This window comes from Elaeis guineensis, chromosome 8 (genome assembly GCF_000442705.2).
Source record: "Elaeis guineensis isolate ETL-2024a chromosome 8, EG11, whole genome shotgun sequence".
NCBI classification, from domain to species: domain Eukaryota; kingdom Viridiplantae; phylum Streptophyta; class Magnoliopsida; order Arecales; family Arecaceae; genus Elaeis; species Elaeis guineensis.
The window spans coordinates 12,836,469-12,980,647 of NC_026000.2; the positions used below are offsets into that span (position 1 = coordinate 12,836,469).

Consider the following 144,179-nt stretch of genomic DNA (forward strand, 5'->3'; position numbering starts at 1 on the left):
CAATCTATTTTCTAATCAAAAATAGGTCAAAGTTGTACTCGGTTCTTCAACCCAGTCTAATGCTAACCGAACTAAAATTTGTTTACAGTGTTAGGTCCGGTTGATGACTTGTTGGTCTGGCTCAGGCATGGTATATAAATGAATCAAGGTTGAGGTATAACTACCAAACCAAATCATTTCAAGTTGAAGAAGATGACTCCTTGTGCGAAGTCCAATCCTAATGTGCAACAAGTTTTCGAGTTAGTTTCCCATGGGGTTAGATTAGATGTACTCGCTTTAAAATTATTTGCTCTGGAGGTCAAGCTCAAATGTTTAGCATCTGATCCTGATCGATGGGGTCCGATAGCTTTAAGAGGACGCAAGTAGGTGTGACTCAATTTTCTGATTGAACCAATCAAACAAGAGATCTTGAGCACTAATCGATGCTCAAAAGGAACAAGAAAACACCTTATGCTACTATTAATCCTATTGAAAAAAAGAAATTGAAAGTATACAGGAACTAGAATTGGATGTTCCTTGTGACGTTGGCAACTAGCTATTCATTCTGATCGGTGAGACGGTTCACCTAAATGAACCAATTTGTGCCGAATTTTATCTCTTTGTGGTCTGATGTCTGATCTAAGATAAGCAATATTAATGGAAAATTGAAAAAATAATTTATCCCTAGCGAGTGAGATAGAAATAATGTGTTATGTTGATAACTAAATTTAGGGACTTAGGCAAGAACGCCCATACTGGGATTGTACAGATTCCACCGTAACAAAAAAAAAAAAAAAAGTGCAAGGAATCGGACTCTCCGGCCAATCGGACCACGAAGCCGCCTACCACCCGCCGGATCTTAGCGATTTCCTGTCTTGGACCCAGCAGCCAACTTACTTCATACCTCAATATCGTACCAATAAACAAAGGAGTTTGGACGTGATTTATGAACTACATCTTCTAGGATTCCTTGTGTGGATTTCTAAACAACACAGTGTCCCTCCTCTCGTCTGGGAAAGGACCAAAATGTTATCTTGTATACGTTCGAAAATAGTACTTCGTAATTGGTAGTACCGTTTTGGTTGCAAACAATGGAAGGAATTTCACATAAGTAGGCCTGTGCCTCCCCAGATGACACCTCTGCCCCACTCCTTGGATGCCTGTCGCTGAAGAGATCGCCCTTGTAATGGATTGGTATATATTTACGGTTTTAGTTCTCCAAGTAATATATATATATATATATATATATATATATATATATATATATATATATATATAGGTATTTATTTAGCGGTCCCATCGTGGACCGGTACAAGGAAACCTTTCCCCATACCCCAGACTTGAATATTTGGTCCCTCCGCCACTTGTGGCGCGTAGGACATGGTCCCTAGCGTATTTATTCTAAGTTGTAAAATTCCGACGATCCCCCGATATTGGGATCCCGATAAGATCGGTAAATCAATGTCAATGTTCCGCGATTCTTCCCCACAGAGCGATAAATCAACACATTCAGTTAAAGAAAATTTGTATGTCCAGGTTCTTTCTTCCAATTTGATCGTCTCCTTCGTATATAAAAGTTTTTCTTCCCATGTAATTGTATCCTTCCTTGGAAGAAGCTGTCAAAAAGATTCAAGCGCCTATTCCAACATTCCCTTCAAAAAAAAAAAAAATCCCATTGCATTTGGTCATTCTCTTTTTCTAAAGAAAAAAAAAAAAATATATATATATATATATATATATAGACCATCTTTTCATCATCTCTTTGCAATTTAAAAAAAAAAATATTATTCTTTTTTGATATAAGCAAATGCTCAAATCGGTCTGGTACGAGAACATCTCAAAAGATCAAAAAAATAAAATATCTTATAAAACTCGAAGACAAATTTGACCCTAATGCCATATCCAGTCATCAATGCACTCAACCACGTAAAAGGCAATCCAATTAACGATGTTGTTCGCCTTCCGAAAGAACAATCTTATTTAGCATTGAAATGAACATGCTTCAAAGATATAGACAGTCTAATTTTCATTGCTATATGCTTTTATAATTAATAAAGAAGCCAACATTATTTCAATTTTACAAATTACAAATCTCAATTATATTTATCACAAAATAGTGGAGAGGTGAAAGTATCTATCTCCTACAATAAGAGATGTACAATTCTATATTATAAATAATTTAAGAATATTTATTAAGCTTATAGTCGATAAAGATATTAAAAATATGTATAAAATACACATCAAATTAGCTGTTGCAATAATTGAGATGGCTGTCAATCATTCTACATGCTTGAGAGGATTGAACGGTGTAGTGCAAGGAAAGGTGAAATTCAACAAACTGGCAGTGGAGAAGCCGGGAAGAGGGTTAGGGATTGAAAAATCACAGAGGGCATAATTATCCTTCAAAGATCGAAAGTTTAAATCATTTTTGCTATTGATGCTATGAAATCAATCCACTAAGATTGTAAGTATGATTAGGCTTATCCGCTCCTCGAAAAAATGAAGAGGGCGCTTCGTCAATGTGCTGATGTGTCAACTCAGTATATGTTCTGGGAGGCCAACAGTACAGTGGATTAGGTGGTTTTCTTCGTTGCTGACCACTCCAACGGTTGGAGCTAGCGTCCTCATGATGTTTACTTCCAGAATTTGAAGGATGTATTTTTTTGTGACTCTTTAGACTCACATCAAAATTGTGTGACTGTTCGTTTGTATCAAAAAAAAATATTATAAGTTAAGCCATGGTCCACTTATGGACCGGCCTTAATTGTCCTATAATTTATTTGTACTTATGTATGCATGGAAGGTATGCCATAAGTAAATTATACGGTATATCTGATCCCCTTTTGGGAGATAAGCAAACATTGTCACCTCAATCAATGCACAAGATGCATAAAAAAACCAACTTTAGTTGGCATCATATACCAGCATAACTATACAACGTGCATCAATTGATCAGCCATTGACTCGCACTTCAAAGGATAAGCGAACTAGTTGGGCGTCAGAATATTTCTCAAAATAGGTATGGTGCGTTTAAGCCAAACTATTTCTATCAGAAAAATCTTATGGCTCTGCGATCCTCTCCCTTTCTTTCAATGTTTAGGTGGAGCCCATCATGGTGATGCCAAGATGCCTTTTTGCATCCTAAGAATAGTGGAACTAATAAGTTAGAGCTTCAAATGCCCCTTTTCATGTCATCCCAAAATAGGGGTAAAAAAATAAAGAAGTGGAATTGGAAATGCAGCATATATGAAATAAAATATAAATTAAAATAAAAGATAACTTCAGGGAGAAGAAATGAAAAAAAGAAAGACAACTCTTTTTTTCTCTTACCGCTTGCCACCATCACCCATTCTCCCACCATCCACTATCTCCACACCCTTGTCCACCATTACTATTGATGCCTACCACCACTCAACATCTCTTTTTGATCTGCATCACCAATTTAAACGTCATCAATAATCTCCATCATCGATCACCATCATCATTTGCTGCTGCTAATGATCTTCATCACGACCTACCACTATTAATGATCTTCATCTCCATCTGATACTATTATTGATGTCCATCACTCATCACCATTTTTCTCTTTTAAACTATTTTTTCTTTATATTTTATTTTATATGTGCATATTTTTTTATTCCATTTTTTTCCTATCTTAGGATATGATGACAAGAGATATTTCTACAAACATACAGATTATTCATGTCAAAACCATCATCCACTATTGCTAATGGTCTTCATCACCATCCGTCATTGCTGGTGATGTCTATCTCTATCCATTACTATTGTTGACGTCCACCACTCATTATAACTTTTTTTTTTAAACTATATTTTTTTTAATATTTTATTTTATATGTGCATATTTTTATTCTATTTTTTTCTATTATAAGATAAAATGATGAGATATTTCAATAAAAAAAATTAAAATAATTTTTTTTATAAATACATGAATTGTTTGTGCCAAAACCAAAAGCCCATAATTTTTTTTTAAGCAAATATATTGTCCAATCATAAAATAAACACAACCACGAGAGTCGGTGTATAAAATAGGTAAGAATTGAGTGGAAGTCATAAAATTAAAATTTTATAATATACTTCATGTATAATTAACTACATATGCCGCAATCTAATTAGCTGCACTATTTATTTTTTAATAAGCACGTATCATCTTAAAAAAATGGAGGGAAAACAAAATTTGCCAATAATCTTATGCCAAAAAATGCGATCGAGAGTCCAAAAGTGTAGAGGCTGATAACCATCTAAATGTTGTCGCACGATCCCTCTCCAAAATAATTTATAAAGTTCTCAAAAGCTTAATAGCACATATCAACTCTTCCTATGTTGCTAGCGGTTCTATCATCAAAATCATGATATCAAAGATCCTAACTCTCCTTGTAGCTATAAGATGATCCATGGAGCTTCTGATAACAAAACTTAACCACCATAAGCATCTCTATTTTGGACGTTGCCATTGAAAATTAATTTTAACGGAACAAGGGATACTGGCTCCCAATAGAAATGAATCACTTGAGGGATTGGAAAGCATGCTAAACATGAGCCATAAGTTTTTCCTGTTATCAAAGCTTCATTTGAAGCAATAACTTGAATAAAATCCTAAGTCCGCACATAAGCTTTCATAACAATAATTTTAGGATCAATAGCTTTTTGTTGTCGCATGCCAAATAAGGGTGGCAATTAGGTTGAGTCAGATTATATGCGGATTGAGCCGGATGTATATTGGATCAAAAAATTTCAAATCTAAATCTAATCTATTTATTAAATAGATTAAGATTTAAAAAATAAATCTATCATATTTAATAAATAGATAACCTGATTTCACTTACTTAACCTATTCAATAAATAGATAACCTACTTAATCTGAATAACAGGTCAACCTATTTGATATGTTAACTTATTTAACAAATAGGTAACTTGCTTAATCTAATTTGATTCGATAATTAAATGAGTTAGGTGTATCAAGAAGTTGAAATCTGAATCTGATTTGATTATTAAATAATTTAAATAAAATATTTTATTAATGATCCGAATCTATTTAGCTCAAATCTAAATATACTTGTTACAGATTAAATATGAATTAGATTTACAGGTCCAACCACATTTTTTGCTGGCCTTAATATCAAACAATAATAACATTACTTAATACATACATATGTTTGCCCATGTTTGGTCTCTAATGATGTACGAAGAATGGCATGCAAAGATGTACACAATAGGCGCGCTGTGGGAAATTTCAACGGTGGATCATGGGTGGTTGGTTTTTGATCTACGTGGGATGATGGACGTGGATTAGCACCCCCGTTCCGCCTCCATTATTGGAAAGATCCAGGCAGCGGTGGGGTGTGGAGACCAGCGGTAAGCCTAGAAGGGTTTCTATCTCTCTTGCCGTCTCCTGGTTCGTTGGCGTCGAAAACGAGGTGCAGCATCTCAGCTGTCGGCGGTGATTGGCCCGTTAATGTTGGCGGAAAAGGAAAACGTAGCCCTCTCCCGTACTATTAGGCTCGATGTTTCTGGCAATACGCTCCTTTCTCTGAACAAAAAATCCTCTGCACTGGATGCCGCACGGGGCAGGCTTCTTATTTTATCCCATCTTTCCAATATCTATCTTTAATATATATATATATATATATAGAGAGAGAGAGAGAGAGAGAGAGAGGGACGGAATTTTTTCTACTAACAGCGTCCATGAGTCCCATGACTTAAAAAGTAAAAAATCATCTGCCTACATCCCCTCTGATTGCAAGATAATTATTTTGCTCCGACTATATAAGTTTATGCCAATAAAAATTATATTTTAAAAATTATATATCAAAATATTTAAAAATATATATTAGAATACCGCATGACTATTTTATTAAATACTTATAATCAACCATATATTATATTTTAGTAAATATTTTATTCTAAATATTATGTATCGAAAGGTGTGTATTAGATCGTTTTAAGTATATATAAAAAAATTTATAATATAAATTAAAAAATTAATAAATATATATTATTCGATCATAATTTTATATCGATGAATATGATATTTTAAAAATTATATATCAATTTGATTGAAAAAATATATTAAATTATTTAATGATTATTTTATGAGATATATGTTACTTAGCCACACAATATATATGGATAAATTGATATATCTAAAGATATAGAAGAAAAATTTTCATAAAAAAGAGATTCATAGGAAGAAAAAGAGATTATAGGAAAAGAAGGAAGGCCTCCTGGGGAAGAAGAGATCGCATGAATAGATGATCCTTTTTTTCATTCATGTGATTTTTATTTTTTTAATCATGAAATTGACTTAGTAAAAAAAAAATCTATCTTGATTTAATCTTAAAATTCTCTTTTAAGATAGAACGTTAGAGAGAACGTGGCAAAATAAAAAGTCAGCTCATATAATATCCGCCGGTATGTGAACCAAAAGATTTTTGTTTGTTATTCCTCCCTCCCATTTTCTGATGGGTTTGGCGGTGGATGCCTTCTACGGGTTCACTTAAAATACCCCTTTTCTCCCCTTTTTTTAAGCATATTTACCGGCCCTCTCCCTTCCGCCGGGGAGGCCAACACCCAACCGAAAACGCCCATTATTTTCCATTAAATTAGTGCACCAAGCGACGAGGTCTCATTCAGGTAGGAAGCCCACCACGTGAAAGTTAGGTGCCAGTTGCGAGATTATTAAACATCCCACAATAAACATGGGACTCAGGATGTGATTATAAAAAACATAGCACTTTGATTCCTAAACTAGCCACAGGTAGCTTTCTCAGCTATGGATAATTTTCGGTCGGATAAATTTTTAAATGTTCTCAGTCCATATAAATTATTCATCGTACATACATTTATATGTCTGCCTATTTTGACGATAGGCTTATATTTTCAGTTGAAAAGGTGGATCGCAAAACTTAATGATTGTCAAAAAACCGAACAGTTTAGTATTATTGATTGGTAGAGGATAATAATTTTGTGTGATGGAGAAATATTTAAACTTGGTCAATACAAGTTGGAACCATCTCATCTCCTCCTTTGGTACAAAAAAAGTTGAGGATTATTTTGATTTATTTTTATATTATATATTTTTTTTAAAAAAAATAAAATTATACATATCAAATTAATATATATATATATATATATTATTTTTTATTTTTATAAATATTTTTTTGTTATTTAAAAAAATAAAATTTTCTAAGTTTTGATATTTTAAAAAATTATAATTTATTTTTAGTTATAAGTACCGCCGTCATGTTGCTGGCATCATAATTACCAACTTGCCACCGTCTCCATCGTTGCCACTATCTTCATAACGTCTGTCTTAAAATTAATTATATTTAAAAAAAAATAAAATTGACTTTTGTTTAATGGGGAGGGACCATATGCGCGGGTTCGCAGGTATCTCAATAAACAAAAATTTTGACCGCGCTAATTTTGATTCTTTAAGGTTATCTACGAGGTTTGATGCTGGATTGGCGTTGCTCTTCTTCAGCATATGTGCGGAAAAATGTTCCTACGCTAATCAAACCTAAATGACTAGCTTCATTTAAAGTTGAAGATGTTAGATTCGAAGCGTGTTGGAGAATAACACTACTAATTAGAGGATGGGGGAAAGAGAGTAATACCAATGAGTCACTCGACCCATTGTGGTTCAGCCCTTTGGTGAAGGGGACACATGGATCATGCTTTTCGATTTGGTTAACGTGGGAGGTAAGGAAGGGATGGTTCCTTTGTTTTCCCATTTCCACCAGCATGAATTGTGGGTTGGGGGCTGTCAAAAAGGGTCGGAGAAGTGAATGGAACAACAGCCATCTCCATGACTCCTTGGTTCCCAACAAAAAGAAGAGGCCGTGAGGAAAACAAGCAGCAGAAGAAAGAGAAGTTTGGGGTAAAAGAGAGAGAGAGAGAGAGAGAGAGAGACAGGGGACATATATGGCCACCTAAAGGAAATCACCAAGGTTGCCTCCCAGTTTGGGAAAGCTGCTGCCTTTGGGCATTAATCCCCTCCTCTGCTGCTTTTTGGCTCAGTCCCTTGTCCTAGGTTTTGGATTTGAGAAGAAGAGAGGCAGAGAAGAAGATACTTTTGGGGGGGAGGGGGGCGAGGGGGTGGGGGGTGGTGGAGAGGAGAAAGAAAGCGGGTTCTTTTTAAAGGTGGGATTTTTACGAAACTCCGGTCTCTGGATGGCAGGGGATGGTGGGGAGCAAGGAGGACTAGGAGGCGAGGAAGCCAGGATGTGGGATCTCAACGACGCCGCCTCGGAAGAAGAGGATGGCAGAGAGGAGGCGAAGCAAGTGGCGCCGGGAACTGCCTCCGCCACCACCGCGGCAGACAACGAGAACGACGATTCCAGCTCTTCCGCCATCGTCATCGAGGCCTCCGACGAGGGGGAGGCCGACGTTGGCGGCGATGGGAAGCTTTTCGGGTTCTCCATCTCCGGCCAGCGGGACAGAAGCCCCTCCGTCGTCGTCACCCACCAGTTCTTCCCCCTCGGTGGCCCACAGGAGACGGGTGGCCGGGCCGGCGGGGCCGCGATGGCGCCGCCTCCCCGGGCTCACTGGGTTGGAGTCCGGTTCTGCCAGTCGCCGGAGCCGGCGGCGGTGGGGAAGGCCATGGAGGCGCCGCAGCCCGTGAAGAAGAGTCGGCGAGGGCCCCGGTCGAGAAGTTCCCAGTACCGGGGGGTCACTTTCTACCGGAGGACCGGGCGGTGGGAATCCCATATATGGTTCGTTTTCTCCTCCCTTCCTCTGTCTCAAAAGCTGTAAAAAGATGAGACTTTTGGAATTGGATTCCCCCGTTTGGGCTTTTATTTTTCATTTTTTCTCCTCTTCGAGCATTATATGAACCTATTCTCTCCCATTTTTGTGCAGGGACTGTGGAAAGCAAGTTTATTTAGGTATGTAGGCTTTGTTTGATGTCAGGAATATATATGAATCAATCGGAAAACTTTATCTTCAGTTATGGTAGTGTTTATGAATGTATCTTTCTTTTCTTTTCGTTTCTTTTTTCTTTGGCTGCAAGTGCTGATGTTTTCTATGGAATTGACTGTATAGGTGGATTCGACACCGCTCATGCTGCTGCTAGGTGAGTTGATCTACCTTCTCCTGACATGATTTCATTAATCAATAATCTTTTGCAATTAGTTCTTGAGACTCGAAACCAATCAAGACCCAGCCACCTTTATCTCTGAATTATAGATATTTTGATGCAGGGCATATGATCGAGCAGCGATCAAGTTTCGTGGGGTGGATGCAGATATAAACTTTAGTCTGGATGATTATGAGGAGGATCTGAAGCAGGTAAAGGGAGTGTTAGTGATATGGCTAAATGCGACATTATCCGACCTGTGTTATGGTATATATGCATGAATTGGAATCTAAGAAAAGGGTTATGGATGGTGGATGGCAGATGAGCAATCTCACCAAGGAGGAATTTGTCCATGTACTTAGACGCCAAAGTACTGGATTTCCTAGAGGAAGCTCTAAATTTAGGGGTGTGACCTTGCACAAATGTGGGAGATGGGAGGCTAGAATGGGCCACTTCTTGGGAAAAAAGTATGCCACAGCTACTTCTTCAATGGTTATTTACCAACTTCCTTTTTTTCCTCTTGGAGAACTTGCTTGTTGAGTTCATCTATGTCTCTTGTTGAACAACTGATGGTAATTGTTGTTTGTGAATACCCAATGGTTCCTCTGGTTTAATATATGTTATCTTTGTTCTGACAGATATGTGTACCTGGGCCTCTTCAACACTGAAGTGGAAGCTGCCAGGTATACTGGATTCTCTTTATTCTTACAAAGTAAGACAATGAATGAAATGTTTCTGAATAAGTTCCAATCTGTTTTGCAGGGCTTATGATAAGGCTGCAATCAAGTGTCATGGGAAGGATGCAGTTACCAACTTTGATCCTAGCATCTACGAGAATGAGCTTGATCTCTCGGGTAAGTTTCTCATTGGCTTCTTATTGTTTTATTTTATTGGCACTTGTTTATCTGGTTGATCATGCCTCAATTCTATTTAAAGTGTTAAACATTATTTGCAGCTGGCCGCACTGAGCACAATCTTGACCTTTGTTTGGGGAGCTCAGGCTTCAAAAGGAATCTTGAACCAGTGGATGAAGGCTTCAATGGAACGGATCCGCGAGTTCCAATGGCCTTTGACCCAGAATGGAATCATAGCAGTAGGCTGAAGGTATTAATAATCCACCTCTTTGCTGCATCGCCTCAGTGAAAACTTGATGAAATAACTTCGAAAGTCTCCTAACTTTCCACTATAATTCATTTTTATTTCCCTATTAGATTGGTGACAAATTTAAGCTGCCTGAAGACAAAGGAAGCAGAATCAATTATGCCTATAGCAATGCCTACATCCAATCTCCAATTCCTTTCGATGCCACTGAGATTTTCAAGCACCCACAGCTTCAGAGGAATGGTGACATGTACCCTATGTTCCTGCCACAGCAGTTTGATTCTTATGGTTTTCATCATGTGGGTAGCTCATTGTATAGTGTCTGTCATATTGCTTGAGACTCTGTAATCTAATCTTAACACTGCTTGCTTTGTGGTGCAGCATCCAGGCAGCAGTGATGGTCCAAGGATTGGAGGAGGAAGCCTTTCATTAGCAATTGGCACTGAGCAACAACAGAAGCATTCAGGTTGGGGAGAGCACAGAAACAACTGGCTGTCAGCTACCACCCTGCCTCCCCAAAAGTTCGCCATGGCCACTGATGCAGCATCATCAGGATTCCCACCACAGATAACAAAACTGCCGCCCCAGTTGGCAGCAGAAGAATGGTTTCCAGTCTCTCATTAGAGCCAGCTGAAACACTGTCAATATACAGTGATGGTATCTGTTACTCCATTGCTTATGAGCAAAAACTCTAGCATTTTTTTTGTTTCAGCTTTCATATATTGGGAGATGGCTTCCTGGAGGGTGGCTTTCTGTTTTTCTGGCCTTCAGTTAACATCATGACTCCTGATTAATTTGTTTGGTCTTATGATTTGCCTTCTCTCTCTTGGAATTTAATTACTGTTAGGTAAGGTCCAAAAGAATTGGACAACGTAAATGGCAGTGAAGAAATATTTGCACTGTTACCACTTTAAGGCTGGAGCTGAAGTAATAACAAACTATGTTGAGTCTAGAGCAACAAAGAAGATTGTCATTGAGATAGTGGAGATCTTCTAACTGCAATGAAAAAGAACAGTGTCTATTTTACAGGGAGAATACAATCAGAGGTAATGTGACTGCATCATAGGTTCTTTGAACCCGAGAAGGGCAATTATGGTGAGAGGGACATCACAACCCCATTCCAGGCCAAGGTGGAAGATTGGAGCTTCTACCTTTCTTTTGTTTTTTGCTTTTTTTGTCTTTTTTTTAATCTCTTTTTTATTATAATTTGGGTTGCCTGTCAGTATCATCTAACTCGTGTCTGGTTGGGAAGGTTTTAAAGAGTAGTCAGTATGATGATTCCAAACGTCTCCTTTGAGCTACAGGCAGATTTAATGGACTGATGGGAGTATTATTGCCTGTGTTATAGCTGTCCTGTAAGTGTTGTAATGGGTTAATTAATGCAGTCATCGCTTAAAATAACTCCATATTACTTTATGTTTATTTTTCTTTCTTAAAAATTATGTCTAACTTGGCAATATGTGGGTCTGTGGTGTTATTTTGATGTTATAAGCTTTGAATGAATCATGGTTAAGGCCTGACATTATTTTGGTTTGACTGCAGCAAGTCTATCAAATTTACGATACGTAGAACTCCCTTACAGATCATAAGGACATTGTTTTTATGATACGTAGAACTCCCTTACAGATCATAAGGACATTGTTTTTATCTTGGTCTGAGATAATTCTGTCTATCATGTATTTATACATTGATCGATTTTTGGAAAAAGAACCAGTTAGGTCTGTTGCTCTGTCAATACTTCTGCTAGAATTGTATCAGTTTTATTAATAAAAGTTTACTCAAATATCATCTTCTAACTTCTATTGATTTGTTAATTTGAATATTAGAAAAATCATGTAGACTTTTTTTTTTTGAGAGAGAAATCATATCCGTTTTACTACCTATTATTCACTTATCAACTTTTCTATGAGCTCTATTTAAGTAGATGTGTGTTGATAAATTGTCATTTTGTCTGCAAATAGCATTAACTTCTAGACCAAGACTTTTAATATTTTACACCTGATATTGAAGGCCCTAGAATCACTAAATATTAAAATTAATTAGTTTGAAATTAACAAACTTCATTGAAACAGTTTTGTAGTTAACAATAAAATAAAGGTACGAGACGAGAATTCCAATTTGGCTTACTTCTATACCGGTTATCTCAGTCAATTTGCATCTGCCATGATATCAAAAAGTGTGTGCATTTGAAAATTCCTCCAACTTGCATCACAAAGAGATCACCCACCGAGGTTGCCGAGACCTTGGGGTTTAAGCGCTCCCTTTTCTCTGCCTCACTACGTGGTTGAATAGGATGGTGGCTGTGGATCTCAACAATGGCCAGCAGAAAAAGCCTGCGGCTTTTCTACCTACCCTACCCCTTGGTTGACGTTACTTTAATCACATCACGGTCCTTGGCTCGTTGTGGTCCCGGCCTCTGATTAGAAGGGGGGAGATGCTTTCTTTTAACTCCATCACTAAACTATTGTAGGTCTCGTTCATATATTAAGCATTATGACTTGTAAATTGTGTGTCGTCACTGCAACTTGGATGGTGTTTTAATACGTGTAACCGGGCGTTTAAGTGTGCAATGAGTGACCTTTTTGGGTTGCTTGAATGGGTTAAAATGGGTGAGGCCCATGTATTCGGAGCTGCAGCACGGTCCCACCTACTGCAAGTGGTCTTGCCACCGAATCGGCTGGCAAATGTAGCATTGAGAAGGGGACGCGGGGAGGGGGCTTCACCGCCTTCACGTACATCCATTGCATAGATTGGAGTCTCTCATATTGCCATCACCTACTTGTAGGAACCCTCCTCTTCCTCTTGCTCACACTGGTCCATCACCTCTGGCCATGGTCCCTATTCTCATTTTACGGACTATCTATGCCGTGGTTTGTCTCCTTATCCCCTAATCCCTTCTTTTATCCCTCTTCTCTTCCATGCCTTTCATCTTATTCCTCTCTTCTCATCCTATCGCTTGTCCATTCTTTGCATTGACCAATCGCATATGTCCTTCTCCTCCTTCAATCTATCTTGTCGATCGATATTCGATGGAATTGATTTATCTTTAAGTCAAACCTTAAAAATAAAGCCTAATTTCTATCTAACCCTCCTCAATCCCTCTTCGCCGATCTTTGAGATTGGAGATCCTCCACGGTTGTTGACCCCACCCCTCACTCGATGCACTTAAAATCTAACCCTAACTCTAACCTTTAGTTTCCATCGAAACCCTATGTATCTTGATTGCTACTATTGTATGAGATATTTATTTTCAATCTGTTCCCGTCCTCATAGTTCTAAGCATGTATAGTTGTTGACATGATTGATATTTTATGGTATTTTAAATATCTAAGAAGGGGTTTGGTTGGGGGGAGTTGGGGTTAGGAATTGAAATTAGAATGGGATTGTGTGACTTCCATTCCAATCGTTTGATTGGAAGGAGTTCCATTCCGATTTTCGATTTCGATTTCAGAAAAAAAATGAGAATAGTCCAATCTACCTTAAACTTAATCCCTACTCTTCTCTAAGGATTCAAATTTTCATTCTGATTCTGATTTCAAATCCAATTCCGATCATAAGCAAAATGCTTCAGAGGATTTGGCTATTCTGATTCTATTTTTTATTCCGATTCCGATCATGATTGCAAACCAAACACCCGCTAAATATTTGATCTATTATCAAAGGTATATATCTTGCCTCTATGTTTTATCCTTCTAAGAGATGGCACCACTAGCGATCAAGCTCAAACTCTATTTTTGAACTCAATTTTCTTTTTGGATAAGATTAACCATGTATATCTTATAATCCGATAAGAATCAAGCAGGGTGATAGAAAGCCAATTTGATATAGAAGACGAAATTTATCTTCTTAAAAATTTTAATTTTTTGAGTTTATTTTTACTAGTTATATTTGTTTTACAAAATATAGACTTATTAGAAATAGAAAAAAAAAAATTGATTCGAATTATATAAGAACAGATCTCGTCGTTATGAATAAAGATTATGTATATTGGTTTTAGATTATCAATGAAAGAAAAAAGGGCCTCAATCCTATTTTTATAATTCTTCTATTTTCTTCTAAATATTTTTGGAGAGATTCATATTAAGCGGGTTAAAGAAAATCTTTCTTCTCCTCTGTTGCATCACCATGAGAAGCGGCAAGATAATGCTAGGTTCTCAGGGGCATGAAATGTGAGGGAGCAAAAGGAGGACACTGAGGATTGGGTTGGTATTCATGAGCAAATTATGAAGCATATATGGAAAGTTTACAAATAATTTTCATTTCTATGCTATAATACAACTTAATTTACTGTACTCATTTCATAACATTTCATGCACTTTATGCACATGCACCACTTTGTTTTGATGTCCAATTGCATGTTACCATTTGGTACCATTTCTATATTTTCACGTGCGCATGTGTGTCGCATTGTTAGATGGAAATCAAGCTGATAGAGCATAACAATCCCAATAATGTTCCCAATGGGACACCGAAACAAGGCAATGAGCTGGTTCTTCATCACATTCATAATTGAGCAAGCCAAGCTGGAACTCAAAGTCGACAAGGGTTTCAATAAGAACCCTGCCATCACTGTAGTAGTGAAAGCGGTTCATGAAGCCTTTCCTAGACTCGGTCTGATTTTGAGCACAAGGTGTAGAACTATTTGGACATTATTAGATCAAGGTTTGGTCAGATCAAGGAATTGAAAGACTTGAGTAGTGTGTCATCCCAGAGAAGAAGATTGTTACAGGAGAGGATCACTACCACCCCCATATGAAGGTAACACTTGTTTTTCTTCACTCATTTCCAATGAACATATAATGACATATGCTTATTTTCTATACCTGCTACACCCCAAAGGTGCCCCTTACTGGAACAAGTCAGTAGAACTTTATAAGGAAATGACAACCATTTATGGCAATGATGAAGCCATTGATGTTTTTTCCCAGCCCTTGTCCGACAAACCAGGGCCTCTTAAGTGCAAAGATTGAAGGACCTGGCGGTATTATTCCCATGACTACAGTGACATCTGATCTCAAATGGCTTCGTGGGCGGAGCAAGGGCCCAACCTCTAATGCAGCCTTTACTCCCATTTTTGGGTTTGTGGGTGGACATGGGGTCAGATGGGGTTGGGTACGGAGACCAGAGAAGGTGGCTCTCCATGTGACTACGTTCAGACCGAAAGCAGTGCCTCCGTCTCAAGCCAAGGTTGCAGGACCACTTGAGTACCAGCACCAACAGATGGGGAATCTATCCCCCTTCATACACACCACCATTGGACCAGCTATTTCTAGGTTGGAACTTTCTTACAAAAGGCTTTAAGGTTTAGGAAATGGAAGGGCACTTGTTCATCCATCGACATGTTTTGCATCAGGTTGGAGTAAGAGAGGAAAGAATGATGATCGGACGGCGGAAACAAGTTGGCTGATGAATTCCATGCATCACCATTTTGAGCGAGTGAAGTAGCTATGGAATCATGGCCATGTGAATCAATAGGAATGCGTTACTGCATCACTCCATGCTAATATTGTTCCGGGTTACTCTTTCGTTTACTAGTGGTGATATTTTTTGCTCTCCCACACTCGGATAAAGCTAGAAATACTTTCAATTTTCTTGTAGTCGATCCTAAAGTATAGTCTAAGTTTCTACTTAGATGGAATCACTAATCAAGTGGGTTGTTTCTGATCCAAGATCTGTGTAGATTAACTGCATGGTACTTTATAAAGCTCTCCCACTCACATTATTCTTGAACATGAATCATTTAAGCACTATCTAAGTGATGCTTATTAATTGTAATTCAATGATAATCTTAAGGCCTGAAGCTTGTTCTTCATGTCCTTGTACAACATAAATCTAGTTATATCCACAATTCTAATAGTTAAGCGGAAGATAATATAAACTAGGAAAATATCAAATAACTAAGGAATTTAGACACAGTGGCTTGTTTTGGGCAATAATTTTTGTGGGTTTCAGATAAAACCTGCACAATAGGAGTCATTTGACAGAAAGAGAGAAGTTGTGAGCATCAAGGAGGTTAGTTCCATCATCAATCCCAAATTTTGTAGTATCTTTGTAAGTGACAAGTATTAAGATGATCCAAGATTAGCTTACGCACTTAAGGATAGCTAAGAAATCCTAACATCTTAGTTGGCAAATTCTAAAATAAGTATTGAAAGTTGAAACACCAGCCAATATAGCAAAATGATGGAATGTCAAAATTTTGGGATAAAAAAAAAAAAAGGAAAAGATGATGACTACCATCCATTCCTTCGCTTAAAATAAATGGCATTTAAAAAAACACCCTTGCTTCTGCCAAGTAGCCTAGCACTTGCTCATGGTGGATGGTAATAATCGGTTGGTAACTAGTTATTTCTAAATGATTGAGTCAGTCAATCAACAAAGGGATGACGCACGATTGTCCATGTCCAAGTGATGTTAGAATTTCTACGTGCACAATGGCATTTCCCTCAATTTCAATTGTTCTATAAAATAAGACACAGAAAAGATATTGCAACCAAAAAAAAAAAAGAGTTAAAGAATGTTGGCCAATATATAAATTTGCGATGGTTGATATCTTGGTTTATATATTGAAAGATATATCAATTAATATAAATAAAAAAGAATATTTTTCATTATATTGTACGATTGAGTAGACAATATCCATAAAATCCAAGACCTTAGCCAAGGCAAGGATCATGATGGAATTCAGCTTTCCTGATAAATTTCAAAGCCTTGATTTGTGCGATGAGGTTTGCGCGGGAGAGCTCATGTTCAAAGAGCCAAAGGAGTTGGAGAGAATTGGATATTTTTTTCCATTTATTTTGAATTTTCAAGATACTTTCTACAATTTCCATATGATTTTTCTAATTTTAAAATGTAAAAGAAAAAGATTTTTGGGGTCAATTGGCTGCTTCCATTTCTCTTCTTTCAACACCTATAGATTCGAGCTTGGACTAATTGTGTTTTATCTTGGATGGACAAGAAATATTTAGCACCAGAAAAAGTCCCAAGTTTTTTTGAGTCAGGAGCAGCCCAAGGAGCCCATGGGCTCTTAACAGATTCCCATTTTTTGCGAGAACCGTCGTTGCTACCATCCCATATCTCTCTCTCTTTGATAGAAGAGGTGAAAATTATACCCAATGGAAGATTGTTCCAGCCGCATTAGCGTGGATTATATAATTAAACTCAACAGAAATATCTTAAGTCTTACATAGACTCACATTGAGAGGAGCATGAGAAATACTCCATATCTGACCGAATCCTCCTAAATCTCCTTAGAACAAGATGTATATAGGAGCCCTAGCCATCGATTCAATTGATGTCTGTCATGGAATTCCCTTCAACTATAATCCTATCATTTGATATAAGACTTATTATTGTCTCTACATCAGTAGACACTGCCCAGTTTTGGAGCGATAAACCGGGATTAATGCTGCAAGTGGCAGTTTACCTCCATGATCACGAATTAGAAACACTGCACCAGCTTTGTTTGAGCTAACCGATCCATCAAAGTTAATTGTTATGCTGCAAGCAGCACTTTATCTCTACCTTCTCCCTTCGAACACCTAATTCAAGCTCATACTAAATTTTAATGGCATGGACCGGAAAATTTCAGCACACACAGAAGCCCAAAAATATTCGTGATCGACAGGCCCATGGGCTCTCAATGGACTCCTTATTCGAGGCAGCCGTGCTCTGGTGCAATTAATCCAAAGGAAGAAGTAATCAGATCCAAGCTTGGACATACTTCCTCCACCCAGTTTGACTAGGATTAGCCCATCCATGCGCCAACACTGGCGAGCGGTCGCTCCCCCTGGTACACGGGCGCCATATTTGGCACGGCCAGCCTGTCCCTCTTTGAACCGCAAGTGTAACGCCCCACCCCTGGGACTTGCGCACTCTGTCAGCCTGCGAGCGAACCGACTTTATCCCGAGACCCGAACCGGGCTAGGGTTTCCCACACGCCAGCCCCAACCCCGCTATAAATTCCCGGAACCGCCTCTGAGGCCCGGCGCGGTGCAGTTCGGGCTGCCCTCCCAAACCGTCCTCCCTCTTTCTCTAGAACTAGAATTCTTCACCTTCTTCCGATCGGCGATCCTATCCAGATCCCTCGAGAAAAATACCAAAAATATCGAGAAAAACCTTAAAAAAAAGGAGAAATCGCTATTCCCTTTTCTCTGCGATCTCTATATCTGTATCCTTTTGAATCCCTAAGAGGAAGGAAGGTTTGCTTTTGTTGTTGTTGTTGTTCTTGTTTTTGTTGTTTTTGATCTCCTAGGGCTTGTGCCAAAGGAGCGCGGATTAAAGGGGAAAAAGGGGTTTCTTCTTGGATCTGAGAGATGGCGCAGGTCCAGGCTCAGCCGCAGGCGCCGGTGTCCGGACCGGCGGGAACGGGGGTGGCAAGCGGCGGCGGCGGGGGGAACCAGTTCCCGTCCACCTCTCTTTACGTAGGGGATCTGGAGCTGAACGTGACGGACGCGCAGCTGTTCGATGTGTTCAACCAGGTCGGGCAGGTGGTGTCGGTTCGTGTTTGCCGGGATATCAACACCCGCCGCTCCCTTGGCTATGCCTACGTGAACTACAGCAATCCGGTTGACGGTGAGTCTAGGGTTTTAGTCGATGTTTTTCTTTGTTTGATTGGATGGTAGCCTCATGTTACACTGCTCGCCTAATCGATTCTCTGTTGGCATTTCTGTCTAACCTTAGGGATTTTAGGAATTTAGGAATTGGAAGTAAATATTAAATTAGTTGATGTCTTGTAATAGGACACCTAGTATTTGAGAACTGTGTTGCGTGCTATTTTAGGTCCTATTCGTTTTGTGCTGCTAATATCTTAATACGATTTATGTTTGCAAGCTAGTTAAACAAAATTGGTACCTTATTAACTTGGAGGATGATTTCTAGTAAGTTGATTGTCTACTTCAATTGGATCCTTCCCGAACATTACTCTACCTTCAGCTGAAGAAATTCTTGAACTGTCTGCCCTGCTTATTACATGCTTAAACAAAAATCCACTGGCCACATGTGGCCCAGGCAAGTACCTATTGTTTCGGAGAACTGTTGGATGGATTAGAATTATGTAGTTCTTTCTGGCGGTAATGTGTACTGACCACTTATCAGGCAATGTTCACTGAATTATATGATGCTTCACTGCAACACATTCAACTTAACTAATTGGACCACCTTTTATCTAGTGTTTGATCTTGTATTGATAATATTGGTTATGTAGCTGTGCTTTATATTGACCTTTATTAGCACATTATTAGATATCTGTGTAATGGCTATAATTATTTGATGATCATGAGCTTGAACTAGATTCAGAAGCTTTTTCGTAATGATGACTTTATAGTTCACTTACTTTAAAGAGGTAAGGAGGGAATATTTGAGCTCATTTAATTGCTGGACTCTGTCCAAATCTCCACTTTGCACTTTATGGATTTTCCTTTCCGGTATCACATAATGCAAGAACTAGATAGCTTGCTATAAATTAAGGTTTTCTATCATGTAGCTTTTTAGTTATCTACAAGTTGTTAAAATTATCATGATGTCTTTTGATGTTGGTAAAATAGAAATTTTGTTGCCTAGTTTGGATGTGATCCCAACAGGTGACCAGGTGCATGTTGGCCAGGTTTTAGTAGGTGTATGTGATAGCTATTTTCACAGAGAGAAGGAATTTTTAGTATTGGAATTTTACTAAATAAGTTATTCTTGCTGCCTTTTTCATGAAATTAAAAGTTCAGAATTCAAAGAACTTTAAATTAATAGTATTTACCTGGAATAAACACGGCAAAAAAAAAATCAGAGAGTTAGTTCCCATATCACTGTACTTTGTTTTGCATCGTTGATAGTGTTCCACTCTTTTGTTCCATCTCTAGCATTTGAGATTGTTCATGCTCCTGTTGTACTAAAAGGTTTTGTTGATAATTACTATGAAGTATTGACTATTATAATAGCCACTTGAGTGAAGGCTTCTTAAAAGGACAAATGGCATGCTTAGCCACCATTAACTCATGGCACCCTCTACAGACTGTTGAAAAGATGTAATAAGATGGCAATTGTTCTTATCATAATGTTTTGTCACCCTTGTAAAGAAGTTAATGTGCTTAAATGTATTTTAATGTTCCATTGACATTTCACTTAGTGTTTAAATTTATGATCTTTTAATTCAAAGTTGGTTTCTGAATAAGCTTGAAATACATATAATATACTGTTGTTGGTAGTTTTGTATGTTAAGACATATGAAATTTGTTGATATGGGAGTTCAATTTATATATGTTCTTTTGCAAAAATAGAGTAGACCTTGTTTATAACAAAAATTGTTTAATTTGAAGGTTCTCATTTGTAAACAGGAAAATGGGCAAAAACGAGAGTTAGACCTTGCTTATAATAAAAATTGTTTAATTTGAAGGTTCCCATTTGTAAATAGGAAAGTGGAACATGGTTATCCAAAGAGGAAGTTAAATATAACAATTGATGTTGTCCTGATATGTGATTTGTCTAGGACAATTCATGCTATATGTGTAACCACATTGGCACATTCTGTTATTTTTATTAGAGTGTTGGCGATCCACTTGAAAGTAGCTTTCTAGGTTTTTTTAGTAGTTTTTTTTAGTGTAAACCTCAAAAAAAAAAAAAAAATTACAGCAACACCCCTTAAAGTTTGACTCATTTACACTGGACCCCAAAAGAAAAAAATTTCAAATGGATCCCAAAGCATTGTAAATGTTGCAAAGAGCTCTAGTTGTCTGTCTCCTTTTTAACAGTGTCAACGGAAAAGGAGTAATGACCAAAATGCCTAGATTTCATATCCTTATGGGAAACCGTAGAAGGAAGGAGGAAGAATATTGATTTGGTTCCTATTTGCTTCCTGGATCCATAAGATGTGGACTGCCTTCTCTGTTGAGAACTCCTTCGCCATCACCAAGGAGTTTTTGCAGCCACCATAGGACGGTGGCACCACCATCGCCACCATTGTCGGGATACTTTCCTTTGCAGTCGTCAATGTTGTGTCTCGAGCTGTCAACCTTTACCTCCTTCGAAGTTGGGATCCGCTCCCAGGCCTTCGCCTCCCATGCTATCCGCCTCTTTGTTTCCACCAATGAGCCCTACCTCCTCTCCTTAGCTCTCACGGAGAAGCTTGAGGACCTCCACTGCATCGCCATTGTCGCCTCCCGCCTCAGCCGCCGTTGCTCCCACCTCGCTTTCCTCGGCTTCAAGCATGTCTATTCTGACCTTCTCGCTGGTTAGATTGGCCCTGCTGTCCTTGGCTTCCTCTCCAAAGACATGGATGGCACCGTTCGCAAGATGGAGCACTTCATGTCTTCCACCGCAGCCTTCTACACCGAGCTCAAGGCCCTCACCAAGCTCGAACAGTCCGCCAAGAAGTTCTCCCCAACATTGGTCCATGACGAGACCCATTGGTCCTTCGAGCAGAAGATCCGGTGGCAGCGGCACGACGTTAGGCACCTCAAGGATGCCTCCCGTTGGAACCAAACCTATGACAAGGTTGTCCTCCTCGCCTAGGTGGTCTGCACCATCCATTCCCGAATCCGCCATGTGTTTGGGGAGTCTGTTCTTGGCTTGGATTGCTTGGTTTCTGATCAAAGTCGGCAGCTTTCCACCGAAATTATCTCTTCCAATCACTACGTAGGTCATCTTCAGTTGCTTCAGTCTGATGCAAGTGAAGGCAAATCCCAGGAGATTCCACAGATGGGGGCTGAAGCAGATTCTGTGTAAATTTTTGCAGAGAGGGTCTTCAATTCCATTGCGGGGCCAGCTCCGGAAGGCTTTTCATGTAGTGCCTCAATTTGGGTAGCTCTGTTTCATGGAAGGTTGGTGATGACCATTTCGAGAATGAGAATTGCCTGAGCCAGTTTGGGATTAGTGCTATTATGCCCTTCAGTGAGGAACAGGGGCTGAACAAGAGTGTTAAGATCAGGAGATCATGGTTTGGGTTGAAGAGGTAGATTAATGAAGCTGGCTCCACCCTCCACTGTCGGTGGTTCAGCTCTTGCACTACATTATGCAAATATTGTAATTATCATTGAGAAGTTACTTCATTATCCACTTAGTTGGGGAGGAGGTGAGGGATGATGTCTACCAGCTGCTACCCTTAAGCTTAAGGTTGGCTTTGAGGAGTCTGAAGTCTTTTGTCAAGAATCTAGCTATCTATGATGCACCTCTTGCACATGATTGGAAGGTAGCACTTGAGAAAATATTGAGCTGGCTTGCATCAATGGCTCATAATATGATCCAGTGGCAAACTGAGTGCAACTTTGAGCAGCAGCAGATTGTTTTGAGGGAAAATGTCCTGCTGCTTCAAACGTTATATTTTGCTGATAGGGAGAAGATAGAGGTGGCTATATGTGAGTTTCTTGTTGGGTTGAACTATATTTGCCGATATGAGCAGCAGATTAATGCTTTGTTGCATTGTACGAGTAGTGTGGACTTTGATGATTGTGTGGAGTGGCATATGCAATATTGAGCTTAGCTTCACTGGTTTTTCTTAAAGTTCGAAAAGATCAAAAACTATTGGTGCTGAGGTTTCAAAATTTTTTCCTTATCAGAGCATCCCATTGGTGAGGATTAGCTGTGGTTTATGAGGTCTTCATGGATACTCTCAACCAACAGTCACGATACATCGTGATTTTTTGATCAGAGTGTAGGGAGGAGACATGGCTGCTAGTCGTCGACGTTATTATGCATGGAACTCCATATCAGACCGAATTGTCTGATACACCCCATACCGTACTGTATCGTACTAGTACGCCGAACCATCACATACCAATATAGACGTACCATACTGTACTGCATACCGACACTATGGTGGGATTTCATCGGTATGGGGTCTGGTACCCGGATAGCAAACCTTGCCATTATGGTCCAGGTTTCTCTCTTTCCCTTCGATCTATGCTCTCCTTTCTACCTCATGTATGGTTCCTTTTTTTCCATCCGATCTATGCTCCTTCCCCCCTTCCTCTTCTTTCCTACTTCTCTATAATGGATGGGGAATAGAGAGCACGGCCAAAAAAAAAAAAAAAAAATGATGATGATCACAGGTATGTCACGTGACTCTTCTTTTCCTCCACTCCACTTCGCTCCAAATACAAGAAACTTTGAGAAGGGCACTTATGGTATTTTATAAGATTTAATCTCTTAAGTGACTCTTACATCATAACGTAAGCCAACGGAGACAGACGATCGGGGCTTTTTTGCACCATTTAAAACTTTTTTTTTGTGGTCTAAGTGTAAATGGATCAAACTTTAAAGGGTGTTGCTACAATTTTTTCAAATAAAAAACTACTTGCATATTTACTCTTCTTGTATGAAGTGTACTTATGCCCCTTGAGTTGTCTAAATTTTGTTATATTACCTGTTTCTGCCAATGTTTTATTCACTATCATTATTCTATCCTTACTTTATCTGGGTTGAAAGTTTGCTTGTTCATTGACAATTTTTGCTGTTACTTATATATTTTCTTTTTTTGAAATATTAAGGGGCATGCCTGTTTGAATTTTTTTCCTTGTGTATTAATTCATGTTTTTACTTTTTGATAGATAATAAGTAATTAAGGATGTTTTAAAGAGTATATATACAAGAAATCATTGAAGGGATAGATGCTAAAGTTTTTATTGGAGGTTGCAATTTTAACCAGAATGGCGTATATGCAGGTTTTTGACTTAGTATATGGACTTTGTGTTAGATATTGAACTATAATTGGTGATTGTGGTGGTGTTAGGCTTAACATTTTTATAATTCCACGGGATTTTGCATTTTATATTCCTCTTTCTATCACATACTAAAATTCAATTTTGGGCGAACCTGTCAGTTGTACAAGTATTTTTTTTTGTTTTTTTAAATTTACTTATTTTTTGAGGGAGAGGGCTGGCTGTGTCAGAAAGTTTTTAGTATTCTTAAAGGCTTGGGAAATGCTAATTTGAGTTGCTTGCAAAATTTATGGGAAAATTCATGACCTTTTTTTTTTTTTTTTTTGCCCCCCCCCTCCCGGCAGGGCGGGGGGAGGTTGCGATGGATGTCTTCCTGATTCTCATTTTTGTAAATTTTATCAACAGCGGCGAGGGCATTAGAGATGCTGAACTTTACTCCACTAAATGGAAAGCCTATTCGGATAATGTATTCAAACCGTGACCCTACCATGCGTAAAAGTGGGGCAGGCAATATATTTATTAAGGTAATGTACCTTTTTACATCTATTTTATTTATCATTCTGGCACTTGTATGACTGATTGTTCGAGTTATTCATCTGATTTTTTGCATGATTTAACCTACATAGATGCTTTATGACATTATTGTATGCACACACTTTTTCCAGAATCTGGACAAGTCAATAGACAACAAAGCACTATATGATACATTTTCTGCATTCGGAAACATTCTTTCTTGCAAGATTGCCACAGATCCATCTGGTCAGTCGAAAGGCTATGGATTTGTTCAGTTCGATCAAGAGGAAGCAGCGCATAATGCCATAGAGAAGCTAAATGGCATGCTTTTGAATGACAAGAAAGTCTTTGTTGGACCTTTTCTTCGTAGACAAGATAGGGAGAACACTGCAAACAGCACAAAATTTAATAATGTATTTGTGAAAAATCTCTCAGAATCTGCAACAGAGGATAATTTACTAGAAATTTTTGGAGAATATGGAAATATTACAAGTGCTGTTGTAATGAGGGAGGGTGATGGGAAGTCAAAGTGCTTTGGATTTGTTAATTTTGAGGATCCAGAGCATGCTGCCAAAGCTGTTAAGGAACTTAATGGGAAGAAATTTGATGGTAAAGAGTGGTATGTTGGAAAAGCACAGAAAAAATCTGAAAGGGAGATGGAACTAAAAGGAAGATTTGAACAGAGGATGCAGGAGGCAGCTGACAAAAATCAAGGGGCTAACTTATACTTGAAGAACTTAGATGATAGCATTGGGGATGACAAACTGAGAGAATTGTTTTCTGAGTTTGGCACAATTACTTCTTGCAAGGTATGTTTAAGTTGGTTGTCAGTAATTATATGCTATTATCTTGGTTGATTAATCTTGTGGTTGAAGTTGGCATAAACATTTGGAATATTTTATAGGTTATGCGTGATCCCAATGGTGTAAGTAGAGGATCTGGATTTGTTGCTTTCCAGTCTCCTGATGATGCATCTAAAGCTGTAAGTTAAACTCTGTTACTTGCGAGGTCTATAAATAACCAGTTTGGAGGGCTGACTTTTCCATTTTGTTTATGTCATGATCTTTCATTCCTGTAGCTGGCGGAGATGAATGGCAGAATGATTGGCAGCAAACCTCTCTATGTTGCACTTGCGCAGCGTAAAGAAGACAGAAGAGCAAGGCTGCAGGTAATTTCTCTAAGAGCAGTTCCTTCAAGATGCATGTAAGGTGTCAATAAGCATCTAAGCTAGGTGAAGGAAGAGATGATACAAATGTTCATGCTGATTCAGTTCATTATGTCATTAGAAGATTCTTGCTGTTATTATCACATTTCTTGATTGTGTTACATTTTATTTGGATTCAGTGGTTTTTTTTTTTTTTTTTTTTTTTGTCATTTAAAAGGCATAGTGGTCTCTCACCCATGTATTGTTGGATTTAAAATTTTCTAATTTTTTGCGGGCTTGATTTCTAATGTAATTTCAGGAATTACGAATAATTGTTGCAAAAAGGTAACTGTATTATATTTACCTGAGGGTTTGTTTTGCTTTATTCTTATTTCTGGGCGAAGCGTTATGGACATCATCCCTTTCTTTTCTCTTGAGCGTGAACCATGTACTTTTAGATTGCCTATATAATCCTCTTTAATGCATTCTTGTGTTGGTACTATGTGTTGTTCTTAAATTTGGATACCTGAATTTTGTCATATGAAAATAGTTGAACTGATGATGATACAACTTCTTATGCAAATGTTTATGAATGCTTTACAGGAAACAGTTTGTTGATATGGCAATTGTACTTGATTAATCCCTTTTACTGTTCATTCCTAATAGACGGTCTTTATCTTCTTTCTTTGCAGTTCTTTTTTCTGTGCTAATTGAAAAACCTATTTTCTCTTGTTTCACCTATGGCATATAACCCATGCTTTCCATACTTAGGCCTCAAATTCTCCATTATCTGAATCAGTTATGGGCACCACTATTTTCTTGATACTATTTTCTTGATTGGTGCAATTGTTGCACTTCCTAAAATGAACTTGTTGCAATCTATATTCCTGGTTTTACGGTTCGCCATTTCAACATTCTCATCATTGATACATGAACTTGTGTGCATTGGTTTTTTATTTTTTTAAAGCTGTTTAATATTCTGATGCACAATTTTTTTTTGTACCTTTCCACTGTACTATTCTAGAGATACTCCATAACTGTTTATTTCATCCACCTTGTTAGAATTCAATATTTCTACCATTGTCTGTTGTTCTGTTATTTTTTAGTCTAACCAAAATAGCAAAAATTACGATGGCTACTGTTTTGCAATTGATTTTTTTTTTAAAAAAAAACTTGATTTAGTTTGATTTGCATTCTGTTACAATTCTGTTTCATTATATTTTGCATATTAAAAAGTGTTTGAGCCTTGATATTTTATTTGGCTTATTGGTTAATACAACCAATGTCATCTGCAATCAGTGCTCCATCACCTTTATATCACAATAGTAATGTTATCAGATCACTTTGTTGAGGTAATGCCTGAAATTAACCCTTTGTCTTGGCCACCTGGTGTGCAAATCTCACTTGTTTTGCTGTAGCTACCTTTGAATCCTAAAACTGTTCCATTGACATCTTTCATGATTGTAGCATACTCTTTTGTTGCACCTTACTCATTTGATTCAATTTTTCTCCTTGATGCTCAGCTATAAGTTTTATCATAGATTAGACATCCTTTCTTTGTGAATAATGAACATATATTTTTTCCTCAATGTTACTCATCTGTTAACTAAAACAGGATAGATTGGCTCATATTATAGTTGATTTCGCTACTTGAAATCCATGAATGTAATAGTTGACGTAAAAATTAGTGGTTCTGCATACAGTACAAAAACATAAAATAAAATAAAAGATCAAGTAGTTTTAATAGTGTAGCTTCACTAGGATTTACATGTAAAAACTATTTTCTCCTCGGTAATCAGAACCCCTAATTACTCCAGTTCTTAGTACATCTACACTTGAGGTCCATTTATTTTAAACTTGATATATTTCATAACAAAAGGACTCTAGGATGATTTGAAATCTCCTCTAAAAAAAGTAATTGCACACGGATTTCCTCAGAATACTTTATATCAAAAGTTGTCATTATATCTGCAAGTTGAGCATCATCATGACTTTCCGAGGGAATTCACTTGGGGCACTTGCATCTATAAGTGTTGCTTCAATACATTCTTCAATTATAAGCTTCATTTTGTTATCATATTGACTGAATTTCACCAAACTCTTTTTTTTTTTTCAAAGTTATTATTGTGTAACTTTATTCATCATTTCTTTTATTATTATGTTAACATATTTTCCTATGCGGGATATATGACCGACAAGGCTCAGATTGTTGATTAGTTTTATCATACACACGTATGTACATATATGAAGTAATTTTAGACATTTATGCTTTAAGGGTTTGAAAACTTGGTTTCAGTTTTGGCTGGACCAAATGCGCTTTTCCTTCTAGCAATTTTGGCCTTTTCACTTCTTGCCTACTTTCTTCAGATTGATGTATTGCACATCCATCTTATGATTTCTTGATGATCTATCCTGTTTATGTTGACAGCAATTGAATTGTTGTCTTTTTCTGGATATCTCCTATGTGGCCTTTCGAAATTTTGTTATCTGTAAGGTAAAAGGTTATGTCATCACTTCTTCAGGTTTGTATTTAATGTCAAGTTGGGAAAGATCCCATGACCAGTGCTGTTTTTTAAGGCCTGGTTCATACGTGACGTGACCGATTGGAATAGATTGTTTTCAGTTATCACGAGTACTATGCTGCATTAGATGTTTGATTTAGTCTCAGCAAGACATCAGCTTCTAAGGATGTCATAGTTATATTTATCAGCAACCTAATTTAATAAATGTTCCAATTTTTTTTTCCAATCAATATTTTGCTGTCTGACATTATATTACAAATGGATATATGCATATCATAACACCTTGTGTTATCATCTTTCATCTAGTTTACATCATCTTTATGATCTCTTATGCTGATGGTCTGTTCATTTGTCAGGCACAGTTTTCTCAAATAATGCGTCCAGTGGCGATGCCACCTTCGGTTGCACCTCGTGTGCCAATGTATCCTCCTGGTGCTCCTGGTATGGGACAACAGCTATTTTATGGTCAACCACCTCCTGCTCTTATACCTCCTCAGGTAAACTTTGTTATATATATATATATATTGATGATGATGATAACAATAATAATAATAATTGATTGATTGAATTGGTTTCAACCTATCCTAACGCCATATGCTTTGACTTGTAAAAGCTGTGCCAAGGGTTTGAAACTGATATGCCCCTTCAGTGTTTGATTGAATGTACTGCCATTACTGATGCCACAGCCTGTAGCAATTGTAGTCACTATCATTGCTGACACTTCATTGTTACCACTGCCATCAACATTGTTATGCTGTCATAATGTCCACCATTGCTGCTGCCACTAGCACCAATCAACATGATTTTCAGTTTTGTATTTCTAAAGAACAAATCATTTGAGACCACCGGACATGATTATTCTTTTTGAATAACTGCAAGGAAAACATAGTCAAATAGTCTGTTTTGTTCTTAAAAGGAGGGAGATTTGCAATTTACCAAACATTGGTTATTAAAGTGGTTGAAGTTTTAATACAAGAGTTTGCATTTTATGATGGACTATGCAATTGTTATTATTCATTAACCATGTTGGTTGGGGTCATGAGAGAGAGGATAGATGGAATTGGAATTGGAATGATGGATAAGCTCTATCCATCCATTTGGTTTAAAAAATCTAAGGATGGATGAAAATGAGGGATTGTTCATCCATCCTGGCTAATCAATTTATATCCTTCCAGGATGGATGGAGCATACAAGGGGTGGATTTCTACGTTGACAAAATTACCCCGCATTAATTTTTTGACAAAATTTTAATACTTTTATTTTTTTATTTATATTCACTATTGTTTAGTTAACTATTTATATATAATTAATTAATTATTTAAATTAAATTATAAATTAATTAGTTATTTATATCAGTAATATATAAGTCAATTAATTAACATATAATTAATTTATAAAATAATTTATTAAAGTAAAATAAATTAAATTATCATTCATCTTTAGTATAAATTGTTAATATTGCCGTTCTTCTTTAGTGTGATTACTGTAAGTTGATGATAATAATATCTTTTCTTCATAGGATAGTTTAGTAAAAATGGCATATAAATATCATCCATCCTCTCTTTTATTCCTACTATACCAAATAGAGAAGGGAGTCATTCTGAAATCATTCCCATCCATCTTTCTGTGTTTCACCAAATGCACAGAAGGACGGATTGAAGATTCATCTATCCTTCATCCTTCCTTTCCCTTATCCATCCATCCTCCCCTATTTATTCCTCCAATCCATCCTTCATACCTAACAGAAGGTAAACATTATTCCCGTATTGCATGAAAATCATGAGATTTGTGATTTAATTTTGAAAATGATTCGAAGTGCTACAGACCATGTCTACTTAGTTAACCTATCATAATTCTGATCAATAAATATTTTGCTTTTGTTTGTTTATATTTTCATTATATTTGTTACAGTTTGGAATTTTTTGTCTTCCTACTCTGAACCATTTTTGAGGTTTTGTTGCATGGTTCTTTCTTAGTTAACTTGTGTCTTAATTTGACAAACATTTGTTGGATCTTGGTGAGCGTGAATTATTTTCTAAAAGAGTTGATGTTTTTTAATTGACCATCAATCACAAATCTTACTCTCTTCACAGCCTGGATTTGGCTTCCAACAGCCACTTGTTCCTGGGATGAGGCCTGGAGTGGCTGCTATGCCAAATTTTTATATGCCCTTGGTCCAACAGGGTCAGCAGGCCCAACGCCCAGGTGGTAGACGTGCTGGTCCTGTGCAACAAACACAGCAGCACCCTATGCCACTGATTCAGCAACAGGTGGCTGACTACACCATTGTATTCAACATGTTTTTTTCCACTACCACATCATCTTAAGCATGTTTTAGCTTTATTTATGACCATTGATACATTTTCTTATCAAGCAACAGCTAATTGTAGTGCATCTGTAATGATTGTAGATGCTTCCTCGTGGGGGACGTGCCTACCGCTATCCTCCTGGGCGCAACATGCCGGATGTTCCGATGCCTGGTGTTGCTGGAGGAATGCTCTCTGCCCCATATGACATGGGGGTCATGCCCATGAGAGATGCTGGCATGTCACAACCTATTCCAATTGGAGCATTGGCTTCAGCTCTTGCAAATGCTAGTCCTGAGCAGCAGCGGACGGTAATATTCGTATCTTATTAGTACATCAGCATGAATTTGCACGAGCTTAGATTTCTTAACTATTTGTGTATCCATTTTCTAGCTTTGTCACAGCATTGTTAGTAATCTGATTGTTTTCTGTTTAGATGCTTGGTGAGAGTCTATATCCACTTGTGGATCAGCTGGAGCATGAGCACGCAGCCAAAGTGACGGGCATGCTTCTGGAGATGGACCAGCCTGAAGTGTTGCATCTGCTGGAGTCCCCAGAGGCCTTGAAAGCCAAAGTTGCCGAGGCTATGGAAGTTCTGAGAAATGTTGCTCAGCAGCAGCAGCAGGCCAGCACCCCAGCTGATCAGTTGGCGGCTCTGTCTTTGAATGATGGCATTATTAGTTGAGTTGATCATTTAGTCCTTCAGATTGTTAGGAGATTGTGCTTGAACAATTTGGATTGGTTTGAGCAGCAGATGGTTTTGTGGTGTGTTTTTCTTTTTATTTTAAATTTTCGAACGGGCTTTCTAGTAGGCTTGACTTTTATGTTTGCGGACAATATGTTGTTTCAGAGTTCATAGGATTTGTGACTTTATGTTTGCCAGCGTGTTCCCAATCTTCTCTGCTGATGTGTTGGATTAAGTTATAGCTGCAGGGTTAAAATTATGGTGCTTTTTAATTTGCTGTAGTATATTTTGCGCTCATTTCTTCCCTCCATCCACCTTAGGATATCTTGGTGGTGGCGGAGTTCCATGCTTCGTTTCATCTCCTTTCTGGTGAGGTGGTTTAATGGTACTTCATTGGAGTTACCTTGATAGTTGTGATTACCCTTTTTCTCTTGGCATGTCATTCTAGTAATAAGTTGATTGACTTTACTCTCTTCCCTGCCAATTGTGATGAGAGGTGTGTGGAAGAACCTTGATCACGTTACCTTGTATGATGCGGTGAGGGTTTGCCTGCCCTTACATTGTGGAAGCTAGAAGGATTCCTCAACAAAATGATGTCCAAATGCCTGAGGCTGTTAAGAAGAGAACAAAAGCGTGCTACAGTAAGCAAGATGGATGTGGATTGTTATTGTTCCATCACATGATCCCAACCCATTCTTGATAAGAAAATAGATCATGGATTTAAACTTGGAACTTATTTTTGGTTTTGTCGTTGGATTATCTCAGCTCGTCAGATTTCAAATGGCTCTTTCTTGAATTTTAAAGTTGCTGTTTTCTTTTATATTGTTCTTCATAATGAATCTCGTCCCACTTAAGTGTATCCCATAATTGTTCAATTCCGTAGCTACACACAACTATGCAGCAGCTCCTGTCCATCTCGTCTAGACATGGACACTGGACCGTACTCAGCCAAACCCATCGGATCAGCATCCAAATGGGCTGTGCAGTAAACGGGCCGTTGTCGTGTCGGGCACAGCTCATTTGCTAAACGGGCCGTTGTTGTGTGCCGAGCACGGCCCTTTTATCCTGAACCCCGGCTTGGGTCGGCCCTAGGCCTGGGTCTGACGGGCCGTGCCAGCCGTTGGGCCCATGATAGGTGATCTTTTTATTTTTTTTAAAAAAAAAAGTTAGTCTAAACGGGCCGTGCTAACCATGGCTCGTTTAATGCCATTACGGATCAGGTTCGGTCTGTAATGGCTAAATTTCTTTTTTTTTTTAATTTTTTTGGGTTGATAACGGTTATTTTTGAAAAAATGATTATTTTAACCCACCTAATAGCTATAAAATGGCTAATTTAAAGGGTATTTTCAAAAAATAAAAATATTAGATTTCTATAAATAACCCCCTCTTTTATTTTCATCACGCCAAATCAACTCCCCTCTCCTTCTCTACTATTCTTTCTTCTCTTCTAGTAATATTAGCAAGTGTTCAATTAGCAATTAGCAAGTGTTTAAGTGCTATACAAGAGAAGGATTAGTCCATCTATTGAAGTCTTGGAGGTCTTTATTACGGTCTTGAGGAGTGAGGAGCACAAGAGGAAGCTCTCAAGTCTCCCCCTACGGCCTACCTCTACTTAATTTCTTTATTTGGTAATTTTTTTTTATTTGCATAACTCATATTTAGATATGGCATCTTTTGATGAGAGTCATTTTGGCATTTTCTCGATTTCAAAGGAAGAAGAAACTGCTATTCCTGCTCCCTCTGAAACCAATACTGAAGGTCAAGGCTCTGCATTTTCTTTCTGTAAGAAAACTAGTGCTGTATGGAATGACTTTAAAAGAGTTATGGTAGATGAAATTTTAAAAGTAAAATATAAAAAATATACCAAATTGTATAGTTGTACTAATAGCGGGAGAACTGGCTATTTGAAGAGACATCAAGATAGTCATATTATGAGTGATGCTCGTCTTCAAAGCATTCTTAATATACAAGGAGATAGTCTTGTAGATAGTTTTGCATATAATCATAAAAATTAAAAGAAAGCATAGGTCAAATTGATAGTTAAGGATGAATTACCTTTTAGCTTATGTGAGGCTTTTAATTTTGAAGAATATGTTCGGTTAGCCCTACAATCCATTTACAAAAGAACTAATGGACGTATATTTAGAAAAGTAGTTATGACTAATTTTTTAGCAATAAAATCAAGTTTAATTTGAACTCTTTCTGTCCTAAATTCAAAAGTATCATTTACTTCTAATATTTGGATAGCATCTATTGGTAGTTATTGTCTTATTGTTGTTACTGCACATTATATTGATAATAATTAGCTATTAAATAAACATATTGTTACTGTGCTTTTAATTTTTCATATTCTGGACAACAAATTTCTAGCGCTATTTATCAAACTGCATGTATATATAGTATTAATGATAAAATTATGTCTATTATTTTTGATAATACATCTAATAACAATTCTGCTGTCTAAATGAAAATTTATTACATATTGGATGTGCATATCATATTTTAAATCTCTCTGTTCAATTTGGCATGGGTATGGTTCAAAATATTATTCTAAAAATTAAAAATATAGTTTTTTTTATTCAAGCTTCAAGAGCAAGACTTTAAGAATTCAAGTAAATATATATAGATCATAATAAATATTTTAAAAAATATAAACTTGATATAGTTACTTGTTGAAACTCAACATATACAATGATATATGATGCATATCTATATAAAAATTTATTAAGTATATATATTAATAATCGTGGATTAAGTTTTACATTGACTAAAATTGATTAGAATAAAGATAAAATTTTGAAAGAATTTTTAGTTAGTTTTTATAATACCATTGAATTTTTTTTTGATGTTTATTATCCAATCTCTTGTTCATTTTTACAACAAGCATATCTTATTAGCCAAAAATTTGCACAACATAGATACGATGATATTTTAAAACCTATTATTTATGAAATAGAATCTAAATAGAATGAATATTGGGATAGAATATGTCCTATGCATAAGTGCTATTTTTGATCCACGTGTTAAATTAAGTAATATTTTAATTTTACTTGATGCATATTTTAAAAACATGAATCAAGATCTTAAACCTGCTAAAGCTGAAGTAAATCAACTTCTTCATGATATTTATGCTTTATATAATGATAAAATTCGTGGATCTAGTGCTTCTCATTCACAATTCTCCGCTTCTTCTAGTATTTCTCGTTCGTTATCTGTTTTTTCTTTCATTGCACATAGGAGACATATACATATTTTTTCAAATTCATCTTCATCTTTATGTAGTAAACTTAAATTTTATTTATGAAATAATTTTCAATCTGCATATGATGAAAATTAAATAGAAAATCTTAATGTGTTAGCATGATAGAAAAGTGTTAAAAATCAATATCCTGTAATATCCACTATTGTACATGATATCTTAGCTGTGTCGATATCCACAGTAGTATCAGAATCTACTTTTAGTGCAGGTCGACGAGTTTCGGATAAAAAAAAGAAGTAAAATGACCGACGAAATAATTGAGATGCCGCTCTACTTCAAAGATTGGTTGGATGCCGAAGTAAAACTTCAAGATAAAGATGGATATAATACAACATCCGATAACGACAATGATACAAATACTACCGACGATGCGTGACGATCAGTAAGATTTTTAATTATTAATTTTTCATATTTATAACTTTTTAGTTTTATCTTTTAATTATTGAGATGAGTCACCTCAATTTCTTCTCTCTTTCTCATTGTATTCGAAGGTCAGGCCTAGCCCCCCTCCTTCCCTTGTACTATTTTGATTGATATTAATAAATCAATAGGGGTCCACGGCAATTCTACCACCATTACAAGATAATTTTTTATTTTTATAAAAAAAATTCTACATCTATTTTTATAAAAAAAATCTCCAAAAAAAACTCCCCATGCGGACTGTGCTGAGCTTGGACCGGGTCAGGCCGTGCTAGCCCAGGCCCTTATGGGTCGTGCTGGGCCTGGGTTGTAGGTTGCAAACCCCCAGCCCAGCCCGATCCCTTCTAATGGGCCATGCATGGCATGGCATGGCATGTTACGGCCCGTGCCTGGCATGGCCCATTACGGCCCGTTTTATGTTGGGCTAGATCATATAATGGACGGCCCGACCCGTTGCCTATGTCTAATCTTGTCGGTTATGGCTGTCATCCTATTTTATCTATTTTACTATTGAGCTGAAACAAAGAAAAGAATGGCCTCTCATGGCAGTTGAAAGGAATGAAAAGGAAAACTAAAAGAATAAATTCTAAAATGTCAAAAATATCTTATAAACATTCTTGACCTCGTTGTAGATATGGGCATTGGGCTGTGCTTGGCACGTCTGTTTATCCCGAACCCTGGTCTAGCACAACCCTAGGCCCAAAGACTGGAGGGTCATGCTTGGCACAGCATAGTGGCTCGTCAGGCCCGTGGGCCTGATGGGCGACATGCAAGCCTGATGGGTTGTCAATTTTTTCTCTTTTCTTTTTTTTTGAAAAAAACAGTCTAAACAGATCGTGCCTAGCACGGCCCGTTTAAAGCCGTTATGGACCAGGCATGGCCGGTAACAGCTAATTTCTTTTTTTTATTTTTTGGATTGGGTAACGGCTATTTTTTGATTTTTTATCATTTTACCCCCCTAACAGCCATAAAACGGCTAATTTTAGGGATATTTTGGAAAAATAAAAATTTTAGGACTCCTATAAATATCTCCCTCCTTTTCTATTTTCACCACACCAAATCAATTCTCCTCTCCTCTACTACTCCTCTTCTAACAATATTTAGCAAGTGTTCAATATTTAGCAATTAACAAGTATTTAAGTGCTACATAAGAGGAGGATTAATCTACCTATTGGAGCCTTGGAGCTTGGAGGTCCTTGTTGAGATCCTAAGGAGCACAAGAGAAAGCTCACAAATCTCCACCGACCTATCTCTACTCAATTTCTCTATTTAATATTTTGATTAATTTTTATTATTTGCATAACTCATATTTAAATATGACATCTTTTGATAAGAGTCATTTTGGCATTCTCTCGATTTCTAAGGGAGAAAAAACTACTGTTCCTGCTCCCTCTGAAGCTAATATCAAAGATCAAGGCTCTGTCTCTTCTTCCTGTAAAAGGACTAGTACTGTATGGAATGATTTTGAAAGAGTTATGGTAGATGGAGTTTTAAAAATAAAATATAAAAAATATGTCAAATATATAGTTATACTAGTTGTAGGAAAACTGGCCATTTAAAAATACATCAATAGAGCCATCTGATGAGTAATACTCGTCTTCAAAGCATCCTTAATATACAAGAGGGTAGTTTTGTAGGTAATTTTACATATAATCATGAAAATCAAAAGAAAGCACTAATAAAATAGTTAACGATAAATTATCTTTTAGCTTATGTGAGTCTTTTAATTTTAAAGAGTATATTCAATTAGCCCTATAATCTATTTATAAAAGAGCTAGTAGACGTACATTTAGAAGAGTAGTTATAATTAATTTTTTAGTAATGAAACAAAATTTAATTGAAACTCTCTCTGCCTTAAATTTAAAAGTATCATTAACTTCTGATATTTAGACAGCATCTGTTGGTAGTTATTATTTTATTGCTATTACTACTCATTACATCGATAATGATTGACTATTAAATAAATATATTCTTACTTTTCGTACTTTTAATTTTTCACATTTTAGACAATAAATATTCAATATTATTTACCAAACTGCATGTTCTTATAGTATTAATGATAAAATTATGTCTATTACTTTTTATAATGCATCTAATAATAATTCTACCGATAAATTATTGAAGACATTGTATTTTATTTTAAATAAAAATTTATTGTATATTAGATGTGCATGTCATATTTTAAATCTCTCTGTTCAATCTGATATGGATATGGTTCAAGATATTATTATAAAAATTAAAAATATTTTTTTATTCATGCTTTATAAGTAAGATTTCAAGAATTTAAGTAAATGTGTATAGATCATGGTTGACGTTTTAAAAAATTTAAACTTGATGTAGTTACTCGTTGGAACTCAACATATACTATGATACGTGATGCATATCTATATAAAAATTTATTAAGTGCATATATTATGATTGTGGATTAAGTTTTACATTGATTGAAAATTATTGAAAATAAAAAAATTTTTGGTTAGTTTTTATAATGTTATTAATATTCTTTCTGATGTTTATTATCTAATCTCTTGTTCATTTTTATAACAAGCATATCTTATTAGCCAAAAATTTTCACAACATAAATATGATGATATTTTAGAGCTTATTATTTATAAAATAAAATCTAAATGGAATGAGTATTGAAACAGAATATTTCTTATGCATAATTTAGCTACTGTATTTGATCCATGTGTTAAATTAAGTGATGTATTATTTTACTTAATGCATATTATGAAAATGTGAATCAAGATCCCAAACCCGCTAAAGCTGAGGTCCACCAACTTCTTCATGATATTTATGCTTTATACGATGAAAATGTTCATGGATCTAGTACTTTTCGTTCACAAACCTCCGTCTCTTCTTCTAGTACTTCTTATTTATCATTTATTTTTTTATTTATTGCACATAGGAGACATACACATGCTTCTTCAAGTTCATCTATATCTTCATCTTTAAGTAGTAAACTTAAATTTTATTTACAAAATAATCCTCAATCTACATATGATGAAAATCAAATAAAAAATTTGATGTATTAGCCTGGTGAAAAAATATTAAAAATTAATATCTTGTAATGTCTGCCATTGCACATAATATCTGCTGTGCTGATGTCCACAGTAGTATCGAAATCTGTTTTTAGTACAGGTCGATGTGCTCTGGATGAAAAAAGTAGGATGACCAGTGAGATAATTGAGATGCTGCTCTGCTTCAAAGATTGGTTGGATATCGAGGCGAGACTTTAAGATAAAGATGGACATGATACAACATCCAACGATGACGACGATACAAACACTATCGATGAATAACGATCAGTAAGATTTTTAATTATTAATTTTTTATATTTATAACTTTTAAATTTTTATCTTTTAACTATTGAGGTGAGTCACCTCTATTTCTTCTCTCTCCCTCATTATATTTTGGAGATCAGGCCTAGCCTCCTCCCTCTCTTGTACCATTTGATTGTTATTAATATATCGATAGGGATCCACGCCAAACCCTCCATCATTACAAGATAATTTTTTTATTTTTACAAAAAAATCTAACATTTATATTTAATTTTGCTCCTAAATCCCTTTTTAATTTATAAAGAAAATTATATTTTTTAAATTAAAAAAAAAGACCAGGCCAGCACGTGGACTGTGCCGTGCCTGGATTGGGTCTAGACCGTGTTGAGAAATGCCAGCCCCGTGGATCGTGCCGGACCTGGCTCGTGGGTTGGGCCAGCCCAGTCTTTATGGGTTGTGCCGGGTCTGGGCCACGTGTTACAACCCTTCAGCCCAGTCTGGCTCGGTCCTTTTTAAGCGATCATGCTAGGTACGATCCGATTCGTATCGGAACGAACAATGTAATGGGCAGCCGATCTATTGCCAATGTCTATATCAGCCTAATAATTTTTTGAATTATTGAGCACCAATAAATTAAGAATTATTCGGTTATTCATAAATTGTAAGAGGATATTGTTGTTGATTAATTAATTATTCAAAATGAATTCGGGTATTTCTGTTTTTTTATTGCTGGTGGGTTTGCCATTATTCATTATTCTTATTTTCCATGTATTTATTTTTATGGGACCAAGTGTGCAGATGCTTTAGATAAATTTTTTTTTTTACAAGGAAATAGAAAACTTCTTTTGAAAGTTTGGTGAGGGTAGCGAATTTTTTGCCCCTCCGAACTGGAGGTTTGAAGCTTTGGTTTGAGGTGTCCTTTAACCCTTGATTTGTGACCCATGCTCGCAGAAATGCCTTGAGCGGAACTTAAGTGTGATGCCATCTCAAGCACAATCTAGTATCTGTCGGAAAATCTATTTTATCAAAGAATTTTTTTATTCAAAATTTAAAATAATATTTGAAAAAATATAAAATTTTTTGAATGATCTATTGAGACTAAGTATCGGTCAGATTGAGAAAAAAATTTTATCCGATCGAATCCAATCAGATTAAAAAAATTCAATTTGCTGTCGACTGTTTATCATATATAAATTATTTGAAATCGAAGTGAATGGTTTGCAGTGAGTTCAGATGAATTGTATCGGTTGGGACTTCAATGTTGACTTAATATTGATTTTAAATCCAATATTAGCTCACTTAAGCTTATTGACTTTTTTTTTTATCAATTTAATGCAAAATAGGTCTAAACCTCTAGAACGAAGTTTAAACGAAGTATTGAAGTACTGAAGTCTAAATGACATCGTCTAAAATGAAAATGAGTTTGTAAAAGACTACATCGGTTGTGTTCGGTTTCATATGGATTAAAAGTATAGGAACCGAATCCAATCATAAATAATTGATTTTTTATAGATCTCAATCCGATTCCATCCGATTTATATTTTTTACCTAATCGAAATCAACATTTTTTGGATCGAATTGGATGGATTTCTTCGAATTTCGATTATTTGCTCAACCCTATGATCTACGGTTGCTAGCTCCTTCAATTTCTTCTCATCTTTAGTTTATATTTTGGCATCTGATTTGCCTCTTTATTTTTTAAGAAAATAAAAAAATTATTTTACTCTTGTAGATTCTTAAAGGCATAAAATTTTTTTTTATGATCAATTATTCTAATTTTATAAATATAAAATAAAATAAAATAAATTTTTGCTTTCAACCTTCAATAATAGTGGCAGCGGTGGCGGCTATTTCATTTGTGTTGGTGACTCTAATGATGCCATGGTCGTGATGGCAACCATGTTGTTGCAAAAGTGGAGCCTAACGGTTGAGGCAAGCATAATAAAGATGGTAGTGGTGAGCAAAAACGGTGAGAGTTTTTGCTTTGAGAAATTTCGAGATTGTTTAACTTTAGTATAATTTCATATTTTTATTTTCATACAAAAATAGTAAAAATTGATATAAAGATTATTTTGGATGATAATAAATTTTTAAAAACTTGACTATCTCTATTAAAAGCAATAAATCTTTAGTTCTAAAAGTTTGGAAGATTTTATAAGTAATCTTGAAAAACAAAAAAGCTTCCCGATATATGTGGTCTCATTTTTTTTAAAATATTTTTTTAAAAAAATAAAAATAAAATTTAAGTATTAACTCAGTGGTTATCACTATTGATCGCAAGTATAATAAAATTTTAAATTTAAATTTTAGAGGATATGTTTCATTGAAAAAGTTGGACTCTAAAATAGGACGAGGATGAGTGACTCTTATTCTAGTCGTTTGATTGAAGAGAGTCTAATTTTTATTTTAGATAAAATATCTAATGCTCTGTTACTTAATTTCAACTCTTTCACAATATTCGTATATCATTTTGGTTCTGTTTTGAATTTTAATTATAAAAATATCATAAAAAATATAATTATTTTAATTTTTATTTTAATTTATTTTGATTTTAATTTTAATTACAAATCAAGTGCAACTTTCATATTTTGCATCTTATTTTTATATTTTTTATGGCTTTTTAATCATCTAAAAGGCCGGATATGGTCGAATGGATAGCTTGGTCCCATCTCCTCTCTCCTGTACCAACGAGTGAGATGACTTGACCGCATCCATCCATCAAGGCGGTTTATGTCTCCGCCGGTCTACCTACCGTCCCCCAAAGGGACAACCCGGGAACGCGGCACCCGACCGACCGACATCCAGAAAAGCTAGCTTAAAAAAATAAAACCATGGTAAGTAAATGAAGTTTTACCAAAGAAAGAGAAGCTAATGAATCAGAAGGTCGAATTATCTCAGCCATTGGGCGGCTCTGTCTACCCGACCCGTTGCTAAGCGGTAACCACCATCCGATCTCATCGCTCCCTGATCTCTCTCCGTAATCAACCCCCTCTGCCCCTCTTCCTGCCTCTCTCTTTAACCCCGCGCCCTTGGCCGCGCTTTGGTATATATAGATTTATCCATCCACCCTTGGACCCCCTCTCAGCCTCTCCATATTGGAAAGAAGGAACCGAGAAAGAGAGAGACCGATCACCGGAGGGCCTGCGCTTCGCGCCCGATGGAGGAGATCTCCGCCGAGCACCAGCCCATCATCCCTGCCCCCGCCGACGGGGTGGGCCCCTCCTCGTCGCCCCTGCAGCCGTCGCCGTGGCCGTCGCCGTCGGTGAGCCCTGCCGGCTCCCGCTACGACGACGAGGAGGAGGACGAGGGGGACGTGTGCCGGATCTGCCGCAACCCTGGGGACGCCGATAACCCCCTCCGCTACCCCTGCGCCTGCAGCGGCAGCATCAAGTACGTCCACCAGGACTGCCTCCTCCAGTGGCTCAACCACAGCAACGCTCGCCAGTGCGAGGTACCCCTTTCTCTCTTCGTCTCGATCGATCCCTCTGTCGGGTATTAGGGTTTCCTTGGGTCTTTTTAATCTGGTGGTGTAGTTAGGGTTTGGGATTGCTTTTCTTTATTTTTCGTTGGATGTCGGGCTGATTTCTATAGCGTGCCTTTGAGGAATCGTGTTTGGAGGTCGTGATGTGGATCATGTGAATTTCTTTAAGGTTTTTGCTGTTCTTGATCTAGAAATTGGGTCCGTTGAAAGGTCCTCTTTCAAATTACCGCGAATATTCTTAAAATACTAATCTATTAGGATTATTGGTCGATCATCTATTTTACTAATCAATCTTCCACATGTTCTATAGACCAATCAATCTGCAGTTCAGGTTCCATTTGTTTTAATGAATAATTGCTTAAATTTGTGTTGCAAAAAGAATTAAGAGGGATACATGCAAGTCAACGTGGCTTTGAAAAATTGGAGTGTTGATGCTTTTTATGCATAGGGAATATGACAGCCAACCATAAATTTTTGCATGCTTCAAATGTACCAGTCCTTTTCATGTCAAACTAATAAAAACTGGTTGATACTCGGTGATGATGGATGTGATGTGTTGAATTGTTGATGAGATAAAACACTTGTAAAACATACTTATGACGCTTTGTTTACATTGCCACTTGTTATCTATGCATTGTCCTCTCTGATCATGTTGATGTAGCATACTGTCTTTTAAGGTATGCTAGGTTGACAGTTGATCATATCTAGCCTCCTGCAGTTCGTGACTTGTTGATCCATATGCTGAGGTTTCCAATTGGAGCCCCACTGGTGATCATCAGCATTCTTGAGGAACAACTTGCTATTAGGAAAACTTTGCTGCAAAATGATCATTCAGGTTTGTTTGAGAGAAGACCATTATTTTAGTCAGTTTCTGTCTTACAATACTAGAGATGACGTATATTCTTTTGTTAGATGTAACCTCGTAAACCAAAATCCAGGAGACAGCTCTATCACTCCAATCTAAAGAGATGATTTCTCATTTGAAAGACAGTAACTAGTAGGATAATATTTTATACCAGGTTTTACTTGCAAGGTAGATATTGATATGTTTTGAACCTCAAGTTGCTGATTTCTTAAACTAAATGATAGTATTTATGTAGATTCATAACATCAATCTTGTCAGACCTTGCATAGGATTCACTTGTCTTCTATTTTTTATTGTATATTTGGCTCTACAAATGATTGCTCACATTCTTCATTTTTCATTTCCTGAATAAACATTAGAGCCAGTTCAAATCATAGATTTGCCTTTTGACTAGCTTCTTACTTCATGCACTTAAACCTTCAACATTTAAAAGAGAGAATCTTCACTGAAGGAGCTACTTTGTCACCTTCAATGACAAACTGTAGCTACCACATCCTCTTGTCTTTAGTGAAGCACTAGCATGTTGCATGTGCAGTATGTGGAACGTGAAGATAAATGTACAAAACCAAGGAACTGGTGATGGAGGAGGAAAAGAGAACAAAATCTGACAAGATTATGGAGGTAAAATTCTTCTGTGTTTTTAGGCTCCAGGCCGAGTAACACATGAAAAGTGGAATCTTATAGGAAGATGTTTTGGCATGATGAATCATCATTCATTACAGAGTTATGGATGCTTATGTCATGGCTCTGTTGTGGAGTTGCGCGCTCTTGATGAGCCCTACTTTTGACTTTTTAAAAATGCCAGGTATTGAACTGGACTTGGGGAGGAAGTCAAATGCCATGAGTTCCCATTATAATAGTAGAAAGTATAATGTGGGTCAGCCAACATGTTTCCTGTAGTACTTGCATATATATCAACCTCTTTGATGCTGTTATATAGATTTGTTATTTGTCTTGCCTTTTTAAGATTTCATGTGCTATTCCAGGGTTCTTTTTTCTTTTCTTTTTTTTTTTTTTTTGTGGTTTGCATGATCATTCTCTTACTCTGTTTATGCTTCAACATGTTTAATGTGCTTATTAGTTTGTTATGACCTCTTCTTAATGCATTTAGTATGCTATGCAGGTGTGTAAACATGCATTTTCTTTCTCGCCTGTTTATGCTGAAAATGCTCCTGCAAGACTTCCCTTCCAGGAGTTTGTGGTTGGGATGGCAATGAAAGCATGTCATGTCCTGCAATTTTTCCTCCGGCTTGCTTTTGTTCTTTCTGTTTGGCTCCTCATAATACCTTTTATTACATTCTGGATATGGCGCTTGACATTTGTGAGGAGTCTTGGTGAAGCTCAAAGGCTGTTTTTGAGTCACATATCTGCACCTTTGATTCTAACTGATTGCCTACATGGGTTCCTACTTTCTGCCAGCATCGTGTTTATATTTCTTGGGGCAACTTCATTAAGGGATTATTTTAGACACCTACGCGAACTTGGAGGACATGATGCTGAGAGGGATGATGAAGGTCATGAAAGGCATGGTGCTCGTGCTGTGAGAAGACTTCCTGGCCCTGCTAACAGGATTGCTGCTGGTGATGGGAATGCTGAGGATGCAGGTGGGGCCCAAGGAATTGCTGGGGCAGGTCAAATTATAAGGAGAAATGCAGAAAATGTTGCTGCACGTTTGGAAATGCAGGCTGCTCGTCTTGAAGCACATGTTGAACAGATGTTTGATGGATTGGATGATGCAGATGGTGCAGAAGATGTACCATTTGATGAGCTTGTTGGCATGCAAGGGCCTGTATTCCATTTGGTTGAAAATGCTATAACTGTAAGTGCATTGTTGTTTTTATGCTGCTGATTTGTGTTTTTGTGTTACATGTTTAGCTTTTCTTTACTGAAGGAGACTAATCAAGGGTATTGTTCTTTCCATTGGTCATTAGCTGGCTGTTTATATTTTAGTTTGTTTTGTGAAAGTGATTCTGTTCTCTGCCAAAAAAATGGCTTTTGTTTGTTGTGTTGGTCGCTTATGCTCAAAGCCATTACTTGTTAGAAGGTATGATTGGTTCATGGCAATGCAACATGGGCCTAGTGGAACATACAGTATCACATCCATCTTACAGAATAAAAGGATGTTACTTTGTGATTATGTTATACTAATTAGTATGGTTTTATGCTTAGTGTTACATATGCGGTAAAACATCTAGCTAACTTGTTTGAACAAGGATGATTAGGAATTGATTGAATTCATGATTGTGTATTTTGTGATCAAGTGGTTGCCTTTATGGATGGGCAAATTGTTGCGCTCACATTCTAGGTGCCTATCATTTTTATATGCCATTGAAGTTTCTTAGAAACTAAAATTCAGTATTTCAATCATTTATTTAGTTATTTATTTAGGTTGCTGTGATGGCAATAATTTGATTCATTTGGGTGGAAGTAGTCATCTTGTGAACAACGCTACTATGTTATGTTGATGCCTTTGCTTACACCTTTGCAAGTTGGTTACCATATCAGTTTTTGAATTCTTTTCATTCGTTCTACATTTGGCATCACTACGAGCTCTTAGGAATCCTTTTTCATAACTTTTATTTGTGTTCACTTTAGTTTTTCTTTCTTCTCTTCCCTCAAACCCTGAAACTTTAAGACAAATACGACTGCTCCACTACTGAGGGTCTCCTCACTTTCTTGTTTCATATGCCTATACGGCTATACCATCTTAATTGGTTCTCTACCACTTTCTAGTTAATTACCTAAAATCCGAACCTTCTTGCAGTGCATCATTTTTTTATCCTATTAATCATTATCATTTCATCTTTACCTCACCCATATGCATAAATTGCCATGGATATTGCCCAAAGTTTGAGGGATGCAGTATTATGGTTTGAATTGCCGTTTTATTCTTCCTGCAGCCGGAGGCACTTCTCTGATTTTGTGTATCTTCATCCTTCAGCTGTTTGTTTAACGGACCTTTCAACCTTTTCTTTGCAAGAAAATTGCCCTCTGTTTTCTTTCATGGTTCTTTTTATTTATTATTTATTTTTCATCTTTGTATTATTGTTCGGGCTTGGATTATGCTTGTACCAAGTGAGTTTGGCAAATCTGAGCTGAATATGCTGTTTGCCCTAGTTATATGCTAATTCCTTGCTTTTCAAAATTATAGTCCTAGATTTTCAAAATTATAGTCCCTTTCTAACTTCATTATCAGCTTTATCAATGATGATAATGAAGAAAAAATTCCTATTGCATATGGTCTGGTACTAGAATTCCTGGTTATGTGATTTCAGGTGCCTGGTTTAGACCCCTATTTTATTGTTATCTATATGATTCTGGCATGGTTTGCGGCTATTTGAAGAATCTAGATGCACAACAGTGAAGGGGAAAAAAAAATCCTTTCTGCCATACTATTTAATATGCAGACTCTTTGTTGTTTTTACTGATTTGTTCTGATCTTTGACTTGGTATTCTTCTCAAATTAACACTGTAGTGGTTCATGAAACTCCCCGCTTTGTACATACCTAATTACCTAGATGTTTGATCATATTACCTATGCCTTGTGTAATGTCTAGCTTGTATTTTTAAGCTAATGCTTTATCATGCTGCTTTGTGTTAATTTACCAGTAGTGCTGAATAATTGTCTTTTTTTTTTGCCAGGTATTGGCAAGCAATGCGATATTCTTGGGTGTTGTAGTTTTTGTACCCTTTTCATTAGGAAGGATAGTACTCTACTATTTGTCATGGTTCTTTTCATCTGCATCTAGTCCAGTGTTGGCAAAAGTCATGCCTCTTACAGAATCAGCCCTTTCATTGGCTAACACTACCTTCAAGAATGCACTCACTGCTGTAAAGAACTTGTCGGCTGAAAGCGATAATGAGGGTGTTCTTGGTCACATGGTGGAGGCAGTTGCAGGATCCTTGAAATTGAATGCAACTGTATTAGATGAAGTCTCTAATAGCCTTAGAACGCATGTTGCATCAGATCTCTTTAAAGGAACATTTCTTGGCTATTCACGTCTTTCAGATGTCACTACACTTGCGGTTGGGTATATGTTCATATTTTCTATGGTATTCTTCTATCTTGGTCTCCTCACTTTGATTCGATACACTAGGGGTGAGCGTTTGATTATGGGGAGGCTTTATGGAATAGCTACAATAGCAGAGGCAATCCCATCTCTTTTCAGACAGTTTGTGGGAGCAATGAGGCATCTGATGACTATGGTTAAGGTCGCATTTCTTCTGGTGATTGAACTTGGGGTCTTTCCATTGATGTGTGGGTGGTGGCTTGATGTATGTACTTTAAGGATGCTGGGTGCAACAATTTCTCAAAGGGTCGAGTTCTTTTCTTTGTCACCATTGTCAAGTTGTTCAATTCATTGGCTTGTTGGAATTGTTTACATGCTTCAAATTAGCATTTTTGTCAGTCTTCTTCGAGGGGTATGGTTTAGTTTAATGCTCTTTCTTTCACGGATTGCTCTTAAAAAAAATCTCAAAATTCAAAAAAAAAATTTCTAATCAGTATTCTACTTTTGATAGGTATTGAGAAATGGAGTTCTATATTTTCTACGGGACCCAGCAGATCCAAATTATAACCCATTTCGTGATCTAATTGATGACCCTGTGCATAAACATGCCCGACGAGTTTTGCTGTCTGTTGCTGTTTATGGAAGCTTGATTGTGATGCTTGTCTTCTTACCTGTCAAACTTGCTATGCGATTAGCACCTTCCATTTTTCCATTGGATATCACGTGAGTTGTTGATTTATTTATTCAATGGACAGGAAACTTTCTTTTGCTTGTTTCTTTTTTATTTGTATCATAAATCCTTTTTTTTTTAATCTTTTCTCTCATTCTGTTAGCATTTCTTTTTACAAGTGCAGTGTTTTTGACCCTTTTACTGAGATACCTGCGGATGTGCTTCTGTTCCAAATCTGCATTCCATTTGCGATTGAGCATTTCAAGCCACGAACGACAATTAAATCCCTTTTACGTCATTGGTTTATTGCGGTCGGCTGGGCTCTTGGCTTAACTGATTTCTTACTACCCAGACCTGGGGAAAATGCAGGGCAGGAAATTGGGAATGCAGAACTAGCAAGACGAGACAGAATGCATGATGCACATCAAGGTGGAGCTGGGCAGCCTGACCAGCCTCTGGCACCATTAATTGCTGCTGATGATCATAACAGGAGAGGCCATCCTATTGGAAATGCTGATGTTGCTGAAGACTCTGATGTAGATGATCAGGCGGATTCTGAGTAAGCACTTTTAGACAGTTTGAAATACACATGCTTACACACACATGAAGGCATCATAAGAATATGCACTCTTGCATCACTCACGTCCAATTGAGTTAAGACACTTGTAGGCGGGGGTCCATGTATAGAATACAGTAACATTAAGCTAGAATGGAAACTATCAAACTAATACACCTAAGTTGTATCAGGTACATGTTAAATAATATAATATTAGAATGAAATAATGAAGTATTAACTTGGAGCTTGCTACCTGTATATTCAATGATGTTTATATTCAATGATGTTTAAGTGAAGGGTTTTTATACAATAAAACAAAAGGTTTGTTTAGATCTATGGCTCTGAACTGCCAAAAAACCACGTGAATTTTTGCTCTATAGTCTACATGCATGAGTGGTGGATCATATGAAGTCAAGAGACGCAGGGAACAAATGAACAATTAAAAATCCTTCTGCCTTGGAAACATTAAATCTACCCATGTGTGCTTGCATATATGTGTATGCGCAAAATCTCAAATTATATGTACAGAAGATTCTTATTTTGGAGGGATATTAGAGCATCAGGTTGTGGGTATGGGAGGATGATTAAAATATCAGAGGGTACAAAAATTTTGGTAGAGTTTAGCCTACAAAATATGGAACCCCTCTGTATTCACAGTATACATCAAATGCTCATCCAAAGAAAGAGATTACTGGACAGCATACAAAAATATGTATGATACTGTACTCATTTATGACTAGACTTTGATGGGCTTTTTCCCTTTTAACGGCCTGTTTGGATGTCTAGGCCCAAAATCCCATAGGGTTCAATGGTTGGGCCAAGACAACCAGTTAAATCAAACTAGATTTGGCCTAAATTTGCAAGAACTCGGAGAACTATTGGAGTGGACCAGTCTGTATCCTATAGGAAGAACAAAAAGACCTCGGCAGATCATTTTTTTTTCCTCCCTATGGGATTCGGGCTGGCCCGCTCTTATAGTTCTTTTGGTTCTTATAAAAATAGTTATAGTCCACTCTAATTTAGCTGGTTGTCTTAGCCCGACCCATGAATCCCATGGGATTTTGCGCCCAGACATCTAAACAGGCCCTAAGGAAACATAATAAGCATATGTGTGATAGAATTTCCCGTATCGCTAATTATATGTTTTGTTTGCTTATCATTTTTTAGGTTGTGTGCAGCAATTACCCTCATCTTAGTCAAAATTCAACAAGGTTTGCCTGCATAGGCCATTCTTTGTCTCCATTTTCTCATTCTAAGAGAGAGAGAGAGTGTGCGCGCGCGCGCACACACACACGCATATCAACTTTCCAATTGTCCCATGGACTAGGTAGGATTCTAACTGGTTGCCTCTTTGTCGTCATATGAGGCTTTGTCACATAATATGCTTCACCAGATTTATATAATTATAGATGATGGCTGTTTTCATATTGAAATCCAGTTTTTGGCATCCTTCCCCCTTGCTTGGGAGTGGTCTCCAACCTTTGGAGGGAGAATAATGAGTGTTATATTGTTCATGAACTGCTCCAAGGATGTGCTTAACCACTGGAAGAATGATCTGGATCATGCTATAAGATCCTACTTCTTGTCTGCTTGGGTCCTGAGTTCTTGAACTTTAGCAAGCTGGTGCGTGAAATTTTTGTTAGGGATAGAAACTGCATTCCTACAGAACCCGAACCTTTTTAGATTACTTTATTGACTTGTTTATTTTGACATGTAGTGTTATTATTGATTTTCTTCGAATTGCTGCAAGTTCTGTGGCATTGAGCTTTTTTATGGGGCATCTGTAAATTCACATTTAGGTTATTTGAATTGTTTAAAGATCTTATCGCAATTGGAAAGTTGTTTAGGTGTTTGTTTCTCTAGTGGTTGATGGGGGGACCCTGGCAAGTCGAATATGCTGAAGAGGTCCTAGAGGATACTTTTTTGACATTGTTTTAAAGAGTACTGATAGTTTCTTTTCAAGTTCACGAAACCAGAAGTGTTGAATTGACCATTTATATGAACAACTTAATTATGAAAGTCTTGTTATGACCAATTTCAACAATTAGAACACAATTAAACTGGGTTAAATCAGAATTATGTTACATCATAATTGCCATTAGTAAAGTTGGATTGAAGTAGATAATTGAATGCAAGATACTGGGAGAAGTTGACTATTATTTTTGCCTACTGGAGGTTTTTTATCTGCTGGTTCTTGTGTCTATCTTCTGTAGGTTTTTGCATCGTTTATTGGTTTATTACTTCAGTTGTCTGGGGTAAACACTGATTTTAGAGTATTATCTTCTGATATGACAATTGTATATTCATTCTCGGCAGGTATGGTTTTGTAGTCCGTATTGTGTTATTGCTGGTGTTAGCATGGATGACTCTTCTGCTCTTTAATTCAGCAATGATAGTTATACCTATTTCACTGGGGCGCACACTATTTAATGCCATCCCTCGCCTCCCAATTACTCATGGTATCAAGTGCAATGGTAATAATTATGTTCAAGAAAATACCAAAGCTGTACTTCATCATTGGTCAATCTATCAATATCATTTTGATCATGGAAAATCAACACGTTCATTACTTAACATGTTCGTTACTTTGTCAGATCTATTTGCATTCAGTATCGGGTGTTACATCATCTGGGCTGTCATAGCTGGAGCCAGATATTCAATTGAATACATCAAAACCCGGAGAGCACACGTTCTGTTATCACAGATTTGGAAGTGGTGTGTAATCGTTCTCAAGAGTTTTGCCCTTCTGTCTATTTGGGTAAGTAATTTTTGTCATGCAGGGTGACTTCTTTAGAACTGTCTCAAACTTTCTTTTCTTTTATTTTTCTTTAAATCATCCCCATGTCATTGTTTTCAGATTTTTGTTATCCCTGTGCTGATTGGTCTCCTTTTTGAGCTTCTGGTGATTGTGCCAATGAGGGTGCCTGTGGATGAAAGCCCAGTTTTCCTCCTATACCAGGATTGGGCTTTGGGGCTGATATTTCTTAAGATATGGACTAGACTGGTACTACTACTAGCTCCTTTCTCTATTTGTTGAGTTTGCTTGGTATGCCTGCAGCTTTAGGTTTTGTAGCTTTATCATATTCCTGATCTTTTTTTTTTTTCTTTTTCCCTTTCTTCAAAAAAAATAATTATGGTGGGGGTGAGGGCTTTAAAGTCACAATTGATATTTGAACAATTTTATTTGACAATAAGTCACTTGGGCAGAGAGTGGGTGTTCCTCTAGCATTTTTAGCATATTTAAGTGTGCTCTATGTGTTGTTGTAGGTTATGTTGGATCAGATGGCACCATTGGTAGATGAAAGATGGCGCAGAAAGTTTGAGAGGGTGAGAGAGGATGGGTTTTCCCGGTTGAGGGGGCTTTGGGTCTTGCGTGAGATTGTGTTCCCAATTGTCTCAAAGCTGCTGACTGCACTGTGTGTGCCTTATGTGTTTGCAAAGGGCATCTTCCCTCTCCTTGGCTACCCACTAATAGTGAACTCTGCCGTGTACCGGTTTGCCTGGCTGGGATGTCTCCTTGTCAGTGTGATGTGCTTCTGTGCCAGGCGGTTCCATGTTTGGTTCACCAACCTCCACAATTCCATAAGGGATGATCGCTATCTGATAGGCCGGAGGTTGCATAACTATGGGGAGAAAACGGTGGAAAACAGTGAGTCAGAGATCCTTATTCCGCGTAACCAAGACATGAATGCAGCTGATGCTGGTCCGATATGGCATGAACAAGAAGCAGATGGGCTTAGACAGAGACATCCTAATCAGCGTCCTAACCACCAACAGAGGCTGGCCATATAGCTGGAAGATTACCCGGAGAATGTTGCTGCTGCTGCTATTTGAATTTGTTGTTGCATTTAAGATAAAATGCCGCAATGGAGGGGAAGACTATGGATGTTCGGTGTCGGTGAATTTCTGGAATTGTGAAGGAAAAACGACTCCAATCATGTACCACATTAGGAATATCCTCCTTGTTGGTAGGTAAAAGTGCTGTCTGTGAATGTGAATAGGGTGCTGCACCACCGAAGCATTCATGGACTTTTGTGGTGTAACGGGAGACCTGGTGGAACTGAGATCTCACCACGTGAGCATAAATATGATTTTAGTGAGGATTCTGGTGTGTGCTGTTAGGAGACTGAATATGAGAGTTATGCGAAGTAAGAGTTCAGCTCTGTAAATGCAACGGTACAATATTTCTAAGATGGTGAATGCAGCGCGTTACTAATTGGTCAAGGTGTTGTTGGCGATGCAAGACAGGTACATGTAGCGAGTCTTTGGTAATCAACCATGGACAGCTTTTATGGTAAAACTAGGTGATGTTATAGTACGGAAAACACCCCTCCAAGTTTATTTTTCTCGAGCAGGTTTGAGAAGATGTTGACGGTTTTGAGTTTTGATTAGAGCTTGTGCGTGCAAGGTTGGCAGCATGTGGCTGATCGCATGCTGGTTCCATGGCTCACGTCATTATCGGATCGTGCTGCCGCCACACCAGAATGCGGTATATATTGCATGGAGAAAGATTCGGTTTCTGGTAGCAAAATTGAGTGATGGGACGTGCGATGTATTTTGGATCTCCGCACATGATTTAGATCATTTCGAGTCATTGTATGAGATTTGTCCATTGCCTTCTGTGAATCTCTATATATATCTATTCAAGATAGGACCGATTAGGTGTTTAGAATTCTACATAGCTTGGGATTTAACTCATAGATGTGCTACGATGCAGCGTAAATGACATGCCAGGGTTGGTAATTTCCCTTCAACTCTTACATCTAGTTTTCTTAAGGAGCCTTCTGTCACATGTAAGAAATCTTCTACCGTCCTCTTCACGAGGGGAAAGGGTGGTCACCGTCAAAAAATGGCTATCCCAATCGTGTGCGCGGATTCCCCACCCCACACCCCCGGGTGTTTGATAATCAAATATCAAGAATTTAGTATAAGCAGCCCACGGTACCGATACAAGTGCACCATACCATTAGCATATACAAACTTTGTGCAGCGCATGAGTTCCACCAAAAGAAGATGGGTTACTCCTAGAATCAAAGGTTCTTTAAGAACTCCTGGACCAGGCAGATGCACATATTCATGTACCACGTGTGAGCGCATGCCTGGAAATATATACGTTATAACGCCTGCATTAATTGTCACATGTTTACCACGTCCACATCTGTAACTGAAACCATGCATTCTTTCATCACATCAAAACCTATAAATTACAAATCCTGCATCCTCCGTTACTCAGAGCATCTAAATATTAAAGGTACATTGTAGAATGCTCCAAAGTGGCATGATATCTACCTTATTAATCAAACACCATAACTGAAAATTATGTTGCATCCGATCCAGGCACACTGCTTATACAGCTAAGGATGCATAAGTAATTACCCAAAGAAAAGCATGCAGATGGTTACAACAGCATGTGGTCCATAATAACTGCTGAATACTCACTGCACATTACTGGTAAACCAAAGTTTCAGCTGGTGACGAATAGCTCATACAAAAATACCCAGTGAAACCATGCATCTGAAAGAATTTCATTTCCTTGGGAGATACTAGTAATTGTCTCTCTTTTACTCCTGCAAAGAAAAACAATGTTTGGTGGCGTGACAAACAAATCATATCTGTATTGTCAAATAACAAACATCACCTGGGGTACCATATTGCTCTGAGTGACAGGTTTGAAGGTTCAACATGAGGCCTCATCCTACCACTGAATCTGCTAGCTATTCTCTTCCAACCAAATTATGATGCCGAGATCAGGTGTAGAATTATCAACTCAGAAGTGCAAATATAGGATTGTAAATGTGCGCTCATGGTTCAGTGCATCTTTTTGTGCCATACCACAAGATCAAATGCAAAGAGCTCCCATATCTGGCAGAGGTCCAGATCCATTGCCTGGTACTTCTCTTATGTTTTCCCTTTTCCTGCTGCGCTTTGTTCCCTTCCTGCCTTTATTGGCAGCAGATTTGTCATTGCTGCCATGCATATTCAACTTTCCAATCAGGAATGCAGAAATTAGATATATCGTATTCTCATGTTTGGCACTCAAAATATTGTAGAAATCATCATACAATTTTAAATTATAAAAATTGATGATGATGTTTAGGATTCTATTATGCTGTTGGAAATAAATCTCGATGTTATACAAAGGTGAAAGCTCTCTTCTAATTTTCCATTTATTACAGAGTAAGACACTTTACAACTGTATACATTAGATGCTTATATTTCTTAATAACATTGATTATTGCCGGATACAAACTTATAAAGCTCAAACATTGTTGAAAAAGATCCAATATCTTATACATATTTTAGTGTGCTGTTACATTCTTGTAGAGCTATGAAGCAGCTAAAGCTATCGATCTTTCTTGATGCAAAATTACATAACTTAGCTATCTATGAAAGATTTTTCCACAAAAAGCTATCTACTGATGTTGAGAATAGTTGCAGCAGAGTTATTGATGACTGTTTGCAGGTTTGTCAGGAACGATAAGTCTTATTGCACCCTTTCCTTTTTTTAAAAAAATATATTATGACTCTGCCTAAACTATGCAACACCAGCATTTCTTTTATTATACTCGTTTCACACAATTCTTCCTGGTTAAATAAACATTTGCAGTAGCATTCATGTCTCCGATCATCGTGTGCTTGAGCCTTCTTTTGCCAACAATCACAATCTTCATTAAGCTATTAGTTTACAATTATCTTGTGTTTGCATATAGTCCTTCCATTTGTTCTTTTTCCAGGTACATGGAAAATAAGATAACCAAGAAGATAGATTAGCTGATTGAAAAAGCACAGAAAAAAAATGAAATTATGAGAAATGATGATAAACTAGTACAAAGAAAGATTCATGGGAGCTCTGAACAAAAAAAAATGCTCAATGAGGCAGTGGTTGAATCTTCATTTGTGCTCTAGTTTGGCTTTTCAGTTTGTACCATCGAATATAAGTAATGGACCATACCATATATTTTGTTATGATACATATCCCTTTGGTTAAGAATCAGCATACTATAAGGGTTGGGGTATCAAGTACCTTAGCACCTGAAAACTGATTGCATAATTTCTTATAAGCTTATCTTGAAAACTAAGTTTTCATTATTTGTTTGATCTCATATAACATTACAGCACAATACAGAGCATTCTACAAACAGTATTGGCACAACAGTTTTTTGACCATTCTTTTATGCTGCATAAAATGTTCTGCTGATTCTGCAGAGCAAAGTGAAAAATTAATGCTGCAAGAAATTGAGTTGAATGTTGTGCCTTTTTCCAGGTTCAACAGAAAATTAAATACGCAAGGCAGAGAATAGTCAAATTTCTTCAGAAAGATATGGAAAAGGATTGCAAGAAGTATACATTACAGGTGATGCTGAGGATTTCCCCTTAGCTGAACCACAACAAGCCTTGTACTTCTTTTTTGATCCACAAGGGCACTCTTTATTTCTTGATATTTTCTTCAAGAAGAATAACGTATAAACAAGTATGAATAAGAATTCCAAACAGACTTCAGCAAGTTAAATAGGTGTTTAAAATTGTTTTCATCGCTAATACCTTATCGTCATGCTGAATACTGTGGCTTTGAACAGGTTGAGTGTTGCTACTGGCTACACCAACTTCACATTCAGTATCCATTGATGCAGTCTCTGGTCGTCCACAGATTTCATTTTGATCATCTCCTGGACAATCTTAAAACCTTGAGGATGAAGTGGCTAACTACCGTTAAAAAGTGAGAACATGATGATTCTAGACCTACCATATATACAAACCTATTTATAATAATTGTCTAACATTTGAAATGGAAGAAATATTATATATATTTGATAAGAAAGGGATGTTTTGGAGAAAAGCGACCAGACAATTTTCTCCACATTCCAAATTTATCAGATATATCCAAAGAGATGGCAATTTTCTCTAAATTGATATTGGCTTGCACAGATTAATGACACATAAAATTAAGAGCATCAAATACATCTAGGTTAGCACAGGAATTCACTCTGCACCAAGATTTTAGTCAAAACCCCTTAAGGTTTTTTGCACTCAGTGGAAATTTTAAAGAAGGATGTCTAGAACAAAGTATACACGACTATTATCATTGTATGTCATAGATAATTTTGTAACAACCAAAGACCTCACTTAAAAAGACTAGCTAGAAGTTATTAAGTTGGATTCTTGGACTTGTTTAAGTACCAAGACCTCTCCAGCACACACCTAATGTGGGTCTAAACACATGCTCGAGTAGGTCCTCACACATTCACTCGTTAAGCCTAGGGATCTAAATATAAACACCACAACCGGATTGGGGTCACTGGTCAGTCCCAAAAGGATCTATGCTACAATGTCCCCTAGCCACACATAAGCTGTAGAGTGAGTCATTATGTAGAACCTCACCTAGAAAGAGCTAGCCAAAGTATTAATTGAGGTCCTCGGCTCTACTTAAGCAGCCAAGGCCTCCCCAATGCACACACAATTTACTAATAAACAAGTGTCTGTGCCCCAAAAGAGCCCATATTTTTGTGTTCCCTGTAGGCTATGTGGCTAGGGGACACTTCAGCTCATGCCCTTCTAAGATTGACCATGAGCTAATCATGGTGTTTCTGATTGAACCCTTGACTTGGAGCGCACGTTGGACAAACAAAGGGAGCATGTGAGGACCTGTGCAAGCATTTGTTTATTAGAACACTTGGCATGTGTCTAGGAAGCCCTTGGCTACTTAAGTAGGGCCCAAGACCCCAAACAATAACTAGCCTTTTAAGTGAGGTTTGAAATCATTATAGCATTGCAGCTATTGCTTTTTTGAGGCTATCTAGAACATGTAAGACCAGGCAAGCTTCCACAATATTCCTAGTTACACTAGTTGCCCAAGAGCTGTTAGACAAATGAAAGGGATCAAATACAAGTGTGGCCAGTAAAAGAATATGGGATGAAGACTTCCAAGCAGTCTACGTCCACTGGGAGGTGAACAGTGTGGCCAATTAGGTGGCTTCTTTTGTAGCAGAGCATATGGGGCACAGCAATTTGGAGACTCCCACTACCCTTTCATCCCAACTTCAGGACATTTTGTTTGCTGACTCTTCTATATGTATCTATACTAGAGTTATATGACTCATCCAGTTCAACCAAAAAAGAAAGAATATGGGATGATCCGAGTCTACATTTTGCCTGTCATTATGTTATAACCTAATTTTTTTAATATATCCACTCATTCTATTAATCTTCATTAGTATTAAATAAGCATCAGAGAGATGCTCAATGAGATATGCTTAATATAGTTATGACATCCTAGGAGTGCCCAACAATCCAAGACTTTAGTTCTTCCTACTAATAGTAAGTGTGTGCCAATAGCAAGCCAAACTGATATAAGCATGTATCATGTATGTACTTTACCATGCCATTCCATGCAAATGCTTCACCCATGATGGCACGATAGCATACTAAGTACTAGTACCAACTGACAACATGTTGAATAAAGTTTCCCAATAAAAACCCATGTGATAGTCATCCTAAAAAATAAAAACTAATAGAGGGGAGAGAACAAGTAGTGCTAGTCTAGTGGTGGTAGTAGTCAAGGTTTGTTGAATCGATCGTATGAGCCAGTGACCAATTCGGCACAGTATTGTCTGTACCAAGCCATTCTGGAGCATATCGACACAGGGAGTGTCAAAGAGGGAGGGAGAGGGGCTGCGAGAGAGAGAGAGAGAGCTCAAAAGCCCTTGTCAACAAGGGATCCCATGTTTCATTTCGAAATAGGGGATCCCAAATTTTTTTTGCTTGAAACAACGAATCCCCTATTCCAATGAGTTTTAAGCTCTCTCTCTCTATCTCTCTCTTCCTCTCTCTCCTTGCTCTCTCTCCATAGGCATGGTAAGGCTTACATTTCAAACCGATGGAATGAACAGTGCCGGTAACTGACCAGTCCACTTCAGCATAGTTCCACAAACCTTGGTAGTAGTGGTAGTGGTCGTCTAGTAGGGGTGGTAGTGATAGTGGTTGATGGTGGCCATTATAACTTCAATAAAAAAAAAAAAACTCCAAACAAAGTATTTAGTATTTGCTGATTGACTGCATGGAGATCTTGGCAAAAAGAAATATGAAGTTAATTCTACTAAATTAAATGACTGCAAGCTAGCATGCATACCATTACACATGCAGTGATTTCATGAATACAATGAAATGGTTTGTTTATGGCCAAAAATACTAAAACTAATTGAAAGAAAATCTCTTTGCAGTAACTACTAACTAAAGGTCAGTCTGTAACATGCAGTCATAGTATCTCATCGGGACTTATAATTAGTTAATGCTTCAATGTATGGTAAACAGATAAGTTCCAAGTTCTGATCTACCACTTTTGCATGCCCAAGAATATTTTATATATCATAGTAGTTATACCAATATATTTTTAGTAAGAGAAACAAAACTAAAAAAATCAGACCAAAACCTGAACAAAATCTCACCAAGAAATCAAACATGAAACTAGCTAACAAATGTTCTGAAACTTACATCCAAGATTTTATGTCCCAGTGGGATGGAGGGCGTCCCAGCCGTCTCATCTGGTTCATGTAAGAAAATGGGACTAGGATGATGTTGAGACTCCAAAACCCATACATATAGGGAGAGAAGAAGAAAAAGAAAATAAAGGAAAGATGAAGAAAAGGATAGAATGAAAGTAAAAAAGAAGAAGAACAAAGAAAGAAAGAAAGGAAGGGAGAAGAAAAGAAAGGAGGGAGAGAAGGAAGAAAGGAAAGAGAAAAAAGAAGAAAAAGAAAAAAAAAAGAAATGAAGGGATAAAAAAAAAAGAAAAAGGAAAAGAAAGAAAGGAAGGTCGAATAAAAAGAAAAAAAAAGAAAGAAAGAAGGAAAAAAGAAAGAAAAGAAGATGATGAGAGAGAGGACATCTACCACGATGCATGATCGAGACCACTGCCAGATGGGACAAGATAGAGGGGCATCTTTGTTTCATGAAGAAAAGGGGACACCTCCATCCCATGGGATTTAAAACCTTACTTACATTAACAGTCATCAATAATATAATTGTCTGAGGCTGAACTGACACCAACTAAAAATACAAGAACACTTTATTCCAAATGCTACGATAGTAGAACTTATGGTGAAGTATGAATTTCAGAAAGGAAACTAGTTTTAACACTAGAGCCACCATGTGGAAAAGAAAAAATGTTATGCTATCAGAAAATATGTCTACCAACTGCATATTGGATGGAACATTACCATGATTGACATTGTCTTCAGAGGCATTTACATTATCATCTGATTCCTGATCTGCTATCAAAAATTCAATTGCAGCATCAACATCACCATCTACTTCTCGTAAAACCTGGCTCATAATCAGATAAATTGTCCAGTTATATTTTGTAAAACAAAATGAGAAATTAAAAATATAAAAAAATGAATTTGTTTTTGTTAGGAATTTCCTACATTATTCGGAAACTATAAGAATATGCGCACCTGTTCAACCTTATCAACATTCTGACATCCTGTTCCAGCCATAACCATTTTAACTGATTGAGCATCAAAAGTTTGCTTATGAGAGGACCCTTTTGATTTATTAACTGTTACTTTTTTGTTATGGCCAGTTGCAGAGATCTCAGCATCCACCTACCTTAAGAATGATACCAAAAGTTAGATACAAAATACTTGCATATTGGACTTCTATATTAGAGATATTAGTATAAAACAAATCTTTTAAGAAACACAAATGAAAATAGCTATGGCGAACTTCTACAGGAAAAACCTTAATAATGATTGGCTTAGCAGGTCCTTCACAATAATCTTCCTTCAACCGAACGCTATTGTAGTGTTCACCATCGTGATAGCATCTGTACAAGTCAATAATGACTCAATCAGGACCTATTATACACGAAGCAAAAAACTAGAAATAACATGGAATCTTTAGCACCTTGCACGATTTTGCATTAAATCAAACAGAAGCAAAGCATCGAAACAAAAAATTATAAGGAATAATATTAGAAATGGACAGGAAATTGACCTCTATGATATCTGAATGCACAAATAATGTGAAGACATCCTACTAAGAGTACGTCACTCCAGTGAACAATCAACAATGCAACACTAAAAAAAATCTAGAACTTGATTAGAAGTCTCATTTATTGGGCCCTATTTTTTATAAACTAGTAATTGTATCAAGTGATGTTTGTCTTAGGGTGCAAAAATTGAGCATATTGTACCATACTGAACCAATTCTTGATAACTGCAGGCGGTCGCGCGGTTGGGGGGGGGGAGTGGTGTTAGGGCATTGGATACTGAGCATCGAACTGACCTTGCATTGGGCATGCTGGCACTGTACCAATGTGGCACTTGCACAGGGTCTGGGTACCAAGACTGTGAACGTTGATGGAAAGTAATAGAAAGTAATATAATGTATCAAAAGGTGTTAGTCATTTAGCAATTAAACTATGTTACCAATCCAGGTGATCAAAAGAAAGATAACAATGGTTCTACAAGCTAACAACATTCATTCTTGTTTGAGTTGAACATCATTCCAGCCTTAAGACCTGTATGATGGGATTTAATGAGGTTCCTTAAAGAAGTATCCCTCTCACGAGCCAACCTTGATCAACAAACAAGAAAATTGATCGATCGTATTCCTCATAATCTATGCATCTTATTGTGGATCACCTAGAATAAAAATAATTATTTCACATATTTATGAAATTCAAAGTTTCTTGCAGTTCCTATTTGAAAATGTCAATGTATATAAGTTCTATTATCACAACCAACATATAATTATTAAGCATGCTTGAAGAAACAGAACAATCTTAGGGTGCTAGCTGCACACATGGAATGACAGCTAGTAGTCTACACAGCTTTCTTTCTACTATAGTTTAAAAGCTAAAATATGGATATGATCGCCGTTCGCCGAACCATCCCGAACCGAACGGCTCAAGACGTTCTGAGCCGTACCGACGGCAAACCAAGACGGTTCAAATAGGTAAATCGAAACACCCGATGGGGGAGAGGGAAAGAGAGGAAGGGAGAGAGAAAAAGGAGGGGAGGGGAGGATGGGACAATGCTGTCAGAGGCCGACGGAGGGCCGCGAAGACCACTGTAGCTTGATATCGCCCGATAGGGTGTTTAAACAAGAGAGAAAGAGAGAGAGAGGGTGAGTGACCATACCAGAGGGACATACAACCGGCGAAGAGGCTGCTAGATGGCCGTTGTGGCCGCCAGATAGCATAATCAATGCCTGCGGTGCCGCGAGCATGAAACAAGGACGACCTTGAACAGCCAGCCACGACAGCCAGCCAGTGACCCTCCGGCAGCCTCTCCAGCGGCTTCCCTTCCCTCTTTTTCTTTCCTTTCTCCCCTCTCTCTCTATCTCTCTCTTTCTCTCTTTTCATCCTCCCCAGTGCCCTTTTTCTCCCATATCGGTGCGACGGTCCGGTGTGAATCCGTACCGGCTCGTACCGCTAGCACGGGTACTGGATCCAGTTCCGGCTTCCTTGGATATGATAGTAACCCACATATTCTTTAAAAAAGTAATATAGCATCATGTTGGATATGTCAGCACCTCATCAGTTGAATGAGAATCAACATCATGCTTCAAGTTCTAACAAGAATAAGAGCAACCAATTTCTGAGTATTAATCATGATCCACCAAATTCCACGAGTCATAGATAAAACAAAGATGAATAAGGGAAGTAACACATGAATAGTTCCATTGGTGGGAATACACGAGCATCTGAGAAGCAGAAAAAATAATCATCAGGTCCTATCAATGCACTCCATGCTTCAAGGCTAACTTGATAAGGTTAAACAGCCCAAGGTTGCATTTTTTGTGTAAAAAGACTTATATGTTCTGTAAGGTTTCTACCATGAAGTTGATCTCATTTGTGTTGGTAGTATGTGCCATTTTTTTATGATATTAATATGTATAGCAAATTACTTAAAGCAATGCAATTCACTTATTGAACAAAAATAAGCATGGATTTATAGAATGATTTATGATTATGTATCCGTATTAGTTTTAAAAACCATGGTTATTTATTAAAAACATTTCTTTACACAAATATAAAGCAAATAGTCTGTAAACCTCTAGAAAATTGAATAAAACAACTCATCTTAACATGTCGATTGCTAATTTTTCTACAGATTTGCAGGATCTTGCTGGACTGATGCAAGCAAATGTCAAATGTGATGTGGCAATGCTAAGCCCTGACCAGCACGCAAGCAGAAATAAAAAGATTATCTAATGTTTGCATTAGTTACCTTTTGTGATCAGATCTTTCTTCTCATTAGGTTGAACTGTCTTCTTGATTGGACTCTAAATCTACAGATAAATAAACCCTTATCAGATGTTTCTTGATTGGCTTCATATTTGTGCATCTTTATCCCGTGAGTGATGCTTCTCTATGCCCCTCACAACACCAGTATAAGGAAATTTGTATGACATCCATGAGGATCATTTCATTCCTCCATAATTCAACTTCAAAAAGCACAATGATGATACATAATGCAAACTCATATGGTACTCTGACAGATTGATCCCCAAACCACCATTCCTAAGAATATTAGCAATAATGCCAAGAGTCTAAAAAACATAGATGACAAATATAATTTGTCATGCTATGCAATAAGAGTGTTTTAATTCTTTGAAGAAACTATTGTAGGAACATTTCTAATGCATACTATACTACCAAGAATATCAAGAGCCTTAAACAGAGATGACAACCAATATCTGTCATGTTATGCGACAAAAGTGTTCCAGTTCTATGTTAAAACAAAACAAACTAATATTAGGCAACATAAAAGCTTCACTTCTTTGTCAGTTATTTTATTCATTTAATCAAATATGTTCCAGCAACGACTACATTTTAGCAAAACAAGATCACAACCCAAGAAGTCTAGTGATAAATTTATGCATCTAATACACACATAGCAACCAGCTGCAAGATAAGTGCACATAGTAATTGTAGAATTTATCCAGCAATAGTGTAATAACACACAAATTTGTATTGGAATTCTTGAGATATACTAATTTTGAACAATGACTACCCAAAAAAATCCTATACAAATGAAGCCACAAGCCTCATCTACACATTCTATTTAGTATTGCAAAGTTTAGTTGTATAAAGTAAATTATCACAAATAAAATGTCATACTCATAGCAGTCAGTGGTCAACTGTAATTTTAGCTTATTAGAGTCAGGTATACTTACAAATGAATCATACTAGCCTCATGACTGCTGAAATTATTTATATACCAGCGAGGAGACCTAAGCTGCATAAAAGAACTTGATGAGTATATCAATCTTTATCAGAGGAAACTACATGGAAAATATTATCCTTAAAATTTGTTATATGCTTATATGTGCCTGTTGCAAGACACAACTAGAATGTGACTAAGCATTCATCTTAATAAATGATTTTGTAGGTTCACAATTCTGTTTCTCAAAAATGCCATCGTATGAGTTACCACGCAACTAGGTGCAAATTTCAGAGTGACAACAAGTATGATTTGTTCATGATACTTTCTTGATGTGAGGAATGTAACCGGTCAAATTAGGGTGTGGGGGGGTGGGGGGTGGGTTGTGGAGGATCAAATATGAGAATATGCAAGATTACAACTTAGCATACACATGCTTTATATTGTTGTATTATATTGAAGTTGGCATGATTACTTACTACCTAGTTACAAGGACTTTTCTATTAAAATGAAACTGCAAAATTGTTAATGAGCATCGAAACAATTTTAACAGTTGTGGCCTTAAAAATAGAAAAAAGAGGGCAATTTATGGAAATGAGATGTATCATACAAAAATATCATAGACGTATCAAACAAAAATATCATTTAAAGTCCTACTCCTACTTGCAATAAATTGTCCAATACCATACCACACTATATAACATTGAGACATACCAGCTGGTATGCTACATTGTGTTAATACTGGTTAACACAGCTACAAATATTTGAGCACATCGCTTTCCCATAAACTTTGCCATTAGTTTTTTCTAACAAATCTTATCAAAGTAATTTATTTCATGGTTAAGTTTAGGAAACAATAGGAAAAAGCAAACCTATGTCACCTGTCTACAAAAGGGAAACTTACTGTCTCAGGTCTCTCCATAAAATAACTCTCTCAAATCATCCATCCTCCCTCCATCCCAACCCCCCCCTTCCTGTGGCATCCAATTTCTACATGGAATCAGTCTCCTCTCAAAGTTGCCAACTTGTCTCTCCTTCTACCTTTCTTATTATCAACATCTCTATATCCTGAAGTTCACTGTGATGCAACCCTCTCTACCCAAGTCTCACTCTCTATCTAATTATTGCATTGATTAGGAAAGCAGCATCAATAATAACTGTTAAGGCCATTAATAGTTACTGTTTTAGATTTATAAAAATGTATCCCTTTTTACATATGGATTTTTTAATTTCGCATAAGCTGCAAACTTTCTGTTTATATTAGGTATTGTGTTCTTTATTTTCTAATTGTTTATTTTTGTTTCGTATTCATATTATTGTTTTCCCAACTTGGTGTTTTCTATTCTATTATTTTCAAAATTTTCTTGTTACTTTACTTTTTTTATTTTCCGTTCTATTTTTTATACAATTTCATGCATTTTGTCTTATTTTCTTTATGTGGAATTAAATATCAGCATGATGTTCATATATTCATAATATCTAGAGAACTAAAACATTACATGGTCAATTTTTAATTTGCTTGGGTGGCTTTTTTGGTAGGTCTTTTAATGTATTTCTATGTATAATAAATAAAAAAAAAGAGAGATCTTTAACATTTTAATAAAATTGATCTGTATTATTTGGAACCAATAATTTGACAACTAAAATTTGATTGATTTTCATGATTGATTAGATTTTTTTAATCATAAAATCTCATTCGTTACATTTTTGGTGAGCTTTTTTCCCAACATGCATTGCATGTGCCAGTTTACTTTGCATGTGGAGGTGGAGACAGACATGGAGAATGAGAGAGGAAGTTGAGCTAATACTTCGGGGATAGGCTTGAAAAATCAATGCTACAGATGCAAATTCAATGATAAAACATCTAAAATTGGATACACACAATGTTAAACATTTAGTAGTATTCTTGTTAGCAAAAGGAAAAAAAAATCATCTAGTAGTATTTTAGCCTAGTAATCAAAAACTTTTGTTCTTTGAGATTTTCTATTTCTGCATCAAGTAGTCCCAAAATTACAGGCAAAATACTTAGAATTAGAAGCATCACAATCAACTGTGTTGGCCTGTCTATATTATATGATGTCAAGATCAATAGAAATAATCTGGATTCTTATAAGGATACAATATATATTAGTGCTCTCTGTTGCAATCATCCATTCTATATCTACTTGATGTATGGTAAGAGACATCCATAATATAGTCCCCTCAATCTAAAAGACCCGGAGTCGAGACTATAATTGTATGGAAAAAAATACTAGCTCAACTCCACATATTTACATGAGCACATATGCATGCATACGTACACACATAATGTAGTCTGTAGTACAAACATATGTGTGTTTGTACCAATCATGATTGAAATTGTTATTTGATGAGAAACTCAGATCTAGCTACAGCACACCCAAGGTAACATAAATCAGATCTGGCACACAGGATTCAGACCTAATCTAGCTTATGAGTCCAAAATTGGAAGAAAACCAGATTAAATTAAAACCAGAATTCATATTATCATCAAGTTGTTAGGTATCAGATTCTTCCACCACAAAAATCTATACCACAAGCTCAAAGCAAGAAAAATGTTAATAAGGGACACAAATTATAGCTTAACAAGTTTCAATCTTTTAACATATCATCAATTGTTAGGAAAAGAAGGAAAGACATGTCACAAGGATATCACCATCTCCAAGGGTGAAAAAGGATGCATATAAACTTCAAAATTAGCTCATAAGGACAATGACATGAATGGGCAACCCAAATAGCAAAAAATGGAAAAACAAGAACTAGAGATTTTGGAGTTCAAAAATTGCAACAATTTGATAGATGTAGAAGAGAGCCAAAAGAAAGGTCCCATGATTTTTTAGGTCAAAAATAACCAGAAAAGGACTTCTAAGCTGCACCGAAGTTGTTCAGGCAGGGAAATTGACATGTGAAGACTCTCAAACAAACCAGATGACTGTCCTCAAGGACCCCTCAAGGAACCATGCGAATTAATTTATGATGGAAGAGGAAAGCAACATGTATAGAGTCTGATGCTTTTTGTTTGTAACTTGTCATTGATGAGAATGAAACAAACATGCCTATCAAACGAAGAGAATGAAACAAACATGAAAATGAAGCAGCTCAGTGAGTTGCAATCTGCCCTTGAACCTCTAAAGGAAATTTCAACAGATGAAAAGCTCTAAAATTAGAACATGTGCCTTCACGCATATGAAGGGGAATGAAGCAAGAAAGAATAGGAAATGATCAAATACCAATTACTGCAATGATAATCTAAAACCTTAAGATTTGACTGGGTTCAAACAAAATTCTAACACTTATTGGTGCTCAGCCCATCGGATTACATGGAACCATAATCGCCAGCCTATTGATGACCTGTGAAGGGCTGATACAGAAACAAAGATGGAAAATAGATGAGTTTCCCTCCAGCAAATATTAAATAAAGCTTTTACAAAAGGTCCGATCTGAGAACAATTTGAACTAAACATGCATGCGATCTACCACAGACTGATATATTAAAAATAAGTGGATCACATGTGAAGGTCCGGTAAACATAACAACAATCCTCTTACTACAAGAGAAACAAAAATGAAATATAAGAAGCAGACATGCAACGCAACTACATAGAAACAGTTAGCAAATTTCTGAGTACAACCATGACTTATTTTAATGGTGATGCTAATCTACTTGAAATAGGTGGGTGAACATCAAATTCCTTCCACCAGTAATGGTAATATGAACAATACAAGAGGATGTAAAATTTAAAGCAGTTTTATTTCTATAGTTATAGGTGTTGCTCGGATTTTCATCCACATTTTCCCACTTATTGTTTGTTTCGATAACATTAGATCTTTCTTGTTATTCTTCTTTTTAACACAAACCGCATCCGATACATACCAAACTCAAACTAACATTTACAGCTAATCACAACACTTTTGGAAACACATGAAGCTTTTTGATGAAAACAAAAAACATAGACTCTTGGGCCCTTGGCAAAATGAAAAGGATAGACCATCTCGACACATTGGATTAAAGACTCTGATCAAGTATTATAAATATTGTACCAGCAAGAGAACATGATTGCATCTTGAAGGTAGCTAACAACTCACTCATGCAAAAATCAATTTTTACCCCACGATTATAACAGATTTAGACCTCAAAGAGTATCAATCAGATCAAAGCATGATAATGTTTTGTTTTTATTCCGCAATTAAATGCATTTGTCAAGTATTATGAAGCATAAACACGGATATAGGATACGGATACGACATGATATGGATACTACAGTATGGCAAACCTTGAAAAGTAGGATATTATACAGCCAGGATATGCAATGAATAATATGTATTTTTATACATCCATACATGCATAGATACATAGATATGCATGCATAAGAAAAAATAAATCCTAAAACATATTAGGTACAGCAGACCTTGAAAAGTAGGATATTATACCGCTAGGATATGCAATGAATAATCTGTATTTATGCATTCATGCACGCACAGATACATAGATAAGTGTGTGTGTGTGTGTGTGTGTGTGTGTGTGTGTGTGTGTGTAAAATAAAACATCCATAAAATGTAGTAGGCTATGAGAATAGTCCGTACTTTACACGATAGTATCAAGTTTACAACCTTACCATTTAATCATCATTCAAATCCTGACCCTAATTCATACTTCATATTTAAATATTAACATCATAAACTACAAGACTGACCATTCATCGCGAAAAGATTAGCATCAAAAGAAAGAAACACCCTCCCCCTCATTTTTGGAGGTAAAGTATCTCAAGTGTTTTCAAAAAGTATCTGGAGTATTTTTCTTTTGAAAAAAAAAATGAAAAAAAGGATATCTTACATAGGTATCGGACATGTATCCAAGTACCCAACGAATATCAGTATTCGAGACATATTTTGATACCAACATGATTATCCATGCTTCTTAAGTAAAGAATGAAAGGACCAGCAAATTGTTCATTGAAAAACACAAAAGAAATTAGGTTGCTTGAAAAGTTATGAAGAACTTGCTCGATGAATACAGATATTTCTTCTAGTAACAAGAGAAGCTGCTTGTAGTTCCATATGGCCTGCCCATGTACCATCCTTTTCCATGGACTGACAATATTCATCAAATGGAACATCATCCTCAATAAATGGTTCAAAGTCCTCACGGTGATTCTGTGCAAGACAATAACAAAACAAGATTATGTTAGTTGATCATTTAAAGAAATCAAGCAATATATGTTACAGAGTAGTAAAGTTGCCTCATATCAAAATTCATCAGATATGTCTAAAAAATCACTAGACGTTCAATAACAAGCTATTGATGATAAAGAGCAAATGTTTTGGACAACTAGTAACTTCTACAGTTTTACCTCTTAACTTACACTTAAAGTTTGATTAAACATGAAAATGATCAGGAACAATACATGTATTAACAAATGTATAAGATCTGCTCATCATAACTCATGTCTCATTTGTTTTAGGTGAAAAGGCATATACCAAAATATATTGTACCACCATGTCACGATACTTTTTGTGTTCCTCTTCATTGCCTTCCAGCTGATCAGCCAGAGCCCTGCAAATTATCTCAAGAAAGCATAATCTATGAACACGCGAAACTTGACATCTATCACATACAATGTGAATTGTAATTTTAGTTAATGTGAAGTAAGACTCCTTTAGTATCGGATAACGAGAATGACGAGAAAGAAAAGAAATTTTCTACAAACCGAAAGAAACAATTGCCATCTGCTGTCACTTGAATTATTTTTAAGCCCATGGCATCAAGCTGAGAACAAAATTCTGCTACAGCATCCTGTTTTCCATGCTTCTTCCCCTGCATAAGGAGACACTTATGTAATACAAAATAATCATGTGTGAAATAACCAAAGATCAGAATCACTGTGCAGGGAAATGTATATAATGATTTTGAGTGAAAAGAAAAAAATTTTTAAATGTAAATTTAATCATGTAAGACTGAAAATAAAGCTTGAAGTTCTGGTCTGATCGGCATGCATGCCTGGAGCTCATATCGACGCTCTTTGCTCAAGTTTGAAATTGTTACATAGTTACATTTAAGTGCATTCTAACTCCTAACATTGACAAGAAGACATGAGTAATACAGATATTCAAATGATATGATTAAAAACCAAAGCATCCTGGACCTGGAGTCTCCCAAGATTTACTGGTGCAAAATTAAATTATATGTTTCTCAATCTGCAAGTAATCTTAATGGCAAAGGCAAGGGTGATATTGACAAAAAACAACTGAAATTTTACTGGAACGTGGAGAGTTTTTAAATCACTTCTGTACTTCCAGTTAATTGAAAGGTGCATACACATACGCCTACACAACTCCATAGACCTCCTTTTGAAACAGTGTTAAATATAGGACTTATGTGGACCTTATTAAAATAGACATAAGGATGTTGATCATAATCACAAAATCTCTACAAAGATAGAAAGTCCATGCAAAGCTAATATAATGGTCAGTGGCAAACCATAAATATCTCAATATACATGTGGCCCAGTAACTAAAGATAATGTTATTTCAAAGACACGAGCCTTCAATCAAGCTCTATAATGCTTAATCAAACAATTTATATAAGTATTGATCTTAGAGATTAATACACATGAAATAAAGAACAGTACTAGCTAGAGACCAATAAAATCGTACGATAAACAATAAAGAACTCAAAGATTGGGCTTAAGAATATTGTGCTCTATCTCAAGTCCAGCAAAAATTTTAGCTGGTAACTAATCTGGGTCACCTAAAGACCAAAAGTACTGATAATACATAAATAATATATGAAGAATTTAATTGTACTACATACATATATGGAAAATTATATATAAAAATATGAAATGAAGAACTTACTACCTAGATAAGAATAGAATCACAAGATAAGCACTAAAGGACAAATAGTTAGGGATTCTAAATTTAGTGCTCTGCATAAGTCATGCCAACTTTTTAGGCCAGTAACTAATTCAGATCACCCAAAGCCCAAAAGTATTGATAGTATACTGGAATTATACAAACATACATAAAAAATTTAGGGTCATAACTTATGGATAGGCTAGACACAATAATTACTGAACCCTAAATCCTAAAACAAATTCAATTGTTCCTATATCTAATCCTGTCACTTCATTTTCTGTATTCACCTCCTTCCTATACTTGTGAAAGTTTGAAACTATTATGAGACCAATATACAGTGTCCATAGTTAATCATCTTAGCCATCCAATATTTCTCTAAATCATTCTCTCATCTCTCTTCTCTCTTCTACGTACTTAGTTGGTAATTACACCCATTTTCATGCACCATGGAAGTGCCTTCTGCCCTCCACTATTAAAAGTGCCCCATGTCACCATATGTAGTATGGTTCGTAGACTCATTATCGGAATCCGTGCTGGTTGCCAGCCAGTACGATACCATACCGGACTATACCGTACCATATCGATAATAAAAAAATAAAAAAAATCCCATCCAATGGCACCAAAAAAAAAAGGAAAAGAAAATCGTGCCAAACTGGACCAAACCGGCCCTGAACCATACTGAACCGCCTGGTATCGGGCACTTCAGGCCGATACCATACCGAACCAATCGGTTCGATCTAGTTCAGACCATTTTCCAAAAATCTAACCTGAACCAGATTGATTCTCCACCGGTACAATACGGTATGGGGTGTTCCGACCGGTTCGGGCCGGTATGGAATAGCATGATCTTTAGGGTCCTTTGCACGTCTGTTTGTGGCTGCATATCCATACTAAGAATGGTAAGCCCAAATTGCGCAATGCTGCTATGTATGGACTCACACCATAGAGAGTTTAGTTCGGTCTCAGGCTACACTTGGAACTTTCACTTTGAGCTTGTGCTGATTTTGCACATGTACTATTAGTACAGGACCCAGGTTAGACCTGAGAATGTGGTGGTGGCTTGAGCCCATTAATAGTCCTATCAATCAAATGCTGCAAAATAGAGAGAACAACTAAACAAGAAGCGATGTCTAGAGCACAACTATCAACCACTTTGTAAATAGCACTGATACTAGAGATGAGATTCCTCCCATCAATTTGTCCCCGCAACCTTCAAAGTACATAAGTGGAAACAGTGTAGTTGATGCAACTGAGCTTCACTATAATCTTGCTAATAGTATCAACTATGGCAACATGACCTACAACTACAAGTCAACAAAATAGCCATGAGATGCAGAATGTGTCTCAATAGTCTCTGACTACCGAAAATTTCATAACTTGAGTACCAAATCTCTGAATGAACTTGATGAAGAGTGATCAAACAATATTGCAAATAAGGGTGACAATATGAGGCATGTGTAAAATAGCAAATTAAGAACATCTAATAACAATAGGCAATAAACGATGATCAAAATTTCAAGGATGAAACATTTCAAGTGCTGATCCTTCCTTATGGAAGTCATGTGCATGTCCTCCAGGCAAAGAATATCCACACACCTTGGAGATGACAGATACATGAGGAAATTCCCCTAAGTATTCCTAAGAAACAAAATGCATTGGATATAAAGGATAATATATAGTGTATACTTCTCACACATCCCACACAATACATTAAGGCAAACACATCCCCTTTCGATTCTGTCATTGTACCCTAACCAAAAGATAGAGAGCCATAAAGCATGAGTGGAAGACCTAACCTGTAAAATTTGTAACAAACTAGACCCAAAAAAAAAAAAAGCTAATATTTATCACATTTATTGAGGTTGTAAACATAAACAAAATATTTGTTTACTGTCGCACGCTTGTCATGCTAGTATCTTGGTTCTTCAGGATCTGCCAGATCAGTGTCTTTGTATCACATCCAATTTATATCCTGCAGCTGCAAGATGGAATTTTCTAACCTAAGCTCAGTCAAGACAAGTTGTCTCACCATTAGGCGGAGACCACACAACTCAATAAAACCAAGTCAACATAACATACATGGTAAAGCCAAAAAGCACCTGACCAGCTTATGCAACTACGGTTCTCTGTCTTATTCACCATCCAATGATAGAAATAAGACAGCAATCAAGAATGGCGCATGCCTCCTGGGAGGCAAATCAGATAAGCATTCTAAATTCACTTGAGTTTGCATATCAAGGAGTGTTATAGACTGATTTAGGTAATAAACCTACCTCTGTTTAAGAGACTCATCGAACAAGTTCTTCCTGCATACTTAAGAATGTATGGCAATGGAATTGTACTCTTTCATGGACGAAAGAATGCAACAGACAAAGACGGCAACAGCAGGAAAAAAACCCTCATCTCTGAGAATAATTTTTGGCCTAATGAGGCAAAGAGGTGCAATTTATCCACAAGCCCAAGACACCGAGAGCAGTAATTACCCAACAAACGAATTCTGGCTAGCGAAGAGAGCGGAGAAGGATAAATGTTTCTACTGGGTCTCAGAAGAAATTGCGATAGGTATCAGAAAATTCCAACTGAATCAATAAGCGATCCGAAAGTGATTCAATTACATCATTCGATGTACTCGGAAATCACCGAAATAAATGAAACAAATTTACCACTAGGAATAGATAGACTCCTGAAAATTCGACAGGCAAAGAAATCGTGAGATCTTGTCAACAGATTTCGAATAAGATTTCTGGGAGACTTACGCCATCGTGCTGCTTCCTGGGCTTGGATTTCTTGGGGTTCTTGGTCTGAACCATGGTGACGAGACGGATAGACGGACGGAGATCTACCCCCCGCGTTGGGGTTTGGAGAGGACGAAAGGCGAAAGCCAAAAGCCTATATGACTACGGTTTCCTTTCCAAGGAGCAAATCCTGCCTGAATTCCTGACAGTGAGGCGGGCGCAGTACGAACCCAATGGGGTTAGGTTAGGGTTCTCACCAAAAAAAAAAAAAAGAAAAAGTAAGAAAGAAAGAAACCCAAATATTAGGTATCATCGTTGGTTGAACCATAAATTCCATCCAAAGATCTGCAAACACAAGTTCTCATGGACCGAATTTGTGTCCGACGGGATCCTCCGATGCGTAAATCATAAAAAGAATTGATGAACAGTAGATTTGAGTATTTAGTGTAGCTGAGCTTTGATCTAGAATTATCTTATCGGTACTACTCACTTACCCTCTTTTTATAGATAATTCTGATGTAATCGTCGACCATATGATCCCGCTTTTATGACACTAAATTATCGGACCATTATTCTGGAGTTAGTGGGTCGTTAATTCTCACTAATTATCGTGACATGTAGTTGATAACCGTTTACAATGATTAAGATGTATTAGATAGATAAGTCGACTGTATGTCGGTCGGTAGCAGTAAGTCGGTAGAAGATTTAAATGACCATTGACTGGTAGCTCTGATATGCCGATGGTCTTCGATTGGAGGTTAATCAAGTTGTTTGTTGTTGGTCGATAATAGCTGACTGTCGATCGGTTGACCGACTATGAGTCGACATAGCGTGCTTATGCAATCGATGTAGAGTCGGAGTTGGGGGTCGGCTGACTTATCCAAACAGTTGCCTCTCACTCTCAAGTCCAAGGTGGCTTGACGTGTATTTCATCACGTGGCCTGTCACATTGGACGAAGGGAGTTGTCACATATCACCTCTAGCTCTGACTTGATTGTAAGTCACTTGAGTACGAGGGTTCTTCGACGGTTTTGTCATTTCTATAGCTGTAGAACTATCATTAGACTGTCATATTGACAGGACAATTCGGTATCGGATGTCTTTTCAGGAAGATAATTCGGTGCCAGACGATATGTTCTGACTAGTAGATCTTTACCATGTGTCCGAATGTCACTGGGTCGGAGCTATTCACGCGGATGACGGTGATGTGGCGCGATCAGGGGCAGGTGCGTCGAACCGTCCAATCAATGATCGGCCCAGTTGTTACCACGTGTCATCATCTAATGAGACTCCGATTTAATCGCTTTCATCATGGCCATTGGGGGATCCTATATATAGAGGGTCACTTTCGGCCAGCCTTTACTTTTCATTTTGTCTTCTCTGCTACAGAAATTCTGTCAGAGGATCGTCCTAGCGCTCGAAAACTTTATCTTCTTCTTTGAGTTTCAGGTTAAGTCTTTTTATCTTTCTTAAGTTATCCTTTTTGTTCTCTTTGGTCCAATTTATCGACGGACAGAAAGTCTTTAGATTTATTATTTTGTGTAGAGACTAAGAAGCAGCATCGGACAAGCTGTTGATCTCCACGCATCTCTCCGACTCCATTTCTTGTCGGAAATCGAACTAGTAGATGGTATGTCGAGATCACTGCTCTCAAAGTATTAAAACTAGATCGTCTGAGCATGGCATTATAAATCGAGGAAATTCGGACAACCATAAACATCACAAGATCAGTGCTTTGTTGTAGTTCGGTTCCCGTAGTTAAGGGGAGAGAGGGAGAGAGATTTTCTCTTCCACAGTAACAACATCCCCGGTGAAACTGACCAATGGCGTCGAGATCTTTTTGAGTCGATCAGTCGGTAGTTGCATTCGGAAGAAAGTCGAGTAAAATAAAACATCGATTAAACTTTCATTATCTACAAGAATTTTTTTTACATCATAATTGGCTATTGTTGCTAAAACAACAACAGCATCATCATGGAGAGTTTGAATTCTCCGAACATCTTCTTCCGAAAAAGTTATTACATTGTCGAGTCGTCGCCTCTTCACCGACTCTCCTTTGGAAGTTGCCCCGTAGTTTGGTTTTCGGAGATCATGTTGATCATCCCTGCATTCGGCTGATTATTGATAGTCTCCTCACTTTGTGGCTAAGGTTGTCGGTCGACAGGAGGTTGAATCGACTGATCCCTTCGGTACTTCCTGAGGTAGCCTCGTCGGATCAAAGTCTCTATCTCGTCCCTAAGCTGGATGCACTGTTCGGTATCATGACCGTGATCACGATGAAACTGACAGTATTTCTTCCTATCTCGACTCCTCGATGGTGCTTTCATCGATGGAGGTGTCGTAGATATTTTGCTTCTTCGATCTCTATAAAGATCTGCACACGAGGAGCAGAAAGAGGAGTGTAGGAGTCATACCTACTATAATTCGGCTTCGAACTCCGTTGTCAGGATGAATCTCACTTATTTAGAGGTGGCCGACTTGATTCGGCTAGAGCTCCACTTTTCTTTTATTTCTTCTTCTGATCTTTTTCATCTGTTTGGCATTGGTTAGAAGCAGCTTCATCCGCACGAATGTACTTGTACACATGCTTAAGAAGTTCAGCATAAGTCCGAGGGAGAATTTTGTCAAGAGAGTAAGTAAATTTGGATCTCCTCAGATCCCTTTTCATGGCCGATATAGTCATGTCTTTATTGAGATTCCTGACCTCAAGTGTGACTGTATTGAAACATGCCACAAAGTCTCTCAATGTCTCTGTCTCATCTTGTTTGACTGAGAAGAGACTGTCGGATGTTCGTGGCGGCCTTCGGTTAGTGCTGAAGTGGACCATGAAAGAATGCTTGAGCTACTCGAAGAAGTCGATGCTTTTCGACTGAAGCCTGAAATACTAGGCCCGAGCAGCTTTCCGAAGAGTTGTCGGGAAGCCAATACATAAGAGGGTGTCGGTTGCCCCCTGGATCATCATGAGAGCTTTATAGCTCTCCAAGTGGTCAATTGGATCGGTGGAGCCATTGTATGGTTTCACCTGTGGCATCTTGAATCGAGACAAAATCGACTCGTCCAAGATGTGCTGAGAGAGAGGCTGGATAGTGTGGAAGTCGTAGTCATTAGAAGACTTCCCACCTTCCACCTGAAGTCGGGCAAGTTGGCGGTCAATTTCTTGAAACTTGCGTTCATAGTCGTCTAACCGCCGTTGTTGGGAAACTCCGGGGGTGGAACCCCCCAACGAGCTCGAAGGAAAGACAGAAGGTGTCTGTGGCCGTTTCCTCTTCCTAACACTATGTAAATGGGAAGGAGAGGGAGAACGCCGTGAATGATGGATGGTACGGTGAGAGTACCGAGAATGCGGTTGTCCGTTTCGATGGGAGCATCAAGATGATTGCTCCGAGGAGGAGGAAAGTGATCGTCGCGGAGGATGGTGGTTGTGCCTGGATGGCACCGTCTGTGCCACCGGCTGCTCCATTGGCAATTGCTGCTGCTACTGCTGAGTTTGTTGTTGTTGGAGACTTTTGACTGCCTCCGTCAAAACGTTCATTTGCTGTACGAGTACAGCGATCTGAGCGTCTATGTAGATCATAGAATGCGAGGAACTGGGCTCTACTACCGGAGGTGGGGGGAGCATCTTTCCGGCAGAAAGAGTGTTTCGCCGATCCAGTTGAATGTTGGGCTCTGATTTTCGGCATGGTTGATTGTAGTTTCTCCCTACCTAGTGTGCTAATCTGTTGCGGCCAACTCCCTCGTCGTCTGTCACCGATGAAGAACATCTGCAAACATAAGTTCTCACAGATCGAATTTGTATCCGACGGGGACTCTCCGATGCCTAAGTCAGAGAGGAAGTTGATTAACAATAGATTTGAGTGTTTAGTGTAGCAGAGTTTTGGCCCAGAATTGTCTTATCGGTGCTGCTCACTTACCCCGCTTTTATAGATAATTCTGATGTAACTGTCAAGCACGTGGTCCCATTTTTATGGCACTAAATTATCGGGCCATTATTATGGAGTTAGTGGGTCGTTAATTCCCACTAATTACCGTGACACGTAGTTAATAACTGTTTACAACGATTAAGATGTGTTAGACAGATAAGCCGACTGTATGTCGATCGGTAGTAGTTAGTCAGTAGAAGATCCGAATGACCATCGGCTGGTAGCTCTGATATACCGATGGTCTTCGAGCGGAAGTTGATCAAGTTGTTTGTTGTTGGTCGATAATAGCCGACTGTCGGTCGGTTGACCGACTATGAGTTAGCATAGTGTGTTTGTACGATCGATATAGAGACAGAGTCAAAGATCGGCTGATTTATTCTAATAATATATAATATGAGCAATATGCGAGTAATCGGCACAAGCAAAGGTCATTTGGATATGGGTCATGGCACACTGTCGATCGTGCCAATTGAAACCAACGCACCACAGTGGTCGAATCAAAGACCTTACTGGAGCCCATTTGCATGATGTTGCCACTCGAGCAAACGGCTGTCAGAAGGCCAGTTATGCACACTATTTTTCACCACTTGGCCAGTGGCAACCAAGGGTTCAATTCCATCAGATGATTTTTTTATTTTTTTTTGGATAGAAAATTCCATCGGATGATTGATAGAACAAAATCTCACTATCAAATCTAACACAAGTCACGGTGTTGATATGACGCCTAGCTTATTGGATCCCCAAACAAGTTCGCTTTAGGTGGGGTTAATTCTAAATGCAGTGTTGGAGAAATAACTCAGCATGACAAAGTCTAGGTTTCAAACATCATGCAGATAGTTGAAGGAGATATAAAAAGAAGGTGATGGACAAACCTAAACAATTACAAATATTATAAAATAAACAAAAAATATTTGATTTCCTCTGCGAATCAATCTTGTCAAGCAATGGAAAAAGCATCGATCCCCTGCAATACACATGCAGGTGCGGTGCACCTAGAGATGCCATTCATCACAGCATGTACGGCAATCAAACAATGTGGCAATATGCATCATATAGTCCATGCCCATGCACGATCATCCATCTCGTGACGAACGACATTCATAGATGTACCATACTCTATAATGCTACATATGCACGACAGAGGATCCATACTCATAGGAGAGATCCATGTACTGCAGGAGGTCCGCGCTCGTAGAGGAAATCCATGCCTTGCTGAGAGTTCCTTTTTAGGCTAGGTCTTACTCCTAAGACTCCAAGTTGAATAAAAGTACACATTCCACATAACCCCATAATTAACCATAGGCATATTTAAGAGTTTACAGTACAATTCAGCTGTTATGAGATTATTTAATATTCTTTCATTGGGTTTCAGTTTCCACCGGTCAGGCGTATCAGACCACCTCTATTCCTTTTTTTTCTTTCTTTTTTTTTTTTTTTTTTGCGCTCGCGCGCGCGCGCGAAGGCGTACGAGAGTTTCAAAATGCTGTCTGTGACTTGCAAATGCACAAGACTTCGTCATCCTAGGAACTTTTCAGCCTGATATCAATCACCAATCTAACACTGACAAAACTATGAATTAATAGCCATGATTAGAATATATTGCAGGTGCTGGGTCTCTATACACTGAGCTTTTATTATATGGAACGAATCAGAGCTGCAGTGTTTCGTATGTTCAGCAAACACGTTGAATGAGACGTCCTACAGAGAGAAGGTGAATCAAGGCCCATCTTAATTCACAAAAAGAACAACGAAATGAAGAATCATGTTGCTGGTATTTAATTTTGTTGAAAACAACTAAAAGAGATGGATGGGGCCAAAACCCTTTTCATGTGGACAATCAATAACTGTAGCTAATATACAGATCACAGAAATAATTTCCCACACAGAAGAATAGACAAGCATTACAAAGAACTCAAAACAAGCCAGAAAGGCCAGAACATGTATTCAGATTTCTTTGATTTAATAATACAATTATTGGGGAAAAATAAACAATAACATCACCTCCAGTCATAAATTTCTAGATCCATCAGTACCTTCAGCTCAACCCAACAATTCTGTGGGGAAGGCGGCAGCATCAAAATCACTCCGCAAGATGCATCGAATGCATTCGAGCTAAAACACCAAGCAAGTGAACACAGTTTCCACTTTTCTCACTGACCAGCCAAAAAACTTTACTGTCCAAATGGTCTCTTGGGCATCTCATCATCAATGGAGACTGAAACATAAGCATGTGGCTGAGTATTTGCTTGTTTGTATGGATATATTCATGTATATGGTCAGAATTTACATCTAAAGCAAAATCCTATGAACATGTACAAGTCGATTGCTTCACTATGAGTTTGAAGAAGGGGATTCTGTCAAAGCTTACTTGCATCCAGCTGTATTATTACCCTGTAAAATTAGTTAGCAGAGTGGATTGAGAACTGACATGTGACAAAGAACGAAGCTGTCACATCACATCAAGTCTCGAGGAAGCTGAGGTCTAGGCCTCGCTCTCATTATTGTTTCATCACTATGCCGGATCCATTCAGACAATTTCCATGGTTTCTGCCATTTCCACTTGAATTGTAATAGCCACTGATGATGACTCCTTTTCCATCTCCAAAGCTTTCCTGCTTTTCCTGCTACTGCCATTTTCTTTTCCATCGACAATTGCCCAATTGGGACCATCTGCAGTCGAAGAACTTCTTAACCAATCTGAAAGAAAAACTACAATTGTCATAGTAAGAGCAGGAGTCGAACCTTTAGTGGCTGGTTGTTGAATGTTGCGGTCCCTTTGTTAGGGCTATTAGCAATGCCAGCAGTGTATTTGAGTTGTTTCTGTGCAGGAAGTGCAACCGGAGATAGTGGGGTGTTGGATTCATCAGCACAATGCTTCAATGAACCGTTTGAGTTCCCCTGAAAATTATCATATCAATGTTGAGGAGACTGATCAAAGTTCATAGCCAAGATTTCTTGATTTGAGTCCAAAGAGACATATAATGAGCACTACATATATTTTTATACTAACAAGAAAGGGCAAAAAATCCTTCAGTCCATTAATGTGTTTTATCCCTCCAGGCACTCCATATTGCACTATCTATTGCCAGACTATCACAGCTTCTATTTTTTGTCACCCAGATAATAGGCATTTTTCAGAAAGGTCTCCAACAATGGACAAAGATATATCCCTTTTTTCCCTTTGATATGTAGGTCCAAAAATCTATTTGAATAGGAAAGATGATATCACAATAAAATTAGAAAGTTGAGAAGATGAAGAGGAAAAAGAAAAAACACGACACCAAGAAATGCAGGTTTAGGGAAGTTGCAATATTATTGCAAAAATCTTTTGCAGCGGTAAATCAAAATTTATTACTCTTCATTTAGACAGAGCACTTTCACAGTCTCTATATGCGATGACTTAAGCATAAATTTATATTGAGAAAATGTTCTAATTTCAGCAGTCCTTGATGCTTCATCAACACCCAATAACTTTGATTAACAAAAATATGAAAAATAAAATAAAAATGTCTAATTGCCTTTCTTCAAAAAGAGGGGGGCTAATAGCCTTTTAAATGCTTCCACATTAACAGTTAATTTACAACATAATTTATCATCAGCTACACAAAGCAAACTTAACATGTAAGGTTCCTGGAGTGGATCTGGAAGAAAGAATGACAACGTCTTTCTATTTTAGCTCAAATAGTTTCTTGCAACAATTTATGCTTACATGGCTATTTTCTCATAGAAAAAATTTAGTAGCTAGTTGAATCACAATAGTTTTCCGTTAGCTTTTTGAAAATGAATATGATAAAGCAAAGTGCTACCAACATATTGCACTAAGTTAAGACACTTAAAATTTTCTTAGAATTAGGCAACAGCTTACAATTTCAAGTTTACAGAGACATGGTATACAGTCATAAAACCAAGCTTACAGAAATCGAGGTTTTGATTTTTCTTTAGCTGTCACCATACTACGTCTCCTGCTCATTTTCAGGTTCAAGATCTCAATCAAAGTTTCAGATTCCAATTTATATTAGACTGTGGATATTAAGCTGTACAAGTTTAAACTTGATGGTTGCAGTAAGAGATGAGACCTTCATTCTGCCTTGACTGATAAGTATGTAGTAATAAAGATTATGAATATAAGCTCACCAAAGATGATGTAGCTAATGCATGTGCAACAGCTTGCTCTCTCAACTTTTGCTGCTTCTCCATTTCCCTTCTCCGTGCTTCACTCTGGCGGAGGATACCAATGAGCTCATTCAGCTGTTCCTTCAATTCCTTGATCTCAATATCCTTCTCCCTCAAGTGGCACCTGCTACCAAAGATAAATCAGTATATGACAGATGGATAAGATAATGAGGAGTCAACAAAGAAATGGATATTTATAAATGAGCATCAAATATTGCAAAAAAAAGAAAAAAAGATCAATTACATCAACATACATTAGATAGAAATGAGAAGGATTTTGAAACAACCAATTTTGCATGATGAGAATAGGAGATTCTCTATTTTGCTAATTTAACTGTACAAAACTTTTATATTTTCTCAAAATTTACATTTACTTTTCTGCAAGTGCATAATGTAGATATGGTGACTCTGTGATGATGAATTTCTAAAATCAATTTTCACTTAGTAAGTCACACTTTTTCAAAAGCATCACTCCAATAATCCCTGTTCTCAAGTTAAAATTATTATAAAACAGCATTTACCTAACATGGAGAAAATTCAGACAATGAATTGATATTTTTGTATCTCATGTTTCCTATTTTCCCTAGAATTTCTGAAAATTTTGATTAATTCTTTTGATATTTCAGATGAGCCAACCTAATTAAGTCTTACAATATAACTGAGCACAAAACCAGCAAATAATTGAATTATATTGATTAAGAAACCAAAAAGAAGACTTGAAATTCTCAACATGACCGGTTTAAAATACTAAGCTCAACCTTGCATCTGCTGCAACATTAAACACATATTGTAGTAAGCTCTTTGCATCTCCCATCGATCGCAACAGATTCCACCTTCCTCGTCCAGCAAATGCACGTTCTCTTTCTTCTGCCTCAGAAAGTTGAGAAGCCATTGCTACAAGAGTATTTGATGAAATGCTCACCATGTTCTCAAGTGATGCTATTCTTGCTAACCTTGCATTAGATGACATGTTGGATGCCCTGAGCAAGAACAAGAACACCAAATAAAAGAGAGCAATTTAACCATAGGTATACTAACTTGAAATACTAGTTTCTTCAATTGCAAAAGTGACTTACATAAGACTGTCCCAGATTACTCAATCTTAAAATCTTAATTCAAATATATGAGCCAACAGTATCAAAAAAATTGGAAAATGGTGGACCTTAAAGTTTTATAGTGTTATTTACCGAGAATTTCCATTCCTTCCTCTTGGGGGACTCACCCCCTCAGATAATGTCTCCTCATGTTTCAGAAAGGCAAGCTCTTCTGCCAATGCAGCTCGTCTAATGGAAAAGCACAAAAATTATCAGGATAGCCATAAATGCTTTTTTTTTTTTTTTTTTTAAGTCCAGCGATAAGATTGGAAAGAAAGGGGAAAAAACACATACACTTGACTTTGTTTCTCATATTCAGCACGAACTTCTTGCACATGCACCATGACTTCAAGCTCATGATCTAACCAGAGTTGCAAGGACTTCTCATTTATCTGAATTTGAATATTAAAGTTGATATATATTAATTATTCCTTCCAGCGAACATTAGACATCTTAAATATAAACAAGCATATGGGTCAGTGGGTCAGCACCTGATTGCCTGGAGAATTACCATTTGCATTGACTGGAAAAAGAAAGAGCAATGTTAGAATTGCATGCAGCCACAGGCTTAAGAGTGTATTCAGTTTTCTTTACATCAAAAAATACCAGAGTTGTCACGGGCTGAGGATTTGCGTGCTTCTAGCAACTCTTTCAACTTCTTGGTAGCCATAGCAGCCTCTTCTGTCTTCCTCTGAAGAACCTGTAGAATGAATTCTAGACCTGGTTAACCTCGATTCAAATGCAAATAAATTGTTGGTAAAAGGTCAGGAGAAACTAATGACATAGCATTCACCTTACTCCACTTTTATTGTGCAGACAGTCACAGATGTGCATCACGCACACACTACAACCTGCAAGTCTACACCCTTAAGTGTGGAAGTCCAGGCATAGTTTTGCCTTGTGGTATTCTAATATTATAGGAATATTTTCAGGTGAACCATATACTGTTATTCTTATCTTACTTATCTACAACCCATCAGCACCATTCCAAGATCCATTTGCCCCCTACTGCACCTCATGAAGCAAGTTGCATTGGTCTTTCAAAATCAATTATGTAACAACAATGCCTTCGCATATCTTGTATTTTACATGCCTAAATTCTTATCACACTGGCATAATCAGCATTCCCATTCCTTCCTTTCCGCTATAATTTCAACTATAAAACTAGTAAGACAGAAAACATGACACCAGGCTGCCTAAGTTGTCAAAAGTGACCTGTTATCAGCTTTCAAGAATAAGGGTCAACTGTCAATCAATTGCAATCACAGGAAACTAAAACATTTACTAAGATATATGATCATGTAGAACAATAAGGCAATCAGGAATATCACAAGTTTACAACATGTGAGTCAGCCCTCCAAAGAGCTGACAGGTGCATTTATGCTCTTATATACTATGCCAGTGCTGTATAATAAATTATAAGGTTCACGCAGCGCATGGATGAGCTGGTTGGAGGTTGTGTTTCTGGATGGAATTGCAGGCTCAAATGCTCATGGTGGCAAATATTGAACATATGAGAAAGTCTTTGCGCACCGCATGTGGTGCAGCAAAAACACACCGCTCTACCGGATTGAGCCACGTAGCCATCACTTTCCAATGCGCATTTAATACCTACAGTTCTATTTTTTCATTTAAAATTTTGAATGATGAAAATGCACCTCCTCTTTTGAAAAAATTATGACATCCTTTGGTCATATTATGACATTTTGTAATCAAATTATGACTTTATGCATAACACCAAGTTATAATTTGGCCACAAAATGTCATAAGGAAGGGAGAGGCATTTTCGTTATTTAAAAATTTCGTAAATTTTTAATGACGAAAATGCCCTTCCCTCTTTATGACTTCTGAAAGAAAATTATTACTTTCTACATAACAGGAAGTCATAATTTGACTGCAAGATGTCATAATATGACCACAAGATATCATAATTTTTTCAAAAGATGGATATTTTTATCATTCAAAATTTCAAACGAAAAAGTGAAACTGCAGGCATTAAATACGTGTGGAAAGTGGTGGCTACGTGGCCCAATAAGGTGGGGTGGTGCATTTTTGCTACACCGCATGCAGTGCACAAAGAATTACTCTTGAACATACTGGTTGGGAGGTGGCTTAGTCAGTTGGCGCTTAGGCCAACCTAATTGGAGGTAGTCCATGGGGGATGGGTGTAAGAACTTGGTCCCTTATTTTTCCCACATGAATTTTAAAGCAAAACACCAAGACAAAAAAAAAATCTTTAAAACCCATGTGACTGGCACATGAGGCAGTGAGAGGACTCCCGATTGGAGTCCATCTTCAACCCCGATTTCCATTAGGCGGAGGAAGTCTAGGGCTTGTCGGATTCACTCGAAGCCCTAGACTTTGTCTATAAAAGGGACCTTAGTTTTCCTCTTTAACAACACAACTTCTAGGATCTCTGATTAGGGCGATGAATATCAAGTTTTTCCATAGGGATTTCATTCAGATTCTCCACCATTCAAGCTTTGATTTCTCGTCGGATCCGAGGTATTAAATCTCCATCATTAAGACATTCTTCTTCTTTATCTTCCTCAGTCATTAGATTGCTGTTGTTGCGTAGATTGTCACCATAATCTCATCATGATGGTCTCCCCTATTTTGTTTGATTCTTTGTTTCTTGACTATCGTTGGCCATCATGGCCATGGTTGCTATCGTGGCCATCACTGGAGGTTAAGCTGGTGTAGACGCTTGCCATCATCGCTGGCTACTTAAAGTCTTCTTGATTAGATCAAAAGCAAGGCTGCATCCCCTTTTTTTTTGTTTTCTTCCTTCCACTCGGCTGGCCACCAGTCACCACTGTCGCCATCGTTGCTGTTGCAATTAGGGCATCACCTTTTCACTGCTAGATGCCACCACAGGTCGTTGGCCCTAGCCATGCATTGCCTTGATGGGAGGAAGAGAGAGAGGGGAAAGTCCCCTGTTTGAAGAAAGAAGATGAGGAAGAAAGAGAGATTTGTTCTTTTCTCTCTCTTCTCTTTCTCCTCTCTCATCTCTCTACCTTTCTTTCTCGCTCTTTCCTCTCTCTTCTCTCTACCTACTCTCTCCACTTTCTCTATCTATATGCTTCTCTCTCTACTTTTTTCCTCTAGAATTTTCTCTCTCTAAATTCCTTCTCTTCATGGATTTCTCTCCTTAGGGTGGAAGGTCCGGGTATTTAGTAGTCCAAATCAATTGGTTGGACCCTAGGGTGGGGTTCTGGATTGGTACTGTAGGCGACCATCTGACTTGTTGATTTTTATCGGATTTTCGTTAGCTGTTTCCGGACTCACCATCAATAATCCCTGACTTGTTACCCTTACCTTAATTGGACTATCTATTTATTAATCTGTAGAATTTGACAACACCATTCTGATTGATTAGGATTGTTAGATGCCTCTACCCAACTAGTCCCATTCTCCTTGTGTCAATCTTGTTCTATGATAAGTATTAGTTTTGTGTGGAGATGCGATGGATTTGATAAGAAGATGTTGGATAAGAGGATTTGTACTCCAAAACCTAAATCAAGATAAATCCCTAAATCTTTATTATTAATTAGTCCTATATTAGATATGATCAGAAAATTTGGGATTAAAAGCAATTCGGATATTAGAGCTTTACAAAATAAGAATTTAATGATAATTTATTTTTCTTATGCTAATGGTTGATTGAGGATATGTTGGAATTATATTTTTGAGTGGACATGCTAATCGTGGATTGGTAAATCCCATTCCAGAGTTTGTCGTCAATAGAGGTAAGAATTACCAGACATTGATCACCTATATATAAATATATATTGTTTTGTGCATCAGTTATTTCGAGCCATATGTTTTTGATAGTGACATATACTTAATTATTAAGTATATATTTATGACTTGTTGATGCTATTTATCAAAATTTTAAATCTCATGTAATGGAGCAGTCCCGATTTTTTTATGGAATGGGACATACTGCTATCCTGCCCCATCCTGACACTTAGGATAGAAAATGTCCCAAGATATCTCGATTGGGATGCTAAGACGCTAGCAGGACGGCCCTGTTCTGACATATGGGATACCCTATCCCGATGTCCCACGGAATATTTTGCTGGCACCTAAATCCTTGCTATTTATTACATATCACCGATCTTGACTTGAATGGATTTTGATAATCATGTGTATTGAATTTTATAAAAAAGTGTGATCTTGAATTATAATACTTAGAAAGCATATAATTGAATTATATGATTGTATATAGGGTTGTGGTACTCTGGGCTAGCCATGTTGTTGATTCCCTGCCATAAGCTGGAAATATGGTTATAGTAGTCCATAAGACTAGCCATTATATTGGTGTCTTGTCAGAGCTAGAAACATGGTTGTGGTAGTTCAGAATTGATGATCTATGATCTCCCAGACTAGCCATGGTTAGTGCCCCACCATGGGCTGGAAACATGATTATGGTGGTCAGCGTTAAGCGCTTGTGGTCCTTTGGACTAGCTACTATTAGTGTCTTGCCACGGATTGAAAATATAGTTGTGGTAGTCCACAGGACTAGCCACTGTATTGATGCCCCACCATAAACTAAAAATGTGGTTGTGGTAGGCCAAAGCCGAATACTCTAATGTAAGCGAATCCGAGGTATGCTGTCTCGAGATAATTATACGATATGATTTTTTGCGCAAAAAGATGTGTTTGTTATGCATGTTTTATGAATCATGGTATCTTTCAGTATTTGATTTATATGAGTAACAACCACCATTAGTTTTTCATTTATTATTATTATATTGGTGTTGGCATGTGAGAATTCTTATTGGATTGTAAAGCTCATAACCCTCATATTCTTTTCTTTTTCAGAGTTACAAGATGCCTGTACTTAGATAAGGTTGGGATTACAATTTGAAAGGATTGAATAAGGTTTGATATTTGTTAATATGGAATATTTGTTATGAATTGAGATCAATAATTTTTATGGGATGTTGAGATTGTAACCAATGTTACAGGCCTTGCATATTCTTTAGAGTTTGCACTAGGGAGTGTACGGCCATCGTATGCCTAACTCGGGTACTAGGTTTAGGCCGTGACAATGGGCTAAACCCCTCTAATGTATTTCATCATCATCATCAATCAAGTACTTTATACTCTAATGTATATATTAGATTGGTTACAAGAAATCGTAAACTTAGGTATGGCCTATTTAACTCTAAAAAGAATGACAAGTTTTAGAATGAAAAGTAAAAAACTAAAACTTTTCATTTCACGTGTTTTCATCAAGCTTATCCAGAGTTGTACTGCCTATGTAAAAAATGAAAATAATAAATAAGGAATGATTGTTTGTATATGATATATAAGAGCATCTCTAGCAGAAACCATAATCCAAGTAAAATATAATCTCCACATTCTTTAGTAAATGAACACAGGCTTTGAAGGAATATATCAAACCTATCAGCTGTTGAATAATCTCCTAGAATAAGAACAATTAACAAAATCAAACATGCAGCACCCAAAAAAAAAAAATGCAACTGATGTTTGGAAGGCATCAACTGAACTTAGACAATAATTTTTCATTAATCATAAAGTGCTTTCAGCAAAATAATGAGAGTACAACATATTTTTAAGAGAGAACATATACAAACCATTTTCTGTCGTTGATTCAGTGCCTGAAGTTTATGTCTTTCATACTCATTTCTCCTCCCCTCTTTCCTTAACTGCATGAGGAAAAGTATCAAAATCAAACTTCCACAAAATCCTAAGAAATATAAAATTTCTTTGAAAATAAACGATAAAAGCAAGAGTGTCAAAGTTACTAGTTTTCACAAAAAAAAAAAAAAAAGGTAGAAGTTCAAGACAAAGATCGGATGCCACATGTTATGCTTCTGAAACAACTTCAAGAATAATATTCAAATTGTCAACTCAACAATATAATTATAACTATAGGATTCAGTTTCCACAAAAAAAAAAAATAAAGAAAAAAAAAAAGAAACAAAGATAAGTCAACAGAAGAGTAACATAACTTAGACCTCTATTTGGTAGGTCTCTTGTTTTCTGTCTTTTAAAATAGAAAAATGGAAACCAATGCAGGAACTGTTCATCGTAATGTCCTTTTTTTTAAAAAAAAAGAGTTTCTAAAATTTCTGAGTACAATTTTTTTGATGTTTAGAGTGATCCAATGCCATAGCAAATTTGTACATTCTAATCCTAACACCATGCCCAGTACGAGATTTAGGAGTCTAATTAGCTGAAGAAGTGGTTAACAAGTAAAATCTCCTGATGACTCTGAAAATCTCATGGCAAAGAAAAAGTGTGCAACCGAGGTTCTTCACATATAAATGAAGATGTTCTCATATAGATGAAATAGGTAAAATTTTAAGCATTTGTTTTTGTGCCATCAACTTATGATAGACAATAACTCATCTGTAGCAAACTTGTGCACTCACTCCCATTTTCATCACGTTTAATTAACAATTGGCAGGACTGGAAAATCAACCCAACAACTTGCAGCTGTATCGGAAATATAAAAAGGGGTGGTAATGATAGTATAAATGATGAAGTGGAAAAAGAACTACAAATCAAATCACTTTGTTACACACTTGAAAATGGATATTATAACAAAACACCATGCAATAAAATGTCAACAATGATAATATGATCTATGCAACTTCAATTAGAAAATTCATAAGTAGCTGGCATCATGGTGATGTCAATAATCATGAACATGCAGAAAAATGTATGACAATATACAAGAGCATGTAGCATATTTTTTTTCCCAACCAACAATAAACAGAATATACAACAGATACGATAAAAGTTTTGTATGATTAAATAATATAAATTTTTTGTTTTCCTCATTAGATTTAAAACATCAAAATATTTGTCAAAAATTTGGCAATATTCAATTAATAGAATAATATTCGCCAGTTACTTTCCCAGGAAAAAAAAATGTATATCTTGGTACAGGATGGTAGCTCCAGATGAGGTTATTAAGTAGCTTCAAATCAGAATCACCCATTAAGATTTTGAAAAAAATATTATGCATGTTCTATTTGTTCGTATTTCAATATTAACACATGATGAAATGCTTCATGATGCCATACATAATCCAAAAAGTATAACTAATGATAGAAATGAAGAACCTGCAGAAGTTCCTTTTCACGAGAAGCCTTCCAGTGGCGAAACTGTTCTGCCTCTTGTTTTATCTTGTGTTGCAATTGAACCTGAAAGTATTAAAAACAATGAGCAGTAGGTAAAAAATAAAAAGATGAGAATGAAAATGATATAAGATCGATGGTCGAAGCAACAACCTTTTGTGCCTTAATAAATTGAATTTCATCTTGAAGCTTCTTTGCTGCTTCATCACTCCTCTGCTTTTGCTTTAGAAGCTGAACTTGGTTTTCTTGTTTCTTCTTTAGATCCAAAATCTGAAGAGGAAAAATAACTCTGAGGATCTTCTACTGTGTAAGAGGGTGTTGCAACATTTCAGCAATACAATGCCCACTATTTTCACCTGTGCTTCGAGAGACTTTAACTTCTGTAGGTGGACATCTGGCAACTTCTGTGCTTGCCCATCTGAGGAGGCAGCAAGGCTTTCCACTTCAGCAAACAATCTATCCCTCTCTTGCTGAAAATAATTCCCCCTGAGTTTAGACATACCAGGAAAGCAAGAAAAGCAAATGATTCAAATCTAGATGCTAATCAACCTGCACTATCTTTTTCTCCCCTTCAAGCTCCATCAATTTCTTCTCAAAATGCTGCTTAAGAGCAATAGTATCAAACCCTCCAAATATTCTCATCTCAGACTGCAGAATGAGACAAAATATTAGTACTGAGAAAAAAGGAAAAGAGCTAAAATATTAACAATTTATTGAACTGAATATCTCAGACTACAGGTTGTCAGAATATTAATAAATATACATCTATGATAGGAAGGATGAATTTTCATTGCTAGCAAAGTGGAGGATAAAAATTGAAACTAATGGAAATTATACAGGACACAAGACACGATTGTAAATAGATATAATAGATAATTGAAGGGTTTGCATGTTTAAGAGTTATTTCTCTTTTTTTTTTTTCCTTTAATTGATGGGGAAAACTAAGGTATAGTACATAAAACTTCCAACTCAGACTGCAGATAGAGATATTACTTTCCTAACTATACAGGATCTTGTTACCCTCTCTATCATAATGTTCAAGTTATATGGGGATCTATGATTTATAGCATAAAAAAAACTTCCTGTCTATTCCCAGCTTGTTTAAGTTGGCCTGAAAGTCTATAATTCTGTTATGCTCATGAGAGACACTGGATGCTAGAACCATCTCTGGATCATCTATTACTTTCTAAGATCATTTAGACCCAGAAAAGCAGCATAAGCTCTCTAGGGTTTTACTCCTTATGTCTACACAACACAACCTGAAATCTGATACAAATTTCTCACGCATCCAAGTTTTAGTGAGCAGTTTAACAATTTGAGAATTTCTTTTATTTAACAATGCAGATCTGTCCACTTAATCCTCATACAGAAACTTGCTATCATCTGTCCATCAGAACTCTTAATCAATCCTCCTGCACCAGCACAAATTATCAGCCTAGGAACCATCTATGTTACCTCCAGCTTGATCACATGTACATTTTTCTATAACCACTTCTTAATATGCTTTTGCAAAATCAATATCCTTTACTCTCTCTCTTTCTCTCTCTCTCTCTTTCTCTCTCTTTCTTTTCTTTTCTTTTTTTGAGAAAGAATGGGGGCAGTGAGGGAGAACTCATCCAGTTAAAAGAGCCCAAATACTTGGGGTTCACATCCCAAGTTTCTAAAGTAGGACATCCTCCAATTGGAAGCGTCACAGTTGGGATACTTCCGAGTTCACATCTCTTACTGAAAGGTATAATAAGTGAACGTGACATTTGCACTTGAAAAATGGCTGGCCAAATATAGAAAGGAAAGGATTCATCTTCAGTGAGCAAATATATCAGAAATCTCTCTCTCTCTCTCTACACACACACACACACACACACACACACACACACACACACACGCATACATACCAGAAAGAGAGTGTTCATATGTTGGATTCACTATTATATTGTTTCAATTGGCATGACATTTCATGTAAGTAACATTTCTGTTCAATTAGCACATGCAAATGTGGCAGTTTTATCCAAACAACATGTTGGCCCCAATCAACAAAATGTGTTTGAAGAATATGTCCATCATGGGACCTGACAACTAGCTTAATAGCTTTATTAAATCAATGCATTACATGATAGGTATTACCACCTGCAGGTTTCTACAACTTTGCAGGTAATACTGCCCGCAGGTTTCTACAACTTTGCTCAGTATAATGTACATTGGAGACCATTTCAAGCCAGAAAATTTATGTTTGGAAGTGGAAGGCAGCCATTTAGTACCCAAATAACCATATAGAAGCCATTTATAACTCAAAGATTCTTGCATTGACTTACTTTAAGTATACCTTAAGCCTAGCGTCTGATTGCAACTGTCACTTTCATATTATCAAAGTTAGACGTGCAACTTCAAAATACCATCTGTTAGATTATCACCATTTCAATATCTACCATTAATTCTTTGTACTTTGTCGATTTTTATAAGAGCATTTGTCTACCATAAGTAAAGCGTCACACCAATGTCACCTCAGATTATCATAATTGTTAACATAAAAAATAGAAATTTAAAGGAAAAAAAACTTGTTACTTACAATACAGCAGCATGCAAGCAAATAGAGCAAAAATAATAGTGCATATATTAGCACAAATCATTATGTCATGTAGATATTGCAATTCCATAATCAGTGTTATGTCAGAAGATGATGTGAAGTGGAAACTTTATGAAACAATCTTAAACAATGTCATCATTTTATCTAAGAAGACCGCAAGGTTCTTAGTGACAGTAATATTTTTATCATTTTATATTTCAAAATATAATATCTTCAGTAAGTGTTGATTTATTTGGCTGTATACCCTAGAATAAACAAAAATAAAATGTTATTAGAACAGACAAGTAGAATTTTTCAAACAAATTTCTACATTGGGAATGAAATGTCATGCACAAGACTTATGGGACCTGAAATGCTGAATGTTTCACACAATGTGTGGAAATTTATTCATGAAATAATCAACATGTACATTGTCACAGCATTTGCCTAACTGAAATTCACATCCAGACAAGAACATGGCATTCCTATTCATATTTTGGAAACCTATGCAGCAAAATGTATCCATTAACCAGAATCTTACTTGAAACATTAAGTCATACATGATTTTAACTAGTTCATGCACAGCAAAGATTTTTAATAAAAATTAGCAGAAATCATAAAGATGTTTGCCAGAATTTTTAGATCACCTCTTTCTGCTCCAATCGCCTATTTAACTCATTCAGTTCCTTGCCCATAGTGTCTTGCAACATTGTATGTTCCCATTCTTTTGCTGCTACTTCATCAATTTCCTTGGAATTATCACCTGCTGATAGCAGAAATTTGCATACCAAGTTATGAACCAAGGACTATAAATTTGCAGCAAAACAACAGGAATGCACTCATACCGAACTTCATTTATCTTTAACGTAATAAAAACTTAGAAAACCAAACACAACAGAAGTGACAGCATGTCAAGTTTGACCAGAAATATTACCTCTTAGGGTTTCAGCCATTCGGTAATCAAATGAGTCCGTACTCTGCAGGCTCCTTTTTAGCCCTTCTGCTTTCACAAAACAATTTCCACCTTTCTGAAATAGTAAGCATAAAGCAACACTAATAAACCATTTATCCAATTAATGAAGCTCCTCTATATTATATACATACATAAAAGAGCCATTAACCTGATTGAAATGTGCAAAATAAATAAAATAATCAAAGTTTGAGAAACTCAGATTAGAAAGAAACTAAAGAAGCAGAAAGTGTCGAGTAATGTACATGAACATCTGTCACACAATGTTCAGTGTGAGCAGATCGATTGCGACACTGATAGAGTTCCCTACAAAGATCTTCATTGGTAGATTCCAGCCAAGAAATTCTTTCCTTTAGAGCCTACATATATAAACACACTAAAATATTAATGCCTACAAAAGAATTCTTATAATATGCATATATATGTATATCCATACATATGCATGCATGTGCATATATGTATGTCATTATGGCTGCTTCACTGGTAGTATGGGCTTAGTCTGCGGCCCACAAAATAGATATTCTGCTCTCCAACTGGTCTTCTAGGTTCCACAGCAGGACCCTCTCTGGCCAAAAACTGTGCCGACCAGGAATCTGGGCCCGATTTGCAAAGTCATGCAGCTGCGGAAAAAGATTTCTTACCTGAATTTCATCAGATGCAGTTCCTCCCCCGCGAGCACAGAGTAGCTCTGCCTGCAAACATTCAATCTGCTGACGCATCCTCTGCATTTCATCAGATATTGGATTTCTGTTAACCTGGAAAGGAAAACTGATAATAAGCAAATATGCACTTCCACAAGTAAGGAACAAGAAGTCAAGAACATTAATTTCTGCATAGAAGGTAGTAATTGTTTCGCAAAAAATGTTGTCCTTTGTAGACTCACAATGGGCTTATTTTGAATGTTGCGAGCACGATTAGCATATTTCAGTGTGTTAAGGGTTTCCTCTGCATTAATATCTGCTGGGCTGATACAGGCTGGAAAAGATGGGACAACATAGTGAGAGAGCAGTTTGAAGGAAATCAAACAGAGAAACTTTATAGCATGGCTTTTTAGCAATATTATTCATGCAGGATCATACATACATATACTTAAAATATAACAAGGCTGATCAACATCTTTAATTAGTGGTAGCAGCCATTATTTACCACTAGAGAGCAGATGAACAAAAGAGATATGGTTGAAACGAGGGTTCTGTTTGGCTAGTTGGCAAAGAGAGAATAAATCACATCATCATTAATTATATATCAATAGAATAATTAAATTATCAATCAAAACAACATGAATACATGGTTATTAAACCTGCCTTTTCCAAATCATAAGATGCATAAAATAAGGAATCATAAATTCAGGAAACATAATTTCACATGCATTTTAATGGCACAGTCAGACAATAAAGATAACATGAAGGACTTTTGGTGGCAAAATCTTACCTATCATGACAGTCCTGCTGTTTCCACCAAGTGAGTCCTGCGAAAATGTACACAAATAATTAGACAGAAGAAATATGCTTTTTTTTTTAAAAAAAAAAAAACTGGGTATCCTAATTATCAAAAGAAACTTCAACTGTAGAAGGATCAGCACGAGGTCATTCTTTTCTTTCTTTGTTGCCTTTCTTTTTCTCTTTTTCTTTCCTTTTCTTTTCTTTTGCTTTTTACAGATATTTATATATTCATCCTAGTGATCCTGTTAAAATAAGTATTCCAATTTTAAGCACCTTGAAAATACACCCGCCTTATATGTTGTATACTTGGTCTGGGAACAAACTGACGTAAGGTATATCAGCCAGCAAGAATCAATCAGGGTGCAGATGAGATCAAATCCATGAAGAAAATGTGACCTGGAAATCTGATGTGTTACCGTTATGAGCTACAAAAGAGTGCTGCTGCTAGAAAAAAGCCACCACTCAATCAGGCTGTGTGCAATAATTATACTATCCAGTGATGCAGAAGGTAATAGTTGCAAATAGAATCAGGAGTAATCATTTTGTGTCGGACCATTGGAAGTCCAAAAATTGCTGGTTTTGATTTTTAAATTCATGAATAAGGATCATGCTTGGAGCTGTAATCACTGAAGAGATGCTGGAGCATGTTGAGAAATTTTTTATTTAGATTAAAGGTTCAAAGCTGAAAAAGAGAACCAGAGTTTTGAGTTCAGGTTTGGACACCAATTTTTTAACTTAATTTTGGCATAGTCAACTCCCTGGAGTCATCTGCTTCCTCCCCCTCACCAACCTTCATCTTATTTTCATGGATTATGGAACAATAACCCATTTTCCTTTTGCAATCTTGCCCCTCATAGGATTTAGAGCGACAATTCCTTGTTCTCTGTGACCAAAAGGAGAAAATGGTAACCAGTTTCTGTGGCTGGAGCCACAGACATGTTTCAGTGGATTCACAAGAAATGAACTACATTATCCAATTCTCCATCTTGCACAATCCTCCACCATGTATTTTAGTTTTTAAGGCTGGAGAAGTTATGAAAGCACCCTGTACTGTGATCCATGGCATGCCTGGACATCTTGAAATTGCATTACAATTAGTATAATGAAAAGTATTCTCTACCATTACTTCAAAAAAAGTCTGATAGCTCAGCAATGTAACCATGACCATTATTGCCAAGGTTGCTTCTTCATGATGGAGTGGACAGACTTACCAAACTTCATATTTTACTGATACACTTGTATTGTCCCTTAAAAAACTCACATCCCTCTGCAATCATTTCATTTTCAAACTCCAAGTTGTCTCAAACTAGGGCAAATGAGTTTCAGAATCCTGATAATTATCCATGTGTTGGAACAAACATTCATTTGTTATTATCTTATTAAATAAATTAGGTTTCACACATCAATCATCATATTTATAATTTAAATAGAATATGATCCAACCTGCAAGAGTCGAGTAAGTTTGCTGTCACGGTAAGGAACATGGGCTCCTTCTTTCCGCTTTTTCTCATCCCCAAGAGCACTTATGACATTTCCAAGAGCTAGAAGACCCCTGTTAATATGAACCCCTGAAATAAACATGCAGATAGTCTTAAGAGAATTTTCTTGAATTCAACAGTGGTTTAAACAAATAAAGGAACAAATGAAGTAATGAACTACCTTCCTTGAATCGAAGGCCATCAGAACCTGTTCGTTTAGCACGCTCTGATCCAGCAAGATCTACTAGATGGAATTTTGCGCATAGAAAATCTTCAGTCACATCCTCAATTGGGACACCATCAGCAGCAATAATTGGATCAAGTTTGCGCATCTGCTCCAATGTGATGGTGAAGATGGCATGGGAACGACTATCACAGTATAGAAATAAAAAACAAGAACATTAAAAACAGTAGTGAAGTGGAGCAGAACCATAAAACATGAAAAATTTTTTTTTTTCTATTGAACAGTTTTGCCAATAAGGAACTTTTAATCTTGTCAACTGACTTGAAGAATACATTTCCATACAGATAGAAATTAAATTACTTTTCATTGCACCAAACCAAGTATCTTTGGATTATATTCTGTATTTTTGACATTTTTGTTACCATTTTCTACTATCAAGTATTTTATATACCAACATCTTTTATGATGCCTTTACCATTGTTTCCTTTCTACTTGTGTAAAAAGGGTGGTGGACAGTGCATGAGGCTCCTGCCATTGTGGTGTCCCCTTTTTTTTTGTGTGTGTACGTGTGCGTGTGGGTGTGCATGTGTTGATGTGTTGTGGGGGTGGGGCTGGGGTTGGGATAGAGTATGCAGTATTGCCCCAGTATGCAGAGGGGCTATTTTTGTGTTTCCAACCCATGACAACCAAGCCACAGTAGAGCAACCTTATCATTGCTCCAAGGCTCGTGCCGTCCATTTCACTTGTGTACAATAGAAAAATTTGATAACCAACTGCATATGAAAGAAACACTAGCTTCAGATTCACAACCATGTATGATGAAAAGTTATTATATTAATTATGATTAAATTTTAATTTATAAATGGATTAGTCAATATAATCCATTAGTCAGATTTAGTTCTTGAAATGCAAATGTAAGAAGTTCAAATACAAGGAAATGGCATATATGCTTTTAGCATCTAAAGGCAAAATCAACTCGGTGGGAAAAAAGGACCAATCTTGAGAAGGGGTAATTTTTAAGATTTCATAAGAGGTAATATGTAAGTCTAAGTTTATGGCATATGACAATTTATACCATAACATGGATTCACTTGATGATTTATGTATCCACCACTTAGTATATCATAGGAGTCAGGAAATACAAAAAACAGATCACTTTATATGCATTGAGTGTGAGGATGACATGGTCCTATTGAAAGATGATAATGGAAAGGATATCTCCACAAGTTGTTGAACAAGGACTTGATCTCTTACTTGTGCAATTTATTAAAAGAAGGCTCACCAAGTGTCAGGAGTGAATGTGGAACTTCATATGAATACTCTGAACTAAGCAAAGAGCATAACAAAATGCAAGAGTGGTGGAATAGTGCTCTCCAAAAAATAAATGAAGCATCTAGAATAAGTAATATCCATAATTCAAGAAAAGGTCCACTTAAATGGTGTTTTTAAATTCCTTCTATATGTGAATTTAGTGTTCATTGACTTCATATTTTAAGAACATATCATGAATGGTTCGGACGATGACTGAAGAAATAAATTTAACTAAACTGAATCTTGAAATTATATGACAGCAACAAAAGATGCTCGATCACAATGAGTCAGAAGCAACAAAAAAAAAAGGCATGAAAGTACACTCCAGATCTGAAAAATGTGCATAACCATTAGTCACCAAGGTATATGTACAACACAACATGAAATCAGGTATAGTGTTAACCTTGACTGGTTATTCATGTTTGTACTTCCAGTTGCACGACTTAGTGAACCTTGCTCTAGACAAGAAGCCATTTCCTTTTGCGATCTAACATCAATCTCAGTGGTTCCAGCGAGTGTTATGACCCCATTTGATGCCTCACGGATTTGTACTGGAGGCTTCCCAGCTACTGTTACCTTCCCCACATGTCCATTGCCAGCCTCAACTTTGCTGACAAATGCAGGATCCAACAAGTCTCTCACTTCTTCTTTTAAAATCTTCACAATCAAATGTTTTAGTTAACATTCTTGGTATGAGAAGGTAATATGTCTATGTAGTAAAGACTGTCAAAGGCTTATATTTATAAAACTGTTATCAATGAGAGAAAATAAAAATGGAAATTTGCATGCAATGTTCATTATGTAAATGATAGAGATAGACTAAATGGCACAGGATCATGAAACTCCGGTGCCAGTATGTAACAGAAAAACTTGTGCAGTACAAAGCCAAGTTTTGAAAGTGTCATCAGTCTAACCATCAGTGGTTCAGTGACACCATATACACAATCGATTTCTCTATTATATGCAGTAAATGCATAAATAATGAATGAATAAACATATAAAAGGAGATAAGGCCATGCATGCACAACAAAGTACTTTGTCTCATAGCATCCTTCATAGCAAGAGAGCCTGCAAAAATTATTGGCAACCACTTCCAGAAGCATATCATATTTTATTAATTGCTTAAGCAAGCATTCATGGGATTCTTTTACCATCCCAATGATGCAATGCAAATTTCTTCTATAATAATCTCAATGTGGATGTTCTAGACTCTTGAAGCAAATGGTTCACTTTAACTGCTCTAGCTGCCTTCATTAGCCATAATAAAGGAGAAGCAAAGCATGAATCAAACCCAAACTTCATCATCAGCAACTACTTTTGTAGATGGAAATGAAGTCTCTCTTTCAATTTGCACATCATATAGGCGAAGTTTACAAAGGCGCTCACACAAAGACCCACTAGATATCGAGTTGTCAAATGGAGCCTTCCAGCCTAATAAACCCAAAGAAAAGGCATGATTGCTTATGAGATTACTGCATGTGAAACAATCCAATCCTTATTCTGCCTAGCTAGATCCACAAATAATCCAACTAACTCAAGCACAAAGGATGTGTATGTTATGATCATAATGTGCTCCAGGCTACAGCATACCATAAACATAGAGTACTGCATCCTATGAACTGTCAGATCACTGCTCGGTTCACCAGGCTGATGTACTAGTTGGAGATTGGTGCTGTAAATGGTGGGTTCAGCAGTGTTAGTCAGGCCATGTCTAGCACTTAGCCAATCACTAATTTTCACATTGATTCGATAAAATGAGCAGTGATCTGGCGGGTGATCTTTAAAGTAAAAAAAAAAAGTACAAGTTAGCAAGTCTTATACTTTTGTGTTGAACCTTCGGAAACTATACAAAACTGGGAGGAAATCTATACAAAACCCCACTTCAAGTCAATACAAGCCCCCTATCATCCATACCGAGGCATACCACCTTATACCGAAACATACCGATCCATACCGATATGAACTGAGGTCTACCAAGATAAAAATTAACAAAAATGGTTTGGAAGCTATTTTGGTACACGATACACTAGCGCTCAACCCCCATGTTGCGGGGATTTAATTGATAATAATGATAATATTTTACATTAAAGGTTGCTCTCACCAATTAATCCCATATGAGATCAAAAGGGTCTCTAAGAGTTCTTCTTTCCAAAGATGGTTGTTGCTTCAAAGCTTGAAATTTGAAGTGGAATGAATCGATTGGAATGAGGTTGGATTTGAGCAATCCTTGCGGTCTGGCGAAAACTCCTCCAATCTGCAAAATCAGTTAAGAAACCGGATGAGGATCCTCCAGTTCTTGACCTTTCGATGCTTAAGTCAGTTCGAACCTTGAGAACAGAGGTAGGAAAAAGTGGAAGAGCAAGAGAAATCGAATGGAACTGGAGAACTTAGTAGGAGTCAAGAGCCTGGCTTAATTTCCTACTAGCAGAGTTTCCTCCAGTTTCAGAGAATTAAACTTACTGATGGAGGATCCCTAATCCTCTATTTATAGAGGAGATGATGAGGCCATTCTAGAGTTTGTTAGGCGGTTAGAGAGCCACCTGTAAACGAGTTGGCATACAGCTGTGCATGTGAGTTGGACGTAGAATCGCGGCTGACCGCGGCCTGATAGAAGAAAGCATTGTGGGTGTTTGCAGGATAGCAAGTCTTCCATAATAATAGTTCACCTTAGTAGATAACCGGGATGAAATAGAGGCATCATAAGATTCCTGGATAAAGGTATCAGGGTTCAGGTCGATAAAAATCCGACCTGAGCACTTCTCAGTAGAGCCAGTACAAGGATCTCTTATTTAGATCAGTATAATACCGATCCGAATTTGTTTACAGGCAAATTGGTATGCGGGGATCTGGCACTTTAAGATCGATATCTTTATGATTCCGTATGATGATGCCACATGTTTCAAGATTGATTTAGTGCACCAACACTTTGCCCCCCCACTTTTCATGTCCGAGATGATGATTTTCAGATCAGACTAAGAAGTAAGAGTATTTTCATAAAGTAGGACCTTGTTTTGGTCATTGACCGACTGAGAACACTTATCCTCGTCTTTAAATTTTTGATCCGATTTTCATCAGCAAGAAAATCTTATTTCCGTACCTAACTTTTAAGTTATTTTCATCAGCAAAAGATCTTATCTCCATATTTGATTTTTAGGTTGGTTTTCAACCGACCAGGAGATCTTATCTCTGCACTTGATTTTTAGATCGATTTTCAATCGACCGAGAGATCTTATCTCCGTGCTTGAATTTTTCGATCCGATTTTCACTGGTCAGGAGATCTTATCTCCACACTTGATTTTTAGATTAATTTTCAACTGATCAAGAGATCTTATCTCCATATTTGATTTTTAGATCAGTTTTCAATCGATTGGGAGATCTTATCTCCGTCTTTTAGTCCGAGATTTTTCGGGCTGATGTCATCGCTGCCTGGAATAAATGCGCCACACCTCGAGGATATAAAACTTAATTGTTTAGTCAAAAATGAAGGGACTTATCCTTTCAAAAAATGATCCGTCAGATCTCCTCTCATCATTGCTTGGACGGACGATTTGAAAATATCAAATAAGAGGATGACAAATGTCAACACACGGTTGACCTATCAGCTTGGACATGGATCGATTCAAGGTGGCAAAATCTAAGGAAAGGTGCACCTAACCGCCATCTGACCGAGTGTTGGATTGATGCCAAATGACACGAATCGGCGAAGAGATCAGTTAATCTTGACCGTCGGTCCTCCTATAAAAGATTTTTGTCTCCCAGTCACTGTTCATTTTCTCTGTTACCTTGTGGAGGTGCTGCTAAAACATTTCCAGGAGCTTCTCGACGTCGAACAATCGCCGAACATGGTGAGGAGTTTCGTCGGAGCGAGAGAGAAGTCCATTTCATTTTTTGGGAGAGTTTCATCCGTCCCCTTTTTTTTAGGTATCGATTCTCCCTCACTGGCTCTTTTTCAATCGTAGGGTAGTCCCTCTTCTTTTTTCGAACCTTCTCATTTTTTTTTGTACTTTTCTTCCGAGAAACATGTTCCATAGGAGTAGAAAGGGGAAGGAGACTGGAGATGAATCACAAATTAAGTCAACCCAACCCTTATTAGCCATAGAGGTAGGAAATACATCCCAAGAAGACCTTGAAATCGGCCCATTAGGCGAGGGGAGTTCGGATCACAGCGTGGAATCTTTCGTGCGTGGTCTTACGGACTACCTCGGTCCAGAGACAGAGGAATCTATTTTGACAGAGGAGAACCTCACAATCCTTAGGGACAAATATGACATACCTGATGAATATGACATGCTAGTACCGGGTCGAGAAGGTCGAGTCTTTGAACCTCCCGAAGAATGTATAGTTTTTTATGATGAGTCTCTTCGATCTGGCCTACGATTTCTGTTGCATCCCTTTTACTATAACGTTTTTTATTTCTATAAGGTCCACCCCACTCAAATAACTCTAAAATAATTAGAATGATCATAGTATTCATCATTATGTGCGACTTCATATAGACCTTAGGATCTCTTTGTTTAGGTCCCTAGTCCTTTTAAAAAGACATTTGAGTGAGAAAGACTGGTGGTACTTCTCACCTCGAAAGGATTGTAAATTTGAACCTAATCTGCCTTCTTCCATTCACAGCTGGAAAGGCCATTTTTTCTTTGTCCGGACTCCTATTCCATAGGATTTTAGGACTTCATGGGGACGTCCAGACACCAAACATAATTCTCACAATGAAATTCTCTCCGAAGATGAGGTGGCTCATTCAACCCTGATCACTATCAAAACACCAAAGCTCTCCACTTTAATAAACGATCAGGTATTGTATGATGTCGGAATCAGTCGTACTCTCCTCGAGATAAGATCGGACTATTTTATTTTCAACTTTTTTCTTTATGTTCAATATTCTAAAATGTATATCTGATACAGAAATGAGGTTCAATCCGACAAAGGTGGAGGAGAGGAAGAGGAAGGACCAATCGAAATCGTCTGCTACTATTCCTATGCCAAAAAGAGTTAAAGGTGCGAAGCCTCTTCCTGCCCCAGTGCTGCTCCGATCCTCATCAGCGACTCCCTCTCCGATCACCTTGGAGAGAAGTGAAGCTTCCCGAGAACTGCAGAACTCTCCCCAGGCATTATCCTTGGAGCCACCTCGCCAACCTGCCGTGGTGAGGATCAAGAACAATAATGCTCGACTTGTACCGTCCTCCAAGGAGCCTGGGCACAAACTGACCTCACTTTCTGGGGCACCATCAAGTTTGATCGAAGGGGACGCCGTTATAAGAATGTCACTCTTAGAACGACCCCGACTAGGCCGAGATCTTCTCGAATCCATCATGCCAACCGTTGATCTGGAGGCACGTTGGAAAAATAAGCCCGAGGAGATCGCTAACCATGGATTTAAATATCTCATGTATGTAAGCAATATTTTATCTTTTTTTTACTTCTTCGATGTATGATTGATTTGAATCTCTTATCCTGCAGGTCGCTATAGATTTGAAAGTCATGTATGAGAACATGATCTACTTGTTAAAAAATAAAGAGACCATGGACGCCAATTTAATCATCCTCCAAAAGGAAAAAAAGGAGTCCGAACTCGCTGTCGGATTCAAACATCAACTCGAAGAGAAGTTGAAGGCCTTGAAAGAAAACAATCAAAACCTGTTGGAGCTTCAACAAAAAATAAACGAGCAGGAGAAAAAGATTTTTGACCTACACACTGTCACTGAGAAAAATAAAGAACCGAAGCCGAGGCTTAAAGAGGCAGAAAAAGCCAATGAAGCTCATGAGAGAGCCATTGAGGCCTTGAAGAGAAATAAAGGAGCAGGACAAGACAACAAAGGCAGTGGAGCTGTACAAAGCTTCCGAGGAGTTCGAAGATGAAGTGTCCAAGAGCTCCGAGGGTGCATATAACTACGCCTTCAGCCAATGCCGCAACTTGATCAAGAAATTATATCCCTAGGTGGACATCTCCAAGGTCACCCCAAAGATGACCATCGAGATGGATGTGAAGGGGGATCTCGAAATGCCCATTGAAGTGACAGAGGAGCCAGCAAAGGAATCGAATTGGCTGACCACCGAGGTGAACGCAAAAGAAGCCATCATTGCGGAACCCATATCCATGGTACCTCCGACGGAGACTAAAAACCTTGAGGCCGGTAAGAAACTGAAGCCTGCCCCAATCGCGAAACCTGCCATTACCAACATCGAAAAGCCGGAGCAATCCAAGAAAGAATCGATTAAGGAGAGCTCCAGCACACCGATGATCACCCGATAGAAGTTTTCTTTTTATCTCGGAATGTACCGACCTGATACAGATCTTTTTTTTTTCTCTTTTTCTTTTCTGAAGTGTGTAAACCTGATATGGGTTCTTATTTTTGTAATATCTTCAAATATCAATGCAAAGGTCATTTTCTCAAATGTATTTGAACCATGTAGTCTAGTAAATTTCATCGCTTGCTAAGATGAAATAATCACATGTATCTTTGCAAGTCAGCAGAACCGAAAATCGATAACTAATTCAACAGAATCAAAGACTAATAGCTTTAGATTCAATCACAATCAAATAATTAAAAATGGATTGGATGTACCTTTATTTGCATGACCACAGATGGATCAAGCCTTAAAATTCGATCCAGAAGTTGATAATTTCAAGAATACCCAAAGATAATCTCGCTTTAGATATCAATGTAACATTGTCGATAAACAACTGGTGTAAAACACCTCTGGTCTTGTATTTGATACCAGACTTGTCGATCAATAATGTGATCAAATCGTCCAAGCTTCAGGATTGAAATCTGAAAAAATACTTATGCCCTTCGAGGTTCCACCAAACTGGAATCCAGATGGAGGTATCGTGCCCTATGGGGCTTTATCGAACTGAAATCCAGCTTAGAATATCGTGCCCTTCGGGGCTTTATCGGACTGGAATCCAAATTGAGGTATTATGCCCTATGGGGCTTTACCAGATTGAAATTCAGATTAGAATATCGTGCCTTTTGGGGCTTTACCGGACTGAAATTTGAATTGAGGTATCGTGCCCTACAGGATTTTATCGGACTGGAATCCGGATTAGGATATTATGCCCTTTAGGGCTTTATCGGACCAGAATTTGGATTAGGATATTATGCCTTTCGGGGCTTCACCAGACTGAAATCCGGATTAGGATATTGTGCCCTATGGGACTTCATCGGATTGAAATCCGGATTAGGATATTATGTCCTTCGGGATTTTATCGGACCGAAATCCGGATTAAGATATTGTGCCTTTCAGGACTTTACCGAACTAGAATTCGGATTAGGATATCACTCCCTTCAGGGCTTTATTGGTTTGAGGATTGAACTTCAATACATGGGAGGATATTGTACAAGAAAGAGCTCGTTAGAGCATTTTCATTGATAATATTTTCTGAGATTTTCAGAATTCCATGTGCAGCGAATAACAGATCCGTTTAGATTTTCAATTCTATAAGCCTCTAGACGAACTACATCAGTGACTCGATAGGGCCCTTCCCAATTGGAGGCCAATTTATCTTGTTCAGCAAGCTTTGAAACTTCAGCTCATCTTAGGACGAGGTCACCCTTTTCAAATGATTTCGGCTTCACCCGAGCATTGTAATACTTTATGATCCTCCGCTTATAGGTCATCGTTTTGATATAGACTTGCTCCCTCACCTCATCGAGAAGATCCATATTGGTCCTTAATCGATCAAAATTGGTTGCCTCATGAAAATTCTTGACTCCAGACAATAAGCCAATTTTCATTGGGATCACAGCTTTAATTCCATAAGCCTAAAAGGAGTCTTATGTCGGAATCCGATGTGTGGTTTGGTATGCCCACAGTACACTTTGCAGCTCTTCAGCCCACAAACCTTTGGCATTAGTGAGCCTTGTCTTCAAACCATGAAGAATAGTTCTATTGGTTACTTCAACCTCAACATTCAACTGTGGATGTCCAACAGAAGTGAGTCGGTAATCAATATGAACTTGAAGCAGAATTCTATGAACTTAGGATTATCGAACTGTCGATCATTATCAATAATGATAACCCAAGGTATACCAAACTGGCAGATTATGAATTTTCAAACAAAATTTTGCATCTTTTTCTCTGTGATTTGGGCTAATGGTTCCGTTTCTACCCATTTTGTGAAATAATCAACAACCACCATCAGAAATTTTCTTTGACTCGTCGTTACTGGGAAAGGCCCTAATATATCCATCCCTCAAATTGTAAAAAGCCAACGGACGGTAATAGAGATAAGTTCAGCAATAGGTTGATGTTGGATATTAGCGTACCTTTGACATTGATCATATTTGTTGACAAAATCAGCTGCGTCCTTTCGAATACTTGGTTAGTAGTAGCCTTGTTGGATTACTTTATAAGCAAGTGATCTGCCTCCCAGATGATTCCTACATATGCCTCATGCACTTCTCGAAGTGCGTAGTGAGCTTCATATGGCGTTAAGCATCGAAGTAGAAGAAGAGAATAAGACTTTTTATATAAATGGCCTTCTTGGAGAACATACCAGGGAGCCTGTCTTTTAATGCTTCTGACTTTGGTCGGATCATTGGGTAAGACACCCTTAGATATGTAATCCACGAGGGGATCAATCCAACTCGATTCACAATCAATCTGAAATATAGATAATACTTCAATACTAGGCTTGTCCAACTGTTCAATCAATACTTTTTGATTTAGTTCGGAAAAACTAGAAGTGGCAAGATGCGATAGAGCGTCAACTCGGGTATTTTTCGATCTAGAAATCTAGTGTACTTCAAACTCCTTAAAATTTTCGAGTAGCTTTCTGACATTCTATAGATAATGGGCCATCATGGAATCCTTGGCTTCAAATTGACTTCGAACTTGGCCAACCACTAGTTGCGAGTCTGTGAAAATCTTTAATTTTCTAACCCCAAGCTTTTTTGCCATCTTAAGACCTGCCATTAAGGCTTCATATTCAACACCATTATTAGAGGTGTTAAAATTGAACCTCAAGACCTGCTCAGTTACGAATCCTTTAAGACTAGCTAGAATCAACCCGACGTCGCTTCTCCGGGAGTTTGAAGCTCCGTCTACGTGAAGAATCCAAAATGAATCATCAATTTTAGGGCTCATCGGGATCGATCCATCATCCTGGATAGTACATTCCACGATAAAATCAGCTAATACCTAGCCTTTAATTGCAGTCCGAGGTCGGTATTGGATGTCAAATTCACTGAGTTCAATGGCCCATTTAGTCATCTGATCAGAGATATCAACTCTTTGTAAAATCGATCTGAGCGGCTGATCTGTGAATACCGCCACAGTATGAGCTTAAAAATAAGATCTGAGTCTCCGAACTGCTACGATCAAAGCATATATCATTTTTTCAGTCTTTTTATATCGAGTTTCTGCATCCCGTAATAGTTTACTAGTGCAGTAGATAGGTCTCTGAATTTTTTTCTTTTTGGATAAAAACTGCACTGACTACAAATGATGAGACAGAGATATACATGCACAATTCTTTATCTTCGATCTGCTTAGAAAGAAGAGGTGGAGAACCAAGATACTTTTTCAGATCTTCGAAAGCAGTTTGACATTCTTCTGTCAAACTAAAATTTTTGATATTTCTCAATACTTTAAAGAATGGAAAGCATCTTTCTCATGATCTGGAAACAAATCGACTGAGGGCTACTACCCGCCCAGTGAGTTGCTGGATTTCTTTAATAGAAGTCGGGCATTTCATTTTCAATAAAGCTTTGATCTTTTGAGGATTAGCCTCTATTCCTCTTTGATTAATGAGAAAGCCAAAGAACTTACCTGAGCCAACTCCAAAAGCACAATTGTTGGGATTGAGTTTCATCTGATGCCTTTTAAGTTTTCCAAATGCTTCTTTCAAGTCGGTAATATGCCGATCCTCTTCGATGCTTTTTACTATCATATCATCGACGTAGACCTCCATGTTTCGATCAATTTGTTGTTTGAAAATCTTGTTGACAAGGCACTGAAATGTAGCACCTGCATTTTTAAGATCAAAAGACATCATTTTGTAACAATACAAATCTCTTTCGATGACGAAGGCAGTATTTTCTACATCTTCTAGAGCCATCTGGATTTGATTATAGCCGGATAAAACATCCATAAAGCCGAGGAGTTTGTGAGTAGAGATGGCATTTACGAGCTGATCAATTCTCGATAGAGAAATTATCTTTCGGACAAATTTTATTGAGATCTTTATAGTCAATACATATCCTCCATTTCCCGTTAGCCTTCTTGACCATAATAACATTGGCTATTCATTTTGAGTAATGAGCTGCTTTGATGAATTTTACTTTCAAAAGTTTGTCAACCTCCTCATCAATAGCTTTCTGTCTTTCTAGGGCAAAACTTCTCTTTCTATGCTGAATCGGCTTGAAACTTAGACTACATTTAGTTTATACATAATCACATCAGTAGGGATGCCAGACATATCAAAAGCCGACCAAGCAAAAAAGTCAGCATTTGCTCGCAGAAACTCAATCAGTCTTTCTTTCAAGCCAAGTTTAAGATTCACACCGATCTGAATTATTTTTTCCGGATCATCTGCCAGAGGAATGGCTTCAAGCTTTTCCACCAGTTCATCTTGGGTTTTTTCCAACCTCGTCCAGTGCATCTGGTATATCAACCGATGCAGTTTTCGTTGGTTGATTTATTTTAGTAGAAATCATGAAACACTGTCAAGCTAGTGTCTGATCGCCATGCATTTCACCAACCCCTTCCTTAGTCGAAAAACGTGCCAATAGATGGTAAGTAGAGACAATAGCTTTGAGGACATTGAGATCAAGTCGATCGAGGATAGTATTATAAGCAGATGGGACTCTGACTATCAGAAAGATAAGCTATACTGTTGACTGTCTTGGTTCCTGTCCTGTTGTAACTGATAGAGTAGTTTATCCTTCAGCTGCTATTGGATTTCTTGAGAACCCAATGAGGAGAGTATTGATCCACCTAAGCTATTCGGCCAGATTCATTTTTGAGAAAGCATCGTAGAATAATACATCGGCAGAACTTTCATTATCAACAAGAACTTTTTTTACATCATATTTCGCTATCGTCATAGAGACGATGATAGCATCACGGTAAGGGGTTTGGATTCTCTTTACATCATTTTCAGAAAAAAAATAATATTTTCAATTTTCTGCCTCTTAGGGGATGGATTACCAGTACCAGGCAAGATGCTGGATATCATATTGATAACATCAGCAGTTGATCGGTTGTGATCCTTAGAAGTTCCTTCTGCTGGAGGCTTATATTCTCCAAATTTGATTGGTTTGACATATTTACCGAGATAACCCCGGCATACTAGGATTTCTATCTCATCTCGCAACTGTCTACATTCCTCGACGTCATGGCCATGATCTCTGTGGAAGCGGCAATACTTCCGCTTGTCCCTTTTCTTTTGGTGGGGCCCTCAAGGGATCTGGCCTTCGGAGATATCTTTTTCCTTCAATCTCCATCAGAATTTGAGTTCGAAGAGCGGACAAAGAGGCATATGAATTAAAATGCTGAGGTAGACTCCTTGACCTCGGATTTTTTCGAGGTTAATTTGAGCTTTCAATCTGCTCATCATTCTCTTTTGGCCTTTTTTTTCATTCTTATCCTTCTTTGCCTACCTTAAAATAGCTTCTTCCTCCTCGGCCTGGGCGTATTTGTGCATCCAGTCAAGCATCTCGTCATATGTATCCGAAAAGTTCTTATTCAGAAAAAAAATCAAACGGTTGCTCCGAAGTCCCCTCTTCAAAGTAGACATGACAACTGATTCATTAAAATTTTTTATCTGCAAGGTGGCCGCGTTGAAACGAGCCACGTACTTCAGAAGATCTTCTCCTTTCTGTTGCTGGATAGAAAAAAAACTATCCACATACCTCAAATGAGGTCTGTTAGTGCCGAAATAAGTGACAAACAATCTCTCCAATTGCTCAAAAGAAGAGATGGACCCCTGTGGGAATCCAGAAAATTAAATCCTTGCTGCCTTCTTGAGGGTTGCAGGAAAAGCAATGCATAATAAGGCATCAGAAGCCCTTTGTAAAGCCATGAGGGCCCCATAGCCCTTGATATGATCCATTGGATCAGCAGAGCCATCGAAAGATTCGATGGTGGGCATTTTGAACCGATTCGAGATAGGTTCACTCAAAATTTCAGGAGAGAAAGGAGATCGAAGATTAAAATTATCTTTATTCTAAGGTCGACCCCCTACCTGGAGTTCCATCATATGCCTTTTAAGATCCAAGACCTTGTGCTCTAGGTCGACCCCCCTTTGAACTTTTAGAGCACTGGAGACAAATTTGCTACTAGCCTCATCAATGTGGTGTTCATCCTGATGGGCCGATTGAGAACTATGATGAGACAGAGAATTTGAGGAAGGAGCTTCTTTCGATGGTTGCTCTTTTCTCATTTGAAGCTATTGAACAGCTGCTGTCAGGACTTGACTTGCTGAACAAGAAAGCTAAATTGTTGAGGATCAACAGCAATTGGTTGTTGTGGTGTGCCTCCGGTACTCCTTCTGGAGTGGAGGGAGAAGGATGCTGAGCTCTTACCTTGACCACTCTTCTTACAAAAGAAATCAAATAGTCCTCCTAGCGTCAATCTGTTGCTTCAAGGCTTGAAATTTGAAGTGGAATGAATCGATTGGAACGAGGTTGGATTTGAGCAATCCCTGTGGTCTGGCGTAAAACTCCTCCAATCTGCAAAATCAGTCAAGAAATCGGATGGGAATCTTCCAGTTCTTGACCCTTCGATGCTTAAGTTGGTTCGAGCCTTAAGAATAGAGGTAGGAAAGAGTAGAAGAGCAAGAGAAATCGAATGAAACTAGAGAAAAACTTAATAGGAGCCAAGAGCCTGGCTTAATTTTCTACTAGCAAAATTTCCTCCTGTTTCAGAGAGTTGAACTTACTAACGGAGGATCCCTGACTCTCTATTTATAGAGAAGATGATGAGGCCGTTTTAGAGTTTGTTAGACCGTTAGAAGAGTTTGTTAGGCAGTTAGAGAGCCACCTATAAACGAGTTGGCGTACAGCTGTGCATGTGAGCTGGACGTGGAATCGCGACTGGCTGCGGCCTGATAGAAAAAAGCACTGTGGGTGTTTGCAAGATAGCAAGTCTGCCATAATAATGGTTCACCTCAGTAGATAACCGGGATGAACTAGAGGCATCATAAGATTTCTGGATAAAGATATCAAGGTTTAGGTCAGTAAAAACCCGACTTGAGCACTTCTCAGTAGAGCCAGTATGAGGATCTCTTATTTAGATCGGTATAATACCGATCCAAATTTATTTATAGGTAGATTGGTATGTGGGGATCTGGCACTTTAAGATCGATATCTCTATGATCCCGTAGGATGATGTCAAATATTTCAAAATTGGTTTAGTGCACCAACAATGGCTATCCCTAATACCCATGTATCGCTTTACTATTATTATATAGAAGATTTAAAATATTTTTTATTTTTTTATTATACTATTTGTACTTTTATTTTTTATTTAAAAAAATAAAAAAAATAAGAAAAATAAAACTTGACACATGACGTTGTGGGAGATTATCCTATAATCTTACGTGTCAACACGGAATGCCACCCCTAATATCCATGTATCGCTTTACTATCATTATATAGATAGATAGATATAGATTTAAAATATTCTTTATTTTTTTATCATACTATTTGTGCTTTTATTTTTTATTTAAAAAAATATAAAAAATAAAAAAAAATAAAATTTGACATGTGGCATTGCGGGAGATTATCCTATAATCTTATGTGTCAACACGGAATGCTACCCCTAATATCCATATATCGCTTTACTATCATTATATAGATATAAAATAGATATAGATTTAAAATATTCTTTATTCTTTTTATCATCCTATTTGTACTTTTATTTCTTATTTAAAAATATAACAAAATAAAAAAAATAAAATTTGATATGTGACGTTGCAGGAGATTATCTTATAATCTTACGTGTCAACATGAAATGCCACTCCTAATATTCGTGTATCATTTTACTATTATTATATAGATACCATACCATACCAACCGTGCCAAACCGATAAGATACCCATATCGAGATAGTGGACCTTGATTCGAACAGTGTCAGTCCATAATCTTATATCTGAAATGCAAATATTGAGTTAGCACTATTAAATATTTTTGCATCATGTTCTTTATGTTTCCATGCTACACCAAGAAATTATCAAAACAGGTGGCCTCAAATAATCAAATCATTGCTTTTGCTGCAAATCTTGTTTTTATAGTTATGATCAGAGCAAAGTTTCAAGTGCCGCATGCTACTGCCATACTGACCTGCCATTGGCATTTGCAATCCTGCACCAGTACTTGGCAAGCATGTCATGCACTGGTAGACCTGCATTGGCAGACCACCATGCCATGTGCCATCCAGGCCTGGCAAAGTACATGCCAATCAGCATAGATGGCAGTTAATCCTTAGAGCTGAGTCCAGGGACTCATTTCTGTTTGAATTTTTCAACCACACCAAAAGGAAAGGAAAAAGAAAATGAAAGGTAAAGTATGAGTAAGCCTTTTGTGAGCGCTTAGATATATGGAGCTAGAAACTTGTGCCCCTAAGATTTTTAAAGAACAACAAAATGTTGACCAGAATGGTAAATAATATGAAAATACAATTAACGACAAAAGAAAAGGCAAACCTGTTCACTTCAAATGCTAAGAGCATTAATGTAAAAGTTGTTGTACACTCAATATTTTGAGCATGGTACAATCATTGTAAGATGGACAGCTAAGGGAATATTTCAGTTTTTAGCTCATTCAAGATCTGAACACTTAGACCTGATAAAATGACATTCATTCCACTGTTTATTTATTAAGGTCCAAATCAATATCATATGTTGGAGACAGGGAATAATGCATCTCCCAGTTAGTATGTTCAAAAAAATAAATTATCACAGACATGAAAATACATTTCTTGCATGACAACAAAATATACCTCTGAAAAGAGAGAGAGAGAGAGAGAGAGAGAGAGAGAGCCAAGAAACAGCACATACAAAACAAGAGTAGGAAAGGTGATCATTCCCTATACCTCAATGAATGAGACACGCAACTGGAATTCTGCTTGATGTTTCAAGGTCTCGATTTTGCTGAACAATGAGTTCACAACTTGAGGGATAAGTCCAGTTTGAGAACCATCCCTACATGAAGTTCCCATGGTGTATGTTTTCCCTGATCCCGTCTGTGGCACATTATAACATTCAGATGTTTCAAGACATCGGGTTACATGCTACAGATATATTATGGTTCATATTGAATAAACTGGTAGGAAGCACACGATATTGCACTACTTGACCTGTCCATATGCAAGAACGGTGGCATTGTATCCTTGGAACAAACCATCAACAAGTGGGGCGATGCATTCTTCAAACATGGCAGATGATGCAGAACCTGTACTACCATATACATGATCGAAAGTAAAAGAATGAGTTCCAATTTGCACCTGCACATCAGGAGTTTTTGATGAAATCTATTAATAATGATTTCAATATTTGACAACTTCTAGTAGAATAATTGATCACACAGGGAGCACTCTGTCGTAAAATAACACAAGCCATTTGAGACTCTTTTATCTAAAGAAAAAAAGGCAAAAAACCATTTGGGAACAGTCAGGTTTTAAAATTACAATACTTGCAGAAAGTAACAGAGTGTTTACTGCATAACTTTCTCATCCCACTCCTGACACCCATTTTCAATGTTGCAGCAGTATTATTATCATTCTATGAGAAGACTGAAAACTATGCAGCAAAGTGGACATAAGATACGTCAAGACCCAAAACTACCACCAGTTTAAACCAGTAGGACTGGAATGACACAGCTATTTAGTTCAATCTCATGATGAATTAAAGGAGTGATTTAAAATCAGTCAAACAGAAAAGGGAAAATAAACACAAGGAACCAGAACCCTCAGTTCTTACAATTCATAAATTAAATATTCCACAACTGCTGCCCCGATTCCTTTCGCACATGAATCTTCTGATCCATTATGTTCATGTCTATAAACCAGACCAAGGAAAGTTAGATACACAAACATCTCCCTTGAGACTCATTTTTAGGAAGACTTAATTCTGGTGTGCCTCAAACTGATACAGGAGGTTCAGCACTTTAGCTTAAAAAAAGGTTGTATCAGGTTTCAAAGGATGGTTGACATAGATATGGCAGCTTTAACTCAAGAAATTACTGGAATATAAACAAAAAGCAGCCTCAGAAAATGAACTGAAATCATTCAACCAGGCACAAATAAGGGTAAAAATTATAGTCTGCTTACCTTGACATCCGAAACCATGCCACCAAGTATTTTTGCATCTCCAGTGACAAAGACACCATTTTGTTAGATACTTGGATTTGTGACTAACAAGAATTCTAATTCATCGGCCATGATCGGTAGACCACCAGTAGTAATCAATCTCTTTGAGCAGAACAATGTATTGATCAAAAACGACAACGAGCATTGCGGAGGGAGGGATTTTCCTTTTAAAAAAAGGATGATCTTTTTCAACTTCTAGACCATAGATACAGTCTTAAATAGATTCACATACGAAAGAGTAAATGACATGAAATTGAACTCTGAAGCATTGAACTCTCTATATGATTTTTGCATTGACAGAGGAGCAGAATCTTGGAAACATGCCACATAAATGTAAGCTCGATCCTCTGACATGCAGAGAAAATTTTCAATGAGTGATCAGAGTTTGCTAAGTAAATTTTAGTGTTTATGTCATTTATTTAAGGTCAGTGAGATTAGGAAACTTTGTAAAGCTCATTTTGATATAGTATATCTGAAAGAGTCCTACACGAAACCCTTGTGAGAGTAGGTATGATTTGATAACATGAGGATAAGTCATAAATTGTAGTTCTAGCACTTTTATATATTAGTATATGGAGGGCAACAAATTTGGAGAGGCCTAATATTAATGGCTACTTGTCCTTTAGTTTATATTATTTTGTTGAAAGATTCCAGAACCAATCTTATGTACCTTGTCATTGTTAATATCTTCTAATTTATTTGGCATTTTCATAATGCCTAAACATGATCCATAATGGACAAGGCCACTAGGATACACATGGTATAATTTATCTTCCTTGCATCTCTTTTTGCACGTAAGGAGTATCAAAAATTACTTAAGCATAGAAATGAAGGCTAAGAGAATAACGATAGGGAGAAGAGATTAGAACACCGGATTAGAAGATTGTGACTTGTGAATAATGATGGAAATGATGCTGAAATTTATTTCCCTCAAAAAAAAAAAAAAGAAAAGAAAAGAAAAAGATGTTGAAATTTCTTCAATTATCATTCTCAACTTATAAAGCCATTAAACTACTGACAATCATTTTTAAGACATTCATAATCACCAGAAGAACCTGAACAACTATAGGGATGAGAATCTTACACCTGTCGCCAGGAAATGCACAACTTAAATAGGTTATCAGGAGTGCAGAAGAGAAAAATGTTTTGAGTGAGCTAACAAACCAGGTTATAATACATGAAATTGGGAGAAACTGACTGAATGTTTGAACCATGATGACCAAACTAATATCTATATGAAATCAAATTTTCCCCTCACTTCCCAAAAAAGAGGTCAGAAAGGAAAACAAGCACAGATTTTTATAATCCAGAACAGAAAGGCGGAAAAACACAAAAAAAGGGATATAACCAAATCGCTTCTCCAACCCCCCTCCCTTCCTTCCCACCAACAAATATATATATATATATATATATATATATATATATATATATATATATATATATATATATAAAGCAGCCAATTCTAGTGGGAATTCCCACTCGATTGCATACCAAACAGCTAGAGCAGCAAACTCATGCCAGATGAGAAGCCAAGGATAAATCTGTTGACAAGAGGAAAAAATAAATCTATTTTTCTCAACAATTGTACATTTACCAATCCATCGTTATTATAATTTTTTTTTTCAAAAAAGTTAAATTGCCACTAATTTACCAACTCTCGTTACAGATCTACAGCCCAATTCACACAAAAAAGGCCATTGATTCATAGCAAAGGCAATGGAAAAGATTTCTTTTTTTCAAGAAAACCTCTTTCAAACAAAGTGAATGCGATATGAAATTGGTAGAGGAACGCAAAAAAAAAAAAAAAGAAAAAATTCACCAAGAAACGCAAAAAAAAAAAAAAAAAAAACAAACAAACAAACAAACCTGTGGCTTCCCGGGGACGACTGTGACGCAATCCTTACAGCCCTGCAGCCGCTCGTCCCCGATGAGCGGCCTGATGTGGACCGCCACCTTGACGCAGCAATCCTCCCCATTCTCCATTGTCATCTTTACCAAGAACCGGCAAGAACTACCCTCTGAGAACCATAAACCTCTGTGTATATTCCAAGTAACAGCAAGGTTTGTTATATTGACGAAGACTCGTCGCTCATTTCCAAGTACCTCCAGATATCTAAGAAGGTGGAAGCAAATCGAAAGAACGAGAGATGTGGGGGACAAATGGGGGATTGGATGGGATGGTTTGTTGGAGAAGAAAAGGATGGAAGGAAACTAGAAAATGTGTGTGAGAGAGAGACAGTCAGGAGGAGGTGGTAGTGGCAACAGCGGAGGCAACAACCGCCATCATTCTTTCTTGGACTTCACTGCAAGCCCCCCGAGGCAAAAACTAAGGGAGAAGAGGTGGTGGTGGTGATAGTGGTGGAGGTGGCGGTGGGTGGGAGGACCAGGGAAGACTTCAACGGTAACAGGAAAGTTGAAGGTTTTGGGGTGGTGACGACGGAGGTGGTGGTGGGACTTCAGGAAGGGAGTATGGCAGAATCTACGTGGTACCCTTCCTGTTTACCGCCGTCCTTGCCATCTTTCTTGTTTCATTGCCATTCTCACCACCAACTGGTGAAAATGATCTCTATTGTTTGTTTAATTGTTGATGTCATGCATGCCTTGCTCTGTGTCTGTCTGTGCGTGGGTTGGGTTTTGGGTCCCTGGTGTTGGTCCCAAGACCCGGCTTCTTTAATTTATTCCCTGGTTTCAGGTTCTCTTGGGTCCGAAGTTACGACATGTAAGTTCGCTGTCGACGATTTACTGAGTTTTTCTTTTCTTTTCTTTTCTTTTCCCTTTTTCTTGGGTACAAAACGGATGTCAGCAGACCCCAAGAGAAGGAAAAAAGAAAAAAAAAATATTACCTACGGTCTATAAAAAAAATGAGATGCATCAGCCATGATGGAGTGTCTAATTCGACGCAGCAGAGTCAGCATGGAGCCCAACTCAGCATTTGTCTGCAGACTTGTTAAGAGATCAGCAGATTGATTTGCTAAGAAATCAGTAATTACTAGATTACTTTCCTCATGTTTTATTGTACTAAATTGGCACCGAGAAGCCTAGGTAGTTAGGTTACCGTTACCATATTGGTTAGATTTTTTCAATAATTAAAAAAATGATGATGGTACTTCATTTAGTTATACAATTACAAATAATTTTCTGATACTGAATTTGACTTGGCCCTCAATGCAAGATTACTTTCACCATCAGCAAAATATGGAGCAAGATATGGGAGCGGCTTAAGAGGTTTTTCCTTTCATCGGATTCTAAATATAATATATATATAAAATGTGCAAGTGCTGTGGTATTATTTGTCACAAAGCTCTTGTCTACGTTCAATATGTGGGTCCAACAAAAAGTTCGTCACAACCAAACGTTTAAGATAGAGACATAAAAAAAACTAATATACCATTAATTTTATCCTCAGCAATATGAATTATACATTGCACTCTATCGCGGTGAACATTCATGCTTCGCTTTAGTAGAGAAACGACACCAGCATCGCAATGATAATCTGCACTTTTCGGTACTGTTATGAACATGTACCATTCAACAGTATGACGCCACATGATGGATAGGTTGTCTTGTTGACCTTTCTTATAACAAATCAATATATAGGATTTTAGGAACTAAACTAATAAATTAGAAAACTTATAATTGAAAGTAATAAATTATTTTCTCTACCGTTTCAATTTTTAAATATTTTATTTTCTGATTCTATAAATTTTATTTTTTTGATTTATCAAAAAAATAAATACCTTTCGTTGTTAGTGCTTTAAACTAATTAATTTTCAAAGAGAATGTGGAATTGCTATGGTTGATCTACCCCTCCATGCATGCCAGGTAAAGGTAGCGACAGGAGGCAAGGGTGTTCTTTTGGAGTCGACCCCGGTCCCCACCTCACATGCCAGTGGGTCAGAGAAAAAAAGAACGTTGGGGAAGTGGGCAATGGCCGATTCATGAGAACATTACCTTTGGAAATAGGGAGGAGTGTCGACATGGTTGTATATCTCTCCTATGGTTCCCTTTCTTCGGCAGGAAAACAGGGAGGAGGAAAAGAAATATATACATATATATAATATAGATGTAGGGTGAGGAGTAATCATCGTTAGCTTTGGCCGAAAGCGAGGAAAGGGTCTTCTTTTACGGTGCCTGATTTTTAAGCACAAGCATATTCCAGTTGAATGGGTGTATGGTTGCCCTGATAAAGGAACGAATGGAGTTTATCAAGCTATATCATTCATAATCTAGGTCTATTCGCACTAGCAGTGAATGCTAGAAGATTCCTCTAACGAGGTAAAATTTTTTTGCTAGTGATCACAACTAAATATATTGTAATTATGTGTTATAGTTGGTTGCCTTTAATTTTACAGTCCAGTATATATATGCAAACAGTTATCTAGCAGGGTCACATTTATTTTATTTCAATATATATATATATATATATATATATATATATATATATATCTTTTATATATATATATATATATATATATATATATATATATATATATATAAGATAAGGTAAGGTACAATCACTCATGGTAATTTTATGAAGCATTTAGTATGAAAATCAAGGAAACATAATATGATCTGATTTGGCTTCCATTTCTTGTACTCATTCCATCTTCCAAAAGACAACTGTAATCTTCGTGCCATTGCGATTGCTACCTGCCAAGATAAACTTCTCGCATGGTGCATGAAGAGAGAGAGAGAGGCACGTGTTTTGGTACCTAGGTGGTGGCCATGGATGGGAAGCCAAGGTGGGTCTTCTTATCGATCATCTTCTTTTTTTTCTTTTTCTTTTTAGATAGATGTTAAAGATGTGAGGAAGCCGACCACCACGCCCATTCCTCTCTCTCTCCACGCGCAAAGGAATGCGGAAGCATGGAAGAACCCTTTTGCACGAGGCCCTCTCGTGGGCATGAACCCACACCACCCCCCCCCCCCCCCCCCCCTCCCCACAACCCTTTCAAGATTTTTCTCCATAACTTCCCCTCAAAACTTTTCATCCGTCCTGTCAATTAGCGTTATGGCACTGACACAGGGCACATAGTTTCCTAGCGACCCAGATTGGGGAATAATAGGGACGAGGAGATAACAGGAGTGGGGGAGAGACAAGATACCAATAAATAAATAAATATATCAGACTAGTCCTCTTAATAGACCAAGTTTTTAGACTGCAAACCGTCATAAACTGTATCAAAGTCTGGCTCACCGTACATTGCAATCTTTATTAGTCATATAGGTCCCTCACTTGAAGATATCAAAATTGAAAATGATCTAATAAGGTCAAGAAAAATCCAAATCATAGATGGACCTTTCTATTGAATGCGAACCAATCATGGTGAGGATGTCACAAGATTGGATAGAAAAAATTATCATCATAAATAAAAAAGATAATATGTATGTTTATTAGTATGATTTAATCCTTCTTCCAACAGTAAGTTTTTGGATTGTGAACCTATGATGCTCGAGGGGGAGCTCTAGGTGATAGCGACCAAAGATAGGAGCAATAACGTAGGAAAAGAGCAGTACACAGTTCGCACATGACCCGTTGTGGCAGCCTCCATTGCCTGTTCAATTAATTCTATGTGGGGTCCATACAGTCGGAGGGTATGACATTGGGTGTGTGCAAAGTTGGTGGATGAAGCGCTTTTTGTGGGAGGAGCGGACGAGCCAACCGGGTCGTGTGGTGAGCGGACCTCAGCGAGCGTGACCCGCTCTCACGTGGCTTCGTTGGTAGCTTTGAGCCGTGCTGCCTCCTTGGCCCCCCTACCAAGCTTCCTTCATGGTTATTCTCAAATAAAAAAGAAAATAAGTACACGTGAGCATTTTTTTTTTCCCCCTCCCTACTGGTTGCTTTGTTTTATTGAATACACTATTTGGTGGAACCCTGTGGTATCATAAATATGGTACGTAGCTAAGTTTGGCATAGCACTAACTAATAATCTAGACAATGCATGGGTACAATTTTTTCTTTTGTTTCCAACTAATATTAAAATATAATATAAAATAGATATAATAAAATTAAAAACTAAATAAGGTAAAAAATCAAAATAATTATTATTATAGAATAATTAATAAGATGATGATCTAATTTGCATATAAATAAGCAATACAAAAATATTACATATAAAGAATATTTGAACGTAATATAAAAAAAATATTAATAGTTGAACTTTCACTTTCGAATAAGAATATGATTATAAAAATAGAATAAAATAATAAAATTTTATTATAATATAATGAATCATGCAAGATATGAGCATGATACAATATTAATGAAAGATATTTTTCACTTATATCAGTATAAATTAATTAAATATGGTCATTAATGATATAATTAATTTCTATATTCATTTAATAAAATTAATGAAAATTTTTTATTTAATATAATTTAATAAGCTAATAAATTTTTTGCTAATATATTAACAAGCTTCTTATTTAATAAGTTAATATGGTATTGAATAAAAATTTTAAAATAATATTATTAATATGGATACCATATAATATATAGAGAGCTTTCGTATCTGCACAAGCAATGAATAGGGAGCTCTGCCGAAACAGAGCCTCCATTTTAGTGTGTGTATACATGTAGATTTGTAGGTGTTGGACGTAACTCGATGGAGCTTGATGGGTGCACCCCAGATGACATTTTGTTGTTATTTTCTGCCTAAAGTCCTGACAACTGACACTTGATAGCTAGATACTTGAAGCTTACTTGCATAGAAATATCATGTACTAGCTGGTGGACTAAGTTTGATTTTTCATACCATTAGTAACATTAACATTAGTAATATTGATTTTTCATACTACTGAAGTGGCATTCTAGTGGAACGAGCTTCTATTTCCAACGGCGTGATTTTGAGTCATGATGGCCGGATCGCTCCTCTCCAACTTCCATCTAATTTTAGGTGTGGAGTAGTGTATGCTCGGTAGTGTTTTGATTTCTTATTTTACTCTTTCATTTGTGAATGCATCGATCTATAGAAGTTGTTTTAGCTTATTAATTATATTTAGTTATTTATGTTCAGGTAGCTTCTTTAGCTATGAACAATGGTACAATATATACATGAGAGTTGACAATTAACAGAATGTGTTACAACTTACAATTAATAGTAAAGGTGTGAATAAAGGTTTGCTGAGAACAATTTGCTTAGCAGTTCCTTTTACCAACAAAATTTGCTAACTGAATTGTTTGGATGTTTATTTCATGAGATGGACAAGTAAATTTTTTTTGCTTTCACCGAAATAAGATGAGAGAGAGCTGATTCCTTGTAACAACTATGCTACAAGCCACTGGAATTGTCCCTACAAATACCCCATTAGTATTGTTTTTAGATAAAAGAGTGCTTTTCCATTACATTGCTCACAAATTCCCTTACTGCTAGCGATGACGACCTTTATATCTGTCTTTTAGTATTTGTCAAATTTTTGGTGAATTATGGAACAAATGACCTGCTTCCACGTTGTCCTCATTAGATCACTTCAGAGAAAAAAAACTCCAAAAATGTGCGTTTACCGCAGTAGAGGTGCTTGGCCTTTTCTTTTCCTTCTCAGTGCTTAACTGGCTCATCAACGTCTTGTAGTAGATCATGCAACGATGAAATCAATGATTTTAAACTTACTTTAGAGAAGATGTTAAATGTTTCAAATATTTTTTAGATCACAAATATTTCAAAACTCAAATATCCATTCATTAGATGTTTCTTAAACTTATATCTTCTTGGTGAATGATCATGAAATGAATTTTTTGATAATGTAATAATAGATTTGTGCAGTTCAAGACTTCTTCTTTTTTTTTTTCCTCTCAGGAAAGAGAAATATAGTTAACTACAATCAACAACGTCAAAAACCAAGGGTACTTTATGAAAGCATGTATTAAGAACATAACTTTAATTATAAATTTAATATATATATCATTTTTTTTATTGTTACAAAAAAATGATCACATCATTCTGATGCGAGAGCAGTTCAAAAGATCAAGATACACAAAATTTTACAGAACCAACAATTCTCACCATCTCCAAATCTAATCATTGGAGTGCTCTATAATGTATGCCGCTATCCAATCTACTACAGTATTTATTTCTCAATATTTTTCATCCTGTCCAATTTTATCTGATCATCATAACCAACTCACGGAGCAAATATGAACCAAAATTACATCCTCAGACTGTGAGTTAGATTGTCAATAATATCATGATTTCAGTTGTCGCAGCTAGCGTGGTGACTTTAGATCTAATTTCTAGATGAGTTGTTTTGAGCGCCATGGTCCATTTTCTTTGTACATGATTAATGATGAGTTCACAATAGTGACAACCTCTACAACCTGGTGTCCTATTATGGATCATCTTATGAAAAACTAATAAAAATATCCCGATATTGTCACGTGTAGTCGTCAATTGCAACCTTCGCGCTTTGAAAATGTGCCGTGATAATTACAGGTTCAAGAACATGCGGTAGCCGAAAGAAAAGCTTATGCATGTGGATTAGGGTATGTCAAAATTAATGGCCTCACGACCTTTTCATGATTAGGAACTCTCATGTCTTAGATTGTAGTTTTTTTTTTTTTTTTTGATATAAATGGATATTCGTACCATTTCAATGTATGAATATTTTATAAAATTAAAAAATAAAAGATCTTGTAAGACTCAGAAATACATCTGACTCTATCGCCAAATATAATTTTCGATATACTCAGAAATATAAGATGTGATCTAATTTACAGTATTTTTCTGAAAGACATGCCGAATAGACACTACGATGGAGTCACGAAAGAAAATTCAGATATCACAGAGAAGTGGATGAATCTTCAACTACTTGTGTCATTTTGAATCTGACCGATGACGATGGTTGAATCTTTTTCTATGAGAGTCCTCTTCGTCCACTAGATTACAATCCCTCAATGGTAGCCATATGTGTGCGCAAATGATTGGTCCATGCAATAATAGCCATAAGGCACCACCAGGCAATCCAAGTATAGAATGAACACATAAAGAGTCCTAAGGAAATTGGCCTCCATGTTCGGTGTTGCCAAACCCATCAAACTTCTTTCCAGTTGTCCTAGCTAGGCTACGCCCCGCGGAGTAGCAGCCTTTATCTCTCTCTCTCTCTCTCTCTTTTTTTAATGGGCCCCAAGGACTTTAACTTTTTCTCAGCTAAATGTCTTCCACTTGCGGGATGGAAGTGGAAATTAATCAATTATGAATTAAAGTTGGCGGAGCAAAGTGCATGTACAAAGGACTAGTTTTTAATATTGCATTGATTCTATGTTTATTGAACAATGAATGCACCATAAAGTAAATTTACAGGACCAAGACATGGAAAATAAAACAAAAGGTCAAGAATGAGAGAAATCCAACTAAAGTTTCAAGTATTAGGAAAAGTGCTAGTGCCAGCAAGTAGCAGCCCATGGTGAGTTCTGAGGAAACTAATGTCACAACATCTGAAACAATGTAACCCTGAACGAGGACCTGATTCAGATATGTGCATGGTGATGTCAAGTATGATTCAGGTAATTAGATGATCCAGCTGAATAGAGAAATTCATGCTGGAGCATCTCAAAGGAGGCATTTGCCTAGAAACTCCAGCTAGTTCAAAGTCTCTTTCAATTTAGTTGATATGGCAGCCGGTGAATCTGATGATCCGAGAGAATGATGAAAAGTTCATGAGAAATAAAAATTGATGAGTTTTCTGGAGATGCCCATGAATGATGATCCCTAAGGTGGGACATAATATAATTTGGAAATCAAATGTAGGTGTTGTGGGATGGGCATCGGGGGCATTGAGCCCAAAAGTCCCATACCGGATACAAGTAAGAGAGCCTACTGCTTATTAGTACGAGTTCCCTCTCTCCCACGTGAGGTGCCTTTTGTGGAACAAAACCGTGAGGAGCGGGGTGCTGACTGGGTCAAAGGTCCGGACCCCGCTCCAAAGCGGACAATATCTCATGATTGGGTGGAGGAGATGATTCCGTACTATGGGCAGTAGATCTCAATAATTGGCGCTGTCTGGCTACTTATTAGTACGAGTTCCCCCTCTCCCATGTGAGGCGCCTTTTGCGGGACAAAATCGTGAGGGGTGGGGTGCTGACTGGGTCAAAGTCCCGAGTCCCGTTCCAAAGCAGACAATACGTCACGATTGGGTGGAGGAGATGGTTACAATATGTCACGATTGGGTGGAGGAGATGGTTCTATACTATGGACAGTAGATCTCAACAGTAGGGTAACACACTCTGAAGAGCTTCAGTGTATTCGAGGATGATCAGAAGCAGAATATCATGCCTTGAAATGAAAGATATATGTTTTCATTAGTGCACAACGTCCCTCCTCTTATCAAAATCAGGTTTGTTACATTGGGGCCTTGTTGCAGATAGAGCCCCAAGTACCATTTCCAAACATAAATGGATGACCATATAATTTGAATCCAGACAATCATGTGTTATCGTCTCCCGTGCTGTTTTGCTCGAAAAGACTTTTCATCCCTTGGATCGATACATAGATTGAATAAATAAATTTAAATACTTATCTTAGGGCACGTTTGGATTGCGAGAAATCAGAATAAGAATAGATTAGAATGAAAATCCGAATGGTCATATTCTTGATGCATTTAGCTCATGATTGAATTGGGGCATTTGAATATTGAACGAGAGTCCAGATTGAATTTTGGAGGATCTAGGCATTCTCTTTTCTTCTTATAATTGAAATAAGAATGAGACTTCCCTAATTAAATAGCTGGAATAGGAGTCACTCAGTCCTATTTCTATTTCACAATACAACTATCCCTAAATAAATATATCCTTAGGTTTTTTTTTTATGAATAAATATCATAAAAAATTTGGTCAACTTTTCTACCGACCAACTTATCCATATTCTCATATTTTTCAAAATTAATAAGTTACTTTCCATGAATAGTATTTATTCATGAAATAGAAGAAAAATTTTACTCACCTAAAAGATAGCTAAATCATTTTTCCGTTAGCCAATAAAATAGATATTTAATTTTATTCTTAAAATATCTCATTCTCATTTCCAATATCTCCAGCATTCAATGCTCAATAACTTAATTATTTACTTTTTTTATTTCTAAAAAATATAAAAGATATTACAAAAAATATGGATAAATTATAGCAACTTATTCAAAAAAATAGTAATATAAAAAAATATAGGTAAAAGATTTCGAAGTCACTTTTTCATATGTAAAAGAATATAAATAAATTATTTTTCTATCTAAATATTATCTAAAAGATATTTATCTAAAAAAATATATATTTTTAGATAAATTTTTTATAGATTTTGCTATGGTGCTTCTTTATAATATTTTTATCATACAGAGCATTTTAGGTATTGCATATTATCATTTTTTATATATAAATTTTAATACTAATATTTTATTTTATTTTTTTTCTTTTTTCTTCCTTCCTTTGCGCGTGGCTTCTCCGCACTCCTCCACCCCGAGGCGCCACCCACAGCTCCTCTGCACCCACCCCGACCCCTACCCGCAGCTCCTCCACCCTCATCTTTCCCCACCCCCCTCGATCCCACCCCCCCAACCCCATGCCTATAGCTTCTCTGCATCGCTCCTGCCCAACCACATGCTTGTAGTCCCACCCACCCCCCCTCCCCAGCAACACTTGCCACTGCTCTGTGACGACCCCCCCCAATGGCTGCGGGCTGCAACCCCCCAACCCCACGCCCGCAGCTCCTCTGCACCACCCCGCCCAACCCCATGCTTGTGGTTCCACCCCCCTCCCTCCCGTGGCACTTGCTGCTGCTCTGTGTCGCCCCACCCTCCAGTGGCCATAGCCTGCACCCCCTCCCAGGCATCCGTTGCTGCTTTGCACACACTCCCCCCCCCTCGCGACAGCCTATGGCTAGGCGTCCGCAGCTGCTCTGCAACCTCGAAAAATCTGCGGCTTCTCCACGCCATTGCCTCCCTGAAGTGCCCCCATGGTTCTCACTCACCCCTAACTGACGGCCCACGGTTGCTTCGTGCCACCATCCCTCCCAGTGTGCACTTGTGATTCCCTCCCTCCTGCCGGTGGCCTACGACTGCTCTATGCCACCATCCCTCCACCCCCTCAACCAACCCCCCACACTACCCCATTCGATCGGCAACTTGCAGCTACTTTGCACCACCACCCCTCACAGCATGCATCCGCATTTGATGGCTTATAGAGAAAATTTTTTCAAAAAAAAAACTCAATTTTACTAAAAAATTTAATTTAATTATGACATAAAATGATTCTAATTTTCGAAATATTTACCGTACCAACCATGTATATTGGGATCTTAGCCAGTTGAATTCTGAATGGTTTATATTTAATCCAACGATCAAAAATAGATAAATAGTAAAAAAATTAAGATATCTTTTAGAGCATCATCTTTTATCTATAAAAACAACGGACATTATATTTTTTAAGTACAACATGTCCGGAAGGAGAAAATATTCGTTGCAATGGTGATACTACATCAAACTTGTCACAACTTATCAGAAATATTTATATTTTATTGAATGTTATGTATTTCATCGATTCTCATGAATGATGTCCCATACTAATCATTGATTTCTGACTTTTGATCGAATTGTGATAATTTTGACATAGTATCGTCGTTGCAACCAATATCTCCTCGTGCGAAAGAGCCTGGGGAAGCTGAGTAGCTGACCGGGAGCTGCTTGCTAACTGGTTGGCGAGTCGGGACGGCGGCATGTGCTTCCCAACCAGCAATGCATCGAAAGGGCCGTGGAAACCACGTCCCGGACATCACTTTCGCTCTGGATACCACGTGACTCCTGAAGCTTCCTGGCCAGCACCATTTGGTTCGCTTGGTCAATTCAATATATAACGTATACTCCATGAACTCTCACTGGAGTGGTTGCAAATCCAAACAACACTAGGCCTAGAATCCTCCTTAAATTATGTGATACACTAGTCGATCTACCTAATGCTTGCTCATAATGTAGATGTTTACTTCTAGTAGACCAACCTCGACTTCTAATTGTGCAAGGAGCCATCTAGCGGCACGATGGAAAAAAAATTAGAGGTGCTAAAAGTTCAGCCGACCTGAAAATCGAATCCAAACTCGGTTTTTATTTTACTGGATGAAATGTTTTTGACTCGAATTTTAAATGATCTGGATGTAGGCCTAGATGTTGATCTAGCTCCGATCATGAAAAATAAAGCTCTATTTAGATTGATTTAAGCTCAGTGAAGACATAACCTTTGTGATAAGGATTTTGAGAGTGGCCAATCCAACAGTCCCTTTTTTTTTGAGTGAAATGGAGACTGTTTGGCATCAAGAAAAGAATAGCAGGAGACTCGGGAGTAACCAGTCCCTTTTTTTTTACATGCAACTAATTGTCTAGTTCACTTCCAAATGGAGGTATCAAGAATCTTTAGATCTTTGTTACAAGTCAAACTGGATCAGTTGGACCTAGGTTATGAGATGTGCAGTAGGTTACAGGTTAGTTGGTTCGGACAGGTCATAGGGCTAAACATGTGGGTGGCTATGGGTTGAATATCCCTATCTGATTTTAGACCATATGTCTAACTTGATTCGGCTTGAGTCTAATTACCACAAAAACTATTCTACCAAGCATATCTCTATCAACTTACTTTTAGCCATTAGATCAAGCTTATCTATTTCTAGGGCATGTTTAGTTGGGAAGAGTTATTCTTTGAAATAGAAATAGGAACGAGTGGCTCTCATTTCAGTCATTTGATTGAAATAAGGAATGAAAATACTTCAATCCCCTAAAATCGAATCCAAATTCTCCTGTAGTATTCAAATCTCACTCCGATTCCAATTCCGATTCTAGTCACAAATTTAATAAATTAGAAAATACGATCATTCTAATTCTCATTCCATTTCATTCTGATTCTAATATTAATTTCGATCATTTACTAAACGCACCTTTAAAGTAAAAGATGAATGTAGGGCCTCTTGCATCCTTTTTTGGTGATGCAAATCATCTAAAGAGAGTATCCCGTTGCTAGCTGCAATAGGACTAATCCCTTGAATGATGTTCTTGAAATTACTAAGCATTTTTATGCTTTTGATCTTTTCCCTTTCCACTCCATCTGAACGGCTGTATCGGCTGAGAAGATCCAACCAACAAACTCCATGAACACAAAAGATGGGCACTTGCTCACCGCACAAGGAACCACAATTAGAAAGAGCAATTGGCAGGAAAGGAAAAAGAAAAATTAAGGCCTATGAATGGAACATCACATGACTAATCTATTAAAAGACCCGTTCAAAAATTAGGCCTGAGAAGCTTTAATACAAGGCTTAAGAATTAATCCTTGTGCAATGTCGGTAATGATGTGGCGCCGTTCAATTAAATATCCAGTCTAGGTAGCATCACCTTGCTTATATCGACTATTAAAACTTACATTAGCCATTTTTAATGGTTTATTTAGTTAATGGGCGAATATTGTATCGTCAAGAAATCCTACCAAACATTTGGGGTCCACCATTTGATAGATTGTCAATGTTTCCACCATATTTTTTAAAAAAATCAGATTTGATTACTTTCAATCTCTGCAACAATTCTACAAGACTTCGTGCCTCCTGATATGCTGAACACCATGATTGTGTCCTATATAGATTGTTTTCTTTCTACATTGTCTCTTGAGTTCTTAATAAAATTGGTTGATTCCTAAATTTAGGAAATTTCAAACCTAGCTTTGTCTTTGGTGCTTCTCTTAAGCTCAATGGCAAATAAAAAGATTTTTAATAAATAAGAGAAAGAAGACTTCCTTAACAATCAACAGAAACAGGTGAACATCTCGTTAGTCACCAACCATGGTCAATAGCTACAACTTAAATAGGTTTTAAGATTCCATTTAGAAGAGCCTTTGGTAACTTTTAGATCTTATTTAAGATATATTTGTGGTTCCTTCAAAAAAAGAAATACTTGTGGGGTTATCTTCTCTACCAACATGTCCCTACTACATGATTCGATTCAGATTTATAAACCAAATCTCAGATACTGAATGTTTGCAATGTTGGGTGGATGCCTGGCCAGGATACCACCTCCTAAGACTTTTTCGATACCGCGCGATACAGTAAGAAGAAAGAAGAAATAAAACAGAAAATAATCAAATACATGGATCAGCCAAAAAAAGGCTCGTCTCCACGGGATATGCAAACTTCACTATGAAAAAGAAATATTACAAGAGGAGACCACCTGAACCCCTGAAGCGATCGCTGTCCAGAAACCTCACTGGAGCCCCTGCTTCTGCTTCTCTTCTCAGCATCTCTGCCCTCTCTCTTCTTCACGGGTTCACTGGTCTTCGTGGGCTCTTCACGAAGCCACCTTCGCGACACTAGACCACCCAATGGGTTCTCTCCCATGAAAACCAAGCCACCAGCCGAACCACACACCCCTATTCACTGTTCAGACCTTTTTATAGGCTTAAACACTCAATTAGGAAGTGATTAGGAGTCCTAAACCAACCCAAATAACCCCCAAGTCGTTGGATCAAGACCACAAACTACCCACGCCCTCCGATCGCATGCTGGTCCATGGAATAATACCGTGAACCGTGCGAAACACGTGGAAAACGGGTCTGTGGTCCACGCGCCTGGGCCAGAGAAAATGGGCTCCAGCAGCGTGCCTGGGCCTAGGCCGAACCGCGCGCCACGCGCTTGGGCCCCGCCCCACACGCCCAGGCCTGGGCCGGGCCTGCCCGCTGGGTCGCGCCCTGCCCACATGCTGGGGCGCCTGGGCCACCCGCGGCCGTGCTGCCGCCGCTCCACTGGCCCACAGCCAGCCGCCGACGGTCCTCCATCGCTCCGAATTTCATGCTGTCTTCAATCGCACGTATCTTGATCGTTCGGACTCCGTTTGGGGTGATCTTAATCTCGTTGGATTCCATTTTTCATAGCGGACCTCGCTGTAAGCTCAATATAGATCGAATCTCGAAGCATCAAATCCTAACAATCTCTATCTCGACTCGATATTCGATTTCCTCCTAACTCCGAGAGCTTCTAGATCTCCTCGCCCCTATGCTTTGAGACAATCGCTTGCTGATCATGGATGGGCAAATATGAGAGTCGAGCAGGCCACTCGATCCCATCTCTGTCGTATACTGTGCTCCTCCTGATCTGAGACCTACTCGGGGTATCATCCTGCGGCAATAGGAATCTCACATTGCGACGTCGCCTCTCATCCTCCCGAATCTCCTATCTCATACCCGATCTACCTCCACCTCGCTCTGGACTCCACCTGGCTTCTGAAGCTCCATCTCATATTGAGCTCTCCGCTAGGTAATAATGTCCTCTCCTTCCCTTCTTTCCCTCTAGAACAATCTTATCGCCATGTAGCACCTTCAAAATTTCTTTACCAACTACCGTCCTATAGCCTCTCGAATCCAGTCTACTCAGTGAGATAAGATTCCGTCTGAAATCGGATATGTATCGGACCTCCCTCAATCTTTTCACTGCACTATCATGTGTCTTCCAGCTGACCATCCTGATGTCTCTGATCGTATAGCTCGATCCATCCGACAGATAAACAGTGTCCTCACTGTTCTTCAGAGAGTCAAACTGCTCCTCTCTGCAACATACATGATGGGTGCATGCAGAATCTAATATCCACTGCTGGAAAGAAGTAGATACCTCGTCAAATATCTCTAGGACATCTCCCTCTGAATAGTTACTGGCCGTCGCTACAGCAGCCATCGTCCGATTTTTGAGTTGAGGGCAATCTCTGACTAGATGCCCCAACTCGTCACACCGGTAACACCTGATTTTGCTCAAGTCTCTCCTGGACTTGGATCGCTCTCGTCGCGATCTCCTGTCGCTTCGTCTACCGCCTCCTGCTCCTCCAGAAATCATCAAAGCTGAGTTATCGCCACCTGAGCTCGAAGTCGGGTTCTCCCTCCTGAGAACCTCATTTTGGAGTATCGCCGTGGTGACCTCGTCCATCTTGATGGTGCTCTTCCCCACTAGAAGAGCAGTCACCAAGGACTCATATGAAGGGAGGAGCGATGCTAGCAAAACCAGCACCTTGGTCTTCTCTTCAACCTTCTCGCCAATGCTGAGGAGGTCGGTGAGGATCTTCTGAAAGTGGTTTAAATGCTCCTGCATGCTCTGTCCCTCAGCCATCCGCAGCTGGTAAAATTGCCTCAAGAGTAAAAGAGTATTGGTGAGAGATTTCGTCATATACAACTCCTCGAGCTTCGACCACAGCACCATCGAAAAAATCTTGCTAAGCACATGGATCACCACCTCATCTGCTAGATACATGCAGATGGTACTCACCGTCTGCATCTGTAGCCGTTTTCAATCCCGCACCTCTGTAGTGGTCGGCTTCTCCTCGCACAAGAGAGCATCGATCAATCCTTATTGGATGAGCACATCTTTTACTCTTGCCTGTAACAAGGAAAAATTGCTCTTTCTATCAAACTTGTTGATCTCCATTTTGATTGATCATGTCTTCTTCATCTTCAGTTTTGCTCACCACTGCTGCAATCTGCATTCTTGTACTACTTCGCTCTGATACCACTTGTAGGTGGATGTCTGGCTAGGACACCACCTTCCAAGACCTTTTCGATACCATGCAATGCAACAAAAGGAAAGAAGAAATAAAATAGAAAACAATCAAATACGTGGATCAACTAAAAAAAAACTCGCCTCCACGGGGCATGCAAACTTCATTATGAAAAAGAAATATTACAAGAGGAGATGTCACCCTCAATCCTCATACACTCAATTTTTCCCTCACAAGAAGTTATCTCTCACAAAAGCTCTCTCTCTAAGAAGACCTCCTGAAGCGACCGCTGTCCGTTGTCCAGAAACCTCACTGGAGCCCCTGCTCCTGCTTCTCTTCTCAGCATCTCAGCCCTCTCTCTTCTTCACGGGTTCACTGGTCTTCGTGGGCTCTTCACGAAGCCACCTTCACGGCACTAGGCCACCCAACGGGTTTTCTCCCGTGAAAACCAAGCCACCAGCTGAACCACACACCCCTATTCACTGTTCATGCCTTTTTATAGGCTTAAACACTCAATTAGGAAGTGATTAGGAGTCCTAAACCAACCCAAATAATCTCCAAGCCATTGGATCAAGACCGCAAGCTACCCACGCCCTTTGATTGCACACCGATCCACAAAATAGTGTCGTGGACCGTGCGAAACGTGTGGGAAATGGGTCTGTGGTCCACGCGCCAGTTGTGGACCACCCGATCCACCGTGGATCGGAGAAAACGGGCTCTAGCAGCACGCCTGGGCTTGGGCCACCTCGCACGCCGGGGCTTGGGCTGGCCCGTGGGCCCCATGTGCCTGGGCCTGGGTTGAGCCCGCCTTTTGGGTCGCGCCCTACGCGTGCCCAGTCCACTCCGAATTTCATGCCATCTTCAATCACATGTATCTTGACCGTCCGAATTCTGTTTGGGATGATCTTGATTTCGTTGGACTCCATTTTTCATCACTGACCTCGCTGTGGGCTCAATATGATTCGAATCTCGAGGCATCAAATTCTAACATGTAATGGACATTATTGCGATACACAAAAGGTAATGGAGTCTAGATCCGTGGAAAGCAATATCAAGTTTTATTTATTTATTTATCAATTATTTTCAGAGATTATTTGGTTGGAAGTTGAGGTCTAAAATAGGAATGAAAATAGATAACTCCTATTCGAACTATTTGGTTTAGGAAAGTTTCAGTCTGATTTTATTTTCAGAGCGGAATGAGAATGGCCTAATTCTTCTAAAATTCGATCTCAACTCTTTCCTAAAGATTTAAATCTTCATTTCAATTCTGATTATAAGCCGAACACTCTAAAAGATATGGTCATTTTGATTCCGATTCCAATCCATTTCGCTTCCAAATCCAATCATAAACCAAACATCCCCTCCAAAAAAGGTTAAGAATTCATATCCAATGGAATTTAAACACTTTTCAAGTTTTAGATGTAGGATCTCCCCCATCATGAGGGGTGAAACGACTAAACTATTGCATAATTGACAGAAAATACTTTAATGTTTCGATTTATGTACCTTCAACACTTCATGCATATCTGAAATGGCGGGGGAAATTGCATTTGACATGCCAAAATGGGAAGGACGGATTAGGCTAAAATATCAAATCACTTTGAGCATGAGTTGGTGCGAGACACGTTAGCCAAAATGTTTTGCGTTGCCCCTCCGCATGCACAACAACACAACATGAAGGGAACGAAGTGCATCCTTGCACTGACCAAGTAATCATTAAAGTTCCTAAAGAAGTGTACTTGGAGCTTCGCATGCATTAGATCCAATGGCACCAACCCGCAGCACCACATGCACACACTTTATGCTCGTTGGCATGAGTCAACCTTTGCCTCCCAACCCTCATGCTCCACGCCCCTCCGCTAACAAACCGTAGTGCCATCATTGCTTGGGCCCAAACCTGCACTTGATCGAACGCAAGATGTGGTGTAGCTCACACTGGAAAGCCATGGCTGACTAGTGCACTCATTGTACCTAAAAAAAAAAAGAAAAGAAAAAGCTGCATAGGTGGAGATGATTCAAGTAGAGAAATCATCATAGTTAAGGGTCATCATTGTGGTGATGTGGTCCCACTGGGATCTCTTTTCCTGTCCAATAACTTGTCCGGAGTTCTACGAGCTTTTATATAATGTATTCTAGGCCCACGGATCAAGCACAAATGGTCAACTTGGAGGCCAGAACCAGGGTAATATTAGCGAAAAATAGCTTCCAACTTGACACAACTATGCATGAACTGCAACATAATCTAGGTTGTAACCTTAGGTCCTTCCCTGGAGTACTGGAAAAGGGCTTGAGAACCAGGCCCAATTACGGCCGCAGTGAAGGTCTCTTGCTGGATCAGCATTGGGCTCGGATTCTTTAGGCAAAGTTGAAGACTGGGCTAAGCCCGAACTCGGATGGCAAATGCCGGTATCTTTGATAAACATTTCTGATTTTTTCATAAATCCTAAAGAAATATTATTACATATTCAAATCTATTTTGATCATGTTGGTATTCAGATACACTCAGCCAGTACCTTGACACCTGTGGTATATGAGCTTTGACATGCATGTAGGTTTCTCATGTGCTTAAATGAAATTATGGTATTTGAATAAGTTGAATTATGTTTGTTTTTGTTAAAGTGAAACTAGTTTTGATATTTAAATTTGACTTTCGTGATATTCATATGTTAGCTTATATGTTATATAAGTATTTAATATTATCACACTTAACTCACATTTTTTTACCGAATTTCGGTGATAAAGGATGAATAGCTTATATTTCTAACTTTCTTAATTGAGTATGTGACTACTGTGACTATTTGAATTTCATACCTTTTCTTTTCTCTTCTTTTCTTTTTGTTCTCTCTTGAGTCATGGTTCTGTCGTTTGTAGACCGTATAGGTGGCCTTTTTGGATTTGTCCTTTATTCGATATATACTTATTGTGAATCGGACATCGAAAGGTCGAGTCTCGAAAGTCCCATATCGATCACAGTCGAGAGTGTCTACTGCTTAAGAGTGCGAGCTCTCTCTTACCCACGTGAGACATCTTTTGTGGGGCAAAACCATAAGATGTGGGGTTCTCACCAGGTCATATGGTCTGGACCCCGTTCCAGAGCGGACAATATCTCACGTGCTTTCGATAAGAGGGGAAGACTCCATACTCCGAGGCAGTAGCCTCAACATTGGCACCCCAAGTAGGGGAACCCATCCCCGCACTCACGCATACAATCCTCTCGACTGGGGGGCTATGTTGTGAGTCGGGTATTGGGAGACCGAGCCTCGAAAGTCCCATATCGACCACAGTCGAGAGTATCTACTGCTTAAGAGTGCGAGTTCTCTTTTGTCCACGTGAGACGCTTTTTGCGGGGCAAAACCGTGAGGGATTGGGTTCTCACCGGATCATGTGGCCTGGGTCCCGCTCCAGAGCGGACAATACCTCATATGCCTTCGGTAAGAGGGGAAGGCTCTGTACTCCGAGGCAGCAGCCTCAACAATAATAGACTTCAATATCATAAATATAATGAGCTAGTGGAATGGTCTATTTGCCTTATTAAAGCGTCTTGTTTGTTTATGAACGTACGGTGGTTTTGGGCCAAGGCTCCAGTTAAAAGGAAGCCCGGGTCAGACCAGGCCCACATTATGTGCGTGCGTGAGGTGCTTTAAGCTTCTCTCTATATGATTCCAGAGGCACTAAATCTTTGAAAGGCAACTCTTGTTGATGACATGCATACCTTGTAAGGGCACCGCTCACAAGATGTTTGATCACATCTTACTTAAAATCAAACAACGGTTGTTATAATCCTTCGAGGCAAGAGTAGAGTGCAAGCCATATGACTTCATTATTCTAAATATCTAATTATGTTTTTCTGGTTAAGCAAGAAAATTATGATTGCTGGCAGGTGGTTAATTAGCATCTTGATTATAATATAATTTCAATATTTTAACTTTCATTATATTAAGTAATTTTTTTTATCAAATATCAATTATATGCAAATCTGAAGGTTGTTTGTCTCACACAGCACGTGATCAACTGAGATTAATAAAATCTACAAGTTGGTTTTTTTTTTTTTAACAAAATGTGAGTTTTAAGCAAGATTGTTGGGATATCGATTGTCCAGCCGGTTCAATTTATTCTCCTGGGTAATGTTTGAATTTTCAAATTTTATTTTTAAAATAATAATATAAATTTTTAAAAAATAATTATTTTTTTTATTATTTCATATTTTTATTTATTTAAAAATATGATATTTCAATTTTTATTTTAATGTAATTGATATAGTGTTATTTCTGTATCTAAATGATTCTCATTAAAAATTTAAGATAAATAATTTTATGATCCATCATAAAATTATTAAATCAAGATTATTTGAAATTAAAAAAGATTGATCGAAATTACTACATCAAGATGATCTATTATTATTTTTTTACCTATTTGAAAAAATAAGATAGAGTATGTCCTTATTCTTCTGTACGAAATTTAGATACCTAAACATTATCCAACATGAGGCGATAATAATAATAATTTAGTGGAGAGATTTTTTTTTTTTTTTTTTTTTGAAGGCACCTAGAATGTTGAAGGTTGATCACGTGGCACGTGGGTTTTTCTGATAAAAAGGAAAAAGATGCTCGAATAATTTAATTAATCGGCTTCACCGAAAAGAAAAAGTTTTAAAAGGGGAGAATGTCCTGGAACCCTCGAATCGATTGAAAAGAGTAGGGGGTATGAGCCGCGAGTAGGCTTCCTCATTTCGCATCCGCCGTTTATCGAATACCATACTAGAAGGAAACCGATCAAAAACGATGGACGCCATGGAGTCCGACATGCCGAGCGGTAGTGGGGATATGGAGGAGGATGCCGGTGGCGGGCTGGCTGCCGCCGCTGGCCACCGCGTCGACGCCCACCAAAGCGCTTGGAGTCTACTCTCCTTGGCCCGCCAGCTCATCGACCAGGGCAAGCCCTCTATAGCTCTCCAAGCCGTAAGCTCTCTCTCTCTCTCTCTCTCTCTCTCTCTCTCTCTCTGCATGCATGCGTATATATGAAAAATCTTTTTTTTTTTTGTCCTTTTTTTCTTTTGAAGAATTTGAAAAGGAAGAATTTTAGTTATCTTTTAATCTGTTGGTTTACTTGGTTTGTCATCTTATGGAGTTATAGCTGAAGTTACAAATAAGAGAAAAGGGTTTTTGTTTATGTGATGTTTTTGTTTATTTTTGAGCCATATATCGTCGACTTGTAATTTGTTACCGAGTGGCATTCCTCAATCTTGTGACAGCGGTCAAGGTTATTAAAAATTTATTTGGAATCTTCATGAGACTAGTTCTTTTTTTTAAAAAAAAGTTGTATTATGGTATTTGGTTTGTTTGGCTGAAATAATTTGATGAATTTCATCTAGTCCAACCAGTCTTGTGTAACCAATTAGAAATTTGAACTATGTACACTAAGGGAAAGAGATGAATTAACTAAAATATCTCTTAATGGATACATTCTTGTTCTTGTTATGGAGTGTATGTCTGGTTGGAGGGTCAGTGAAAGGAAAGGTAGGAAAAATCTCTGAATGAAAGTACTGCAATGGGATTTTAGGATGCATATTGTGATGACGAGTAGGACTTCAAAGGTTAAGTTTATAACGTGAATCAAGTGGAGCTAAATTTATGGATGGTGATCATGGTTGTTTGGTAGAGGTGTCGTGGTAGGTTATGGAAGAATGTCATGTGATTGGTGATTCCCACTATTAGCTTTTCTATTATCGTGGATTTTCCTAGGTTAGCTCTTGATCTGGTAAGAAAATATAAACCATTTTAATATTATGTTTGGGATCTTGAAATGGAGAATTAAGGGCTGCATACTTGGGTGGGATCTTAAATGAGCATATTTGAGCTTCATGACCAGTTTGTCAGATTTTATGTTGTGGACTATGGACATGGGGCTTCTCTCCTATTCACAAATAATTTGGTTATTTGATCTTCTTGAAAATCAGCATTTAGTTATTTGGATGGCTTGTCCACCTGGAAATATATCGAGGGAGGAAGAATGTTAAAGATTGAGTAAATGGGAAGAGTTTAGGATATTGAATAAGAAGCTGTAGTAAAATACTGAAAGAGAGAATTTGTTGTACAAAGAAAGCTAGAGTTAGGCCTTATGAAGAAGACTTCTTGATTTTTCATTACCAAAGATTTAAATGTAGTAACACTGGAACTCGATACTAAAATGGTTATAAAATTTCCCATGACACACAATCTGATTTCATATGGGGAAATATGGTTGAAATAAGATTATGCAGCTAGTCTCCTTTAAACCAAAGGAGTAACGTGTTCTTGGACCTGGAGTAGGATAATGTAAAGGATTTGTATGTTGTACTGGAGGATTTCATTTATATAAGAACAAGTGGTTGGATTGAGATTTTGCAGTTTGTCTTTTGGAAAGATATCTGTCCATTATGCTTTTAGTTATGAGCCCCTTTGGATTTTACTTTACATGTTAATTAAGCTCAATGAAATCAAAATCTCCCTTTAAAACGATATTTAAGTAAATAACTGCATCCTAAATTTAGCTAGTAAAGTAGTCCTCCCACTGCTATGTCAAGGTCCAATCATCATTTTTATTTCTAGATGTTCAATCTAACTCCTTGTGGTTCTGTTCTCCTCAAAGGTGCATGGAGTGGCCGATGAGGGTGTCAAAGGTGCCAATTGTTTTTCCTGACGAGCAAGCAAAGTTGTCAGGGATGAAGAGTATGAACAAATAAGGGTAGAACTTTGACCACCAGCAAGGGATTGTCTCTGAAGTCAACGTACATGGACTTGGATGCAAGTTTCAAGTGTTGGTATGTGTTGGGTTGTTGGGTCTTTCTAATTTTAAAAATTTTCTGATAAACCCATACCCAAGAGAGAGGTCCATATCCATTTCTAAGTTTTAGGTGTAGGTCCTTTGGGCATAAACCAAAGGATCTGGGTTAACATAGCTTCTTGTTACTATGATTAATGCAAATTCCGAACTTTGGTTGCTGCCTATCCACATAAATCATGATCTGACAAGAACTTGCACCAATAATTTGTCAGCTAAGGTCAAGGAGCTTGCTATTTTTGAAATACCAGTATAGTGGTAGAGAAAATAATGTCTAATTCAATTGAATAAAGGGTTCAAATCTTAGATAAAACTAGTTCCGACAATCCAATCACTGTTATTTCAGCATTTTCAAACCATCTCACTGGCTTGATTTTTAGGACTCACAGTTGAAAGCTGATCTCATATCTATCTAACATGTCTGATGGAGAGGTAGATAATTGCAAAAGGATGGGGGTTGCTGGTCAGGAACAAGGGTGACGAGAAAAGGTGGAAAGAGAGACACAGAAAGTTGGCCAAATGGTAACAATCAAATACCAAAAGCTACTGAAATGGACATGACCCTTCTTTGGTCACGTGAAATTGCAAGGGCTCTATCCCCATCCCTTCTGCTAGCACTTGGAGCAGCCTTGATGCCCTCATTGCCCCATCTGTGTGGCCTCAAGGATAATAGGGGCCTTTAGGCATTTAACCAGATGTGAAAGGAAGAAAATATTGGTAGGCAGATGCAGGAAGGCTATTTTGCTAGAAGTATTGTGGATAACGGTTGTTTAGTTCAATATTTTAAACAATTGTTATTTTTTGGGGGAAAAAAAGAAGCTCAAATCTTTATAATTGAATCCTTGAATTCCTTTTCTGGTATTTGTGAATTTTCATCTTCTGTCCTTGTTGGGTCTAGTTCATTTTATTATCAACGAATGAGGTGTTTTGTGATCACCATACACCTTGTAAAACTGAAGAATGGACTTTAATATGATCCCACTGTTATGTAACCACGCTCTGGAAATCTACTTTAGTAAAGTTTTTCTATAGAAATGGATGCTATGCATGTATTAGGTCTCTGTGAAGGAGTGACACATAAATCAAGGATGCTCCCTGTTAGAAAGGAGGTTATTGTGGTGGCCCATTGTATTATGATAAAGTTTCTTCTCCTACCTCAGTGGTGGTGCCTACGGAATGCAGGCTATTGGGTACATCAAACAAAACAAATGTACTAGAAGATGGTGTAGCAGGGCCATAGATTTGTCATCTGGAGGGCCAACAGTATGAAGCATAAAAACATTAATTGTTGCTTATCTGATAAGAAAAGAATTAACTAGCTTTATATTGTGCAACCTAATTATGTATTTTCTCATATCTCATAGTTTTTCATACTATTGCTTGCAGATTAGACGATTTAAGGGAATTTTATACAAGTATCAATGCATTAAGTATCGCTAAAGCCATCATAATTCCCTCTTCTTTTTACTTGAAGGCATACTTGACTAGCAATAATTTTTCCCTAACTATATGACATCATATAATGTAATAAACAATAAAATATCCAATACATCATGACATCATGCTATATAAAAGTGATAGGGTGCATGCAACAGTTCCCTCTAAATCCTTGCAATGTGACAAAAGATTTGAGAATGATGAGAATTTAAAACTCAAATTTGTACCTTTAGGCATAGTTCTTTTTTTTCTTTTTTCTTCTTCCGAGACAGAGAGAGAGAGAGAGAGGGGGGAGGGGGGGGGGGTTGTATTGCCAGGAGTTATGAGTTAGTGCTGAATTTATCTTTTCCTTTTTCATGTATATATTCGAAAGATAATACAATGTCTCTGAAGTAATACTTTTTACACGATTTACTTGAAAGAAAGGAGTATTAGATGGACGGTTGTGATCCCATCAATCATGATTGTTGGGAGTAAATTGTGTATATACTGAAAGAATAGTGTGTGAGACAAGCTGGATGCCTTTCATATATTAGAGAGAGACATGTGAAATGGGGCTTGAAGAGATCTTAGGAGTAATGGTAGAAAATTGGGTTGGGCTGAAAGAGGGAAGATTTTTATAAGTGAATGAGATTACAATTGGCAAAAGTTCAAGGAATTGAGGGGGTGTCAGGCAATATCTTAAAAGAGGGGCTAGTAATTTGGAGAGAACATAGGTGGGATGCCATATGAATGAGTTTAAGAGCGCCAAATTCTAACTAAGAAATTTCAACAACAGCACCCCCCACCCCCCCAACCAAAAAAAAAAAAGGGTATTCAGAAAGTTAGGCAAAAATAAGCTCTATTTTAGGCCAGCTTGTTAAAATAGACATCCAAGAAAAGATAACAGAAGTTAATGGCTGTTGAATTGATCCCTTCAAAAACATGAGTGAAGATTTTCATTGGAGACAGAAAGAATATTTACTTCTTACAAGTGGATAGGATGATGTAATTTGTTGGGCAGTTTCCTTGTGTTTAATTATGAATGCTTTATATCTCCTAATTTAACTGCCTAGTCATAAGGATTCCTGTCAAATTCTGACTGGAAAAGCGGGAAACAGATAATGGCAGCCATGAGATCTAAAGGTGGAGAACAAGCTGTCTTCCGAACTCTGAACTGTGCCCGTGAGCTCTACAAGAGCAAAATGCAGGCTAATGCTGCTGTGGATGACCTGGCCTCCTTGTTTGCAGAATGTGCTATAGCTGAAGCACAACCTCTAAGATCTGACCTACCATCTCCTTGTGCAGCTGTTCCTTCCATTCTGATTGATGGTAATGACACATCCATACTTGCAATGAGTGGAAGGAAGCAGATTATGTTGGATGCCTTTGCAGATGGGAGCAGTTTTGTTTGTTTGCGGTGCGGGGGCCTTGTCAGTAATCTACGCAAGAAGGAACATCTGGCATACTGGTGTGGCCAGGTCTGATCTGAGCAACATGACTTTCTTGCATTTCTGCTGTTATCTGTCTCCATGTATCATCATTGTCCTTAGCAGCAGCAGCACCATAATCATATAAACAATGATCGGGTGTTATTTGCCGAATTGCCTGGTCCCATATTCCAGAATGTATGATGCACATGGCACTATTAGCGGATAGATCACGATTCAAAAGTGCAGTAGACTGTTCGAAACTTCTGTTTTCTGCTGAAAGCTTTCTAGCATGCTTGCATGTGTACGCTGTATAAAACAGCAGTAGTTGTATATGTTGGCTGGTTCTCCAGCTAATAAAGTTGTGACACTAAGGAAGATTTCTTGATCCATGGTCTTGTCCAAACTCTTGCAGCAAGTGTAACAGAGCCTGGAGGCAGTTTACTGCCTCACTGAAATAGAATTGCTCATGGCTGTCAAGGTGAGTACAACATTTAAGCAACTTCTCAATTTGATTCCAAGTTACGAAGAAATCATTTATAAGCTTTATCAAAATTATGTTAATTAAAATTTTCCCAATAAAGCGATAACCACTTGTTTTGAGGAGGCACCAATCTCATATAGAAGCTCTTGTGGAGCAGGAAAGTCATTGATGGGCTAGTAAGCAGTTCCATAGCCAAGTGGTAGTTCTCCAAAGCCTTGATTGGTGTTTGGCCGCAATTCCAAGGCGCTGCTTTGCAGATTGATCAGCACTGCATGGGTTGTTAGAGATCCTCCTCTTGACTTCTAAAGCTGGGTGTTTGTTTAATCTCTCAGACGAACATGGACCTGTTTCTATCAAACTAAGTCTGCTGGAATTGCCGATGCGAGTAATGAACTCATTCAGTTCTTAAAATGGTTGCTGCCACTGCTGTGCAACTATGTGAAATGATCTCATTCACTATCCATACTATGTGGCAATTTCACCTACAATTTTTAGAGTTTTACTTAATCCTCGAAGGTTGTGAATGTATTTGGTTGGCTGCTGCCAAGATTGATATTTATGAGGTTCCTTGGTGAATGTTCAATAAGTTATGTTGCTTGGGCTATTAGAATGGGATATGTCTTGTCTGTGTCTTTCTGGGTTAACTGTCATTTGGCATGGTTGGTTGGACACTGTTAATTGGGCTTGGGTTTATGGCATGTTAATTAAATTTATCCAAGAAATAAATATAGGGTTTGGGTTTAAAGTGTTAATTGAGTGTACTGGAAGCATTAGCTGGATCTGGATTATTGGAATCTTTCGTTGGGTTGAGAATATCTGGAGATAAGGATAAAGGATAACAGTTATGTACCGATTGAGTCTTAGACAACAATGGCTTGTTGGTTGGAATATCAAAATTAATTGTTTCCAGCTATCTACATATTTGATTCATGTGACATCACATAGAGGAAATGGATGGCTATGACTCCACCAGGCTATGATATGTACATGACTGATCCGAGAGATAAAAATTCAATTTGGTTCAAAAGGAAGGACTACCAGATAGATGGCTGTAATCCTGGATGGGAGCCATACATTAGTAAAAAAAACAATGGTGTTATCATCTGCAAGAATGCAATGGAAGTGGTATGATCACACAATTGGTAAAAGACTAATTCTAAATGGTGCTAAATCTCGCGAGTGTGAAGTGCGAATTCAAGACCATAACATGTCGAGAAAGTTCAACAACAGGTGATTAAATTCAATGCTATTGAACCTGCAAGCAGGACTGCTAACCATGCATCCTTCTATACGCAGGCATGTTAATTGTCATGCTTTAGAGGCGACACGTCATTAAGTTCTCTTTGGAGATGTCAACAGAATAGCAAAAATTTTTTCTCTTCCAAAGTCTTCGACTTGGGTTCTCTTCTGATAAATGAATCATTTGCTCGGTGAGCTATCAGACTGTTGCACTGCTTTTTTTTTTTTTTTAATTGAATTTTGTTATTTCTAAGATAGCTTATTTTAGATAAAATTTTTATAACCGGATTGATCACGAAAGGAATTATGTTCGGACCGTCATCGTTTGGCACATTCATAAAAAAAAAAAGAACGATTATGTGATATTTATCTAAACTATTCAAATATCCTTAGGGTTTATCTGTTGCTTTTTTCTTAGTATTTTAATATACACATGTAAGCAAGCGTGACTACTCATATTTTAATGGATATTTCAGAAGCATGTCCGATCATAATTTCTTCCATGATCGATTTGACTATAGAAGCATGCCCTGTCTAAAGTTACTTTAATCCTTGGTTCTCTAGGAAAAACATCTTATTTTTCTGGTAGAAAAAAAAAGCATCTTATTTCTCGACACAGACTAAAAAATACAGGAGAAAATCGTTTGTGCATGGAATTCAGAATAAAAGAAACATGTTTCCTGATTTATATTTATCAGCTATGTATATTTATATATATATATACATGATGAATAACTGGTAAGCCAAGTGTATGAATTTTATTGAAATGAATGATGCAACGGTGCTTCTTTACTGTTGCTGATCATTATATAAACTGCAAATATATATTTTTAACATCACTCATACGTCATTTTGTGCTGGTGATCATAGAGCATAGAACTAGCCAAAGTTGTAAAATATGACCACGTCAAGTAAACCAGACGATGTTAAACCTGTTACTACTGGGTCAACTTCAGCTATGTCAACTCAGAGGACGTGAAATGGTCTTAAATCGTGTCGGCTTTACCAACTCCAATTCCATACGTATATCCTGGTATTCGTTTTCTTGGCTCCTTTAATTGATACAAAAATAGCGGACAGGTTACCACATCTCCTATATAATGTGACGAGTTATTATGTTGGTGCTTATAATATGTAAACAGAGTCACCAGTCTATAATAAAGGGGGAAGGGAACTGAGCATTTTCTAATCTTTTGATCGCCTAAGTACGTTATTGTCATTCAGTTTGTGTAAGTCCTTTAGTTTCCCCTGCCGGACTTATGAGACAAGCATCAATGAGGACAGTGTCCTAAAGCTTGCTGTGGTTTAGGAGTGAAGCATGGCTCTAAAACAACCTGGTTTTAAAATGCAGTCATACCTAGCTGTTATGATGGACCATATTGAATGTAGATTATAATGGACAATTAAATTTTAAAATTAATAATCTGTAATGCAGCAGATGCTATAAATGAAATGGCCAGTGATGCAACAATTATTTGTGTTTATAATTAAATATTAGGGATGATAGTAGAAAAATAGTGATTTTTCCTGATCTTAACTACACTAGTTGCAAACAAAGTGTTATTACTTTTTATGACCAACCGGTCATACTTTAAAGAAAAAATATATCATATTCATGTTAGGTAAACTTTGGGATGGTCAGATAATTACCATTGTCATGACGGTTACACTTCATTTTCATGGTCGTTACAATACGCGTATAATGAATGCATGTTATAAAAATTTTATCAGTAAAATACTTGGTCAATATCGCAAAATTTACGTGTACCCCCCCCTAAAAAAAAAAAAAAAAAAAGAGCATCCCATAGTTTACTATTTTTTACTATTTTCTAGAGATTTATATGATTGGGTGCATGCCGCATGTCACCATTGCCCTCTTGTACGTGGTTTTAGATTTTTTTTATAAAAAATGCAGGTGAACCCTTCATAATATAAGGGAAGCGTGAGGATATTGTCAACACGCCTGCAGCAAATTAAGTACAATCTTTATTTTTTCAGTTTTATGATTAAAGGAAGAAAAACAGAGGAAGGTAGGCTGTGGTGGTCCTGTTAATCTGCGTCACCACCATGTTTAACATTTTGGCCAGCCAATTGGCTGGCTGACTCCTACTCTGAGAATATGGGAGGCATTGAAATAGATGCTAGACCTTCTCATGTTCCATATGTCGAGCAGCATTGGATTGGCTTCAGAAATATCATGGTTTCTTTTAATCAAGCTAATTACCAAGGAGAAATCTTGGTTTCTTCCATCCAAATTCTCTAGCACCTAAAGGATTTCAATGGCTGCTCGGAGACCTTCCGAGACATTTGTTCAGTCTTCGGAATTGAGAAGTGAGGCAACTTGCTGCAAACATCATAGATCAATTTCACCATACAATTTCAAGACAAAACCTGCAGCTGTTTAATCGTCAGTAACCGATCCACCGAAATT

General features: G+C 37.6%; 6 protein-coding genes, 2 long non-coding RNA genes and 1 pseudogene across 24 annotated transcripts; 7 read left to right on the plus strand and 2 right to left on the minus strand.

The window, feature by feature from the left end:
* The first annotated feature begins 7,922 nt into the window (after nucleotides 1–7,922).
* LOC105050146 (floral homeotic protein APETALA 2) lies at nucleotides 7,923–10,982 on the plus strand. Its single transcript, XM_010930045.4, has 10 exons — nucleotides 7,923–8,711; nucleotides 8,857–8,882; nucleotides 9,040–9,070; nucleotides 9,198–9,285; nucleotides 9,395–9,540; nucleotides 9,712–9,756; nucleotides 9,836–9,927; nucleotides 10,029–10,177; nucleotides 10,285–10,473; nucleotides 10,556–10,982. Exons 1-10 carry the CDS (start codon nucleotides 8,170–8,172, stop codon nucleotides 10,796–10,798), a joined length of 1,551 nt encoding a protein of 516 aa, XP_010928347.2. The 5' UTR covers nucleotides 7,923–8,169; the 3' UTR covers nucleotides 10,799–10,982.
* A 7,145-nt stretch (nucleotides 10,983–18,127) lies between these two features.
* Nucleotides 18,128–31,182, plus strand: LOC105050147 (polyadenylate-binding protein 2). Of its 3 annotated transcripts, none has more exons than XM_010930047.4 (9): nucleotides 18,128–18,751; nucleotides 24,226–24,344; nucleotides 24,486–25,142; nucleotides 25,238–25,315; nucleotides 25,412–25,501; nucleotides 28,356–28,496; nucleotides 30,093–30,269; nucleotides 30,410–30,616; nucleotides 30,742–31,182. In XM_010930047.4, the coding sequence occupies exons 1-9, from the start codon at nucleotides 18,493–18,495 to the stop codon at nucleotides 30,988–30,990; spliced, it is 1,977 nt and encodes a 658-aa protein (XP_010928349.1). In that variant the 5' UTR covers nucleotides 18,128–18,492; the 3' UTR covers nucleotides 30,991–31,182. The 3 variants fall into 3 exon arrangements, with proteins under 3 accessions (XP_010928349.1, XP_019707943.1, XP_010928350.1); XM_010930048.4 differs by having other exon boundaries at nucleotides 18,236–18,751; nucleotides 24,561–25,142; XM_019852384.3 differs by lacking the exon at nucleotides 30,093–30,269 and having other exon boundaries at nucleotides 18,181–18,751.
* LOC140859669 (uncharacterized) lies at nucleotides 18,795–22,769 on the plus strand (annotated as a pseudogene).
* Nucleotides 31,183–40,998: 9,816 nt separating the features above from the next.
* Nucleotides 40,999–51,753, plus strand: LOC105050148 (probable E3 ubiquitin ligase SUD1). The gene is made up of 9 exons (XM_010930049.4): nucleotides 40,999–41,398; nucleotides 43,417–44,112; nucleotides 45,936–46,715; nucleotides 46,815–47,026; nucleotides 47,158–47,532; nucleotides 49,846–50,003; nucleotides 50,124–50,287; nucleotides 50,387–50,533; nucleotides 50,797–51,753. The coding sequence occupies exons 1-9, from the start codon at nucleotides 41,105–41,107 to the stop codon at nucleotides 51,319–51,321; spliced, it is 3,351 nt and encodes a 1,116-aa protein (XP_010928351.1). The 5' UTR covers nucleotides 40,999–41,104; the 3' UTR covers nucleotides 51,322–51,753.
* On the minus strand, nucleotides 51,442–72,530 carry LOC105050149 (OVARIAN TUMOR DOMAIN-containing deubiquitinating enzyme 7). Of its 12 annotated transcripts, none has more exons than XR_012134024.1 (13): nucleotides 72,325–72,529; nucleotides 68,422–68,528; nucleotides 68,192–68,267; nucleotides 67,718–67,867; nucleotides 62,710–62,771; nucleotides 59,266–59,350; nucleotides 58,980–59,129; nucleotides 58,743–58,848; nucleotides 55,072–55,205; nucleotides 54,877–54,974; nucleotides 53,362–53,495; nucleotides 53,177–53,250; nucleotides 51,442–53,096 (listed from the first exon to the last, which is right to left on the minus strand). XR_012134024.1 is itself a non-coding variant. In XM_073242877.1 (12 exons), exons 1-11 carry the CDS (start codon nucleotides 72,376–72,378, stop codon nucleotides 53,369–53,371), a joined length of 1,149 nt encoding a protein of 382 aa, XP_073098978.1. In that variant the 5' UTR covers nucleotides 72,379–72,529; the 3' UTR covers nucleotides 51,442–53,250; nucleotides 53,362–53,368. The 12 variants fall into 12 exon arrangements, 7 of the variants coding, with proteins under 7 accessions (XP_073098978.1, XP_073098977.1, XP_010928355.1 ...); XR_012134023.1 differs by having other exon boundaries at nucleotides 53,168–53,250; XR_002165266.3 differs by having other exon boundaries at nucleotides 53,168–53,495; nucleotides 55,072–55,196.
* Nucleotides 72,531–78,033: 5,503 nt separating this feature from the next.
* LOC105050151 (kinesin-like protein KIN-4A) lies at nucleotides 78,034–115,458 on the minus strand. Of its 4 annotated transcripts, none has more exons than XM_010930058.4 (25): nucleotides 114,743–115,458; nucleotides 111,866–112,012; nucleotides 111,602–111,751; nucleotides 96,960–97,213; nucleotides 95,243–95,430; nucleotides 95,027–95,151; nucleotides 93,573–93,609; nucleotides 93,025–93,116; nucleotides 92,783–92,896; nucleotides 92,387–92,500; nucleotides 92,106–92,199; nucleotides 91,819–91,937; nucleotides 89,158–89,256; nucleotides 88,965–89,078; nucleotides 88,762–88,878; nucleotides 88,594–88,674; nucleotides 87,097–87,168; nucleotides 82,097–82,190; nucleotides 81,982–82,013; nucleotides 81,785–81,882; nucleotides 81,584–81,679; nucleotides 81,155–81,376; nucleotides 80,358–80,520; nucleotides 78,966–79,121; nucleotides 78,034–78,893 (listed from the first exon to the last, which is right to left on the minus strand). In XM_010930058.4, exons 1-25 carry the CDS (start codon nucleotides 114,863–114,865, stop codon nucleotides 78,678–78,680), a joined length of 3,117 nt encoding a protein of 1,038 aa, XP_010928360.1. In that variant the 5' UTR covers nucleotides 114,866–115,458; the 3' UTR covers nucleotides 78,034–78,677. The 4 variants fall into 4 exon arrangements, with proteins under 4 accessions (XP_010928360.1, XP_010928361.1, XP_073098667.1 ...); XM_010930059.4 differs by having other exon boundaries at nucleotides 91,819–91,934; nucleotides 114,743–115,457; XM_073242566.1 differs by having other exon boundaries at nucleotides 111,866–111,960; nucleotides 114,743–114,862.
* On the plus strand, nucleotides 83,360–89,168 carry LOC140851094 (uncharacterized). Its single transcript, XR_012133901.1, has 3 exons — nucleotides 83,360–83,995; nucleotides 86,318–86,377; nucleotides 88,870–89,168. It is a non-coding gene; the product is annotated as an uncharacterized lncRNA (long non-coding RNA).
* A 19,565-nt stretch (nucleotides 115,459–135,023) lies between the features above and the next one.
* Nucleotides 135,024–140,415, plus strand: LOC105050152 (uncharacterized). Its single transcript, XM_010930061.4, has 2 exons — nucleotides 135,024–135,318; nucleotides 139,717–140,415. The coding sequence occupies exons 1-2, from the start codon at nucleotides 135,142–135,144 to the stop codon at nucleotides 140,080–140,082; spliced, it is 543 nt and encodes a 180-aa protein (XP_010928363.1). The 5' UTR covers nucleotides 135,024–135,141; the 3' UTR covers nucleotides 140,083–140,415.
* A 25-nt stretch (nucleotides 140,416–140,440) lies between these two features.
* On the plus strand, nucleotides 140,441–141,119 carry LOC140851050 (uncharacterized). The gene is made up of 2 exons (XR_012133842.1): nucleotides 140,441–140,506; nucleotides 140,667–141,119. It is a non-coding gene; the product is annotated as an uncharacterized lncRNA (long non-coding RNA).
* Nucleotides 141,120–144,179: the final 3,060 nt, after the last annotated feature.

Coding starts and splice junctions, on each gene's coding strand:
- LOC105050146 (XM_010930045.4), top strand. CDS start 8,170: ATGGCAGGGGATGGTGGGGAGCAAGGAGGACTAGGAGGCGAGGAAGCC. Junction 8,883..9,039: donor TGGAAAGCAAGTTTATTTAG/GTATGTAGGCTT, acceptor TTGACTGTATAG/GTGGATTCGACACCGCTCAT. Junction 9,541..9,711: donor GGCCACTTCTTGGGAAAAAA/GTATGCCACAGC, acceptor TTGTTCTGACAG/ATATGTGTACCTGGGCCTCT.
- LOC105050147 (XM_010930047.4), top strand. CDS start 18,493: ATGGCGCAGGTCCAGGCTCAGCCGCAGGCGCCGGTGTCCGGACCGGCG. Junction 24,345..24,485: donor CAGGCAATATATTTATTAAG/GTAATGTACCTT, acceptor CACTTTTTCCAG/AATCTGGACAAGTCAATAGA. Junction 25,502..28,355: donor ACAGAAGAGCAAGGCTGCAG/GTAATTTCTCTA, acceptor TTCATTTGTCAG/GCACAGTTTTCTCAAATAAT.
- LOC105050148 (XM_010930049.4), top strand. CDS start 41,105: ATGGAGGAGATCTCCGCCGAGCACCAGCCCATCATCCCTGCCCCCGCC. Junction 44,113..45,935: donor TGGTTGAAAATGCTATAACT/GTAAGTGCATTG, acceptor TTTTTTTGCCAG/GTATTGGCAAGCAATGCGAT. Junction 50,534..50,796: donor TTAAGATATGGACTAGACTG/GTACTACTACTA, acceptor GTGTTGTTGTAG/GTTATGTTGGATCAGATGGC.
- LOC105050149 (XM_073242877.1), bottom strand. CDS start 72,378: ATGGTTCAGACCAAGAACCCCAAGAAATCCAAGCCCAGGAAGCAGCAC. Junction 68,529..72,324: donor CCAGGAAGCAGCACGATGGC/GTAAGTCTCCCA, acceptor CTCCTTATGCAG/GGGAAGAAGCATGGAAAACA. Junction 58,849..58,979: donor ATGTTGATAAGGTTGAACAG/GTGCGCATATTC, acceptor ATTATGAGCCAG/GTTTTACGAGAAGTAGATGG.
- LOC105050151 (XM_010930058.4), bottom strand. CDS start 114,865: ATGACAATGGAGAATGGGGAGGATTGCTGCGTCAAGGTGGCGGTCCAC. Junction 95,152..95,242: donor TGGCCTTCGATTCAAGGAAG/GTAGTTCATTAC, acceptor TGTTTATTTCAG/GGGTTCATATTAACAGGGGT. Junction 81,377..81,583: donor GGAAGGAATGGAAATTCTCG/GTAAATAACACT, acceptor GTTCTTGCTCAG/GGCATCCAACATGTCATCTA.
- LOC105050152 (XM_010930061.4), top strand. CDS start 135,142: ATGGACGCCATGGAGTCCGACATGCCGAGCGGTAGTGGGGATATGGAG. Junction 135,319..139,716: donor CCTCTATAGCTCTCCAAGCC/GTAAGCTCTCTC, acceptor AGCGGGAAACAG/ATAATGGCAGCCATGAGATC.